General features: G+C 34.5%; 1 long non-coding RNA gene across 1 annotated transcript; it reads right to left on the minus strand.

Moving 5' to 3' along the window:
- Positions 1-51026: 51026 nt before the first annotated feature.
- Positions 51027-96392, minus strand: LOC131424703 (uncharacterized). The gene is made up of 3 exons (XR_009228142.1): positions 96328-96392; positions 56329-56391; positions 51027-51875 (listed from the first exon to the last, which is right to left on the minus strand). It is a non-coding gene; the product is annotated as an uncharacterized LOC131424703 (long non-coding RNA).
- Positions 96393-144179: the final 47787 nt, after the last annotated feature.

Consider the following 144179-nt stretch of genomic DNA (forward strand, 5'->3'; position numbering starts at 1 on the left):
TTTTAACAGATATAACTCAGAGCTCCATGTGTTGCTTTGCACTTTCTCCTCAGGAACTCGGCCACGTTTATTGTATCTCATTGTCTCATGAAATCACACTACAACTCACTCCCATCAGTTTCTTTGTTAACTAGAAGATCTTAGTGTTATTTATAACTTGTGAACTATGTGCAGTTAATTTATGAAAAGTTAAATAATAATTGTCCCAGTCCATGTTTTAGATCAGCAGCTTTTAATTGTAAACTGATCTCTACCTTACATTTGATAAATTGCAACTAATTTCTGATGTATGAAATAGTGTCCCTAACCTTTGGGGCACAGCTTTGCCAAAAAGTATTTCAACTATTTAACTACATTGATTTCAATGTTTTTTCCTCATACAAGAATCCATTCCCCACCTTGAACAACATTAAGGCATTAGTCAAAACTAAAATCTCCTTACACATACTGAGTTGAAAAGTTTGCCAAAGTTGTATTTAATATATAGATGTCAAAGATTACTCAGGAAGTATCATGAAGGTTGGTATTTGGGTATCCCATTAAAGTATTTAGATGACAACTTTGTGACATGAAAGTTTTGGAAAACTGGTTAGGTCTGCTGGCTAGGATGAATCATGGTGGTCTGTAAAGTATCAGGATAATAGACTAGGCAGAGAGTTTAGCATGGAGTCAGCTCTTGATAGATACTGTCCTTTATGGACCATTCCCTTTTATTTAGACTTATTCTCCAGAAAGTTGTAAAATGAATGCAATTATTTCCATGAAATTATTTGTACTTTTAGAAAGCATAGAAAGAAGATTTTTTTGTTTTGATTCTCCTTAATGGTGCATGTATTTTTGTTGTTGTTTGTTTTTCATTCCTGGATTGTATTCTGTATTCTAGATTGTAAATATTTATTTTATTCCAAAAAGGATTATTTTAGAAATCCTGTTTGGGACATTCTTACACTTTTCGATGCCTATCTCAACATTTGCAGCCTGAATTATAAGAAGAAATGTGAAAGTTAGGTATTAAATATCATTAGTTTTATTTCTATTCCCATTCATTGAGAAGAGAACTGTGTGCACAATGCCCTTTTTCCTGAATGAGAAGGATAAATGGAATGATATATTTTCATTCATTAAATATGGTACATTTCCTCTTAGGGATTAAATTAATTTCCTCTTCAAAATATCCTTCTCCACCATCTCTTGGTTTTCCCCTAATTTCAGATGCTCATTCATGGAATAGGGCAATATTCTGTATGGAGTAATAAAAACGAAATATAACGAAGATGGAAAATCAGATCTGGCATTTAGGAGACAGTTTTAATATGCCACAAATTCTCACATTCTTAGACTGCTGCAGAGTTAATAGACTTACTGTATGTCCTGTGAAACCATGGAACAGAAATAACTGATAAGGAAACAAATTAGCTAAAACATAGTTAAGACATCTCCTTTGTAGTGATTGATTAAAATTTGGCTCACGGAGTATTATTTGTGATGGATGCAAAACAAGGAGTCAAACCAATTAAGGTTCTTAAAGAGCCCAGAGAACTTTCCTCCAAAAATCATGTTTACCACTGCTTTCTACTTGAAATAATTGTTTTTCTGTTCACCTGAATTTTCCACTCCACTTACCCCATTTCTTGTATAGAATGCTTCAAAGAATCCTTTCTCATCGTTAACCTTGCTTTGCTCTCTCTCTTTCTCACTGTATCCTTTCCTGCTTCCCTTCTGCTCTCCTTCTCCCACCCCCAGTGAGTCTTTTTAACATCAGCTGTATTTAATTATCAATTTAGCACCTTCTCTTAAGATGGTCATCTGTCCAGAATAACCATCATCAATAAGGCTCTGCTTCCTTTTACATAAGGAAATCATTTTCACAGATATTCTACAATAGACAGGTGATAATCTTGGTCCTGACCCTTTAAACTATATTCTCTCAACTCTTATCTTCACTTAACATGCAATTCATGTGCATTAGTTTGCATTAAAAGAAAGGCAGGGAGGAAAGGATTCCCTGGAAGAAAATAGCCTCCCTGTGCTCTATAGCTATCAGGGAATGCTTGAGGTGCTTCCTTCAGTTCTGGGCACCGCTTTTATTTTTTATTCTAATTTGTTAAACACAATTTATATCATACATATAGAGCACAATTTTTCATATCTCTGGTTGAACACAAAGTAGAGTCATACCATTCATGTCTTCATATATGTACTCAGGGTAATAATGTCCATCGCATTCCACCATCTTTCCTACCCCCATGCCCCCTCCTTTGCCCTCCCTTCCCTTTTTCCCTTTGCCCTATCTAAAGTCTATCTAATCCTCCCATGCTTCCCCTCCAACCTCATTATGAATCAGCATCCATATATCAGAGAAAACATTCGGCATTTGGTTTTTTGGAATTGGCTAACTTCACTTAGCATTATATTCTCCAACTCCATCCATTTCCCTACAAATGCCATGATTTTATTCACTTTTATTGCTGAGTAATATTTCATTGTGTATATACACCACATTTTCATTATCCATTCATCTACTGAAGGGCATCTAGTTTGGTTCCACAATTTAGCTATTGTGAATTGTGCTGCTATAAACATTGATGTGGCTGTGTCCCTGTAGTATGCTGTTTTTAAGTCCTTTGAGTATAGACTGAGGAGTGGGATAGCTAGGTCAAATGGTGATTCCCAAAGAAGATAGTGACGAGCTGAAAGGATCCAAGATATTAGAAATGTTAGAAAACTATCCAAAGATACTTGGAGGGAAGGTCACATTTGCTGCTTTTCAATATCTGAAGGTATTAAATGTATTTTGTATTTTCTCAGAGGACTAGAGTAGGTCATTGTGGGTAAAGATTATGTGGAGACCATTGTAAATCAATACAAGGCAGAAAATCTCATTGACTACATCTACAACGTATTCTGATATTTCCATTTCCCTTCACATAAATTTCAGTCCAAGATGTCATTATCACTCATATCAGCTGCTTAAATAACCTTCCATTCAATCTCTTCTTCCACTCTTTTTGCCTCTCTAACCCAACCTCTAAAGAGCAGGCATATATATATATATATAAATTTTTTTAATGTAAATCAGGATGTGTGTTCCTTACCTAAACCCAGTCTAGTATCTTCTTTCTTATGAAAATGTAAAATCCAAATTTCTTCCATTGCCTACAAGGCCCTAAATAATCTAATATGCCTATCCTGTTTCTAATCCTCTTCCTTTTTATTCCATGCTTTCCAGCCACACTGCCATCTTTCTTCTCCACATCTATGACAAACTTCCCAAACTCAGACTCTTGCCCTTGCTTTTGCTCCTGCTCATACACTTGGCCTCCATAGGCCCCCACTGCTGACTTCTTGTCAATCACAGGTATGCAAGTGCCACATTCTTAGGCCTTACCTAGCTATTTGCACTAAAGGAATGTTCTCTTATTTCTATACTAGGTCTTTGTTGTATTATTTTTCTCACAGATGTTATTACTTTCAGATAATATCCACTATGCTTATTTGTTGATTTTTCTAATGCAATGTTATATACATGAAAGCAGATCTGTTTTTTAATCATTGCTCTATACTTGATGCCTATGACAATACCTGGCTCATGGTAGGAATCTAAAAATTTGTTTAATTTAGATAGTTTCCTATCCCATTTTATTCTAAGATTCTACAATTCTAATTTACTCCATTCTTAAATTCACCATGTTCAAAAACAACTGCAATGTGGCTTATTACTCAAGTGAATGCTTATTTAAATTTAAATATTGTGTCTATAGCATAGCTTATCTACACATCATCACATAGTAGTTAACAAAAGTACAAAACTGTAATGTGCTAGTCTGTCTGAATTTCCAACCAGGTACTGTTGAGTAATATCACGCTAGCAATTAGACTCCTGAAAACTTAACATTTAGAAATATTTGTGTGTGCAAACTATGGGTAGTAGCAATGTTTCTCACATATAGTATGTTTGGCTAAGAAAAATAAGAAGAAATAGGTATAGTATTCAACACGGTGGCTGAAATATGCTAAATTCTCAAATGTTAGCTATTAGTAAGAGTAACAGTATTTAATGATTTCATACAGCTGGGCAACTGTCAAGCTGGTCCTTTTATATGAAAATAAGTGAATATCAAGATGAATTAAATAATGGACAAGAGTTTCAGTGTATCTTTAATATTGTTTAGTCCAGAAAAATAAATGTATGCCATTTTTCAGTGCTATCCTCTTCTAACCTTATGTGTTTATTCTGACAAGTGATAAGCTTTGTGATTACTTCAAGGAGGGGGGGGGGGAAGAGGCAATTGATAAAAGTGTATTTCCATCTTTGAACACTTACATAGCTTAAGAATTTTCTCATTCTCAGAGACTCAGATGCAAAAAATCAAATTCACAGTGATGGTAAATAACTGTATATATATACACACACACTCTAAGTTGTTTCATTTGTAAGTACTCTTTTAGAATCGAATTTTAAAAAGAAAAATTTTATTGATTTTTTTTTTATATTTTTAATTTTTTATTGTGGGTTGTTCAAAACATTACAAATTTCTTGACATATCATATTCCACACTTTGATTCAAGATGAAAGTGTAATAGCCATTTAAAAATAACCTTTAACAATGTAATAAACATAGTTTCCAGAAGAAACAAACTCTACATGTTCTTGTTTGTATTCATAAGGGAGTAAGGAAGTCAATAGGATAGATACATAATTATACATATCAACTGAACATTAATATTCACCTAAAGTATTAATTCTTCTTCATTCATATGAATAATTAAAATTGGCTTTATTTAAGGCATTAAAAGTATTTTTTTGAGAACTAGTCCATTTCTAAGAGCTAAATACCCTTGATATATGCTTTTTGATCCTGATTCCATGAGATTATTTTTCTATTTTTTATACAGCATAAAAAAATGAGAAATTCATAGTTTGTACTGCATGACAAGTGCTAACTCGTATTAAAGAATAGCAAAATTACAGTCTTGTTAAGACATGTTAGTAAATGTGAAAATATTTGGCTTTCTATAGATTGTATGCATACTAAATATTTTTAATAATTTTAAATAAAATGTGTGGTGAACAGTTCATTGGCCTGATTCCTGTTTAGAAAACCTCTCTCCTTTTAAGAATAGGTGACTACTAGTCTATCCTATGTATTATATGCATTTAGCATGATAGTTTGATTTTCTTACCATGGTAAATTTTTGCCTTGTTAGAGAAATAGTAAGTGAACGAAATTATTTTCAATGAGAACTCAAGGAAATGTACTTGTAAGGAATTTCAACAATTACCTTGCTAGTTAAAAGAAAACAATCTGCAGACTGAGTATCTTGCTAAGCTCCCGATTTCTCTGTCCATATTTAACATGGATTAATCTATAAATGTAGCTATTCATTTTTCCATTTGGGTATATGTAGTGGCTATTGTTAGGGAAACCAGGTATTTCACCAAGCCTATTCTTTCAGCACAAAACAAATATGGTGTGTCTGCCCCTTTTGTTGAACTCTCCACAACTAAAGCTTAAGTCAACTATGTATTTTCCAAAATTTAATGAACTCACCATCAAAACAGTGTCATGGTGTCAGATGTGTCCTATTTGGCTTTCTGAAGCTATCTCTGTTGATTAAGTAGCTTGCATCTCTACAAGGCCACCACTCGCTTTTCTAAAGACCTTGACCACAGATCATTCAATTGTTTAGCTGTTAAATTTTCAGCAGCAATGACTATTCGAATATAATATACTAAAAGCCCAAGTTCCTGATATATGCCACAATAAATCAGTGCAATATACTTAACCCTCCCAGAACTCAACCTAAGGCAAAAGTTTCTTACTTTCAAGGAGTTGTAACAATGCCTGAGAAATGCTACAGGGAGAGCAGCTATGTCCAAATCTGAGCTGTTTAACATTTGACCAAGTAGAAATTTTATGTTGTAGCTTACTCATGAACCATGATTTACATGCAAAATAACACCATCAACCTATCTCAATGGCACTCTAGGTAATCATTTTTTTTCCAACTAGGACATATTGCATTTATGATGATCCAACAACATCTGGAAATTTCCTTTGTGGTGAGGTTCTCTGACAATGACACTTGCCACTTTTGACTGATAGGTAGCTCTAGATGATGTGGCTGCTAGGAGATGCCCTCTCCCTCATTCTTGGCTCCATTTGCATTGTTCCTTTGACCATATTCTTCCTTCAAAGTTCCTCTATTATAAATAATTTTGAACATTTAGCATATGTAGTTAATTGTGATTGCAGAGTTACAAATAAGGAATTGAAGGAGTTTGTGTGTTAGTGAAGAAAATTCACACGGGCACTTATATTCTGGTCTCTAATTCTAAAATAGAAGTATGTGGTGGGGCACTGTCATTTCTCCTTAATTTAGAATCTCAGTGACATCAGTTCAAATGTAAGGTAATAGAAGATGTGGTAATGGAAAATATTGGAAATAACCAGAGAGAGAAATGACAAGATAGTGGCTGTGGTGAATACAAAGCTCTGAGAAAAACTGCCTAGGATTTTATCATGATTTTAAAATAAAAACACATTATTTACCAAAAATGAAACTTGCAATGGTTCAACAATTGTAGGAAAGAAATCGTTTTACATGCTAAACAGTGAAAAATAGGGAAGTACCGACATGAGCAAATTAATGGAGATAGGCTGGTAAAATAGGAAGTACTTAGAGGTGTTTTGGTGACAAATTACCAATGATGAATAATATTAAAGAGCTTATTTGTTTTTGTTTACCATGTTGATAAAACAGTTTTAATTTTCCACTCTATCAGAAAAATCACTCTTGAATTATCTTTCACAATTTATGGGATTTACATAGTATACTTTCTTTCTTTTTTTTTTAAATATTTCCCAAGGTGAATAAATCATAATTTTGATATTCTTAATTTTTTTTTAAATTTTTTATTGTTGGTTGTTCAAAACATTACAAATTTCTTGACATATCATATTCCACACTTTGATTCAAGTGGGTTATGAACTCCCACCTTCACCCCATACACAGATTGCAGAATCACATCAGTTACACATCCATTGATTTACATATTGCCATACTAGTGTCTAAATTCAGTTCCTCTGTCTCCCATTTCCAATGCTTTCTTTCTGTCTGGAAAATGGTTTGTGGTCCATTCTTCTAACCTTGATGCATTCTAAATTTCAACTAAAAGTAAAGTCTGAAAATATGAAGCAAAGTAAGATAACTGGTCTCACATGCTCCAAGCTGGAGAAAGAGACAGAGATGAGTTTAGACAGACACTGTTGGCATATCAATAGTCTTTGAATTGTTAGCCTGTATTCCATTAATGCATTAGGAGAACTAAGACTTATTTTTTTTAATCATTAAACTATGTTTAAACATTTTCCCAGAGTGTCTGACACACAACTGGATTAAAATGAAGAAAACAATAAACCAAATAAAAAACTCAATAGAAAACATCACCAACAGACTGGGTCACTTGGAAGACAGAATGTCAGATAATGAAGACAAAGTATACAATATGGAAAACAAAGTTAACCACACAGTGAAGATATGTGGTAAGAAACCATGAACAAAACATTCAAGAATCATGGGATAGTATCAAAAGACCAAATCTAAGAGTTATTCAGATAGAGGAGGGCCCAGAGTTTCAAACCAAAGGAATGCATGATCTCTTCAATGAGATAAGGTTGAAAAATTTTCCAAACATGAAGAATTAATTGGAAAATCAAATAGAAGAGGCTTACAGGACACCAAATGTACAAAATTACAACAGATCTACACCAAGGCACATTATAATGAAAGTCCCTAGCAAACAGAATAAGGATAGAATCTTAAAGGTCACAAGAAAGGAATCAGATCAAATATAGGGAGAGACCAATCCATATCTCAGCAGATTTTTCAACCCAGACCTTCAAATATATACAATATATACCAAACTCTGAAATAAAATGAATGCCAACCAAGAATCTTATGTCTAGCAAAATTAAGCTTTAGATTTGATGATGAAATGAAAACCTTCCACGATAAACAAAAGTTAAAAGAATTTTCAACTAGAAAGCCTGCACTTCAGAACATTCTCGGCAAAATATTCCACGAAGAGGAAATAAAAAACAATGATAAAAATTACCAGAGTGAGTTATTACACTAAAGGAAAAACTAACCAGAGGAGAAATCAAGTCAAGTTAAATACCAAAAATAAACAAAAATGGCTGGGAATACAAATCATGTTTCAATAATTACCCTGAATGTTAATGGCCCAAACTCACCAATCAAAAGATATAGAATAGCAGATTGGATAAAATAAATAAATAAAATCCCAAAAATATGCTGTCTCTAGGAGACTCATCTCATAGGAAAAGACATCCACAGACTGAAGGTGAAAGGTTGGGAAAAATCATATCACTCACATGGATTGCAGAAACAAGCAGGGGTTTTCATCAAATAAAGTAGACTTCAAGCTAAAGTTAATCAAAAGGGATAAAGAAGAACACTACATATTGCTCAAGAAAACCATACACCAATAGGACAAAATAATTATAAATACATATGCCCAAAACCATGGAGCATCTACATTCATCAAACAAACTCTTCTCAAGTTCAAGAGTCAAATAGACAACACAATAATTCTGGGTGACTTTAACACACCTCTTTCACCATTGGATACATTTTCCAAACAAAAGCTGAACAAAGAGACTATGGAACTCAATAATACAATCAATAACTTAGACTTAACTGACATATATAGAATATTTCATCCTTCAACAAGTGAATAAACATTCTTCTCAGCAGCACATGGAACCTTCTCTAAAATAGACCATATATTATGCCACAAAACAACTCTTAGAAAATACGAAAATGTAAAGATACTACCCTGTATTCTATTAGATCATAATGAAATGAAACTAGAAAACAATGATAAAATAAATTTTAAAAAGCTACTCCAACACCTGAAGACTGAATAATATGCTACTGAATGAACAATGATCTGCAAAAGACATCAAGGAGGAGATTAAAAAATTCTTAGAGGTGAGGCCTGAGGATGTGGCTCAAGCGGTAGCGTGCTCACCTGGCATACACGCGGCGCTGGGTTCCATCCTCAACACCACATACAACTAAAGATGTTGTGTCCGCTGAAAATTAAAAAATAAATATTAAAAAACAATCTCTCTCTCTCTCTCTCTCTCTCTCTCTCTCTCTCTCTCTCTCTCTCTCCCTCTCTTTAAAAAAAAAATCTTAGAGGTGAATGAGACCACTGATAGAATATATCAAAATTTCTGGAACACTATGAAGGCAGTACTAAGAGGAGAGTTCATCGCATGGAGTTCATTCCTTAAAAAAGAAAAAGTCAACAAATAAATGACTTAATATTACATTTTAAAGCCCCAGAAAAAGAAGAAGAAATCAACAACAAAAGCAGTAGAAGACAGGAAATGATTAAAATCAGAGCTGAAATCAATGAAATTGAAACAAAAGAAACAATTTAAAAAATTGACAAAATAAAACAAAAATAAAATAAAATAGTAAATAAAATTGACAGACCCTTAGCCATGCTAATGAAGAGAAGGAGAGAGAAAACTCAAATCACTAATATACATGATGAAAAAAGAAATATCACAACAGACACTATGGAAATACAGAAGATAATTAGAAATTATTTTTAAAAAATACCGAAGGCATCAAATAGAGTCTTATTATTTGCCCAAACAGAATCAGGATGATATACACAATTTAAACAGATCAATTTCAAGTGATGAAAAACAAGATGCCATTAGAAGCCTACAAACCAAGAAAAGCCCAGCACCAGATGGATACACAGCTGAGTTCTATAAGACCTTTAAAGAAGAACTAATACCAATGCTCCTCAAATTATTTCATGAAATAGAAAAAGAGAGAGTATTTTCAAACTCATTCTATGAAGCCAGCATCACCCTGATTCCAAAACCAGGCAAAGACAAATCAAAGAAAGAAAACTTCAGACCAATATCTCTAATGAACATAGATGCAAAAATTCTCAATAAAATTCTGGCAAATCAAACACAAAAACACATCAAAATAATAATGAACCATGATCAAGTGGGGTTCATCCCAGGGATGTAAGGTTGGTTCAACATACAGAAACCAATAAATGTAATTCATCACACCAATAGACTAAAGATAGGAATTATATGATCATCTCAATAGGTGCAGAAAAAGCATTTGACAAAATAAAGCACAACTTCATGTACAAAACACTAGAAAAACTAGGGATAACTGGAACATATTTCAACATCATAAAAGCTATCTATGCTAAGCCTCAGGCCAACATCATTCTAAATGGAGAAAAATTGAAAGCTATCCTCTAAAAACTGGAACAAGAGAGGGATACCCTCTTTCACCACTTCTATTTAACATATTTCTTGAAACATTGGCCAGAGCAATTAGACAAATGAAATAAATTAAAGGAAATTAATAGGAAAAGAAGATCTCAAATTGGCACTATTTGCTGAATGATTCTATACCTAGAAGACCCCAAAAAAAAAAATCCACCAGAAAACTTCTAAAACTTTTAAATGAATTCAGCAAAGTAGCAGGATATAAAATCAATACCCATAAATCAAAAGCATTTCTGTATATCAGTGACAAATCCTCTGAAAGGGAAATGAGGAAAAAATACCCCATTTACAATATCCTTAAAGAAAAGAAAATATTTTGAAATCAAATTAATGAAAGAGGTGAAAGACCTCTACAATGAAAACTACAGAACGCTAAAGGAAGAAATTAAAGAAGCCCTTAAAAGATGGAAAGATCTCCCTTGTTCTTGGATAGGCAGAATTAATATTGTCAAAATGACCATACTACCAAAAGCACTATATGGATTTAATGCAATTTTGTTCAAAATCCCAATGGCATTCCTCATAGAAATATAGAAAGCAATCATGAAATTCATCTGGAAAAATAAGAGATAACTAAAGCAACCCTTAGCAAGAAGAGTGAAGAGGGTGGCATCACTATACCTGACCTTACTTAAACTATACTACAGAGCAATAGTAACAAAAACAGCATGGCATTGGCACCAAAATAGACTGGTAGACCAATGGTACAGAATAGAGGACACAGAGACAAATTCACATAACTACAGTTACCTCATACTAGAAAAAGATTTCAAAAACATATATTGGAGAAAAGATACCCTCTTCAACAAATGATGCTGAGAAACTGGAAATCCATATGCAACAAAATGAAATTAAGCCCATATCTCTCACCACACACAAATCTCAACTCAAAGTTCATAAAGGACTTAGGAATTTAACCAGAGACACTGTGCCTAATAGAAGAAAAAGTAGGCCCAAATATTCTTCATGTTGGATTAGGTCCTGACTTCTTTAATAAGACTTCTATAGCACAAGAATTAAAATCAAGAATCAATAAATGGAATGAATTCAAACTAAAAAGCTTCTTCTCATCAAAAGAAACAATCAATGAGGTGAATAAAGAGCCTACATTTTGGGAGCAATTTTTACCACATGCACATCAGATAGAACACTAATCTCTAGGATATTTAAAGAATTCAAAAAACCTTAAAACCAAAAAAAAAAAAAAAAAGAAAGCAAATAACCCAATCAATATAAGGGCCAAGAAACTGAACAGATATTTCTCAGGATATGATATACAATTAATCAACAAATATATGAAAAAATGTTCAATATCTCTAGCAAGTAGAGAAATGCAATCAAAACTACTCTAAGATTTCATCTCACTCCAATAAGAATGGCAGCTACTATAAAGACAAACAACAAGTGTTAGCAAGAATGTGGGGGAAAAGGTACATTCATACACTGCTGGTGGGATTGCAAATTGGTGTGGCCAATATGGAATGCAGTATGGAGATTCCTTGGAAAATTGGGAATGGAATCACCATTTGACGCAGGTATCCCTCTCCTCGGTCTATACCCAAATGACTTAAAAACAGTATACTACAGGGACACAGCCACATCAATGTTTATAGCAGCACAATTCACAATAGCTAAACTTCGAAACCAACCTAGATGCCCTTCAGTAGATGAATGGATAAAGAAAATGTGGTATATATACATAATGGAATATTACTCAGCAATAAAAGAGAATAAAATAATGGCATTTGTAGGTAAATGGATGGAGTTGGAGAATATAATGTTAAGTGAAGTTAGCCAATCCCAAAAAAACAAATGCCAAATGTTTTCTCTGATACAAGGATGCCGATTCATAATGAGGTTGATAGGGGGCATGGGAGGATTAGATGAACTCTAGATAGAGCAAAAGGTAGGGAGGGGAAGGGAGGAGTTATGAAGGTAGGAAAGACGGTAGAATGAGATGGTCCTCATTACCCTAAATACATGTATAAAGACACAAATGATGTGTCTATATTTTGTGTACAACCAGAGATAGGAAAAATAGTGCTCTATATGTGTAGTATTAATTGTAATGCATTCTGCTGTCATACATAACAAATTAGAAAAAGACATTTTAAAAAATAAAAATTAATAAAAATTAATTTTAAGAATACATTCAAATTAATAAAGTAATAATTTTAAAAGTACAAAAAAAGGTACAAAACACTGAAAAGACATAGTGAAGAAAATCAAAGCTCCTCACTCAAATTTGACTATTATATTTATTATTTGATCAATTGGATCTATCTATCTATCTATCTATATATATATGAATTAATAATTTCTTTTCATATTCATGTATATAAATAGAAAATTTTAGAATATTGTATATAGAGTTCTATATCATTTTAAACTGCCCTTTTAACAGTCACTTAAGTTGTTTTCATAACCATTAAAATTTTCATAAAACATAATTTTAAAGCTTACATGTTATGTTCGATTATATATATATATATATAAATTAACTTAACTTGGCATCATAATTTTCGTACTATTTCATTATTTTAAATAATACTGAGATGAATGTCTTCATTTATTTATTTATTTGTTGATCTAACAAATTTTTATGAAATACCTTTTATGTGTCATACAATTTAGGTCAAGTGCTATGTTAGGCCTTGAAGATATCAACGTGAATAAGTGGGCAAGATATCATATAAAAACAAATAATTGCACTAACATATGACAAATATTAATATAAAATGTTAAATTAAATCTGCGTTTACATTTCGTTCACTAAGGTTATATCATAGAATGGGGATTATTGGGCCAATGAGAATAAGCATTTGAGGGCTATATATGGACACTGCCTATTTTCCAGAGTGAGTTTAGCAATTTACAAACACATCAGCAATGTGATGTTACGTTTTCCCCACACATTTATTAGCATATTAATATTCTATAATTGTTTTGCTTATTTGATAAATAAAAACTATTTCATCATTCCCTTATTTCTCATTTACTTGATAATTAGTGAAGTTAAAAAACATATTTTTATTATGTTAATCAGCCTTTTCTATTTCTTTTTTTGAACTCCTAGTGCATTTTTTTCTGCATGTTTTCCACTGAAGCATTGTTTTTCTTATCAATATGTTACTTAAAGTTTTTGTGATATAGTTTAGTAAATATCCACTCTCAACTTGTATGTCTTTCAATTTTTGTATTTCCAATACCCATTAAATGATGAAGTTTTAAATAATTAATTTAATATTTAACTTTGCAATATATCCCTATATAGAATTTAATATTTTTTCATAGACACTAAGCTAAACAATCTATTTGTTTCTCTTTGAAATACGTTTTTTTGTGTGTTTCTGTTCAGTTGTAAAAACATCATTATTTATTTAGGCCTGTAAGATAACAGGGATTTGTTTGTAAGTTAGTAAACTGAAGAGGGCTTATTGATGGAACCAGTTCTGGAATAGATCCAGTGAGACATCAGGATCTCAAGAAATCAGCAACCTTCTCTTTTCAATGGCTTCCACTGGTGGAAGTGTATTTATCTTTAGGTATCAATTCCATTATGTAACTGGCATATTGGTATTTCTTCTGGTCCTGCCTTCAGTCTACTTTTAACATCAGGTCATGTTGCTAATTGGTTGCAGCTCTCCATTTTTGCCTATTTGGATCATCTTTGTATCAGATCATAATGTAGATTGCTGGCAAGTGCATGGATTTTCTGACCTTGAGTTGACCAATAAGCCAGGACAACTAGGAAAGAAATAGCAATGCCTGAGTCCAGCTGAACAAGAGCTGTGTGTGGGCTGGCCAGTGTCTCTCTGAGTGGAGTATAGGGATTGGGAGTCCTGTGATTGATACTATGGTCAAAAGGCTGTTACCAGGGACTGGGGACTTAGCTCAGTGGTAGAGCACTTGCCTATCATGTGGAAGACTTTGGGTTCAATCCACAGCATTAAAAAAAAAAAAAGGTATTGCCAGTAAGAATGTAATGGAGCATTAAGCATTCAGGACATCATGGTACTAACCTATGCTCTGCTACCAACCAGGTCTGTGTCTTTAAACAAATCCTTTATCCACTCTTAAAGCATAGTTGGCTTATCTGAAAATTATGATATTTGTATAGCCTTTACAATCCATTCCAAATCCAGAATATCTGTGATTCTTATATAAAATATTTGACCGTCTGACAAAAAGGTAGTTTTTCCCCTGCTCTGTAAAGCTGCTAGCTTTGATGAGCATTCAGAGAATATTATTATCCGTATCTGTGAATTAAATGAAGCAACATATTTCAGAACACTTAAGTACTTATGGAGAATAAAGAACTGATATCCAAGAGAGCAGATATGCAGAGGCAGAGCTGACAGTCCTTGGTTACAAGATAGTTCAGTTTATAGCAGTGAGAATAACCCACTTCAGAGTTATTTCTTTTAAATTAAATGCTAACATTTGATAAATTCCTGCAAAGAACAATCAAAACAAAATGCCCTCCAACCAAACCCAAAACTTAAATAAAAACTCAGCAGTGTTGACAGAAAAACTTTTAATGACTCATTTGTTATTTGGGGTAATTAATGCTAGCTGCCATAAAAACAATCCTCAAATCTCAATAACTTAGCAATGTAAGTGTTTATTTCTGGATCACATCACAGTTTAGATATTTAATGTATGTATTGCATATTTAATGTATTGCATTATGATTGAGGAATACTGGCCTCATCCACCTCTGGCACTGCTGTCTTCCAACCTTCAGGTTTCTATATAGATTTCTTTGCTTTTAGCTGGCAATAAGAACAAAAGGAGTGAGGAGAGGTACTTGACTAATTCTGGAAGAGGTATATAATACTCCCACTCTCATTCTTTGATGGTCTAGGAACATGACCCTACCTTGATGGTAAGGAAAGCTTAGAAAGGTAGTCTAGTCTTTTTTATTTGTTTGTTTTAGTCATGCATGACAGTAGAATGTATTTTGACCTATCCTACATACATGGAGTATAACTTCCCATTTTGTACATGTTATGGAGTTACAATAGTCATTTATTGATAATGAACATAGGAATGTTATGTCCAATTCATTCTACTGTCTTTCTTATACCCATCCCAAGGTAGTCTTATGTTCCAGAAGGAGGAAGCAGAACTAATGACCTCTATCCAGTTGTTGCTATAGTGTGTGAAATTTGAAGTATATACTAAATGAAAAATCAAAGGCTTGCACAAATTGAACTTATGTCTCATTGTTGCACCAATAATAATGTAATTATCAAAAACATTTACTTCATAGAAGCTAAAAAATAAATCTTCATATACAAATTTTACTGACAGTTTTGGGTAATTTTTATTAATCATAAAAAATTCCGATGAAGTTTTCACCAAATTATTACATTTAGCAGCAGAGTTTAGTGATATATTTTTCCCCAAAGTAAATTTTTTTTCATAAATTCTCTACAACCGAATTTTACATCTCAGGCAAATTCATGTAACAAATGGCTCAGTGTGAAACTTAGGATTTTTACATGATAATACTTTGTACATAGATATCAATCACCTTTAAATAGTTTTTCTTTTTTACCTTTTTCTTAGTTTCACATAGGAAAACAGACAAAACAGTATTTCTTTTATCTTTTGGCTTCATTGAAAGGACAAAGACTAAGCCATGACACAGTCCTCAAAGTTGATTTTTCCCCTTCTCCCTTTTTACTCACCGCCCCCCTCACACTCCTATACTGAGTAAAATATTCTTCCTGTTTCTATTTTCCTGTTTTGCCTTTATGGATATTTTTTTCTTCGGGTTTCTAGCATACTCTTTTACATCTTTCCTTTAAGCCACATCTCTGTTTCTGGTACTATTGTGACCTGACAATCAGTTATGCTTACCCAATAATTCAGAGTATATAAAAAATCATAATTATCATTTGTGTCAGTAAGAAAACCCACCATGACAGGAAGGTGATACTGCTTTGTTGAACACAGGAGTAGTTTCTGAACACATCCAGTTGTGTCATGTTATGTAATATTAACCAGTGACAGAAAATATTACTAAAATTTCATTAATTTGAAATGATTTTGATTTTATTATAGTGTTTTGTTTTCTAACTGATGTATTCAAATTCCTTCAGCTTCCTAGATTCAGTTGTTTGGGACCTGAGGGTAACATTCTCTTCTTTTCAAATGCTTGACATAGTCTTTTCTTCAACTGGATAGCATAGAATCAGTATCTTGCATTTCTTTTTCTTTTAAATATAACCACCACCTTCACAGAAAAACAGAATATAAAGTTGATTTCCATCAGCTTGGTGAGAAATCCATTTATCAATAGTCTTCCTTAAGTTGTCTTCATTTTGTCACAATAAACCATCAACAATTCCAAAGAATGGTGCAATTAAAGCATCTTTTAAAAAATGGTTGTTATGGATACTGCTAAGAACTCTACATTGTGGGATGTCGCATTATTAAAAGATTATACATCCAATAATTTTCAACCCTTAGCCCTAATAAGACCCTATTGGTGGAAAATATTATAAAATTTACATTTAGTCTGAGTCACACAATTTTGAATAATATCATCACTTCACAACTTCTAATGGATTAATTTTGAATTAAATTTTTTGTAAGAATGTCTGTATAAAATTTGTAAAGTTTTCTGATACCAAGAAAAAAATCAACTAGATGATCCCCTCTCTTATTGAAAACAATGTAACCATTTTTGGAATTGTCCTACACTAACTGAATATGTACTGAATGCAAAGCTTTATTTATCTTGCCTATAAGATCATAGAAAATAATATGCATATGCACACTCTATTTATTTATATAACATATACAAATAATTATGGACAGGCATATGTTGGAATGTTAATTAACCATTAAATGATTTTACAGATTGATACTTGATAATGTGGGAAATATATACCATATGCTGTGAAATGAATAGCAACCAGGCTCAAATTAATGTGTAAAACATATAATTTTTTGTAAAAATATGATTAATAAAATATTTAGGAAAGATATACATGATTTATTTATGATATTTATTTCCACATAATCATAAGTAATTTTTTATGGTTTTCTGTACTCTCATGATTTGTATTAAGCATGCCACATATTTGTACATAAAAGGAAATGATAAATATAGTTAGGAAATGAAAAATATAGTTAGCAAATAATATAGTTGGAAAATGATAAACACAGAAAAATCTAACCTTAGAAATGGCATGAGTGTAAATAGAATACTTTAAAGAGCCACAGATCTATTCATTGTTTACTCAGAAAATTTACTAAATATTTAACTGTTCCAGACTTTTGGAAAGCACTGATGATGCATTTCCTATCTTTAATATTCCTATATTAAAATGTATAGTCAAATAGGGAAATGCAAAGAAGGAGTAGATTATTTTGGTTGATAGCAAGACATCAGGTCCTTATAATACCTTGAGGGTCACAATTCAAATAAAAATTTAAAAAAACAACTCATCTTTCTGTAAATGACATCAAAGAAACATCTGAAAAAAAATCACGGTGGAGGGGAAATACTCAGTTTGAGAATTTTAAAAATAATTCGACTAATGGAAAACTCACTTTTACATATCCTAGATAAGCTATTTGAGGAGGAAAAAGATGCTTGGTAATATTATTATCTCAAAATTTGTTGTTAATAAGAACAGTTATATTTTATAGATACTGAGTTTTTCCTTGTCTACTGTATTCCCTTGGTATGATAGCAGAATACTAATTTGAATTGTTTAAGCTTTAAAAAGAATTTGTTTTCACAGAAGAGGAGATATTTTGTATATCATCTCATCCCTTATTATACCAATTTATTTCATTATCCAGTGGATGGGGCTTATTTGCTTAAAATTATAATTTTAAAAATATCTTCTGTGGCGAAGTCTTTTAAACAATGCAGTTTGACATGAATAAAGCAATTCAAATTGTGACATGACTTAAAAGGGTTATGAGCCCATCCACCTGAGATTGTAATTTACCCAAAGTCAGGGCCATGGTTTACATTGTTTTGAAGTTAGTAATTTATTAAAATGGATGTCATTTATTTAATGATTTGGAAAAGTAAAATTAAATTTTATTTTGGGTAGGATTTTTGTATCTTGTTGCCTTGTCCAGTGATATGTTCTGAATTTACTCTTTTGATTTAGATGCATAATTAGTTCATTTTCCAGTTGCAAATAGATTGTCTTTTGGCTTTTCTACCTAAAAAATAGTTTGACAAAATTTCTTTCCAAGTATGTGAGGTTCAGTACAACTTTCTAAGTGTTGACATGCAAGGAAGTTATCTACTTCTATAATTGGACTTTTTTTTTCTCTCTCTCTCACTCTGTTTTTTTCTTCTTTAAGGTTTACAATGAACCAGCCAATCATGGTGCTTTAATAGGATCTTCATAAAGATTTTAGTTCTTGGAAGAGATGGTGAGATATAACTGCAGATAGGAAAAAAAAAAGACTTGTGAAATTATATCATAAGCTTTGTATGTTTAACAGGCTTTTTTTCCCAATAAGAAAATTATTATAAAGTATAAACTGGCACATGTGATAGTAGTTAGTAAAACAAACATTTGAAGGTAGCCCAGACCTGGTATAAGGAAACATTTATGAATAACTGGGTGTTAAGAATGTGTGGTTACATAATAGAGCCACAAATGAGAGAGTCACAGACCTCAATTCTTAGCATCCTTGGGATTTATCTACAGTGTTCAATCAGGGCTACTATTTTCAGGTTGCTCAAAATAATTCTACTTTAAGTCTTCCTGACCTTCATCCAAGTCTCAAACATCTGGCTAAGGATCAAGGTACAAAAACTATCTGATAAAACATTTTGCTTTCAAAGGGACAGCAAGCAAATGTTCTGAGCAAGCATTCTTTTCAGCATTACAGAATGATATATTCTATATCATCCATTTTAGGTGATGCCTGCTATGTGTGTGAATGTGAGTGTGTGTTAAAAGCTACATGATAGGTAGAGTCAGGCTGTAATGCTTGGTGTGGAAATAGGGCTAGACTCCTTATTTAAGAACAAGGAGAAAAAGTATTCTTTGAGTTTCTATGAAGGTCTCCCTGCAGAGTTAAACAATATTGCTAATTTATCAGGCTCTAAACTTCATGTGTTAGGGATTTATTCCTCAGAGCTTAAATTTTATCTTTTATCCTAGCAATGAGTTTCCTTTACTTTCCCATTTTAGGGCTGACCTTTTGTGTCAGTGACCACCAGGGCTGAACTGTGTGTACCTAAAGCCAGGCCCTTAATATACAACTGGGGGCTGCTAGGCTGCTATTTGCAAAGCCCATGCAAGACTCTTGAGTCAGGTGAAAGCCTTTTCTTAAGAGCTTTTCTGCTTATTGTATACATATATTATAATTTATCTTTTGTGGTAATTTCCCAGAAGTTTTTACCAAATTATTTATTCAACTAATCCTTGAGGAATTTCTTTTTCAATTGCCAAATAGATGACTTCAAAGTATTGAAGTGCTGAAAGAGTACTGTGTTCCATGTAAGAGGGAAAAAATAGATCTCATTTTAGGCACATAGACATCTGAATGGTAGAGGTAATTTAAAACTATTGTTGAAGTTAATGTCTGTCGATTAACAACAGACATGACTCTGCCATCACATTGGGACTATCATAGTAAGAGTTTCGGGGATGATTTAAAAATGGGTATTAGTAAACATTTAAATACATCTGACATCAAGGAATTTCTTGTCTACAGGAATACTTCACTGTAATTAAAACTACACCTGAGAGTGAGAAGCAATTTTAAGCCTATTTAAGTACATAAATGTACTCTGGAAAACCAGAAAACAGGTCAAGGTGACTGGTAGGTCACTCTAAAAGATACTGCTGAACCATAGACTTGCATGGGATAAAAATTCTGGAAGTTTCATGATCATGATACTCTACCTTCCTCACTCATTTGCCCCTGTTCAGTCATAGAATGCTTTGGTTGAGCTCCTAACTTATTTCTCATCTACTTTTTGTTTGTAATGTTGACAATTCTGTTACTCCTTGAAGATTCATGGAAATGCACTGGCTTCCCAGCAAAATAGAATGTCACTTTAGAAGGTAGGGCCTACGGCATACACTTCTGTCCTTGGCACTGTGCTAGGTATGTAGAATCCTGTAAAATTGGGTTAGTTTGTAATAGTCAAAAACTGTGTTGAGAAGAGAGATAAAGCAGCAAAAACTGACCTCAGTTAAAGAGCCTAAAATAAGATAATCATAAAACTCTGTTTCTAACAAATTGATGGGCATTGGTGACTTCTTCCTCTGGGTATAATTAATTCTGTAGAGGTTATACAAGTGCTGGTAGGGTTGATTCTGAGGCACAAAGATAAAAACACTCAGGATTTTTAGGAAGAGATAAGCTGGTTGGTCTTCATGAATGGAAAGAGTGGGGAATGAGGACAGCAGAAGGTTGGGAAGAGCTTTTATACTGTGATTCTTGCTTTGCTTTACATTTTCCTGCATAGATTGTTTCCAATGGTAAAGAGAAAAAACAGTGCCAGCCCAGCACTGATGCAAATGGAGGGAAAAACAGTAGAATGTGGCTCCAGCATAGCTGGGCTAGAGGGTGGACAACAACAGGTTGCAAGAGAGCTTGGCTGACTCCTGAGAATTTTCTCCTCCTTACAACCCCTATCAAGCTAGAGAGAAGTGAAAAAGTCCCCCTAAAAAACGAGTGGCTTACTTTTGGGAGATGTATACAGAGAATGGTTCAGCACAGTTTGTAAAGTTAGAAAATCTCAAACTTGAGATATATCCCTAAATCTCATACCAGAAAAAGGACAAGTGTAAGTCAGGAATTCCGCATAAATATAAACAAAAAACATATATATATATGAGCAAGAATAATCAAAGATTATTGAAAAGATGAGATGGGGGATTGGGGATGTAGCTCAGTGAGCGGTAGAGTACTTGTCTAGTATGTGTGAATGTGTGAGACCCTCAGTTCAATCACAAAAATGAATAAATAAATGAAATTAGGGAGAATTTTAGATAAAATGCACAGAAAAAATTTTAAAGTAAAAAACTTAAAGAATTCAATAAATGGACTAAAATAAGAGATTGAATATAGTTGGGTAATAAATTAATTAGTTTGAGGATTAGACAGAAGAATTCCAGGAAAAAGTTACCAGCAAAAGATAAACAAAAAAAAAAAGAGAGAGAAAAACAAAAAGGATGGATGTACAAGTGCTAACCTTCATAATGAAGGTTTTAATTGAAAGGAGGAGATATTTGAAGAAACAATGGCCTAGAATTTCTAAATTTCTGAAAATTAAAGAAAGATAAACATTGAAAAGTTTCATGATGCCAAATCCTATAGACAATATGAAAAATAAAAATAAAAAGATATTAGAGGAAAACACCATAAGACATCAAAGACAGGACATTCATAAAGCTGTTCAATAAAGCACATTATTTACAAAAAAACACCAAGATATGGCTTAATAACATACTTCTCCATTTTAGTGTTAGATACAAATTTGGGGAGTAATATTTGAAAGAGTTGGAATAAAATAATTTTAAGTCTAGGATACTATGTTCAACTAATAATAATTTAAATGGCAAGGAAACATATATTCTCAGAAAAATAAGAACTTAGAAGTTTCATCAAGCAAAAGGTTCCTTTGAAAATGTTCTTCCAAAAGTGATGTGTTAAAAAAACTTAGGAAGAACTATGAAATATATGGAATGTAGAAATGAGGAAATAAATTAGTAAACTCTCTTGTTGAAATGAACCTAAAAGCCATTTTAAACATTGTGAAAGACCCTTAAAGCTCAGAGTTAAAAATGTAGAAAATATTCACATAGAGGTGACAGAGGTGAAAGAAGTGAGAGACTTTATGTATATTGACAAACCTAAGAAATGAGTAAAATAGAAAGATTAAAGCAGATATTTATTGTTTTCCTGCTAACCAAAAAAATAAGATACAGTGTTTTATACAAAGAGAAGATACTTGGTATGTCAAATGGAAGGTATGAAAGGGTAATTAAAATAAGGACAACATATGTAATAGAAAAATCAGTTAAATAGGAAGAAAAAAAATGAGTGATGGTAACAATTGCAATAAATATAAATGTGTTAAACTCACTGACCAAAGACAGAGACCTTCAGAGTGGATTAGAGGAAGCATCCAACAAAATAGAAAATACAAAAGAAACACTTTAAATAAAAGATTATAAAATTGAGAATAAAGGTGAGACTTCTAAAAATAAGTAATGTTAGATTAAGTTACTACATCTAATTTTTTTTGTTTATCCTTCCATTTAACTTATAAAAATGTTACACCTATCTTATTCTAAATATTGTATTATTCTCTTTAGAAATCTGATTTTTAATAGTCTTAGTTTTTCATATTTTAATTCTCTTGTTTATATATTTAGATGAATATAAACATATAATTACATATTCCACATCTAAAGTCTTACTGTCATTTATTATTATTGGACTTTATCTACTGATATCTTCAGGGTATTGTTTTATACATTTGACTGTAAATTCATGTTCCTTGGATTTTTATCTGTATAAATTCTTGGGAGCCTGGATAGAAGATATGTTTCATCAAGGAAAATTTGCCTCAGCTTATCTGAGATCCCTGAAGGCACTATTAATATGGCACCCCTTTTAATGGATTATTAGAATTAAGTTTGTTGACCTACCAAACTAGTGTGGATTCAGGTTATACATCAGCATGGGGAGTGTTATTTGTTTATGAATACTCAGGGAAATATATTTCTAACCCTAGTACAAAAATCATAGCAAATAATTTTTTTCACTGTCTTGTACTATGGGATCTATTTCTGGTATACATGATATTACAGGGTTTAGTTTTTTTAAGATACCAAACTTATGCAGGAATATACTTTGGATTTATCACCTTTGGTAGGCCTTAGGCTTTGTCTTCTGTGCCTTCTGTTCTGTAAGGAAGGGAGTTGGTAAAAGAAACGAAGATTCAACAGCATAAAGTGTATATATTAAGGTCAAAATGGATTCAGTATTACCTCTTAACTCTCTAGATAATGATTTCAATTAATTTTTTTACTTTGAAAAGTTATTTCTGTCTTCTTTCTTTTTCTTTTCTTTTTTCTTTTTTTTTCCTTTTCTTTTTTTTTCTTTTTTTTTTTTTTTTGTGCGTGTGTGTGGTGCTAGGTATCAAACCCAGGGCTTCAAGCATTCTGAGAAAGTGTGCTACCGCTGAACCGCAACTTCAGTCCCTTCTTTCTGTATTGAAGGAATAAGGATATGGGTAAGATACTTGAAATATTTCTTTATTTACCATCTTCCTTGTTTGTATTTTCAATTAATTTGAAGTACTCTTTTTTTTCAGGGATGTAAGTCAATTCCTCTATTCTGAAGTTGGTGCAGCATTAACACATATAAGTTTCTCTCAGTGTAAAGTAAAGGCCAATGTTGGTTGGCATGCCATTCATTTATTCATCTATTTAAGAGAGGTTTGGGGGGTTGGTCCATGCATATTAAACATGTACTGACAAATAGTTCTATCATGAGGAGGCAGCATAATTCAGCCTAGTCCTTTAAAATTTTATAAAGCTTATATTAATTAAACAATAACACATTGATCATGAACATCAATGAGGAGATTCAACAGGAGATTAGATACAAATGTCAGTTATACTCTTGCTTTGTGAACAAGTAGTTGTAGAATTTACCACACATTCTATTCATGATTTTTCAGTGAAGGCCTTATAATAGAAAACGCCAACGAATAGCAACAACCACATTATTGGAGTCTATTGTCTACTCAGCTATAAAGAAAATAGAGTACAGTTGTTATGGTATCAAGAGCATATTCAGGGACAAGTTGAAAGAAATATCACTAAGTTTTCTTGCATGGCTTTAAAAACAATATTTTAGTTATTCCTTTATGTAAAGAAGCTCTAATCATTTGCCCTAAGTATAAAGGGGGAAATACTTTTTACCTTTTCCCTTCTGCTCGGGCCCTTTTATTCTGAAGGGAAGAATCATACCACTGGAATCTATCACTGTGAATGGTTATGTTGAGATATATAAATGCTGCTTTAAATGAAGTAAAGTTCAGCTTATATGGAAATAAGTCTGAACCTGTGTGTAAATGAGAAAATGTTTATTTTTTTCAAAAATTAGTTGAGATTTTAGGTTAAGGGAGAGTCATATGATCATATCCCATAAGGTGATGGCAACTTACACAATAATACCCATGAAAAAGTTCTAGAATTCCTCATAGGTAGAATAGGGTCAATCAAAAGAATTTATAGTATTTTTATATCTGAAAATATTTCCCCTTTTCAAGTATTTCCTAGTATTGTTGTTATGAAGGATCATTTTTATTATGAATACACATGATATTCTAGTTATTAAAAGTATTTTATTTCTAAAATTACTTTTAAGAAGTAATTGGTGATTCATCTTTAAATAATTAAATACATATAATATGAAATCAGGACAGCAAGAAATTATCATTATACTTTAGGGTAGCTATAAGTTTAGACCAAAGCTAATATTTTAATTTTTATTCATTCGTTTACTTCATCATTTATTTATTTTTTGTTCATTCTCCTATTCCCTAATTAATTATTTAGTTTTCATGGGGGCTGGGGATATAGCTCAGTTGGTAGAGTGCTTGCCTCAAATGCACAAGGCCATGAGTTCAATCCCTAGCACCACACACAAAAAAATAATTTTCATATATGAGAAGCTATACTGGGCTTATATATTTTTATTATTGTTAAATGCAAAGTTCACAAAAGCTTTCTGACATATTAAAATAAATCAAAGGCTACCTAATAAAAACTTTGTAGATTGTGATTTTTCAGGAGCCTAATTTTTATATCAAAAATTTCAGACCTAGAGAGTTTAAATGATTTGCCCTAGATTGTACAGAGAAATAAACACAACAACTTACATTTATTATATAAATATAATTTATTATTATAAATGACAGATCATATTTATTATGACAATAAATATAAAATGTTAGGTGTTGTTAGTGTTATAATATTGGTATAATATTGTATTATACTGTATAATATTGTATTATTTTCTTTTTGGTGGCTACATACGAAATGAATTATAAATATATTAATAATACTTATTAAAAATTAAAGATGACTTACTTTTAAGTCCTCTTAGGACATTATACTTGGCTAAGTAACAGTTACAGAATTATTTGTTATTATACCTTTCTTTTTCACTGGTGTATATTAATTATACAAATTGGTGGGGTTCACTGTGGCATACTTGTATATGCATAAAAACATAATTTTGCCAGTTTCAGTCCCCAATATTTTCTCCCATCCTGATTTCCTTCTTCTACTCTCAGGGTTCCCCTCTAATTTCAATTGTACCAATCAGCAACAATTTTTTTTAAAAAAAACTCTAATCAGGGAAACTGATATTTTGAGGTCTCAGTCAACTGTAATTGCTTATTAATGGTCTTTGACTGAGTAGTTCAACTGAAAACTATGATCAGGTAAGTTTGTCATCAAGCCAGTGTGAAGAAACTGCTGGAGCAGCAATGCACTTTATCCATGACAGTGGTCAGGACAACCACTACATCGGTGAGAATGCTGAACAGGAAAAAACAAAAAACGTAGCAAACCGGGTATTTCCTAGTGATCATCTGTTCAAGAATCAACCTGAATCAAATCTGCTTAAAATTTAAAATAAGAGGAAATTAACCTCATTCCATCTCTTTACATATTACAAAACGTTTTAAGATCCTACACTTTTAGTAGCAGCTGAATATATCTTCATCATTTATTCATTCTATGATGTACTTATAAATATGAAATATATTTGAGTTTGTTTAATTTTAAAGCTACTATTTGTTTTAAAATTTTATAAAGTACTGAACAGATGATAATCTGTTTATGTTAAGGAGGCTTATTGTTGAAGTAAAGTATATTATATTAAAGATCATTGGTAAACAGGCAAACTAAATATAAAATTTGCTGGGTGCATTTGATTTAAAGATTTATTTTTCAAGTTTTCAAAATATTAAGTTTTATTAGTGACTGAAGTGTATTTTTAAAAAATACTGACCAAGACATTTGTTGGATTTTTGTTGTTGCCAACATGGTTACATTTTATATCTCTGTTTCCATTTGTACCATTAAATTCCAGGAGCCTCAAAAAGGAATTCATGATGATCATGATTTTCTGCTTGTATATGTGCCTATTAAAAAAGTTTTTATTTACTTTTTTATAAAAATATTATTTTAACAGATATGAAAATGAATATCTCAGAGGTTTAACAAGGAGGCTTTTTATTATAAAAAGTTCTAAAGAAATTCTTAAGTTTGACCACCAAAGAAACTTGTTCAGTGATGCAAGAGTAAAACAGATCTTGGGAGAAACACAAGAAATAAAACCAAGAATCAATTAGCAGGTTGGCACCAAAAAAGCTTTTGCACAGAAAATAAAACAGTTAAGAGCATGAGGAGAGAGCCTACAGAATGGGAGAAAATTTTCTCTACTTACTCTTCTGACAGAAGATTAACATCCAGAATAAATAAATATATATGTAATTAACACCCAAAAAAAACCAATCAAATATATGGACAAATAACCATACAGACATTTCTCAAAATTTAAATGACCAACAAATATATGAAAAAATGTTTAATACCCTTAGCAATCATGGAAATGCAAATCAAAACTACACTGAGATTTCATCTCACCCCCTTTAGAGTGGCATCCATCAAAGATATAAATAATAATTAATGATGGTAGGGTTGTGGTGGAGAAAGGAACACTTAACACATTTTTGGTGGGGCTGCAAATTAGTAGGAATACTGTGGAAATTGATATGGGGATTCCTCAAAAGACTAGGAATAGAATGATTGTATGACCAAGCTATTCTCTGATACTTATTAAAAAGCACTGAAATTAGAATACTAGTGATACATGCATTCCAATGTTTATAGCAGCACAATGCACAATAGTCAACCCATGGAACCAGCCTAGGTGTCCACCAACTGATGAACGGATAAAGAAAAGGTAACATATATACACAATGGAGTTCCACTTGGCCATCCAAAAGAATGAAATATTTTATTTGTTGGTAAATGGATGGAACTAGAAAACATTGTGCTAAGTGAACTAAACCAGACTCAGAATGTCAAGGATTGTATGTTTTCTCTCCTATGTGGAAGCTAAAGGGGAAAAAAAAAGAATTTAAAAAAAAAAAGAGTGGATCTCACAAAAATTAAAAGAAGATCAGTAGAGTATGGGTAGGAGGTCAAGAAGAATAGCAGGACAATAAAATTGACCAAATTATGTTATAAATATATATGAATATAACACAATGAATTCCACACTGATGTAAAATTATAAGGCAAAAATCAATATATATATGTATACACACACACATACACACACACACATACTTGTGTAAATAAATAGATGGAAGACCAGAAGATTAGAGGAAGGGCAACTGAAAAAGGAAGGAGGGGAGGGAAATGGGAAGTACTAGGGAATGTATTAGAGCAAATTATGTTATGCACATATATGAATATGTCACAATAAACCTCATACTATGTATAATTATAAGCACTAATAAAAACATTTAAAAAAGAAATCTTGGGAGAAAATATAAATTGGAAAAATGCTAAAGTTATAAAAGAATTTTTACAGGTTTCTTTTATTTAACAACTATTAATATTAAGAACTCATTTGATGCTAACTTCTATGAATATCTTTGCAGAAAAGAATAAGAAAATATCCTTACCCTCTAACCACTTACAGTCAAATGGGCAGTTCAGACATGCTAACAGACATTTACAATATACTAAATTCCCCAATAGGTGGTCATGAAAACTCATAAGGGAAAGGTGACTAATCTAGGTTTGGAATACTAATGAAACCTTCACAGGAAGATTACCTTTAAGATCTGATGGATGAATAAAAGTTAAACAAAGAGGTTGAGAACAGGAAAAGTGTTCCCAATGGAAAGAAGGACTTATGCAAATGTTAGGAATCATAATTATGAGCATACACAGAGTGGATCAGCCCACTGCTTAGAAAAGATCAGGAGAGGCTAACAAATTGAAGCAGGAAGCACAATCACTCCCCTCATATTTTGCCTCCATCTTTGCCACCATAGAGAAATTATCATCAAAATACAATGAATGGAAAACACCATTAAGAGTGAATTGAAGTCCCAGAAAAAATAAAGAGATTATAAGAAGCCACCCAGACATTTGAAATGCATTCAAGTTTGCAGCCATAGACAAATTGCATTCCAAGGTGTGGAAAGAATTTACAGATGTAATCACAGAATGATTGGCAGTAATCTACAGAAATTATAGAGGAGAGTGCTGTTAGGAGATGTGATCTGAGCAAATATCACCCCAATTCTCTCAAAGGGTAAAACGGTAGATTCTGGAAACTATTAGATCAGCAATGTTGATCTTTAATAGCATTCTAGGATGGATTACTCTAACAAGGAATTGAGAGTACTTAGAAAATAATGAGACTACCTCCAGGATCTAGTCTGAGTGCACTAAAAGCATTCCTACCAAATTAGCCTTATTTAATTTTCTATAGGTCGAGTAGCCTGGGAGATTTCAGGGGATTGCAAGGCAATATTGTGTCTAGGTAAGAATTTTGATGAAATCACTCATGTGTCCTTGTGGACAAGTGTAGACGTATGACTGGATAATAGTAGACATAGACAGACGTGCCACTGGTTGAACAACTGCATGCAATGATTAATTTGATTTTAGTTTGAGGGGTGTTTGTCATAGTCTATCTCATAGGCTTTGTCCTTGGCCTGGTCTTGATCACATTTTAAAATACAATCTGGGTGAAGAGACATCAGTCTGGAAGAGTTAGCAAATACACTAACTGGTAGAAACAATTAAAAAATGTTTTCATAGATACAACAATGCATAAAAACCAGGACATTGAGATTTAGCAGCAGATATGAATGTATGGTTTTAAACTATTACAATAAGTTACATAAGAACATATTGACATTTAAAAAAATCCATCTCAAAGCATTTCAATGCAAAACCCCAAACCACTCTGGGTACTTTTGCTAACCACAAATGCTAAGTTATATCTGCTTAAAAAAAAATTGAATTTAAGGGAAGATTGCATTGATATAGGAATATTTCCAAAGTGAGAGAAATGGCAATAAGACTGATTCCTCATATTACTCTGAACTTGACAGTAGTAGGACCCATCCTGAGCAGTATTGCATAGTTATATATTCATGGTGGATAGAAGGTATGGGTATTTCCTCAACATATGGTGCACTCCCCCTGTCCATACCAGCTGTGAGGCTTGAGTGGACTTGACTTCACCCCAGCGTTGACAGTAATCTATGCTCAGCTAAGGCCAATCAGCAAAATTCCATCTTCCTTTGCACTCTAATTGGTTTAATTAATCCAGGCCTAAGCTTATCAGTGCATGGCATTCCCCTGGTCATAGGGATTGGTTCAGGGGTGGCCAATTGATGTAAATCTCAGTGTTTTCTTTTTCCCAGCAGTTAATGGGAAGCAACCTGCCTCTCCTGCTGAATGAGGCATCATGCAGCACTAATTGCTGCTGGCAGGCATCCAACAACTATGAGGGAAGTCAGTCTGGAGAGAAAGTTAACACAGAGATAAAGCCAGAGAAGAGCAAACCACAGGAAATGGACCCACAGCCCAGATTGAACTAGGCCTAAATTGCTCTGAAGCCAGAGTTTTTAGTCCAATTTTAAGCCACCTTGAGGTTGCTTTCTGTCACCTTTGACTGAGAGTATTTTTAATAGGTGCAAGGGCAAAGTTCTAATAAGAATGTTGTCAAAACAGAGGGAACTACACCATGAAAGGAAGTTCAGAGAAACTCAGGCAGAGACAAACTTATGGGTCATATGAGTTGTTTAGAAACAAGCATAAGGAAGCAGGAGTGGATGGTTGTTACTGGATAATTCAAGGCCAGGATTGTTGCTGCCGAGTTGTGAGAAAGTGAATTGTGATTCAATGTCATATGTTGAGAAATACTCATTTAAGAACATTTTTAACTTTTATAGGCATTCTACTGTTTGCTAATCACTAGAAGTGCTAAAGCACAAAATAATGAATCATATTTGTAAGTTTTTGTTCAGCCTCAGAACTTGATGGTATTTTGCCATCCTTTTTTATTTAAATATTAAAAAGGTAGTCACTGTATTAAGAGGGCTCAATTCCTGCCTTGCTTCCCCTGTATAATCTGATTGATGATTTCTGTGTGTCTGTATTTCCATCTGAAGAGTGAATGTGTTCAGAATGAATGAATTCTGAAGCTATTTCTAGCTCTAAAAAATTTTTTTTGCCACCCGAAGGAAATTACTAGAAGTGCAGCAACAAGACTTTTGGCTGATTACTTCTTAAGCCAATAGTAAAACCTAAAAATGGGAAATTGGAATATCAATTTCCTGTTAATCATGTCACTTACCAAAGTTAGAATGAGGAATTGCTTTGAGAAATATCACTGAGATCTAAAACACTGTGTGCACATTTCAGAATGGAAACTTCTATTGACTGAATTATTGAAAACTCAATCACTTAATAAGAATTTATTGAGCACTTACATTCCCAGGCATGTGCTAAATACTGTGAAAGAGAAAACCTTACCTGTCTGCTTTATCTAAGATACAATGTAAATCATAAGTTTTCAGTGCGGTACATTCTCTGTTATCCAGAGGTCACATAACATCTTTCTGAGCTTTTGCTATTAGCACTGAAACTAGGATATTAATAAAATTCTCAATATAGGAGAAAAGGGGAAACTATCATTTTAAGTGTTTATTAAATTCTTTTAAGAGTTTCATTTAAATAAAGGCTATAAATCTACTTTATACTACACACATGTAATATTACACAGAAATTATATTTAGAAATGGGTAAATATTTTCATATGAACTTATTTAAATATTTATTTTTTAAAAAATGACAAAACAGTAAAATAGCATTCATAAACACCTAGGAATCTATCTAATAAATTCCTATTGTATTCACTACTCTGTAGGCACTCTAGAATATAAAATGCAGTTCTTGCCTTCCAAGAGTTTAATGATTAGAAGCAACCAATTGAATGGACACGTTTTTGAACAGCTTGCTGAACACACGTTGGCCTATATGGTATTCATTTTGGGTGCTATGGAAGTATAGATGAGAGAAAAAAAGAATACAGACAGGAAAGCTAATGTGAAGAGAGTAGGTGTTAGTCTTGAAGGAGATGATGAAATTTAAGAGGCAGAAAAGGGAAAGAAAAGAGTTGTGAAGACTCAGAAGCAATAGATTTTCATATGACGGTGAGGTCAGTGGCCTTATTAGGGAAAGGAGTTAGGGCTTCCTGGGACATAGGATGGGCATTAAGGATGCGACAGATCCTGATGTCTCCTAAAGGCAAGCAAAGTAATTTATATTACACACGGTTTAAAGCAGGAAGATCAAGACTGTTTTTGAACACAGAAGTAATGTTGTCACAGAAGTAATGTTGAGGGGAGTGTGTACTAAAAACGAGCCACACATGAACTAGAGGATAAAGATGGGTAGATAAAAGATTAAAAACAAGATTCAACATCATGTGGAAGACATTTTAAAGAACAAAAGAATAAGAACTTGTTAATAGGACATTGACAAATCATGCTGGATATCTCAATTTGGAGTACACTCATTTCTCACATAGTGTAAAGTATATCAAACCATCATTTGAAATTTTATGTGGATGTTCTGTATCCCCAAATAGAATATAAGTTTCAGGTAAACTTCCTAAGGACAACACACCCTGTATGTTTTAGGGTCCCAGTTCTGCTGAGGGAATGAGAGGTGGAAAGGAGAAGGAATAAACATTAATACTAGTTCTCCAAACAAAGTGACCAAAGATCCTCATCTGCCTCTCTGATGCTTTCACAACAAAAAGAGGAGGGTCTGGGATTGTGGCTTAATGGTAGAGTGCTTGCCTAGCACATGTGAGGCACTGGGTTCTATTCTCAGCACCACATAGGTGGGCACATGCCTGTAATCCCAGTGGCTCGAGAGGCTGAGGCAGGAGGATTGTGAATTCAAAGCCAGCCTCAGCAACTTAGCGAGGTGTTAAGAACTCAGTGAGACCCTGTTTCTAAATAAAATACAAAATAGGCCTGGGGATGTGATTCAGTGGTCAAGTGTCCCTGAGTACAATCCCGGGTACCATAAATAAATAAATAAATAAATAAATAAAATAAAGGTCCATTGACAACTAAAAAAATATTTTTTTACAAAAAGAAAAAGATGACTGATTTTTTTCAAGTATTATATTTAAATAGTAAACTGTGAAGTTAAGGGTAATATTAATTTCAACAACTATAACCTATCATTCTAAAAGAATTCAACTAATGCTTTATTTTTAAAGAATGAGAAAATATTAAAAATATATTGGTCATTGTTCATACAAACTATAAAGAAAGTAAGAAAATTTGCTTAAGGTCCCTTTACATTTATATTTTTAAATGTTGCTTTTTTTTTTTTTTTACATTGTGTTACATGTGCAAACAGTTTAAGTATTGCTCTTCTGGTTTTTATTGTCATTAGAAACATTGGACACCAGGGTAGAGTTTGCTCTATTTTATTTGATGTATGTTATAGATGCCTTTTTGGACTACATACATGATTGATAATTTAAAAGCTCAATATATTGAGAAATGCTGAGTTCACTTTGGGAATCCAATAAGAAAGTGTAGCTGCTATATCTATTACTTATTTCCTCAATCAATTGTGTTGATATAGCACAATTACTTTGGGGAAAAGAAACATAAAAACTACTTGGTAATATCCTGAGAAGAAAACAGTATTGAAACTGGAAAACAAAAACAAAAATAGAAACATTAGATGAAAGTTAATTTGGCTTTATTTTGTTTAATTTTCATAACATGAAGTTTGATTTCTAAATGGTACTAAGAGCTAATTATATTGTGGAAAAGGGTGAAAAGTTGTTGGCGATGAGTTTAGATTGCCATCCCTTTCAGAGGGAAAAGAAATAGAACGTAAGTGTATCAGTGCAGGTAGATTGGAGGTGAAAAATGTGAGGATGGGATGGTATTTTTTTATGGATTTTATTTACTCAGTAAATAAGATGCAAAGTTATTACCTATGCAGAATTAAATGAGTGATGCTTCAGATTTGTGAGGAGAGAAGAGTCAGTAAAAATAGTTTTCTTGGGGACAGAGAGAGGGAACTGATTACTAAAATATAGAATTCATAGGTGGTACATAGGTTTGGTTTCATCAAACCAAACACAGGGTTGTGAGTATAAGTCAAAAGCTAAATTCAACTGGGATTAGAATCATGTCAAACAAAAAAAAAAAAAAAAGAAGAAGAGGAAAGGGGTAAGGAAACAGTGTGTGCACAGGGGAACAATTTAATACTGGATGGAATGCAAGCCAGTTAGAAGGGAGGAAAGACATGGAGTGGTAGGAAAATTATAGATGAGGAAAGTTCTGGCTTTAAGAAGTTGTGATCATTTTGTGGGGTATTTGAAAGTGAGATTTGGAAAATGAAACAGTTATTGGTAATGGTAAGATCTATGGGCTCTTGAGATTTGGAAAATGAAACAGTTATTGGTAATGGTAAGATCTATGGGCTCTTACTCAAGAGATTGAGTGGTATCAAGGAACTGAGAGAGAACTTGTTGTTGAAGAATCTTCTCTGCATCTATCAAAGTCACCAATATCAATGACATGATTGATAATGGAGGAAAGGCCGTGCTACAAAAAGTGAAACCATCTTTGAAGAAGAGGCAGCAAGTGGTGGGAGACAACATGTCATAGTCATTAAGAGAAGGAACTCAAGAGCCAAACTACCAGTGTTCAAATCTAGGCTCTAATGTCTAGTTATTGGACTACGGATGATTAAGATCCCAGTACCTCAAGTGCCTCAGCAACATAGGAATAGGAGTATATGTAACTCATACTACTGTCATGGGGATTAAATCAGATCAGTGCCCTGCTGGAATGATAAAGGTGTAAATTTAGTTGCTATAAGCTTATGGTAACATTTGATTTTTAGTGTGTGTGTGTGTGTGTGTGTGCATGCGCGTGCACTTACAAGTGGCAAATTGGAATAAACAATAAGGAGCTAGACCCTGCAAGTCATGGGATGATGAAGACCAAAAAAAGTAAAAATAAAAATAAAAAATAAATAAACACTATTGGTGAAAGCTTCAGAAGAAGCTGTGACCTTGAAGAGGCTCAAGTTTCCTTGAGAACACAAAGGTAATGAGAAAGTTCAGAGAAGAGGCTAATAATATAGGGGTTAGCTATTAACAGATGAGGAGCTCCAGTAGTTGCAGGCAAAGATTTAGGGTAGTGTGGAGGAGAGGAAGACATAAGGGCATATACTTAAGGATCAGACTTAAGGACAAGTACAGAACTATGTAGGGACAATTCCTCATCATGATGGATAACTTGAGAGTGCAGGTTAGTTCTGCTGAGTTAGGTAAACTAATTGTGTAGGTACAGACTTTGGTTCTGATTGTCTTTTCTCCTGTGACTGACCAGTAGTTTCATAGAAAGTGAAGTGTGGAAAACCCACAAAAAACTAGTAGAGCTCTGCTGAGGCCACTTAGAGTCTAGATGAGCCATACCCACACAGGAGGCCAGAAACCTTCCAAGTAATTGATAAGAAGCTAACGGATTAGTTTCAATGCTAAATCCTCACAGTTCAGGTATGAGACCTAGGTCAAAATCTCATTATAACTTTTCAAAACATCTGAATTTCTTCTTCAAGTCTCATATAAGAATAGTTCATAATAGTAATTACATAATTAATTATATATTTATTTAATGGCTATTTTCCATCGCTCAAATGGGCAGGATGTATACCTCTCTTATTCACTAATAAAGCTTCAGAGCTCTACATGTAGTAGATATCTAATGCATAACTATACAGCCATATTTATTCCTTTATTTACATTTCTGTATTTTATCTATCTTTTGATACAGGATTTAAGTTGAGGAAATAGATTGGTTGGCAATATGGTATCTAATTTCAAAGCTTTGCTCTCCAAGCCAGCTGCCTCCATGTCTTCTCATCTGTGGTGAGTCAAGGTTGTTTTGGAAGAGCAGCTCAGGTTCACAACTGTGCTGAGAGCTTTTCCAGCAGCATCTCCATAGATGTTCCTAAGATAAAAAAGTGGGGACTTGGCCTGAGGAATGAATTAATCCTTGAAATGTTGAAGTCTGAGTAATAGAGTTTACCTTAGCCAGGAGGGTTCACTTGAGACATCCTTCTCCTAGTCTAATTCAATGAACAAAGAGATTACTTTAACATTGTCTGAAAAAAAAAAAAATTGGGGGGGGTGATTATCTTACATAATTGCGCATTTTCTATTTCAACTATAGCAAAGCTCCTTAGTGACAGAAGGGAGAGTCACTTGGGCTGCAGGCAGCTGATGCTTGTTTGGCCAAAGCCAGAGGGTTTTTTGTTCCACTCTGTGAGCTATGTGTGGAAAGTCAGAGAGGCATCATGTAAGACGATGTGAAAAAGGCCATCTTGTTGTCAGGGCACTGTGGTTAATGGGTGAGAAAACAAGGATGCAGAAGACTTGCTGCCCTTTTAATAGGACCTTCTGGAATTAATGAGGCCATGCTGTCAGGGAACATGGGGATGATAGCAGGCACCAGATCATTTCCTGCTGCATTTCCCATAGTACATAACTCCGTCTGCAGTGGCCATGGTGTGTACACATAAATAATTATTTTTTTTCTACTGACTGATATCGTATATTTTTTCACTGTCATATTCTCAGCTGCTGTAGCATTACACTTTTGTACATGCAATGGCACACTTGGTTGCAGCTGACGTTTGGGAGTTGAGGAAGCTTTTGGGAGACTTTGCAGAAATGGAAAGGCTTGTGGCTTTTCCCCTCTTATTATTCCAATTGAATTGACACTGAATTTAACAAGTGTTTTCATTAAAGGCAAAAAAAAAAAAAAAAGAAGAAGTTAAAATAGAAGCCCCAGGTGTGGATTTCTTGGAAGGTTAATAGAGCTTCACAAAGAGCTGGGCAGGAAGAGAGCAACACTTAGATAGGGAGCAAAAGCCAGGAAAGATGGTAAGAAAAGATGGCAGGGGTGAGGTTGCCAAAGGCAGAGGAAGGGACTTTAGGATCAGCCAGACCTGAACCATATTGCACATTTGACCTTGTGCCTTATCTTTACCATTCTATTCTGATTAGTTTTTCTGGGTGAAATATGTGCATCAAAGCAGACATTTTGGATGGGGTTGAGGGTGGGTCCTACAAACACTTTCTCTGGAGGTTTGGCTTGAGCCCCTCAGCTCACTCTCCCCATTTACCACTCTCATTCATATAGCTGATAAGCCATACCTAGCAGAAACTGAGAAGGAAGGCTGTGTCTTTTCTTCCTACATTCACTATTTCCCTGCACAAAAGGTCTGTGAATATAATTCCAAAATATTCAAAGTGACTTTTATAATGTGACTCAAATGGGACCATTCATAAACATTCGGTACTGTTAGTTAGATTTTTTAATATGCCATTGCCCTCTATTAGTCTTCTTGGGTTACACAATAGCCTCCTCTCTGGTCTCCATGGATTGAACGTGTGTGTCCCCATCCCCTTCTTATGTTAAAGCCCTAACTCCCAATATAATAGTATTTGAAGAGATTGGAGAGATGGAGTCTAGAAAGCAATTAAGATTAGATAAACCATGCGCTTGGGAGCCTCATGAGATTAGTGCTGTTCTACAAAGAGGTACTAGAGTGCTGACATTCTTTCTCTAGTGTCTTTTCCCCATCTGTGCTATGTGAGGACACAATTGAGTGAGAAACTGCAACCAGACAGAGTGAGAAGATGGCTGTAGTCAACTTATAAGAAAGCCCTCACCCAAACCCAACCATCTGGCACCTTAGTCTCAGACTTCCAGCTCCCAGAGCTGTGAGTAAATAGATTTCTGATACTTAGGCCACCCAGTGTATAATGTTTCATTGGGGTAGCTCCAGTCAACTAATGCAGTGACTTTTCAAGACACTAAATCATATTTTGAAACTATTCTGTCAAAAACTCTTTACTGACTTCTTATTTCTTCTGGAATAAAAATGCAGAGCCTTGCCACAGCCTACCAGGTGCCAAATATTCTATTCCCTAGCCCCATTTCTTACTGGTCCATGAGAAGCCGATTACTACTTTAGAACTTTTGCAGGAACTCATAACTGCCTGAAATATCATCTCCTGCTGTTTATTTTTCATCCATCTTATCAATATTTCTAATCACTTTAATTATATACATGATTATGCCATAAATACTCTTTTAATGTTTCCCTCTCCCGCTAGAACATAAACTGCACGAGGACAGAGACATTGTCCTTTTCTTTCATTGAAATTTTCCTTGCACCTGGTACAGCACTTGAGACATAATAGATTTCTCTAAAATATTCATAGAATGGATGAATACTAGCCTAGAATCCTCAAAGCATTTTCACTGACATAAAAGAACCATTTCCTTCTTTGACTCACATAATAAGTTTTGTTTTCTTTAGCTTGGGATAGCTATGAAACACGTTTACCTTACAACTCAATATTTCTAATTATATATGAGCTGCTTGGTGTTGCCGTTCAAAACTGGGAATAATCCTGTTCATAATATATATTATTCTGTCACATTTACTCAACAGGCTTCTCCAAAGAAGAGTAGGACTCACCTCTGAGTCCTGCACAAGACAGCTCTTCCCTGGCTCTCCACTGATGTCACATTTTCTGTGCAATCAGGAGTCTGTGAGATGGAGGGGATGTACTTAACCAAGCCTAGCCATTGCTTCTTTACGATGTTCGACAGCACTCAGGACATTAGAACCCCAAGTTCAAATTGTCTGAGCCTACTTCCAAGTTCTGCAGGATGTCTTTCTGCAAGAACTTGCCTAGCATGCACCACATACCTTGACCCGAGCAGTGGCTATTACCACGGCTGTTGAAAGAGCTTGGACAAGCAGACTGGGCTGTTCACATGCCTATGTGCAGGGCTATGACTGGGAGGAAAAGCTGATCTGGCAATCTACAATTCCAGAATTGGTTAGGTAGAGTAGTCCCCAAGAGGGGAGAGACTTGGGTTTCAGATGTTCTCCCAAAGATTTTTGCTATTTCTATAAATAAAGAAGAAAACTAGACGTGGAAAATTAAGATGAAGAAAAAAAGATGACAGTGTGCTCTTAATATGAAGCTTTTAAGTATTAACAAAGCATTGAAATAAAAATTATATTACTAAGAAAGTAGTTTATTGTTTGTCCAGAAACTGAAGATTTTTAAAATACTCAGTTTCACATTTTACCGTTTCCTATGAACCAATTCTTTTTTTTTCTTTTTAAAGTAAGATATGGTCCTTTTTTTCCCTTTATGTTTATTTATTTATTTTTATGTGGTGCTGAGGATCAAATCCAGGCCCTCACGCATGTGCTCTACCACTGAGCTACAACCCCAGCCCGTCCTATGAACCAATTCTTAAGAGGAAAGTTAAGATACTTCCTGTGTCAGGATTCCTAAGTATTCTCATAGAATTTAATATAGACTAGAAGGTGATTTTTAAAATGCTTTATGTGAACATTCCAGAAGTTCTACACAGTTGTGCTGATTGCCTCTGAAGCTCTAAAATGGCAAAGTTTGTGACTTGAAAGCAAAATATAGACATGCCCTGTTCATTCCCTGAACCCACCTTATTATTTGATGTTCAGAATGGGAGGATGGCTGGGGATGAAATTTCATGAAATGACTATTGCTGCCTGCCTGAGGAGACAGGGGAGCAGTCTTTTACCCTGAGCTAAAGGAGCATCCACTCTTTCATTTTATTCTGGTTTCTGTCCATGCATTAGAGATTTAAGCCATGTGAAATATGCATCTCCCCCAAAACAGAATCATAGAAAAAAAGAGAACATGTAAGTAATTATTAGTACATTTGGATTTTCTCAGAAGATTTTAATCTTAAGTGATTAATATTAAGATTTAGTTATATAGTTAACACCTATCGATGTATGTACTTTAAAATTTCTAACTAGAAACAATTGGTTTTGACATTATATAATTGTCAGAAGTCCTCAGAAGTCTTTTAAGCATATAGAAATAAAGTAATTCTTAAAAGCCTGAATTAAATGAGTAGAGACAGGACCAAGAAGGTAAAAGTGAATAATAAAGTGATAAACAGAGATACAATTGTGTCTAATGATGAGGGTGATAAAAGTAAGTAATGCAAATTATCTTTGACTAGGCTGAAGGGATTTGAACTATTAAAAGGCTTCATTTCCTTTCTTTTCATTAAAACAAAGTAAACACCTTTCTTTCTTTGTCCATATACTCATAAAAATTCCAGTGTCCCTCTATGACATTAACAAGTATGTGATCAGATAGGAAGGAGATTCTCATAGGCAAAATGAAACAAGGCAAGGAGAATATGAGTCAAATATTTTGCTAGTAAAATTTAAAAAGTCAAAGTCCTTAATGTAAATTTCATGCAAATTCATCTTCCTTAAATTGTGAAACTATAGAAAATGGCATTTTTGATTCACTATTGTCTATGTTGTTTCTTCTAATCTTAACCACTTGGCATATTATAAATTATTGACTTTTAAATTTTCTCATGAAATATGGCATTTAGCTCCTTTATCTTCAATTAATAAATAGAGTTCATATATGTGTAGTGAATTCTGTTTACAGCAGGCACAAAAGTTTAAACATACAAATCTTTTTTGTGGTGATAGGGTACCAGGAATTGAACTCAGGGGCACTCGACCACTGATCCACATACCCATCCCTATTTCATATTTTTATTTAAAGACAGGGTCTCACTGAGTTGCTTAGCACTTTGCTTTTGCTGAGGCTGGCTTTGAACTTTTGATCCTCCGGCTTCAGCCTCTCATGCCACTGGGATTACAGGCATGTGCTACCAGGTCCTGCTAAATATTCTTGAACTATTACATAATGGGGTTTGGAGTGAGAAGAGATGGTAATGAAACTACTGAAAATGTTATCTTCGAGAGTGTTTGAGCTATTTTACCAGTCTAGTACTTCCTCTCTGCCCAAAGTTCAGGTGCTTAGGTGAACACATACATAGTACCATAGAACAGATCAGAGAATGCATGCAGGTCATTCCCAGGAAATAAGCAGCTATGGTTCACATTTTGCAAAGTAAATTGAAAAGAAAATCTATCTTCCATTTCACCATCATATGGGCTTCTGCGTAAGACTACATACCATAGAAATATTATTAGCAAAATATAAAGTTTGAGAACTTTCTGGTAGAGAGACCAAGATTAGGCATCATTCAATACCTATAGCCTTGGCACACATGCATTAACTCAAAAAATTCAGACAGCACTATATTTGAGATATAAATTCTCAAGATGGGTGGCCTAGAATTTAATGCCAGAATCATTCTAAATGTTATTATTTATACTTGAAAATCTAGCCAGACTTACTATTGCTCCTAACAAATAGCTCTTATTTTATATTGTAGAATTTGTTGTTCTTATGTAATTTTTAAAAGTTAAAAAAAAAAAATTCCTAAAGGAAAGGATCTAAAAATAGGTATTTATGAAGGTAATCATTCAAATTATTTAAGTTATCTATATTGGATTTGAAAAACATATAAGAATTATTCTAGCTGAATGCTACATACAGAATAATTATTACTATTTGAGGGATGGGTTTCACATAATCCTGAAATTTATACAGTAAAATTGTCTATAGTCTATGGTTTTGTACCTAAGCCCATACAAGATTTCATAATATTACTATTTTATTCTTGAAGATACTTTAAATACAGAATCACAGAAAAAGATAATGTCAAAAATACATTACCTCCAAGCATGTTTCTTTATTTTCCCTCCCAACAAGATCATTTTTTTTCTGGAGCATAGAATTAAAACTTGTATATAATATCATTGGGACCAACAGTTACTTGATGTGTCTCCTAAAGTGCAGTATAAATATTTCTTAGCTAGCCTCCTAGGATATCTTAGCTGATAAGAATTGTGGTTACCAGGCAAATTTCAAAAGTAAGCATTAAATAATGCCACTTCCTATTCACAATTGAATTCACTTCATTAGATAAGTTGTATATGTGCTATCAAATTCTCTTTTTATTGATAATGAGTCAATAAGAGCATATGCAGCTTTTACTTTACAAATGCACACACAATACTTTAGATTTAAAATATTAAGTTTTAAAAATCTAAACATCAATTATTTAAAATCCAAATAAGAAGACTTGCTGAACCACTTGTATGCATGTATGTATAAATAAAGATATGTTTATACATATCATAATACTATAATGTGTATATACAAAGTTTCAAATATTCATTGTTTGCAAATGGGAAAGCAGTTGACTTGCATATTGACTGTGTATCTTGTGAATTTCTCTACCCGTTAATTTCACAAACTTTCGATTGTTTCTTTGATATTTTATCCATAGATGATCATGTCATCTATAAAGAGAGTTTTCTTTCTTTCTTTCTGCTTTGTATATCTCTATTTCATTTTCTTGTCATGTTGCACTGGCTAGGACTTCTAATAAGATGATGAATAGGTATGGTGAGAAAGGACATCCTTATTGTTCCTGATTGCTGGGAGAAGACATGCATTCTCTCACCATTAAGTATGATGCTAATTATTCTATAGCTACTCTTTCTCAAACTGAGAAATTTTCAGGTTTTAGAGGGTATTATCATGACTGGGTTTCAGATTTCATCAATTTTTTTACACAAAATTTATATAGTATGATTTTTATTTTAAAACCTGTTCATGTGGTATATTTTGCAGATTGGTCTTTGGATGTTCAGCTAGCCTTGCATATCTTGAATAAATCTAGTTGGTTGTTTTACATAATTCTTACTGTATCCCACAAATTCTACCAGGTTATATATTCATTTTCATTTAATTCAAGATACTTTTATTTCTTTCCAAACTCCTTCTTTGACCATGTGCTATTTAGAAATGTGTTTGTTTAATCTCTCTCTCTCTCTCTCTCTCTCTCTCTCTCTATATATATATATATATATATATATATATATATATATATATTTGAGAATTTTTGTTATTATTGTATAATTTAATTCTACTATAATCTGAGAACATAATTTATTTTTTTTATTATTTCTCTATATTTGTCAAGGTGTTCTTTATTGCCAAGAATGTGGTCTATTTTACTGAATGTTTCATGTGAGTTTGAGAAGAATGTGTACTCTGCTCTTATTGGAGGAAGTAAATAAACACCAATTAGATAAAGGTGATTAATAGTTCTATTTGGGGAAGCTATATCCTTATTGATTTTCTGCCTGCAGTATCTATCAATTACTAAAAGAAGATTGTTGAAGTCTCCAAATATAATAGTGGATTTGTCAATTTCTCTTTTGTCAGTTCTAATACCTTTTCCCTCACACATGTTGGTGCTCTGTTGTTAGGCACATCCATGTTAAACATTACTATGTTATCTCTCTTCCTAGAGATTTTATCCTTTCATCACTATGTAGTGCTTTTCTTTATCTCTGATAATTTTAATTGTTCTGAGATCTACTTTTGTGTGAAAATAATACAACTACTCAAAATTTTTAAAATTAGTGTTAGCATAGTACATCATTCTAAATTCTTTTTACATATTTTGTGAGTGTTTAGACTTAAAGTTTTTCTTGTAACACCATTGTTGTCATTCACTTCACCTCCTCGGTTACTACAATCACCTAAGCATTGGTGTTATTATTCCTTTCTAAAAAAGTGTTTTTAGATTAAGAAAAAATAAAATAAGTAATCTTTATTTTACCAATATAGATTTCATGCTTTAATCTTCTTTTTCTTTTTTTGTAGATTTGAGGTTTTTTTCTGATAAAATTTTTCTTCTGAAGAATACCATTTAAACTATCTCACAGTGCTGACGGAGAAGAATTTGTCCAGTTTTTGTTTGTGAGAAAAATGTTATTTCTTCTTTGTTTTGGAGGATGACTTTACTGAATATAGAATTCCAGGTTGGTGATTTCTCTTTCTTTTAACACTTCAAGTATTTCACTACATGCTTGGTTTCTGAAGGGATTTTTGCTATCTTACTCATTTTATAGGAAAGGATTTACCCCCTCCAGGTTCTAGCAAGATTTTTTTTAATATACATATTTCTCAGAATCATCTGTTTCTATAATTCTTATTTAAAAATAACAAGTATCTTGGAAATTTATCTTATATCATATTCGTGTTCAATATAAGACAGCACTATACTTATCCCCATCTTACAGATGTTCAGAGAGGCATTGAAGTTATCAAGTGTTTTGGTAGTCTTACTTCAGATCCAATACTCTTAATTACTATGGTGTTTTGACTCCAACCAATAGCAGGATATCTCTACTAAAATTATCTTGTAACAACAAATGGGGCCGTGATCAGTGTCATTGAATCAAGTTCTTGCCTTTCACAGTATTGACTTCTGATCTCCAGTTTCCATCTTCAAGTTCTCTCTGGGTTTTCCTACTTACACCAAGTAAGAAATCAATGCTGAGAAGATATATGTACTTTTACCATCAACATTGTCATACTTATTACACCAGCTTGTATCTAAGAACAAAAAGAATATCCTCTTCCTTCTTATTCACTTGTAACATAATTCTAATTAAAACCTCTACTCTTTGGTAACATACATAATGTTGCTTCAATTGCACTAAAACAGAAGATTTCCAATTTAATGAGCATGCATTTATAATTTACCTGATAACAGAGAAAAAAGCATGAAAGATCTTATACAATAGAAATACTACCTGCTCGGTATGCTTACAATCAATGATTCAATATTTTTTACTGTCTTGTTAGAAATGAAAAATGCCATAGAAATTCAAGAAGTTTTTAAAAGATATCCATCAATAAATATAGCTTTAATTTGTCTTAACTTCTCCCAGGGTTAATATCCCTAAACAAGTATTCTTTATAACATTCAGAAATAGAATATTTGATCTGAAATCTGCAGCTACACCTATTGGTTCTTACTTTTAGTGAATCTCTGGACTTGAAAAGAACTATTTAATTTTCAGAAGACTGTAAGTAAAAAATTGCAGTGCTTATTTCCACCCGCATGCTGGCTTCATTTGAACCAAATCTTGGTCTTCAAAACTTGAATATTTGAGGTCTGAGGGTCTGACTTGGATCCTCCTCAAGCAGCAAGACAAGGATGGAGGTCATAGCTCAGAATCCTGACTTCAGATTACAAGGGCAGCACAGGAAAAATAGGAGAAAAGACATGAATTCATTATAGAATAACAGCCAGAGCAGGCACTTACCAAGTGAATTGGGAAGGAAATTTCTTAGAAGGCCTTAAGAATGTGAAGGAAAAGGAGCAGTTAATCTGAAATACAAAATTGAAAGGCTTGGCAGATGCATGATTCTAGTCTTCCAGATAAGAATCCTTCTGGAATTCAAAAGCATGTGAAAGGAGCAAGACAATTGGTTGCTGGGCTTAATATGTAAACATGGTGCCGATTGACACAGTGAAGATGTTTATTACAAAAGTTAATGCGATGTCAGGGTGGAAGATCAATATTTAACCTGATTTCATTGCAATCTGTTGGTCTGCCTGGGAATACAGAATGGAAAATTAACAAAGCAGAAAAAAGAAACTGTAAGGGACTTTTTCATAAGCAGTGTCACACCATAGACACTGATATTTGTGATAATATAAATAAATCAAGCATTACTTGCAGTCTTAGTGCATGTCCCTTACATTTAATATTTACATATTTTGTTAATTTCAGTAATTCTATTTGCCTCAATATTGAGGCATTCATAGAATTTTAGAGATCCACTACATCTAGTTTTCTGATTTTTTTTTAGGCTTAACCCCAAGGAAGAGGGTTGTTGCATGACTTTCTTGAAGTTTCTCAAGTCAGGTAGAAGTATAAGCTGGAAGACATAGTAACACCCATTTTACAGGTAATGAAACAGGGGAATGAGACCAAAGGAAGCTTGCTGCCTATGAGTCCAGCCTTGTGTTACTACCTCTTGAGCCTAGCCTTAATAAGTGTGTGTTCTTGCTGTAAAAATATCTGTATCCATCTTTGGTGTTAAATACTCTGCAAGCATTAGTTAATTAATTCACATCACAGTGCAAAACAAAAACAAAAAAAGAAGATTATCTCCATGGTATAGAAATAAAAAATATACACTTGATGCTGGATGAGTTAAAACAGCTTTTGATGCTCCCTTTTAATTTGATAAATTGGGTAGTATCTACTTGGGTTATTGCAGTCTTTTTCCACAATGATCATTAAAGGCGATATTTTAGTCTGTATTTAAGAAAGTCTCGCTGGAAAAGGGAACTAAAAATAATTTTTTTTTCCCATTGCATTATACTTCAGAAAAAGAAGCACTCAGGAAAAAAAAATGCTGTGTATTTCCTGCGAGTGAGGAGACCTGTTAAAAGACCCTGGGGAGAGAGAGAGCGAAGCATGGATTTCTGTGAAGCAGCAAAGGGATGACCTCACAAAGGCTCCCGCTGCCGTGCTGGGCCTGTGGAGCTCGCTCCTGTCAGAGGCATGATTAGTGCAAACCCCCAGTGCAGCTGTCCACCGAGGGTGACCAATTTAAAAACAAGGAGTCAGCCAGTTAATTACATTGTCAGCAATAAATATAACAATGAGCCGTGGTGGCAGTCCAATCCTGTGATGCATCCAGGCAGCCATCTGTACATCTTCCCCAGACACTTGGCACTTGTTGCCGCAGAATTGGTTTGGACAAGTGGCTTAGCAGTCAGGTACCAGACAGGAACTGTCTCTCCTTCTCTGTGAGGCTGTCTTCATTAAATTTCACTCATTTCAGGGGAATCAATTTGGGGTATGAATTGAGGACTCAGCAAGAGTCCTGTCCCTAATGATTAAGCAGATTACTTATTCAATCTTGTGTTTATTCATTCCCTATCATTTATTGAGGGACTTTTCTTTCTTGGGCATACTCCAGAGAAGTAAGTGTATGAGGAGAATGGAGACCATCTACATTGTAGAAATATATATACCTTAACATACAGCACTAGTGGGTTTTTATATATTTTGTGGCAGTGTTCCAGATAGTTCCACCCCTGACAAATCTGTTGTTATCATCCATGTGGGCAATTAAAAGGGTTGAGTTCCCTGGTTCTTTATTTTACAATTGATTTTGCTTTGAACTCTAAGTTTTTAAGGAAGATTATAGATAGATAGATGGATAAGATAGATGATAGATGATAGATAGGTAGAATCTCTGAAAAATCTTATCAAAGACTTGTCCACTTAAATTAATAGCAAAGAAGTCAGTTATTTTATGTTTTTGGTAAGTGTCTGACCTATTTATTCATTTAGCTAAAGATGGTGAGTTGCTGATTTGTTAACCATAACTTAATTTCAATTACATTTCATAAAATTCCACAGGGATGACCCTTCAATACTGTTCCTCAGCATTAAGAATACTTTAGAAGCACATGGGCCTTTTCTCTGTTCATGTCAAGAGTGGAACATTTAAAATTTAGGATTAAAACAGTTAAACAGCTTGAACGAATATTATTCTAAGACTTCTTCTATTTCTTCTTTCCTTTGTATTGTCTTCTTTTTAAAAAATCTATTGCTCTATTTTTTCATCATTACTTTTTAGATGTAGACTTTTCATCTCTAATTCCAATCCAGAAATATGAAGCAGAAGCCAGTATTTAAAATGGATGATTACTTAAACTTTCTTGTTCTTAATTTTCACAGGTAGGTGAGATAAATGCTCTAGACTTATTTCTTGCTGGAGGCTTTTTTAATGAACCCGAACAATTTTCTGAAATGAACAACAAGAACAAAAAGAACCAGGAGAAATTTCAATAAATCCACCTTACTCCATTTATTCTATTTTGGCCTCAAATAGGTTTTATGATGAGTTGGTGTTTTTAAATAGCCTATTACTTTGATGAGAGGAAGAGAACATACTGGCATGTGATTTCAAACAAAATGTAGATTTAGATGGAAAATGATTTTTTATGATGTCATAGTAACTGTTGTACTCTTTCAACATTCTCTTCTGGGAAGAAAATAAAATGAAATGTTTTTCTTTTCTTCCTTCCTCCTTCTCTTTCTCTCTTCCTCCCCCTCTCTCTCTCAGCTCTGCCATTCCCAACCTTCCTCATCTCTTTTATCTTGTATTAAATACTTAGTACATGCCAAGATTGTGATAAGTCCTGCTGAAAATTGATGAATATAGCTTATGTCTTCAAAGAACTTACAGTATAGTTGAAAAGTTGAGAAGTCAAAAGGCAATTTTGATTCTTCATTTCAATGCCTTTCATTAAGAGGGATCTAATCATGACATTTACTGTGTGACCTTAGACAAGTTGCTTAACTACTTTGAACTTTGATGTGTTTTCTTTTTATTTAAAAAAAAAATCAAGAACTAAAGCAGCATTTATTTCCATGCAATATTGAGGGCTTACTCCACCAAAAGTGTTAGCTAGGATTACTCGTGTGTACATTAAAACAAACATTTATTGAATTCCTGCTATCTTAGTGACACTGGAGTATTTTCTCTGAGCAATGCAATGTTAATTAGACATAGGTCTACCCATGGAGCTTATGCTTTAAGCGGAGAGAAACACTTAATTAATCAAAATATGCAATACACAGAGGCACATAAAAACACTATTGAATTTTGGGATGGGAGTTATTTTGACTTGTGGGAGGCATTAAAAAGGAAGGAAGGAAATGAGCTCAGTCTTGCCAAATTACTAGTATTTAGATGTGCAAGGATGATAAAGAAGAGCGTATTTAGCAGAAGGATCAACAACATAAAATGATCTAACTTCCAACTTTCTATCCTAATGAATAATAATCCAGGGTTATGTTTAATTTTTGGTTATTTTAAAGAGTATTAATGTGAAGTAAACTTGAGTATTATGTCATGACAGTTTTGTAGGCTTTAAATGTCAGGCTGAAGAATATAAAGGAGCCTCATTGAGAGACTTGAAGGAAGTGGAAGGAAAGAAAAAAAATCAGAGAAGTGCATTGTTTAAAAATATTTTGAACTTGTTTTAAAGTGTGTTGGTCTAAAAGAAGGTTTCTGTTACATTGTTCTCTTAATAAATTAAGTAGTAAGGATTTGAACTGCCATTTAGACCATGGAATAGGAGGGAGGAGGTGAATGAGGAAAATACTGAAGATCAAAAGTACTAAGAAAGTGGTTAGATTGGAACGTGGGGTATGTGGAGCAAGGAAAATAAGACAATCATTGGGCATCTGAAAGTTTATTATCCATGGGAATGGTAATCGCATTAACAGAAACAGCAGGGATTAGAGTGGTGTAAAAAACAGGTAGGTTCCATTTTGGCTGAGTTTCAGGTGTAAGAAGAACAGTCATGTAGTAATACTTAGCAGGCAATTGGAAATACAGGGCAAAACTGAGGTCAGATTTAAAGATATGAAAGTAAGTATCATCTACCTTGAATTAAAGCAATTAGCCTTATAGAATGCTAAGGAAGAAAGAGCAAAAGTAAGAAGAAAAATAAATTTAAGGACAAAGATAGAGCTAATAATCTTGAGAGAGTAAACTTAAGTCAAAGAGAGAAAAAAAGAAATAGAGAAGTTGAAAGAGAACCAGAAAAGCTATTTCATGTACATGTTTTTGTCTTTTTTTTTTCCTAAGGAAATCATGTAAGGAGTTGTTATATGAGGCAGGGGAGTTCAACATTTTGTAGGATAATCCAATGTGGTTTGATAGTGGAATGATCATAAATTGTTACAGAGAAGCACAGAAACGTACCAACGAGGTAGACATGTGAGTCTTGTTAATAGAAGGGTTAGATAACAACACTGGGGTAAACAGGGGGGTAAGGCAGCAAAACTAATTATGGGGGAACTCTGTGGTCTGAGTTTAAAGAGAAAAGAAAGAATGGGAGTGATTTTTTTCATGGTTGTTTTAGAGATTAGTGGGTTTAAAATATTCAGTTTGTCTATTGGGCTTCCCTATGCTTCTAAGGAACCAAGGCAGATATTTAGTCTTACAGATATTGCTAGATGTATGGATAGTGCCTTGGCTTAATATTTTATTTAAATGTTCCTGCTTGCTTCACCCTATTTTTTCACTTATAAATGTTTTTACTCTATCTTTATAGTCCAAGATGCCATTTTATATCAATATTCTAAATAACATGTCTTCATAATTTGTTATTTTTATCAATTCACTCAAAGCTGAGGTCATAGCATTTAGCTTGAACCAGCCCTGGTTGTGGTTGTTGTTTGTGTTGTTTTTGAAGCCCATTCCTACTCAGTTTTCATTTAGAGGTGAGGACTCACCCAGCCTGCACCAGCTGTATTGTACAGGGGTGGTGCAGGTGGGGTCCTACCTCAGGACAGTGTGGAGTGAAAGGCCATAGCCATAGGAAGGCATGTGCTCCATCTTGGGGGCCCTTTACTCAGCTAATGCGGATTGGTTGCTCATTCAGTTTATTTCACTATAATATATGCCCTGGGAAAACCTGTTCTCTCTTTCCAAGACAACTTTGAAGAGATTCAAAACCATCTGTAAGAATTGATACAATTTTATCAAGCTACATACAGAAGAGGTGTCTACTTTCTTCATCATAGAAGATTATACATGTCCTTAAAAGGAGAAAAACAAAGCAGAATGTATTTATATTTTCTGAATTTTCCCAGAGGAAAAAAAAAACTTTGCTAATTTGCATCAGTTTATTTTGTCCAGTTTTCTTGTTGGTCTGTGTGTGACTAGAGGGCACCTGACTCGGATGCTCTTTAGAATTAGGCAAGACATGAGGCCAGCTGTGGCTTCTTTCTATTTAGGTGTGCTTCTCAAGAGCAGCTTCTATCAAGCTCCAGTTTCGCTATCTCCCTAACATAAGTATCTTTAGCCAGACCAAGGCTTGCCTTGAGCAATGACATTCTATAATGCTCTAATTGTCCAACATCCCTGTGAAAGTTGACATGATGTTATGAATGCCTCTATGCATGCATAACTTTTGCTGTCTTAATTCTTTATTACTATAGTGATGTATATTATATTAAGCCTAAACTCTAACCCTGTTGCCTATGCAGATTTCTCATGCTCTGTGTTTGCCAGTAAATATAGCATTGGTGGAAAAAATTCAGGGGTCATAAGTAAGACCTGAGTTCTGGATTCATGTGTTTTATTTTGGCTAAAATTTGGTATTCTGAGTCTTAGTTTCTCCTCTGCAAGATGAACATGTTTGATTTAGATAATCTCCAAGGACTATAGCCAGATCAAGACTTGGAGTCTTCAGTTGTCAAATGATATGTCAATCCTTCAAACTGATAATCTTAAGTTTTTCATCATGTATTCAGTACAGCTAAGGTTAAAAAGATCAATGTGCAAGGAACTTTTTTCTTCTACTTGATATCCCTGTCCACGTTGGCTACATTGAGATCAATTTATATTTTGCCAGTATACAAGGTTAATTGGTCCTCTATTTCAAATAACCCCGTGCCCTGTTTCAGGATACTTTGAAGATTAATGCTGAAGACTATGCTAGTTGTGACAAGGACCTTTGATTCTGTCTTATTTCCATACACCTAACTTAACTGTCTGTGTCCTTTCCAGCCTGTATCCTCCTGCCCAGAATGTTCTTACCATTATTCTCCTCCCTGTATCCTAAAGACCCAACATTGTTTCTTGGTCTCAATACAAAATGAGGTGTTCTCAACTCTGTTGCTTGTCTCTTTGCAAACTTTATTTTACAGTGATTTGTTTATTTATACATATATTTTAATGACATTTAATAATTTTTAAATGTCAATGTTAATATTGTGAACCTAGAGGAATTAAATTCTATTTGGTTTTGTGACAATATTGTGACAATAATTCTGTCTGTATCATAAAGCTCAATGGTTATAACAACAATATTTTCCATTCATACATGTGTAGATCATCCAGAGGACCCTGCTTAATCTGCAGGTCTTTGAGTTGGCTGGAGCATTTCTGTACTGTGTACCATATGTTGAGGACCATTGGATAGTGGAAAAGGGGCTGTTCTTATCATGGCGATGACAGAAGAACAAACACAATTCAAAGTTCTGCTTAGGTCATTTGCACTATATTCCATTGTCCACACCAAGACACAGAGCCAAATCCAAAGATGAGGGATATGAAAGTATGTTCCTGTCACCATGAATTGTTGAAAAGAATAAGGATGTATAAATATAGTATAAATAATGAAGAATTAACATTACAATTTCAGTCTACTATAGTACTTTTTGAATGTTGTAGAATGAATGCATATGCATGAATAAATTCAAAATTATAGTTGACTTGATAGGGATATTGATTAATAAGTGGGAAAAGATCATAACAAAGTGCTAATCCGAACTGCAAGTGGTGCTAATGTCTGAGGCTGTTCATTAACTAATAAAATAGAATCCAAGTGGCACGACCCAGCCATACCCCATGGCAGCAAGAAGGATTAGACAATGGTCATGTCTATTGTGATTTATTTCTTAATCCAGGCCTAAGTTCAGGCCAAACTGGCCTTTCTCGGATTCTGACAGCAATTATCTGTAAGACAGAAAAGGAAAGAAGAGGTCATTCTGTTACCTGCATAAATCCATGACAATGGGGGCAGGAAGTGATTCCTTACTATTTTCACTAGCCTTCTGAGAACTCCTTCCCTCCTTACTTCCTCAAATTTTCACTGGAATTAGTTATCAAGTTATGATGTTTCTGTTGGCTAAAGCAAAGACTGATATACATCTTAAACCCATAATCCCTTTTATTCAAAAATGGAGAGAAGATATCACGTTAGCAAGTAAACTAGGTTGGGATGGAGGGATAATCTCAGACAAAGAAGTACATGTTAATCATACAAAATGACCATGGAAGGTTTTAATATCTTATATGTTTACAGAAAGAACATGAGAACCTCCCATGAAAAAGGTATCATGGATATGTGTGGGCTGGAGTGAAGTCTTATGTGAGCTTATTAGAAAGTCAGTATTCTAAGAGAAAGAGAATGGAGGAGTAAAGAGATTTGTGAATTCAGAATCAATCAGGAGGGAGCAGGTTGGGAAAACAGCTACCAGGGGAATCAGAATCTAAAACAGAAGTACATGCTAGAGGGACGCACAAAGCTCCAAAAATAATCCTAACCACAGTCGGCTGAGTTAGTGCAGAGAGGCAGGTGACAACACCCGCAGCTTCAGACAGAAGCCAAAGGAGGTTCACCTAGGAAACAGTACTGCTGTAACGTGTCCCAGAACTCATATGTTGAAACTCAGTCACCAACATGATAGTATTAAGAATAGTGGCCTTAAGGTGATTAAGTCTACCCCCAAGAGGGATTAAAGGCCCTTATAAAAGACTGAGGGGGTGGGTTTCTTCCTCCCTTCCACTTTTTCTCCATTGGGGTTCAGTAAAAGGGCCCTTTTCAGACACTGAAGGTTAGTGCCTTGATTTTTCACTTCTCATCCTCCAGACCCATGAGAAACACATTTCTGGTTTTTATAAATTTCCTTGTGTTTTAGTTTAGATATGAGGTGTCCCCCCAAAAGTTCATGTTACACAATGCAGGAATGTTCAGAGGTGAAATAATTACATCATGAGGACTATAACTGCATCAGTGGATTAATCAATTTCATGGATTAATAATTTGAATGGCTTCCTGGGTGGTAACTATAGGCAGGTAGGGTGTAACTGGGGAAAGTGGGTCATTGGAGCTGTGCTCTTGGGGATTATATTTTGTCTCTGGCCTGCCCTCCTCCTCCCCTTGCTTTTTGACTGCTATAAAAAAAAAAAAAAAAAAAAAAAAAAAAAAAAAAAGCACCTTTCCTCTAGCACTTCACTCTTCCATGATGTTAACCATGGACCCATGGACCAAAGCTGTGAGCTCAAAATAAAATGTTTCCTCTTACAAATTGTTCTTGTCAGGTATTTTGATCACAGAAACAAAAAGCTAACTAACATACCTGGTCTCAGACATTTTGTTATAGTAGCACAAATGGACTAGGGCACCACAATTTTTCCAGAGTATAAAAGGTGGATGCATGCCTTGTTTTGACAGAAAGAGGCTGAATTAGTATATTCCAAAGTCCTAGGAATCCAATCTCTGAGTGCCTGTGCTTTAGGAAAAACAGCCAGTACACAGAAGCCTATAACCAGGTGGGCTGCTGTAAGACCTGTGGTATTGTAAGCGATGGGAGATACATTAGTGATTTTTTTCCTTTTCTTTACAGTTCATATGTCAATATGAACCTGATATTCTGAAAATTTATGAACCAAGTAGGGAATGCAAAACCACAGAAAAGAAAGTGAGGGAAGGCATTGAGCACCCAGAATGTCAGTATCTTTCTTTCTTCTTATGCTAACTTTTCCTCTATATTTTGCTATTAAAAAAATAGCCATAGTATTTCTTCCCTGTCCCTCAGGATTTTTTGAAAAGTGATTTATAAATTATTACAAAGCACTTGGAAAGGGTAAAGCACTTAATAACCTTCTAAACCAGGCCAGGCACGGAAAATTTGCTATATGTTGTGGGGAATTTCTAAGTTTTTGAGTCCCAATGAGACTGTGAAAAGACTGATACTTTTTTCCTTTATGTGAACTTTAAGTTACTATGTGCATAAATAAGTAAAGTAATGCTATTTGACTTTTTCCAGACAGAGGAATAGAAATTCAGAGTTTTGCTTACATGCATTCTTTGTGCTTTTACCTACACATCTCTTGAGCCTCATCTTTAAGTATTTACTCATGGGGGGAAAATAACAAAAACAAAAAAGTAAAACATAAAGATTTTTTAATACAGTTATTTAATAAATATACTTCTCTTTGACTATACGTATCTTTGACTGTATTTATTCATTAAAATAATCCATAAAGAAAAGCAAGAATGGGTAAGGATCCAATAATCAATCAACAATAACCGTCTGAATATTGTAAATCTGTTCAGTAGTGGTCCAGACACCTTGGAGGAGACTTAAGTATAAGACAAGCCTCTTGTGTCCAGAGAACTTACAACTCAGTAATGAAGACAGAATAAATACATGTGCAATGAAGTGAAAAAAAAATAATAAAGTTTGGTGTGGTATTGGTTGTGTGTGCACCTCTTTGTATGTATGTATGTGTTTGTAAGCAAGTTCCTGACACATGACATGGATAAGAACTTCTTTTCTAGTTTTAGTATCATAGAATGAAAGAGAGAGGTTCATATGTCAGAAAGTTCTTTGCAAAGTTGGTTCATCAGCAATATTTGAAGTAAGGATGTTTTGCATTATAGATATGGGACTATGTGTGTTAGGGAACATTGGAAATAGGGAATGCATAACAAAACAAAAGTTGTTAAGATTTTATAAATTACTTAGTTGTTTTTAACAGTGACAAAACCTCAAGTATATGATGCTTTTCTGCATTAATACTAAAGATCTGAGGAAAACTTTGTATTTGCTTTGCTGGACTTTAAATAAAGTCAACTGTTTGGGGGTAGGTTGATTTAGATAATTTTAAAGTAGGCCTTATTATTTACCTAAAATTTGTCAATTATTCCAAAATGTGGAGGCATACATACAGTGAAAATTAAACACAGTGAAAATTAAAAACAGTTTAATTTTGGACCCAATCTTCTGTCTTTCCAAGCTTGTCTTGCCTCACTCCATCTGCCATGTCCCACCTGCTTCCTCTGTCTCATAAAAATGTCCTGTTTCTTTACTATTTCCAAACATGCGTACTTTATGTCCATGTCTTTGTCTTTTTTCTTATGCAAATTCTTATACCTGGAATGTTTTTTCCTTCCAAGCATAACTCAATATCCATAATGTGTTCTTCAAGGACCAACACAGACAACAACCTTTCTGATACCTCTTTGCCACCCATTATTCTGGGCAGAATCAAACACACTATTTCCTGGAGTCCCTAGTACCTGGAACATATTTGTATTATATTACTTACCAGATTGTTTTAAGCCTGTACAATTAGTTGTTTACATACCTTTCCCTGCACTCTAGACTTAAGCTATTTTCCAGGCAGGCATTCTATTTTTCCAATTTTGAGTTCCCAGAACATATAGTATAATGTCTGGAAGTTAGTAAGAGTTCAATAAATTTAAAAAGGCTAAAAGAATATTTGTTTTCAATGAGTCATTATAGTCTAGAGATGAAAAAAAGAAAGATAGGTCATCTCAGATTAGTATTCATACCAGTTTGGAAATTCACTTTCTATTTTAATCTCTCTGTCTTTCTTGAAACTTCTAGCTAAAAAAGCAAATCTTTCTAGGTCATAGGATTGGCAGGCTGGCTGTGACTGCCTTGATGTTTTTTGGAAAATAATTGATAGGCATGTGCATTAGTCAGCTTTTCATCGCTGTGACCAAAATACCTGACCAGAAAAACTTACATGAGGAAAAGTTTATTTTGGTTCACCATTTCAGAGGTTCAGTCCATAGTTAGCCGAGTCCATTGCTCTGGGCCTGAGGTAAGGCAGATAGCATGGTGGAAGGATGTGACAAAGGAAATCAGCTCAGCTCACGTCAGTTCAGAAGAGGAAAGTCAGAGATACAGTGAGGGAAGAAGAAAGTTTAAGGCACTAGGGACTAAATATGAACCCCAAATCATGTCCCCAGTGATATACTTTATTCCATCACACCCTAGCTGCCTAAAGTTATCATCCTTTCAAATTATTATTCCATCAAATGGATGAATCTACCTATTAGGTTACAGCTTCCGTAATATAATCATTGTATTTGTGAACATTTCTGCATTGTCTCACATAAACTTTTAGAGGGTACCTCATACTCAAATTGTAACAGTACCATTGAAGAAAAGGCAAGGGAAGATAATTTTCAACTGAGTGAATGAAGAATATGTCTCTAAGATATGTGTGTGTGTGTGTGTGTGTGTATCTGCATTTGAAAAAATTAAAACAAAAAATTTCCTCCTTACATCAACATTTAAACTACAATTAAGTTTTATTCATTTTAGGCACCATTGAGAGTATTCATTCTCTAAGTCTTTGATTTTCTCACCTTCTACTACTTCCCGCATTTTGATAACTTCATTATTCTTTATGTACCAGAAGATCAGTAATACTAGGGGGAAAAAAAGAAATGTTGAAATTTTTTCAGTGAAAGAAACATTTTAAAAATTTATTGGTGTATTGTAATTATACATATAAGTATGATTCATTGTTACATATTCATGCATGCAGTGTAATTAATCAGTTTCACTCTCCAGTACCTTTTCTTCCTTCCCTTTCTTCCTCCCTTTGATCTCCTTTCTCTACTCTATTGATTTCCCTTCTGCTTTATGAGATTTCCCCACACCTTTCCCCCCTTTTTTTCTCTCTAGCTTCCACATATACGAATAAGTATACAGCCCTTGATTTTCTGAGTTTGACTTATTTTGCTTAACATAGTATTCTTATGCTTCATCTATTTTCCTGCATATGAAGTACTTTCATCTACTTTATGGCCGACTAAACTCCATTGTGTATCTATACCATGTTTTCTTTATCTATTCATCAACTGATGGACATCTGGGTTAGTTTCAGTTTGGCTATTGTGAATTGTGCTGCTATAAACATGCTGTGCATGTATTGCTATAGTACTATGACTTTAATAAAAGATTAAAATTAATTAATGACTTTTTAAGAATTTAGTCTAGACAGATATTTGGGGATTTTAATGTATTCATTAATAATTATGTTCATGGCCTCATAATCTCTTTGATGATAGCTATAATTTAAATGATATTTAAATACTTTTTACTTTTGGTACTTTTTAAGGTGGGCATTTTTATTTTTTGTACCGACCATATACCCAGGTATCCTAGAAAAATTGCATCTCCAGGTTTGATAGGTATCTCAAAAATATTTTAAATCCAAATCCTGCTGGTCTTATGGGATACTTAATCCCAAGTAGCAGTGATTTGGGGACTTCAATATGGTTATATCAATCTTCCAGAAACATATAGGCATTGATGCCACAGATATTGGAGATTTGGAGGGACAGTCTTCCATCTGGGCATCAATTTTTATATTTTATCAAGCAGACATCCATTTTCTCTGCTCACATGGTCCATTCAGTTCCAACTTCTGCCATTTCTGTGTTATGATTGGGGAAGAGGAATTTTGGTAGAGAGGAGCAAAGACTCCTGACCACATGCAGGTATTCCACTCTGAGCCTTGCTGCCTAATAGGTGGAGCCAGGAAGCATCCCTCAGGTCCAGAACAACACCTCTCTTGTCCCTTGCTTCTCTTATCATGGGGAATCACTTTTTAGTTGAAAGAATTCTTTCTTTTTTAAGTTTCTTAAACTCATTTGCATCTATCCATGATCCTTTTTTTTCTTCTGTACCTTAGGTTTGGGGAATAAAAACTGAGAAACATTTTGCAGGAAGCTGCTTTAGCTGTTTTCTTCTGTGCTGTGTATGGTCTCCACAGTAATAAGCAAAGAGTTTCTCACCTATCTGAATTAGGAGGAAGAAAAGGTAAAAATAGAGGGGAAATTATCTCAAAAGACTATCCAGCTATAATAAATATAAATATTGCTAAATGGAAGAATGAATTTATTTCATACTCAGAATCACCAATCAATTGCAGACTCTTTCCTCCACAACCTGTATTTCTCTGAAAATGCAACCATTTGGCTTCCATGAAAAAAATCAAGCAAACAAGGAACTGAACTTGTATCAATTTCATTACTTACATTTGTTTAAAATACAACCAATGATGTGTGAAATTATATAATTATTATATGAATATAATTTGTTAATTAATATTTTCACTGCAAGTTAATTGGAAAGTTCTTGCTTGGAAAATTTTTACATTTATTTTCACTCCTTAGGCAACACATATTTCTCACTATTGCACATGTTTTGAGCCAAAATCATGATGCCTGTCTTGGCAAATGGAGCACTATAAATCTAATGATCAATCTTTCATTATGACTGCTCCTATTAGAAACATTGGGTTTTGAAGGAAGGTAAACACACACACACACACACACACACACACACCAAAATTTTGATATCTAAAAGAAAAATTATAATGAAAATATCTTCCTTAAGAGGAACTCAGAAAACTATCTCATAGTTTTTCAGACAAGGAAATTAAGTATGAAGATAATTTTTTGAGTCAGATAACTTGTAAAATTTAATTGTACCAACTTGACTGGCCTAAGAGATGCCCTGACACCTGATAAACTATGATTTCTGGGTATATTTTTGAGGGTACCTCCAGAAGGGTTTGACATTTGAATTTAGATTGAGTAAAGATGACCTGGCCTCACCAATGCAGGTGGGCAGCATTTGATCCACTGAAGATCTGGGAAAATGAAATGACCAAGAAAGGGTGAATTGGCTTTTTGCTTGAAAAGGAACACATATCTTTCCCAGCCAACATTGATATTGTTGGTTTGGGGGCTTTCAGACTCAGATGGGTACTTGTACTGTTGTCTCCCTTGGTTCCTAGTCTTCAGGTGTGGACCTGTAATTACAATACTAGTTTTTTCTGAACTACCAGCTTTCTTTTTTTTTTTAATTTTTTATTGTTGGCTGTTCAAAACATTACATAGTTCTTGATATATCATATTTCACAATTTGATTCAAGTGGGTTATGAGCTCCCATTTTTACCCCATATACAGATTGAAGAATCACATCAGTTACACATCCATTGATTTACATATTGCCATACTAGTGTCTGTTGTGTTCTGCTGCCTTTCCTATCCTCTACTATCCCCCCTCCCCTCCCCTCCCCTCCCCTCCCCTCCCCTCCCCTCCCCTCTTCTCTCTCTGCCCCCTCTACTGACATTCGTTTGTCCCCCTTATATTATTTTTCCCCTTCCCCTCACTTCCTCTTGTATGTACTTTTGTATAACTCTGAGGGTCTCCTTCCATTTCCATGCAATTTCCCTTCTCTCTCCCTTTCCCTCCCACCTCTCATCCCTGTTAAATGTTAATCTTCTTCTCCTGCTCTTCGTCCCTACTCTGATCTTAGTTGCTCTCATTATATCAAAGAAGACATTTGGTATTTGTTTTTTAGGGATTGGCTAGCTTCACTAAGCATAATCTGCTCTAGTGCCATCCATTTCCCTGCAAATTCTATGATTTTGTCATTTTTTAGTGCTGCGTAATACTCCATGGTGTATAAATGCCACATTTTTTTTATCCATTCATCTATTGAAGGGCATCTGGGTTGGTTCCACAGTCTAGCAATTGTGAATTGTGCTGCTATGAACATCGATGTAGCAGTATCCCTGTAGTACGCTCTTTTAAGGTCTTCAGGGAAAAGTCCAAGAAGGGCAATAGCTGGGTCAAATGGTGGTTCCATTCCCAGCTTTCCCAGGAGTCTCCATACTGTTTTCCAGATTGGCCGCACCAGTTTGCAGTCCCACCAGCAATGTACAAGAGTACCCTTTTCCCCACATCCTCTCCAGCACTTGTTGTTGTTTGACTTCATAATGGCTGCTAATCTTACTGGAGTGAGATGGTATCTTAGGGTGGTTTTGATTTGCATTTCTCTGACTGCTAGAGATGGTGAGCATTTTTTCATGTACTTGTTGATTGATTGTATGTCCTCCTCTGAGAAGTGTCTGTTCAGGTCTTTGGCCCATTTGTTGATTGGGTTATTTGTTTTCTTATTGTTTAATTTTTTGAGTTCTTTGTATACTCTGGATATTAGGGCTCTATCTGAAGTGTGAGGAGTAAAAATTTGTTCCCAGGATGTAGGCTCCCTATTTACCTCTTTTATTGTTTCTCTTGCTGAGAGAAAACTTTTCAGTTTAAGTAAGTCCCATTTGTTGATTTTTGTTATCAACTTTTGTGCTATGGGTGTCCTATTAAGGAATTTGGAGCCCGACCCTACAATATGTAGATCGGAGCCAACTTTTTCTTCTATCAGACGCAGAGTCTCTGATTTGATATCTAGCTCCTTGATCCACTTTGAGTTAACTTTTGTGCATGGCGAGAGGAGGGGATTCAGTTTCATTTTGTTGCATATGGATTTCCAGATTTCCCAGCACCATTTGTTGAAGATGCTATCCTCCCTCCATTGCATGCTTTTAGCTCCTTTATCAAATATAAGATAGTTGTAGCTTTGTGGATTAGTCTCTGTGTCCTCTATTCTGTACCATTGGTCCACCCTCCTGTTTTGGTACCAGTACCATGCTGTTTTTGTTACTATTGCTCTGTAATATAGTTTTAAGTCTGGTATCGCTATACCGCCTGATTCGCACTTCCTGCTTAGAATTGCTTTTGCTATTCTGGGTCTTTTATTTTTCCATATGAATTTCATGATTGCTTTATCCATTTCTACAAGAAATGCCGTTGGGATTTTGATTGGCATTGCATTAAACCTATAGAGAACTTTTGGTAATATCGCCATTTTGATGATGTTAGTTCTGCCTATCCATGAACAGGGTATATTTTTCCATCTTCTAAGATCTTCTTCTACTTCTCTTTTTAGGGTTTTGTAGTTTTCATTATATAAATCTTTCACCTCTTTTGTTAGGTTGATTCCCAAGTATTTTATTTTTTTTGAGGATATTGTGAATGGAGTGTTTTTCCTCATTTCCGTTTCAGAAGTTTTGTCGCTGATATACAGAAATGCCTTTGATTTATGCGTGTTGATTTTATATCCTGCCACTTTGCTGAATTCATTTATTAGTTCTAGTAGTTTTTTTGTAGACCCTTTTGGGTCTTCTAGGTATAGAATCATGTCATCTGCAAATAGTGATAATTTAAGTTCTTCCTTTCCTATTTTTATGCCTTTAATTTCTTTCGTCTGTCTAATTGCTCTGGCCAGTGTTTCGAGAACTATATTGAATAGAAGTGGTGATAGAGGGCATCCCTGTCTTGTTCCAGATTTTAGGGGGAATGCCTTCAATTTTTCTCCATTGAGAATGATGCTAGCCTGAGGCTTAGCATAGATAGCTTTTACAATGTCGAGGTAAGTTCCTGTTATCCCTAGTTTTTCTAATGTTTTGAACATAAAGGGATGCTGTACTTTGTCGAATGCTTTTTCTGCGTCTATTGAGATGATCATATGGTTCTTATTTTTAAGTCTATTGATGTGGTGAATAACATTTATTGATTTCCGTATATTGAACCATCCTTGCATCCCAGGGATGAATCCTACTTGATCATGGTGCACAATTTTTTTGATATGTTTTTGTATCCGAGTGGCCAGTATTTTATTGAGGATTTTTGCATCTAGGTTCATTAGAGATATTGGTCTGTAGTTTTCTTTCTTTGAAGTGTCTTTGTCTGGTTTAGGTATCAGGGTGATGTTGGCCTTGTAGAATGAATTTGGAAGTTTTCCCTCTTTTTCTATTTCCCGAAGTAGCTTGAAAAGTATTGGTATTAGTTCCTCTTTAAAGGTTTTGCAAAACTCTGCTGTATACCCATCTGGTCCTGGGCTTTTCTTAGTTGGTAGTCTTTTGATGGTTTCTTCTATTTCCTCAATTGATATTGGTCTGTTTAGGTTGTCTATATCCTCCTGACTCAATCTGGGCAGATCATATGACTTAAGAAATTTATCTATGCCTTCACTATCTTCTAATTTATTGGAGTATAAGGATTCAAAATAATTTTTGATTATCTTCTGTATTTCTGAAGTGTCTGTTGTGATATTGCCTCTTTCATCCCGTATGTTAGTAATTTGTGAACTACCAGCTTTCAATGGCAGATCATGAGACTCTCAGCCTCCACAATAGTGTGAGTTAATCCCTCATAATGAATTTCTGTTCATCTTTCTACATTTACATATATCCTATTGGTTCTATTTCTAGGGAGAACCATGAAGGATACATAACTGATGGGTTTGGTGGAAGAAAAAAAACAAAAGTTTTATCTACTAACATCATTAGCATTTTAAAGTTTACAAAGCATTTTCAGATGCTGTGCATTTTCCATTTAAAATTTTTAATCATCTTAATTAGGACTTGTTTTATCTTTATTTGATATGTAAAAATGTGGAAGTTGAGACTATGTTATGAAGCAACTAGTTCTCATTGGATTGCATCCTATTTGCAATAAACTCATCAGTATTTTTCTAGATTACAAATTTTTACTGGAGTATGTGGATGTCCACTTCAAACATTTTATATAAGATAAAGATTACTAGTTTAGAAAATACCTAATTTGGTAACCTTAGTTTTTACCACATCTGCCCACATGCATCCTTCTTTAGCAGGTCACACAGAATAAGGACAGCCTCATGCAGGATTTAGGGTTATGTGCAATTATCAGTTAGCACACCCCGAATTTATCATTTTCTATATCCAGCAAGAAAGTACCCATAGTTATCCAAACTGTGAGTTTGAAGGTATGACTATATGACTTCAGTCAGCCATGTCTACCCAAAGCTTCCCATATCAAGTGTAAGGAGTTAGGATGTAACTACAAAGTTAGAGGGAAGATTCCACATAAGATTATCCTCCTTATGACACCAACTACAAGTTTAGGAGTTTTTCTAACTACCTCAGATATGAAAATTTCTTTAAGACCCATAGAACTCACTGAAACCTATTACATTCAGTTATAGCCTGTTCCAAGGATAGGACACAAAATTGAACCAGCCAAAGAGAAACATGCACAGGGCATAGTTTACAAGGATTTAAAATTCAAAGCATCTCTTGTTCTCAGTATGTGTTATCTTCCCCACCTCAATCTGTGATAATATTAAGGGAGTATTGCCTGAGCTTCCATACCCAGAATTATTATAGGGATTTCATGACATACATGTGATTAATTGAATAGTTGCCACATGATTGCACTCCTGTCCCTTCCCATGAGGTTGGGCTGCCATGTAATCTGAGAGACCTACCATGATTTGTCTCATTCGAATAATTTTACCAGGTATGATCTCAGGGGCCCATTGTGAGTCATCTTGTTAATACAAATTATCAGGTGCCGTCAAAGAAGTCTGTCATGAATAATAAATGCACTCCTATAAATCACTAAAGAAATTCTAAAGGTCTTGAGGTTACCTTCCAAGAGTCAGAGACAGGCAAGACTTTTCTTTAGACAAGGTAAAAACATTTACTACACAAAAGATATCAGAACTCAATAAGGTACTGGCATTACTGGGGCGGGGGGAGGGAGAGAGTTTTGATCTTTTAATTTATTTCAACAAGTAAATCATTCACAAACCTTGGCATGGAATTATGAATAATAAGTCACTCACATCACACCTTACAAATGATTGCCACCAGGATATTAGTGTTTCTGTACACTGAAGCAAGGGAAGGTGCTCCACTCAGGGCACCCCTTTTCCTTCTTTCTTTTGAGGCCATTCCCAATCTTATTAGTCATAACTGTGTTTTATGAGCCAGGGGATATAAATATTATCAAAGTATAGTTTTACCTTTGTTCCCGTCACAGATTGTGAGAATTTGCAGATAAGTATCATTTCCTTTATATCTTCAGTCTTTGACACAGTGACTATAATCAATTAATATTTTTCCATATTTTTATTGGTACATTATAGTTGAATATAATAGTGGGATTTGTTGTTATATATTCATACATGTACATGATATAACAGTAAAATTTGGCCAATATCATTCCCCAGTATTTCTCTATTCTTTCCTTTCCCCTCTTTCCTTGCCCTGAATTTTTTCCTCTACTTTACTGATATCCCTTGATTTTCATGATTTTCTACCTTTTCCTTTTACTTCTCTAGCTCCCACATACATGAGAAAACATATGACCATTGATCTTCTGAGTTTGGCTTATTTCACTTAACATAATAGTCTCAAATTTCACCCATTTTCCTGCAAATGACATAATCTCATTTTTCTTTACAGCTGAATAAAATTTCATTGTGTATATAGACTACATTTCTTTACTCATTCATTCACTGATGGACCACTAGGCTGGTTTCATAGTTTGTATTGTGAATTGTATTGGTATAAACATGGGTATGCACGTACCGCTATTGTGTGATGATTTTAGTTTTTAGGATGAACACTGAGGACCTGTGAAAATAAACAGTCTTTAAGAACATCAGATGTTCTAGGGCCCTCCCTTATGACTTCATTAAACCTTAATTACATTATTATTATTATTATTATTACTGTTATTTTGGTACCAGGGATTAAACTCAGGGGCACTTAACCAATGAGCCACTTCCCCAGCCCTTTTAATTTTTTATTTTATTTTGAGGCAGGGTTTTGTTAAGTTGCTTAGGGCCTTACTAAATTGGTGAGGTTGGCTTTGAACTTGCAATCCTCCTACTTCATTCTCCTGAGCCATTGGGATCACAGGCACGCTCTGTAGTGCCCGGCTTTAATTACCTCTTTTAAGACCCTATTTCCAAATTCAATCATAATATTAGGTATTGAGAGTTAGGATTTCAACATATGAAATCCTATGTTTAATTCATAAAAATAACAATATAGTTTTCTAAAAGTAAGAATGACATAATAAAAATGGAGATACTGCTGGAATAACATGTAAGATTAAAATTGATAAAAATGACACTAAAGCAATATCAGCAAACTGAATTTTATGCAGGTATTTGGGACAATAGTCTTAACCTGACTTGTATAAATTGACAAAGCTAATTCAGTGAATCAGAAATGTCAGTCATTCATTTGCCAAGGTCAGCTCTCCTCAACATAGATCCTATTCAGGATGTGGAAGCTTCTGTTTGACCAAACATAATTTTCTAAGTAAAGGAAAAGCAATAAGTCATTATTGTCCAACACCCTGAGCAGCTGTGGGATGGGGACAGTGGCTAGTAAAGACTAGGTTACCAACAGTATCCACCAGTCTATTCCTTGAAACACTCAGGTCCTTATTTCTTAACTAAAATTATTAAATTCAGGCACAATTCAGTTTTTCTGGTTAGTCACATTTCTAGAAAAATATTTCTAAGAGTTAGAATAGAAATTATAGTTCTTACTGCAAAGTTTATCCTGAGTTTAGGACTGATACTCATCATCTTCTTCATCCTACCAATTTAGACCTTGTGCTGGCAATTTAACCCAAACACTCATCCCTGAGGAATGTGTGTTCAGGTTACCTTCTCAGATCATAACTGGGCATGAGCATATCAATATCTACTGCAATGGATATCTGAAATGTCAAATATATTCTTTCCTGTTCCTATTATGTAACATTAGTTCTTTTTTGATTGGCTCTTTTTAGTTATATATGACAGTAGAATATCAGTCCTTCCTCCTTATGTTGATCAGGAACAATAGTGTGGGATAGAAGTGATATTCTTTTTCTTTTTATTTGTTTAACTGCCATGAGCATCCCAATGTGTTAAGGTGGCAGCTACAACATGAAGTTTAGTGGAACTCTTAAGTAAGAGTTCTTTTGTAGAAGCATAACCCTTCTTATAATCATAAACTCTAGACTCACAGAGCATACATATGCAAAGGCAAGAGGCATAAATTTCCCAAGTGGGTAAGTGGAATGGAAAATACACAGGACCTCTGCTTCTACTTATTTTCTGGACTGATATATTCCATTTATTGAGTGCATGGCACCATATAATTACTGTTGGTTTCAGATATATGCCACATCTTAAAGAATACTGTCTCATTCTTTTAGGATCTCACCTCCAGGTTGTGCCTCAGCTAAGCCTTCAGGATACCATTCCAACAATATAAGGGTAAGAGCTTTGGAATGAAGTGATATGATAGGACCCTTTGATCTCATGGTGATATATATGTTTGCCATATTACCTTTTCCTTGGTTTAATACAATATTGGAAGGTATATGTCCATAGGATCCTTTGTCAATTGCTCAGATATTCTGTGAATCCTTGATATGTGCTTGTATGCTATTCTAGGCAGGTAAGTCAAACTCCTACCCAAATACAAGTCATTTGAGGTCATGATGAGCTATTGTTCTTTCTGGGAGAGAAAGGGCTTAACAGTCATCAACTTGATAGACTTATGATAAGACTCCTCAAGGAATAGTGTCATATGGATATTTCAGTGTTGCATTTTGTTACTGAAAGTTGGACACTTATGAGTGGCAATAGTTAGCTCAGACTTTGTGAGAAGAAGCTGTGTTCTTGGGCTCATGTAGAATCCATCTCTTCCACCATGGTTCCTCTCTTCACTGCCGTGTCTAATGAGAGACACCATTTGATATCTATTGGCCAAATCATCCTGTGACTGTTATTTCATGCAACTTCTTTGGTGGGTGTCTCTTAGGAACATTAATGTGTGACACAGAGATCCTAACACTTTGTGCTTTTAACCATATATCCAGCCACATGCTTCCTTCCTTGAACTACTATTCCCTGATTTTAAACCTTTGTTTACTTCCTGGCAGCAAGCCAAATCACTCTTGACTGCCCATGACACTGTAAACTCAGGCAAGTTTTCTTCCCATTCATAGTAGATGAACACTCAAAGTAAATATATAGCCTCAAAAGCTGTCCTTTGGGAAGCTATTTTCTCATTGCCACCTTTCGAGGTTATTCTTGATTAGCAACAACAGTGCAGTAGCAATCCATTTTCTGCTTGTACATACAAAGCATTCCATTCATAAACCAAATTCAAGTTCTTACTCCATATGTAGTTAATTGAGTAAATTACGATGGGTCCCATCCATTTCTTTTGAAAGAAAGAGGTCAGGCATAGTAGCCATGCCCATCATCCCAGAAAACTGGGAGAAGCAGGAGGATTGCAAATTTGAAGCTAGCTTCAGCAACTTAGCATGACTCTGTTTCAAAATAAAAAACAAATAGGATTGGGGATGGAGCTCAGTGGCAAAGCCCCAGGTTCAATCCCTAGTACAAAAAAAAAAAAAAAAAAAAGACAGAAAGAAAGAAAGGAGGAAACATTTCTAAGTATTTGATGCGGGGTTTCAGGGTCCTTCTTCATGGACATTTTGTATTTCCTTTAGTTGGTATGTTCTGTGTCTTAGAAAAAATATAAGTCTGTATTCTCACGGGGGTAGGGTTCATGACTTCCTTTTGGGACAGCTGATCTCGGGTTTCTTCTCATTCATTTGCCATATCTTTTGATTATATACTAAACAATACTGTCATTGGTGCTATGTTTTTTGACTCTAGAAACGTGTTCCATAGTCATCTTCATAGATTCCTAAGAGTCAGCACTGCCACCCCTACTCCTATTCCCAGTTCTGTCCTTTTGACCTTGCTGCCATTTGAAGTAATTCCACCCACTTTGCCTCTGAAGTTAAGTGCTGCCACCTCATCTCTGATATTCCAGGCCCTATAATACCCATTGCTACCAGCAAATTAAGTTTTATAACAGCATCTCCTATTATTAATCCCAGCCTGCACAAGACAACCAGGGCCAGGTTTCCAATGTGCTGATGCCCCTCCTCATCACCTTGGAAAATTTTGTGTGGAGTGAGCTGATGATTTGAGTGATATTAAACACGTTGTTTGAGAGGCTGGATTGAATTTATTCAGCATTTTTACAGAGAGGGAAAGACTACATTCCAGTTATTAGAAATGCACTTTTTGTAATTGGATAGGGATAATTTATAAAGCTTTTTCCATGACTTGAGGGGAAAATTTCATAATGAACGTAATTTTATTTTCTATTATTCCAAGTTTAGAAAGCTTCCTTCCGATTATTCATTTAGTTTCCAGATACCTTGATAAAGACAAGACAATGCCCAGAATAGCAGTCACGCGGTTCCATTTTCTGAAACTCCCTGGTGAGTGAATAAATTCAGATTTCTAGACCTGAAAAACTTAGTGTCAGTAGCAACAGAAAGCTATTCATTCAATATGAGATAGAACTGAGTTCTCTGTTCCTGAAAGTATTCAAACATAGCAAAGAACCATCTATCATAGCGATTACAGGGATTTTTATACTGGGTAGAAGCAGATGATGCCCTATGAGTAGGGTTTGCTTTACTAGAGGAGCCTATGACCTTTGACAGGATTCATTTTAAAACTAACACAATTCCAGCTAATCTTTGCAAAATCATATGCTATTGCTAAAAATTCTGTATGCTGGTACTAAACACTGTAGAGCCCCATAAAGTCTCCCCAGCTGGATTCCTGAGGTTCAACTTTGACACCCCAGCAGCCTCCTGAGATGATGCATCTGCACTGTCTGTGGACAGATCAGAACATAAGGGATATCCGGCGATGAGAATCGGGAGCCTGATTGCTCCCTGGATATTAAAGGGAGGCTTGCTTTTCTCTTTTCTGTTGGGAAAGATTTATGCAAAAGGTAAATGATGACTGTAAAACTGAATATATAATGACAATATGAATACAATAAAGTTGACAAAACAAATGCTTTGAGAACCTACTAAAATTATATATCAAGAAATAGAGTAGCTATTGGTGGCTGAGAATCAATAGCATAAAGCTAAGACAACGTTATCAGAAAAGACGCAAAGGTATCAGGGAGCAGAGAGACAGTCACTAAGAGCAGAGATTCTAGAATCAGATAGGCCTTTGTTCCATTCCTGATTCTAGCACCAACGAGCTTTGCAAAATTAGAGGAAGTATATACATATAGCAATGTGAGGATAACGAACATTGTTGTTTCTATGATGATTAAATTAGATAAAATACTTAAACACTTAATGTCTTAACCAAATAATAGCACACTATTAAAGTATCACTATTAATAATAATATAATTCAGGTGCATAAATAATTGTAATGTTAGTAAATACTAGGTACACCTAAAAGTCAGGGATTTGTGTTTTTTATATAAATATCAGTAGTTGACATATTATCTTTATTATTTTCATTATTTGTAAACTATTCTGTCTGCTTGCATATATACCTCTCTAGCATTTTACTTTCAAATAAAATATATATTTATGTATAATATATATTCTTCACATCACATATTATGTATATTTCATATATATATATATATATATATATATATATATATATATGGTACAGAGATATATATTTTTTTAAAATGACATTATGTACTTTGAATCAGCTGCCCAATCATTTCCATGTACCAGCAGACATAAAAAATGCTATTTGTTCAGCTCACTAAAGCCATCTGGGAATTTACTAGGTTGAGTGAGTATGCATAAAGTTGGGAGCTCTGGCTGCCTCAGGCCCTTGGAGATGTTTGCAACATAACCATAATTTAGAATATAGTGGAACCATATAGAAAACACAATCTGAAGTAAAATCCTAATCTCAAATAAAAGATAAAAGTATAAAAATTTGGGGTTAAATTGTGAATTATTACTTCAGCACTCTTTTTTTTTTTAGGGGTGGGGGGCATGGTACCAGGTATTGAACTCAGGCACTCAGCTACTTAACTACATCCATAGCCCTATTTTGTATTTGATTTAGAGACAGGATCTCACTGAGTTGCTTAGTGCTTTGCTTTTGCTGAAGTTGGCTTTGAACTCTTGATCCTCCTGCCTCAGCCTCCTGAGTCATTGTGATTATAGGTGTGCATCACTGCACTTGGCTCAACACTCTTTTTTATGGCCATACAACATTCACTTACTGTTTCACTAGAGGCAGAGAGTTCCCAACTTTTTAAAACAATTATTTTATTATTTAATAATTGTATTTTGAGAAAAGTTTCTTGTTATGTTCACATCTTCAATCCCCTTGTATTTAACTTCCTAGCATCCTGCTCTCTGTTGTAGCAACTCAGGAAAACTTTGCTCTCTCTTCTACTTATATAGTAGATATATTGAATAGTTCCTTGGCTGCCCAACATTTGAACCCTTCCTGTGTTTAGAAAATTTACTGATTTGTGAGTCTTGTAGTGGGTGGAGAGAGAGGCACGGACAGAAATGTTTATTCCCAGTCTCTCTCTGCTCAACCAGTCTGATATAGGAGCCCTGAACTTCAATTCTGGTGCTAGTGACCAGGAAAAGATGGACCACAGACTGCACTGTAGCAGCAAGCAGTAGCGAGAGGGGTTGTGGGGCTGTGTTTCTAGGGACAGCAGTGCACTACAGCAGCAATGGTATCCAGAGTTCAGTGTAGGGGTGAGGGTGGCACAAGCTAGGAGGTCAAAAACTCAGTGGAGTAGTAGCAGGATATGCTCATTGGATGTTGGCTTCTTTCTTTCTTTTTTTATTCTTTCTTAATGAGATGACATGATTTGGGATGGGGATCCTTTCCGAGCCTCATTCTGTAGGCTTACCAGTGCTTTTGTGAGATTCATAATACCTTTTCAATAATTTATTTTTCTGTTTAAGTTATAAAAGTCATTTCTGTTGCTTCCAACTGACAATAGTGTCTGACACAGCTGGCCAGCCATTCAGATCTTGAGGATAGCTGTGGTATTTTCCTTACTCTGCTTTTAACTCTTCTCAGGAGATATAAGCTGTTAACACCTGTATCCTCAGCAACATGCATTATTTGCATTTACACAAATGTCTTGATAACTTAATAATGTGCTTTTTAAAAAAAATATAAATGTGAGGTTTTTGGAAAAGTCTGAAATCTGGTTTTCCCTGCACATGAAAGAAGAAATTCTTAAATATAAAATATAGAGTCTTCTATGGTTTGAATGTTTTGTCTCTCCCTACGTGACAATGTAGAGAAGTGGAGCTTATCGGGAGATGTTAGGTCATGAGGGCTCTACACTTACGGATGAATTAATAACAATCTAAAAAGAGGATTATGAGGAGTGGGTTCATGCTCTTATACTCTTCTGTCATATGAAGGTCTGTGTTATTACCATCTAGAAGATGCCTCATTCAAGATACTATATTAAAAGTGGAGACCAGGCCCTTACCAGACCCTGCCAGCACCTTGATTTTTGGACTTCCTAACTTCTAGAACTATGAAAAATAAATTTTGATCTTTATAACTTACCTAATCTGTAGTATTTTGTTATAGCAGCACAATATGGAACAATACATACAATATACTCTTTTAAAAGTTCCTGTTCTCCTCAGAGAGCTGATCATCACTGAAACTTACTTTTTCACAGTATACTATGGAATAACTTAAAACTGTAAGCTACAAACCTAACAGTGAGCAATTTGATGCATATGAATGGAAGAAAAGTACAGGTTAATTGCAATTCTCTGAACTTCAAAAATGTTATTGCTTATAAATTTTCTGTGTCAATTCTAATTTAAAAATAAGCTACAATGGATTATTTCAGAGTGAGATAGCAGACTAGGAGGTCCCTCACAGTTCAACCCTTTTGTACCAAAAATTTTGCATCCATTCACAGACACACGTAATTTTGTGGGAACTTTGGGATTTATGTAAAAACTTATAAAACCTTAGTGAACCCCAAGAATTAGAATGGCAATTTACAGAAGAAAAGGCCACTGCTCACTGGATGTTGGATTTTTTCTTTTTTCTTTCTTAATGAGATGACATGATTTGGGATGGGGTCCTTTCTGAGCCTCTTTCTGTAGGCTTACCAGTGCTGGCCATGGCCCTTACTCCAGATCTATAAAAAAATGAGCCCATCCTATGTGTACTTAGCCACCATTCCACTTGAATAATATACTACTGCAATGGTGTTCCATTTTTAACTCTACTGTAAACTTAAAAGACAAAAATATTAAAATTAGCAACTATAGGTATAATATTAACAGACACACAATATAAAAAGATATAAAGCATCATATCAATAGCACAAATTGTTGGAGACAAGGATAAGTAAAAATACAGGGTTTACGTATATTTAAAATTAGATTAAAATAGAATGTTCCAACTATGTTATGTAAGCTTTATAGTAACCACAAAGAAAAAACCTTGACTAGATACAAAATGATAAAGGGAAAGTAATCAAACCATATTACCACCAGCACCAAAAAAAAAAAAAAAAAAAGACACAGGAAGACAGCAGGAGAGGAAGAAAGGAACAAAGTAACTATAAAACAATCATAAACAAAAAGTCTATAGTAAGTTCTTATCTAACAATAACTACTCTAAAAGTAAATGGATCAAATTTTTTAATCAAATGACACAGACTAGTTGGATGAATTTTTAAAAGACCCACTACTAATATACTTAGAAAAGATTCCTCTACCTTAGGTCATACAGGCAGAAATTGAAGATGTGAAAATATATATTCCATGAAAATGGTAGTCAAAAGAAACAAGCTATACTTTTATTGGACAATATAAACTTAGTCAAAACTCTGTCACAAGAAACAAAGAAGGACATTATAGTTGACCAAGAGATTAATTTATCAATGGAATAAAAACAATTATAAATGTGCATCTTCACTATTTTACTTGAGTAAAATAGTAGTGGTTACTAGAGGTTAAGGAATGGGGAAAATGGAAAGATGTTGGTCAAATGCTACAAGCTTTCAGTTATAAGAAGAGTGAGTTCTATAGATATAATGTATAATGTGCTAACTAGATAATACTAAATATGAATACAAGTTAAAAATACTGTATTATTTAGCTTGGTGCAGTGGTGCATGCCTATAATCCCAGTGGCTTGGGAGGCTGAGGCAGGAGGATAATGAGCTCAGAACCTCAGCAAAAGTGAGGTGCTAAGCAATTTAGTGAGAGAGACCCTGTCTCTAAAATGAAATTCAAAATAAGGATTGGTATACGGCTCAGTGGTTGAGTGCCCCTGAGTTCAATCACTGGTACCCACCCTAAAAAAATTCCACATGATTTATTTGAAATTTGAAGAGATTCTAAGTCCCCTTTACTCAGAATATAATAACTGTGGGTGGTAATGGAGGTAATAGTTAATCTGACTGTGACAATCATTATACAATGTACATATAATCTAATCATCATATTGTACATCTTGAATATGAGCAACTTTAATTTTTCAAATGCATATTTTAATATTTAAACATAAGCTACAGTGTATTGAGCATTTTATGTATGATTTTAAATAAAATTTTTAAATAAATTTTTTTATCATTAAAAAATACTTCTAGATAGGTTTAAATTCTACTTTCAGATACAAAAAAATAAACAAAAAGCTGAGCTCAAAAAATCCTTCCTTTTTCCATTCATATATTGACAGATGGATAGAATTTCCATGTGTTTAAAACTCTAAACCCTTTCCTCTATGCCACACTTCTACCTGAATGTGATAAATGTTTTAAATCATTGCTCATATTCATTTTTAAATAAAATGAATTGCTTAATTAATCAATTTCATTAATTATCAAGATGAGCTAAATACATTGCTGTATTGTGTCTGTGTGTGTGTGTGTGTGTATAACACTAGGATATTTTTGACCATTCATATATATGCAGGTTAGACCCATGTGAATTTACACTTTGCCTGACTAAGGTGTGAAATATTTAAATTGCCCTTGAAAATTCAACAAGTCACCAAAATGGAATCAGGACTCAAGATCAAAGATTTCTTATAGCCATAATTTTATATTTAATAATTATTTTTACAACCATGAGTACCTTAAATTTCTTTAAAGGAAACCATATTTGTTAAGATTAAAAGAAAATTTCAAAGGCATAAACTAAGTATAGTAATTTAAAATGTAAAAAAGACAACTTGAGAATTTTGAATAGCATAAAGCAAAAAAAAAATTCATGCAAGAGAAGAAATTTTATCTGGCTCTTTTGTGCATATGACCTTAAATGACCTCAAAATCAGAAGAATTGGTCATTATACTGAATGCAATGGATTAAATGAGTGACCTTGGGTAATAGTTAAGTCTCTTTGAACCTCAGTATCCTTATCTGTAAAATTAATGGGTTAAGCTACCAGAGCTCTTTCAGCCCTAAATAGTTTTATGAGTCTAAGAATCTCTGCATGTAATTGGAGAAACAAACTATTAATTCTATTTTACCCTATTAGTTTTATAAGTCAAAATACATTTCAATTGTTAGCATATGACAAAAAGAATCTCTGCCTAATTTGTTACCACTGTATAGTTAGGTTAAAAGATCAGTTTAATTTTATATAACCTTCAGCCTGTCATTAGTTACTAGATGCATTCATTTATGTAATCTATAGATTATATGAAAATGTGGATATAACATGAAGAAAAAGTTATGTTTAAATATCAAATGTGCGTGTTAAAAGAATTCCTCCGAAGAAAAACAAAGCAGGTTTTTTATATTTATAGTTAAAAATACCAGTATTTTTTTATAAAAGAAGAATACTTGCTCACTGCAGTAATAATAGAAATTACAGATAAATCCCCCCCCCAAAAAAAATCCTAACTCCATCACTTAGAGACAGTTATTTATAATCCATGCTTTTATCTAATTAAACATTTTCTTATTCCACACTCATAAAAATGATGAATTGCTATGCACACTATTTTATAACTTTCCTCTTCTGTTTTAACAATATATTGTCAATGTCTTCCTATATTAATAACAGCTAAAAGATGCCTGTCTATGAAGCAGGAAGTTTTACTTCTATGAACCAGGAAGCAATACTGCACAAAACCTTGATTTGGGACTTTCTAGTCTCCAGAATTATAAGAGTCAAGTCACAAATACCCCAATTTATGGTATTTTATTATAGCAGCCTGAGGGACTAAGACATTGCCTGAGCCTCTTTCTTGAGCTTCCTTACACTGGTTCTTTTCCAATGATAGACAAATGTGAAAATTTAACTTCTTTTTTTTTTAATTGATTCTTTTTAGTTATAAATGACAGTAGAATCCATTTTGACAAAATTATACATGCATAGATTATCTTATTCTAATTAGGACCCCGTTCTGTGGATGTACTGAAATTTAATTTTTGATGGAATGGTATATTTTAAGGACATTTGCTATTATCTAAGAATATAAAAAATTACATAATCTGGAAAATTGGATGTAACTTTAGGTTTGGGCTGAACAAAGTCAGTCTTATGGAGCCTTGCAAAGTGCTCATTTGGTATTCTATCTAAGCACAGCTGACTAAGTACATGTTCTATTCATATTTGACTGCACTACATTAGTAGCATGTGTTTTGGTTAACTTTAAAGCTATTACTACCACAATACTCCATACAAATTAAAATCAGATTTAAAATAGTGTAGCATACACCCAAATTATCTTTGGGTATACATGTTTGTGTGTGTGCATATGTGTCAATGGTCTTTAAAATCAACTATTGTCCACCTTAATGGGCTGAATTTCAACTTTAAACCTTTATTTTTCATCTTTCCTGGAATATTACTTCCTAACTATTTCTGAATACAGTTGTGAGTATTTTTCTAATATTAGTCTTTGAATTTAAAGAAATATCTGTTAATTTCATAGCAGTTTCCATAAGCACAATTGACATTTAAAACTGTAGGTGGGAGAAGGACACTTTCTCCCTTGTCTCCTCATTTCCTTTCAATCTATTACTATTTTTTAAATTTTTTTTTCAAAACAAAAATTTGAAAAAATTGAAATATTTTATAAAGCAACTTTTATTTATTTTGTTTGTCACCAAATCACAAACTTTTATGATGTACAAATATCACTTAGTTTCTAAAGATAAATTATTATTGTTTGCTAAAATTAAAGTAAAATATATCCAGTATCTATACATGGAAAGAAAATACACATTAAAATTGTGAAAATGTACTGGCATTCCCACATTTATATTGTTTGATGGAAAACCATATTTTGAAGAAGCCAACATACAAACATTAAGGCATTATTCTGGATTTTTCCTTATCAGCAACAGTTATACCCAGAGTGGCAAATAAGGTATAAGAGGGATGATAACAAAAAATGAAAACTTTATTGCCATAATGGAATTCTTTTTTTCAGAAAACTATGTCAAAATATGTGTCAAATATTTTCATTCTTGTAGTATCACTTTAACCTTCCACTCTTTCCATGACTCTTTTTCAAATATTTTTTTCCATTAATTTTCATTTTTTTCAGTTATTCATAGGGCTCATGTCACTACTTGAATACTATTCATGTGGTACTAAGTTATTTGAAGTTCCTCTTAAATTGTACCAGTTGTTTGGGGGAGGATGGTTCTTTCTATTTCTACTTCTAGAGGTGTGACAAATGAGTAGAGATGGATTTTAATTGATTTTTTTCAAAGGTCAGAAAATAAATTAAAAGATGGTTCTTGGCCCAGATTTCCAATTTGTTGAAATCAACTTGGTGTTCCTAATCATTCATAGACAGTTAGATAGATAAATAATAGAAAAAGATATGACTCCATTACCTCTTTGAAAATTAAAGTGACTCATAGATCCTGTTTTATTTGCAATAGTCAATTAGTAATCAATATATTTTATACAAGTTAGTATTTTTAAATATAACCCAATCTGGCTTTAAAATTACACAAGTAGAGAAATAACAAAAGTGGAATGCAAAAAGAATTCTCCCTTTTAATACAGAGAATCCTTTCAGAGTTAGGTAGATCGAATAAGTCATTTTTATGTATTATGATTTCCAAAATAGACATCCCACAATCCAGGTACTAAAGTGTAAACACTAGCTGATGTGCCCTGGGCCTTGCTCTATTACTAAAGCCAATGATGTATCAGATGTTCAATATTTCTAATGTCATATTTATAGAGCACCTGATAGGTCCCATAGCATATCCTTCCCTGTCCCTACCTCTTTTCTGGCAAATTTCCCTCATCAGCTCATTGTGTTTATAAAATCCCTTTCTTTAGGAGTAAAGACTTTTCTTCTATTATTAGTGATGAAACAGTAGGAAATAATCCAGGTAAAATTGGTAATCTGTATGCTATGGATAAATAATTATATAAGTAATTATTAGAAGAGCAATGTTTGATACATTATGGAAGTGAAACTAGAAAAATATTAAGCAACAATGTGGAGAAGAAGAAAAAAAGAATAGAATTAGCAATACTTGGGGATAATTTCCCATATTCTGAGAGTCCTGCCTGTTGATTTGAGGAATATGAGATAATACAGTGATTCCAGTGTGGATTCAGAAGGAGATGGTCAGTAAAGAAGAGAGGTAAAGTTGATTAGTGCAAAGCCAGATTCCTGGATAGGGCTCTGCAGGAGACACAGGAAAGGGGAAAAATTGATGTATAGTCAAGCTCTATGGATGTGGTTTCCATATACAATACACAATGGATCTGTATTCAATCTAATAATGAATGTGTATTCAAGTTTACAGAATCTCAAATCTCCATGTTTTAGAATTAGAGTTGAATAGCTTTTCAGGATGTCTGCAAGAATGATATCACTGGTTTCTAATTAGGTGATTTGATTATATTTTTTTTTCATAGTAACCTTCATAGGATGACCTCCATAATAGCACTCTGGTCTATATTTTCCATTGTTCTCTCTTTTATCCTATATGATTACAGCCAGCTCTAGCTATATAGTTTTCTACTTTCTTGCAAGAACTACATGAGCTGATTCTGGATCCATAGAGCCTAATGTACTGAATCAAGTCACTGTTACCACCTTTATTCACCATTCACATTTGTTTCATTTTATTTTTATTCGTTTTTTTTTTTTTGCAAGCAACTGAAATTTCACTTTTGAATTCTATGCCTACAGGCAACATATTAAAAGGTTAAACAAATGTGAATATATATTCTTAAATTTATGAACACTGTTGTTATATCTTTTTTCTACGTCACTCAACTCTCTATTTACTTTGTTCCAGATCCTTTGCTTTCTTTTTTTTTTCTTTGCAGTAAAGTCTAAAAAATTAAATCCAACAAAATTGCAGATAGTGTGGGGGGTTTGGTAGAAAACACAAAAATACACAATGAGGGAAATAATCTGATCATTTCATTTTGTAGTTCACTATGTTGTTCCATCTCTAAGCTTTTCTAAGTAGACTCTAAAAAAAAAGTTAGTTGTAAAATAAAGGACACAGTACCTTTATTTTATTTATTCATTTTTATGTGGTGCTGAGGATTGAACCCAGTGCCCTACATGTGCTAGACAAGCACCCTACCACTGAGCTACAACACCAGACCTCTAAGTAGACTCTATATTTAAACTATCCTTCTTTTTTTTATTAGTTGCTCAAGACAATACAGTGATCTTGACATATCATACATTTGATTCAAACTATCCTTCTTCATTTCATCTCCACTCCTTTCTTTCTATACCCCACCTTCTCCTAGGTTGTATCGTGCACTTTCTTAAGTAGTTGTGGACACCCGGGTTTCCTACCATTTTAGTCTGCCACACTGTTGATATTGCAACTAGATTGGAGATTACTTGAGGGCAGTAATAGTACCTTTGCTTATTTTTATCATTAAATCATTCCATCTGGTCTAGGAAATTCAATACACATTCACAAAAGGAAAGAATGAAGACAGTGAAAAGAGGAAGGACAAAAGAAAGATGCTGTGTTTATGTGGTTAACAAACATTGATAATGCCATGTGTTATTTACATTTTAACTTCACAGTTTTGTGACTACATTATTTGTACTGGTTCAGAGAAATAAAGCTGGATGGAGCCTGGCAGCTGGGGCAATTGGTCATCCTAAGTACATCCTCCAAAAGTGGAGCATTTTTCTTTTTAAAAATAATTTGTCAACATGATAATTGGTAAGGAAATGAAGAAAAGGCATTCGGTGAATCAATGTGAAATCCAGACCCTGGGATAGGGAAGAGCAACTCCTCCACTGTTCCTCCTTGGCAATAATGTGGTACACAGTATGTGCTTAATAATGGCAGCTTCATGATGACGGCGGTGACAAAAGTGATAATCAGAACAGTGATTTCTGAAATCTTTCATCTTTATTTCACATACACCATTCCTTTGAATTTAGGGGTAGTTTGAAATGATTCTTGTTTACCTCATTTAATGCAGACAAATTAGAGAGGAATTTTATATGATAAATAACTAAAGAAATTTTAAAAAGAGTGACTTCTACTTTCACCTATGTAAAATAGGTCAAACAAAAATGCTCTAGTTCTGTGAAAAATGTCAACTATCTTTTAATTATTAAGTGAATGTTCAGTCTTCACCAATTATGCAAGTCTATAAATTGCAAAATGAGAGCCAGCACTATCTGCTACGACTCTCATTATTGGTAACCAGGTGTCTCAAGATTCCAAGAGTTTTCTTTAAATACCTAGTGTTAGAAGAACAACCATCCTGGATTCTGTAGTCTCCTAAGAAAGGTATCAAGAGGCTCTGCTGAAGGCGTTTCTCTGCTTCCTTTGCTCTTCCTTCAGATTTTTGTGACATGTTTAATCTGGGTCTTGTGCCCTGTCAACTTCTAATAGTTCTAATTGCCCAACTATCTGCTCTCGCGTGACCATAAAATCCTTTTAACATTTTACTTCTCCCCTCAAGAAAACGTATCCCCGTTTCCGGGACATGACCTTCTGCTGCTTTCGTAAATACACAGGCAGAGAATTCATTCAGGAGCTGCCACGCAGCCTCATCTGTCACTGACTTCCCACTCATCCCTTTCCTCTCTGGGCTGGATGCTTTTAATGTCACAAAATAAGTCTGCCCTCGGCTCTGGTCATTTTTCTGGCTTCCTTTTCTCCTCCTGGTCCTTTTGGAATCCCCTTCCAAGTAAAGAGGATTGGATTTTCTATTTCTTTAAAAATTTTGGATTCTGAAAAGGGAAGGGAGCGTTTTTCTTTGCTGCATCATTCTAAAAGCCTTACTTTTCCACTTTGATCTTGTAAAATGCTAAGCAAATTTACCACTTATTAGTGACACTGGCATTCTGGGTGATGCTGTGTTTTAAAAAAACACTCTTCTGCTATTTACCCTGACCTTAATTCACTTTGTCTTTTTCTGAATTAATGATTGTGTGCTGTATTTTGTTTTCTGTCTTTCTAAATTTCCGTGTTGTATTTAAACGCCTCTAGCTTCTATTTGAGAATAAATCATATGCTTAATGAGACTTAATCACCACTTCCTATATCCTTTCTCTCCTTTGAGTCCCAAATATTATTTAATCTTAAACCTGGCGTTCTTTCCTTCCTTTTTGGGTGAAGTACACATTAAATTAGAAATCCTCTTTGCACCAGATCCAGCCTTACTTCCTCCACTTGATGTAATCCTGTCCTATACTGAGGTAATTAAAATCTTCCACTATTACCATCCTGCCCTTTTCTTGCTCTGTGTGCATGTGTGTGTGTGATATTTCATAGTTCATTTCTCCCAGGACAGCCTATAACATTACTGTTACCACATTTTGACCAATTTATAATACAAAATCCTTGTCCTCCGTTACAGCATATTTCAAAAACCCATCATTCAGGAATTATCAAATTTCCCCCATAAACAAAGCATCATCTTTTTATTTCTGTTGATTTTTTCAAATATGAGTGTCTCATATGGAGTAGTCATTATAGGGTTTATAAAAGCCTCAGGATTAATGTGGTAACATTAACAAGGTTTTGTTAAACAATAATTGACCACTTTATATAAGCAATTACACATGGTGGCTAGGAAATTATTATGATATATGCACACGTTGCGTTTGTGCTGATGACCTTATAAAATGGCCGCATATTTTAAAAAAGACACAGAGCCCTGGGTATAAAGGAAATTTTGAAAAATCTAGGAGCAGTCTTTGGATTGTTTGCTGCCACTGCTTCTAGGCAACAGGCAAGAGATGTTTACAATCTGGGCTTTCCCCTGCCCCCACCTCTAGAAGCTTTTCATCTGCTGCTGCTAAAACTGCAAGACCCAGTGCCTGATAGTGCCCCTCCTCCACCTAGCCTCCTCTCCTGGAGCCCAGCTGTTAAGGCCTATCTAGCTAATCACCCCCTTCACCACCAGACTGGTTTGTGGAAGTTAATGTCCTGTTCTGAGAGGACAGGGCTGTAGAGAGAGGAGAGATTTGATTTTTCATTCTACCTGCAAGGAAAAACAGCATCAGAAATAAGGTAGCTTCTTGTCCTTGATGATTGACTTCATTGACACTCACCTGCCACTGCTGTGGGGTGGCCCAGTGAAGTGGGGCCACAGTTCTCCAGTTGAGAGTGGGACTTAGAATAGGGACTCTTGACCCTGGTTTCACAAAAACAATTTTTTTTCTCAAAGGAATGCTCACGTTTTCCAGGATGATAAGCAAACAGAAAGGAACATGATTTTAATTTACTGTCTAAAAGCACGTAACCTTCATCTGCTTAAGAAATGGAGGGGTGGAAATTTAAGAAAACAATAATAGGATATCAGATTCTAAAGGTAACTTATATCTGGCCTTGGGAAACAAGCTTTAATTTTTTTTCTTTTATCTTGTATAAAGAAAGAGAAAGATATTTGAAAAGGGAAGGACAGACGGGTATGAGGGAATTGAGGGAAAGAAAAAATAAAGGAGGACTTGGGGCTGTTAGGCCAAGGTTACTGTTCCAGTTGCCAGGAAACCTTTTACACCTTGTTTTGATACCACCCAGAGCCGCTCAGGCTGACCAAGGAGAAAAACAGCTGAAATTCAAACATGTCAGCTCAGCAAAGGCTAAGTGAGAATCTTTCTGGGATGCTGCAGAGGGCCTTAATTTCTCCACATGAGAAGTTGACTGAGCTCATCTTTTAGAGGCCTTTCACTTCAGCTTTCTCTAACAACTGGTTCCATCAAATTGAGAGGTCTCATAGTTTTTGTTGCTGTTGTTTTTTAATTTTATTTTTTGGCTGTTTTCTATTATTAAGAATCTGGGGGCTGGGGTTGTGACTCAGTGGTAGAGCGCTCACCTAGCATGTGTGAGGCACTGGGTTCTGTCCTCAGCACTCAGCACTGCTTAAAATAAATAAATAAATACATACATAAATACATAAATACATAAATAAGATAAAGGTACTGTGTCCATCTATAAAAATTTTTTTTTTTAGAAAGAAACAAAAGAATCTGGAATCAGCCATCTGATGCTTGTGTTCTAGCCCTGACTCTTGTTTTTATTCAGTTTCTTCATAGGCAAAGTGGAGACAATACTTCATCGGTAAGGATTTAATGAGATATTGTGTACAAATCACTTCTAACCCAGCTTGGAACATATTAAGCACTTTGCAAATGTTAGCTGTTATAATTAATATTTTTGATGAATTAAAGGAGAGACTCAGTAGCTAAAATTCAAATTCATGTTATTTGTTATTGTGGTTACCGTCACCAAAATTGGGTAGTATTTAATATTAATAAAGCAGACATCTTCCAGATTTTATCAAAATTAAAAAAAGAAAATTAACCTAAAAGTGTGTTAAAAAGCAAGCTTAAACATAGATATCTATGTCCCTTAATGAGGTCAGGTTGGCACCTTTGCAATTCATATGCTTATGATTCCTCTTTTCCTTCAAACTCTAGAGAATACTAATAACTAACTTTGTTTAGTAGGAAATGTGTTAGTGAATATGATTACATTTGATTCTCAGCCCCACCCTTCGAATAGTATGGTGATTTCCCCAATTTTACAGAGTAGGAATAAGGCTCACAAAGATTAAATGATTTTCCTGATTTTCCTAGCTATTAAGTGGTAGAGCTGCAAACTCCTGTGTCTTCTGATTTAAAATCATGCTTTTCTCACTTTGTGCTTTGATCAGGGGCATTGGGCATGGGGTAGATTAAAAAGAGAATGAATGAGGAGGTAAGTGACAAAGAAGAAAATAAATGTGCAGAATCATAAATTATTTAGATTTGTATCCCACATAGCAAGGGGCACACTGCTAAAGAAGACAGCAGACCCTAACATCTATCAATTGTCTAGCACCAGAGTCACAGTTCTGTTTAAAAGCACATCAGGAAAAGTCATGACCCTGACTCTTAGCCCTCCCCTGCCAGCTCAGGTACAAACACAAGTCCCTTTCTCAAGGACCCTGGTCTTTTCTGTCTGGATTGCCCTTATATTTTAAACATTCTCTTATGCAGTTTCAGGCAAAAGTTTTGGCAGTCAGAACCAAGTGAGTGTTTAGGAGTTTTGAACTATGATGCTCTAAATACAGGATTTTTGGTTAAAGTTGTTGGTCATAGATAATATGGTATACCTGTACTTCAGAGCCAGTCCTAGGTATCATTTCATTTTAATTTCAAAGTGTTGACTTCAATCTGTAAGACCCTGTTTGACTTAGATCCTTGTTACCTTAGAGATCAGCTATTTTCTTTTATACCTTCATAGCAACTGAAAGCTATAAGAAGAATTCAGTCATGAGTTTTCAATGTCACAGTGAAAAAAGTGTGTGTGTGTGTGTATGTGTATGTGTGTGTGTGTGTGTGTGTGAGAGAGAGAGAGAGAGAGAGAGAGAGAGAGAGAGAGAGAGGGAGAGGGGGAGAGGGAGGGGGAGGGGGAGAGGGAGGGGGAGGGAAGAAGGAGGGGGAGGAGAAGGGAGAACGATAGACACTACTTCAGGTGGAGAAGCCAAGGTAAGTACAGGCAGTGTTCAGCCTTATATTTATATAGCTTGGGAACCCAACCCCAGGGTAAAGGCTTTAGGAAGAGAGGTGGGTGATGGTTTGTCCCACCTCTTTACTTAAAGACCTTCCAAGGAATGGTAAATTTAGATGATTATAAAACATAACTTACCTTGCTAGAAAAGATGCTGCAAAATATCTAGGTTAAGATTTTCCCTGTCCTGAAGCCAAGGGAAGGATTTTTCTCTTTTTTTTTCCTAAGAGTGCCAGCAAGTTTTTCTTCTTTAAGCATATTAATATGTATAACACTAAGAGAGAACAAAGAAACATTTCTTCATTTAAATGGAAGTAATGAGAGAGAGTGTTACCTGGGTTATTAAGAAAAAGCAATATGCAGAAGGTATGTCTAGGGACATAGCAGGAAATAGCCATGCGTGAAAGTTTAAAACTAGCAAAGTTAAAAGGACTAAATAAATAGACGAGGCAGATCCACAGAGATCATGGATACAGAATTAAGAGGGATTATGAGAGATTGAAGATGATTTTTAAAGCATCTTGCATTTTTGTGACCCGTCCTCCTCTGTAGTCCTATTGTGTATTTCTAGCATTTGCTGATATCATTTTATGTTAATTTAGCAACTTTCTAGCATGTTGTGCTTTAAGAACTGGCAAGTGGGCCATGCTAAACTGCTCGAGAACATTATCTCCACAGTTGGTAGATTAAGTCAATTGTAATTCTTCTTAGAAATATCTTGCTCTTACGTGGATGAAGTATTTCTGCCACAAGTGTTTTAATGCCTTTTACATTCTCATCCCTAGAAACCAGGCCACATGAAATCTCCACTGGATGAAAACTGAGTCTAATGAAGAAACTCAAGAGCTGAAGGTGCAAAGTGCTATGCTGGATCTGTGGGAATAAGTGAGAACCTACACTCTGAATGGTGAGATTCCTGCTCCACTACATAAATCTAAGAATAGTGGCATCCAGGTTTATATCCCCCAGAGAAGAGAGTAGAGCATTTCTTTTGGTAGAAAACTTCCCAGCAGTCCTGAGAATTTTGAATCTTCTCATAAAATGGCACAGCTGATGACCTTTCAACCTCAAAGAACCAGTGAGCAAGCCCCTGGACACAGAGAAGCCAAGCAACTCCTTAGTCCTCCAATTATGAATGGATCATCAATGTCCCTAGAAATACAAAGAAAAGAAGTCAGAACACGGAAGGTTGAGAGCACAAGTACTTGATAAAACAGCTTTGAAGGAGCATTGTAGAAATTCAGAGAATGGAAGAAAATCTTTCTTTAAAAGCTCTTTTAATGAATGTTTTCAGGTAAACGGTGAAGTTGCTACAACCTTGAAATAAGAGGAGACCATAGCAAACTGGAACGTAGAAGTACTTTTGGAAATAGTATTAGGACAAAGCAATCATGGGAAGGATTGAATAATAAGGTTGAGGAAATTCTCCCAAAATTTAAAAAAGATACAGAAAATAGGAGAAAGTAAGTTAGGAGATTGCTGTAGGAGATTAACTTTTTTTTTTAATTGGGAGGATAAAAGAAAGTGAAGAATAGAAAATGATCAAATAAATTATATAGAAAACATTTTTTTTCAGAATCTAGAGAGATGGTTTACTAATTGAATGGAATTATCAAGAACAAGTTTAATACATCACTGACCAAAAAAGAAGTTTTGTGAGAAAAACAAAATATAGGGAATCAAATACTAAAACCTAACCCTGAAAACTAGGATAAAAACACAACTGCCTTCAAAATTCTGAGGAAAATCATTCTGGAAAAGCATACAGAATTCTTTAAAAAAAATTTTTTGTTGTTGTTGTTCTTTTTAATCATACATGACAGTAGAATGTGTTTTGACATATCATATATACATGGAGTATAACTTGAGAGTATATAGAATTCTTATAGCCCAGGTGAAGTCTAATCAAATACAAGTATAATTAAGACAATATCAGGCATGCAAGGTCTCTAAAAATTTGCCAGTCATTTGCTTTTACTTAGAAAATTATAGGAATCTTTGTTTACCAAAAGAAGCTTATAAACCAAATAGGAAGCAGATCTGGGTCCAGGAATCCAGGAATGTTTAACAAGAGAGCAGTAAGTAGAAAAATAAAAATGAGATAAAAACAAAAATAATAATGTGATCATAGAATGTTATACAACTAAACTGTGATGATATTTACATAGCTTTAATAATGTTAAAGTTTATTATTAGTCTCACCAAAAATTATGATGTGGCTGTTGGGAAGTTAAGATAAGGGAAAGTGTGAGTGTGTGTGTGTGTGTGTGTGTGTGTGTTAGATGCAATATAAGAGCAATACATTTTCACCTTCCAAAATAACAAGTCAATGAATAATATCAAAAACAAAAGTAAAAACTCCAATGAATATATATTTAGGCACATGAAAAAAATGCAAAAAAATAGCTAAAATAATTAAAAGGAGTTGCTGTCATTAAAGAATTGGGAGCCTGATTTTTTTATATTTGTTGTGGCTATAAACCTTGTGCAACTATTTGTCTCTTTGTATTTATAAATTTGATGCAGAAAAATATTGAAACAGGAGATTAATATACTACTAGAACGAATAGTGAAAGAAGAAATCATATGAGTGTAGGATACATAAAGATCTAGCTAATCATTAACAGAGACCTAAGAAAGTTTCCAGAAATCTTTTAAAACAAGGAAAGCAAAGATGATGTTAATCAGTGTCTGTAAAGTATGGAGTATATGGCACTTGATTTAATACACTGAAAATTTTAAAAAAAAAATGCATGTGAGTGAAATAAACCAATCTCCCCAACCCAAAGGTTGAATGTTTTCTCTGCTTTGGGGATGCTAATTCCCAACAAGAGGGCAGTTAGAGAAGAATAGAAATGCTTTGGATTAGACAATGGGGGATGAAGGGAGAGAGGAGGAATGGGAATAGGAAAGATAGTAGAATGAATCAAACATTACTATCTTGTGTGCTCATATGATTATATGACCAATGTAATTCTATATCACATACAACCAGAAGAAGGAAAAGTTATACCCCATATATGATTAGTGTGTCAAAATACAGTCTACTATCATGTATAACTAATTAGAACAAATAAAAAAAATACTTTAAAAAATTAGTGGGTGTCCCGTGATTGACAGAAAAAAAGGGTGGTGTAAAGTAATATAAAATGGTCATGACTGTTTCTATGGCAGCAGAAACTATTCTTAATTATTTCATAATACCCGACTGTTACATTTGCCTGAATAGAAAATTAAAATATTATTAATAGCTAATTTCAAATCAAAGTGTTTGAGATAATTTTTGATAAAATAGATCTATGAATTGTTCTCATAATTTTGAAAATGTTATTGGTATAAATAATTTGTTAATATCTCAATATTGTGGTGTTCAACTCTTGATCCACCTAGAACCTACATTCACAGCCAATATAACAAAGAAATTAAACATAAATTTATAAAAATTTTGTGTAGAAGCCAGGTATGTGACTTACAAAAAAAGGAAAATTGTCAAATTGCACATTTATTTTCATAGAGCAAATATCAGTGTGTTGAAGTCTGATAACTTTATGTAGCATAATTATCAAAAGATGTTTATGTTTTCTTCCTGAATTTTTAGTAGTCTAATAGCCCATTTAAAAAATATAATTTTCGATTTTTTAAATTTACACATAGTAATTGTACATATTTATAGGGTATAGTGTAATATTTCAATGTATGTATGTATACAGTGTTAGGGTAAGTGGCATATCCATCACTTAATTTATATATAATTTATTTTTGTTAGGGATATATAAACTTCTGTCTACCAGCTTTTTAAAAGTATTCAATTAATTGTTGTCAACTATAGTTATTCTACTGAGAAATAACATTAGGAGTTATTCCTCATCCATCTGCACCCCGGTACCAATTAATCATCACTTCCTTCCACCAACACATTTCCCGGGATCTGGTAACCACTTTTCTATTTGCTACTTCTTTGAGATTAACTTTTTGGCTTCCAAATAGAAGTGAGAACATGTGGTAATTGTCTCTGTGCTTAACTAATTTCACTTAACATAATGTCTTCTATTTCCATCCATGTTGTCACAAATGACAAAATATCATTTGTTAAGGGTGAATAATATTTCACTATGCATCTGCACTACATCCTTTGTCTTTCCTCTGTCTATAGACACCTAGGTTGATTCACATATTGGCTATTATGAGTAGTGATGCACCTAACATGAGAATGTGCATGTCTCTCTGAAATACTGATTTAATAGCCTTTTGACCTGATTTACTGATTTTGACCCTATAGTGGGATTGCTAAATAATATGGTAGAAGGATTTCTAATATTTTGAGGAGACTCTATATTGTTTTTCATGATGGCTGTACTAATTTATATTTCCACCAGCAGTACGTGAGAGTTCCCTTTTCTCCTCATCCTTGTCAGCATTTAGTTTTTGTCTTTTTGATAGTAGACATTCTAACTGGGGAGAGGTGATATCTGATAGTATTTCTGATCTGCATTGCCCTAATAATTAGCCATGGTGAGCATTTTTTTCTTGTTTGTTGGCCATTTGTATCTCCTTTTTGGGAAATGTCAATTCAGGTCATTTACCCATTTTTTAAACCAGAACTTTTTTTCCCCCCTCTATTGAGTTTTTTATACAGTCTGGAATTTAATCTCTTATTGGATGAGTACTTTGCAAAGATTTTCTCCAATTTTGTAGATTGTCTCTTCACTTTGTTTACTTTGTACAGAGATTTCAAAGTTGATGGGATTCTACCTGTCAATTTCCTGTGCTTTTGGATCATATCCAAAAAAATCTTTGCTCAGACTAATAACTTGCAGAATTTTCCCTGTATTTTCTTCTAGAATTTTTTTTTTTTAGTTTCAGGTCTTACATTTAAGACTCTGATTCATTTTATTCTGATTTTTGTATATGATGAAATATATTATTTGGCATATGCATAAGCAGTTTTCCCAATACCCTTCATTGAAGAGATTTTCCTTTCTCTGATGTCTATTCTTTCTGCCCTTGTTGAAAATCAGTTGGCTGTAAGTACATGGATTTATTTTTCAGTTCATTTTTCTGTTCCATTGGTCTATGGGTCTATTTTTATCCCAGTATCATGCCATTTTGGTTACTATAGGTTTGCATTATGTTTTAAAGTCAGGTACTGTAGTACCTCTAGGGTTCTTATTTTTGCTCAGGATTGGTTTGATAATTGAGGTGTTCTGTGGTTCCATACATTTTGGAGTGTTTTTTTTTTCTATGTATGTGAATATTTCATTGATATTTTGATAGGAATTGCATTAATCTAAAGAATACTTTGTGTGGTTTTTTTGGACATTTTAACTGTCTATAAACATGGGATGTTTTTCTGTTTTGTGTGTATGTATATGTGTATTTTTTCTTTATTCATCAAGTTTTGTAATTTTCATCATAAATATCATTTACTACCTTGGTTAAATTTATTCCTAGCACTTGGTTGCAGCTATTATGAATGAGTTCCTGATTTTTTTCTCAGCAATTTCATTATGAGTGTAAAAAAAGCTGCCTACTTTTTAATGTTTTCTTTAAGCTCATGCCTGTTTTTTCCCTCACATTGCTTATAGGTGCACTATGGTTGTACATAATGATGGAATTTGGTGTTCCATATTTGTGCATTCACAAACATAACAATATTATTTGGTCAATGTCACTCCCTAGCACTTACCCCCTACCTCTCCTTCTATCGGCCCCTGGTCCCTTTTTCTGACCCTCCACCTTTCTTATCCTTTATCCTTTCTAGCTTCAACCTATAAGAGAAAACATATGACCCTTGACCTTCTAGTTTGGCTTATTTCACTTAACATAATGGTCTCAAGTGCCCTTCCTGCAAATGACATAATTTCATTTTTATTTATGGCTGAATAAAATGTCATTGTTATTTATATGACATTTTCTTATCCATTTATCCATCAGTGGACACATAGGATGGTTCCATAGTTCTGCTATTGTGAATTGTGCTACTATAACCATGGATATGCATATATCACTGTTGTAAGATGACTTTAATTCTTTAGAATAACTACTGAGGAATGGTATTGCTGGGTCATAGAGGGGTTCCATTCCCAGTCTTTTGAGGAAACTCTATACATATTTCCATGGTGATTGTACTAAATTATAATTCTACCAACAGTGTAAAATGTTCCTTTTTCTCTGTGTTCTCTTCAGCATTTATTATTATTTGCATGATGGCTGCCATTCTGACTGGTGTAAGATAAGTCTCAGTATAGTTTTGATTTGTTTTTCCCTAATTGATAATGCTCTTGAACATTTGGGGGGTTTGGTGTTAAGTATTTTGATTTCTTTATATATTCTAGATATTACTCCTCTGTCAGAGAGTAGCTAGCAAAGATTTTCTCCCATTCTGTAGGTTCTCTCTTCACATTCTTCGTTGTTTCCTTTGTTGTGCATACGTTTTTAATTTGATGTCATCCCATCTGTTAACTCTTGGTATTATTTCCTGGTCTTTAGTGATCCTATTGAGAGAGTCATTGCCTATGCCTATAATGTTTACCCTACATTTTCCACTGGAGTTGCAAAGTTTCTGCTGTAATTCCTGAGTATTTGATACAATTTAAGTTAATTTTTGTGCAGGGTGAAATGAGGATATAGTCTCATTCTTGTACTTATATATGGATAATCAGTTTTGCCCATAACATTTATTAAAAAAGACTGTCTTTTCTCCAATGTATGTTTTGGGCACATTTGTTGAGGATCAGATTACTGGATTTGTGTCCATTTGTCTTTTTTCTTTTGTTCTTTACCATTGGTCTGTGTGTCTATTTTTATTCCAGTATCATGAAACTTTTGTTACTATAACTCTGTGTAACATAAAGTCAGGTATTTTGATGCCTCCAACATTGATTTTTTGGATTAGAATTGTTTTAACTATTCTGAGTGATTCTGCCAATCAATTTTAGTACAGTATTTTTTGTTGTTGTTTAGTTTTGTGAAGAATGTCTTGGTATTTTGATGAGAATTGCATTGAATCTGCATATTGCTTTTGGTAGTATGGCCACTTTAACAACATTAATTCTACATCTCCAAGAACATAGGAGATCTCCCATCTTTTTGTGTCTTCTGTTTCTCTTTTCAGTGTTCTATAGTTTTTATAGTAGAGGTTGTTCACCTGCTTCATTAGAGTTTTTCTAGTTATTTCCTTTCTTTTATTTTTTCTTTCATTTTCTTTCATTTCTTTTTTTCATTTTTTGAGGTTATTTTAAATGCTAATATTTTATTATTTATTTTTCAGCAGATTTATTGTTGGAAAACTATTGATTTTTGTATATTGATTTTGTATCCTGCTACTTGCTGAATTTGTTCATTAACTCTAGTAATCTTTTACTGGAGTTTTTTGGATCTTCTAAGTATAGAATTATATCATCTGCAAATAGTGATAATTTGACTTCTCCCTTTCTTATCTTTATCCCTTTATTTCCTTCACTTGTCTAATTGTTCTGACTATAATTTCTGGTATTATATTAAATTTTCTAAAATTTAAAGGAAATGCTTTCAGTTTTTCCTGATGTGTTATGAGGTTGGCTTTTTTTTTCTTTTCTTTTGTTTTTGTTTTTGATTTTTCTTGTATATAGTCTTTATTATGTTGAGGTAAAATTTTCTACCTAGTTTTTCAGTGTTTTATCATTAATGAGTGCTGAATTGAAGACCTTTTCTGCATCTGTTGAGATGACTGATTTTTGTCCTTAATTCCATTTATATGATGAGTTACATTTATCGATTTATGTATGTTAAATCATCCTTGCATCTGTGGGATAAAAACAACTTGGTCATAATGTATAATCTTCTTAAACTTAATATTTTTGTTGTTTAATACAATTTGGTAGTAATTTAATTAAGGATTCTTGCATCCAAGTTCAGCAGAGATATCTGTCTTTATTTTTCTTTCCTTGATATGTTTTTATCTGGCTTTGGTATGAGTATGATACCAGCTTACTGGAATAAATTTGGAAGTGTTCCATCCCTTTTTATTTCTTGAATCAATTTGAAGACCATTAGATAGGGTTAGTTCTCCTTTAAAGATGTGGAAGAATTCATCTGAAAACCCATCTGTTTCTGGGTTTTCCTTTGTTGAAAGCCTTCTTCTTACTGCCTTTATCTCATTACTATTTATTGATTGGCTTGGGTTTTCTATGTCCTCTTGATTTAGTTTTGGTAGATCATATATGTTTAGAAATTTATTCATTTCTTCTAGGTGTTTCAATTTATTGGAGTATACATTCTAAAAATAGTCCTTAGTGATCCTCTGGACTTCCATAATGTCTGTGATGATTTCTATATTTTGTCTCTAATTTTATTAGTTTGGCTTAGGGCTTATCAATCTTGTTTATCTTTTCAAACAGCCAACTCTTTGTTTTGTTGATCCTTTGTGTTACTTTTTTATTTCCTATTTCATTGATTTTGGTTCTGCTCTGAATTATTTCCTTTCTTCTACTGGTATTGAAAATGATTTGTTCTTTTTTAAAGGGCCTTGAGATGTATCATTAAGTTGTTTATTTTGGATTTTTTTCATTTTCTTATGTAAGCCCTCAGTGCTATCAACTTTTCTCTTGGAACTGCCTTCATGGTGTCCCAGAAGTTCTGGTATGTTATAGCATTATTCTCATTTGATTCTAAGAATTTTAAAAAATTCCCCCCTGATTTATTCTGCCACCCATGCACCATTCAAAAGTGTATTTTTCAATCTCTGTATTTATATTATTTTTGTAGGGTTTTTTAGTATTGATCTCTAATTTTTTTTTCCATTATGATTTGATAAGATGCAAGGAATGATATCAGGTTTTAAGAATTTTTATTGTTTGTTTTATTTTTTGGTTATGCTTTTGGTATTTATTTATTTATCTATTGTATTTGCTAAGAGTTACTCTGTGGTGTAAAAAATGTTCTATTTTGAAGAAGGGTCCATGAACCACTGAGAAGAAAGCTGTTTTTGGACAGGTGTCCGTTAAGTTTTTGATTGTTAATATATATATTAGGTCCAAAGAATCTTTACTATCTTTATGTCTGAATAACCCATCCAATGGTGAGAGAGGTGTTGAAGCCACCCAGTATTATTGTATTGGAGTCTATCTCAGGCCTTAATTACATTAGTGCCTCTTTTATGTAATTAATTCCATCCACATTTAGGGCATGAATGTTTACTATATATTCTTGTAAAGTTGTTCACTTATTAGTATAAAGTGACTGTTTTTTGCTCTTTTTTTATTAATTTTGATTTGAAGTCTGGTTTGTCAGATATGAGAGTAGCTACTCCTGCTTATTTTGGGTTTCCATTTGCTTGGTATATCAATTTCTACTCTTTTGCTTTCTGTCTGTGGATGTCTTTGCCTATAAGGTAAATCTCTTGCAAACAACAAATAGTTGGTTCTTATTTTTTTTTCCATTGGATAGTTGAGGTTATTAACATCCAATGTTTTAGAGAAATGTTTATTACTTCTTGCCATTTTGATTTATTTCTAACATCTAATTTGGTCCTATTTCTCATTTGCTTAGCTACTATTCAAATGAGATTTGTTCATTTTGTGAGTTCTAGGGTTTTTTTTTTTTTTTTTAGATTTCTTCTCTGTGAAGTATTTCTTTAAGTTCTGAGATGCTAGCATAGTAGTAAGGTATTCTTCACGTTTCTGCCTATTTTGGAGTTCTTATTTTGGGAATTTCTCCATCCATTATCCATTTTGAAAGATAACTTTTCTTGATATAGTAATCTTGGTTGACAGTTTTTTTTTTTTTGTTTGTTTTGTTTTTTTCAGGACTTGTAACACTTCATTCTAAGCCATTCTGGCTCTTAGAGGTTGTACTGAGAAATCAAAAGTAATTCTGACTGCCTTATATCTAAATATCACCTGATGTTTTTCTCTTGAGGCTATTAAAATTTTATCTTTGTTTTTTATCTTCTGCATTTTAATGTGTTGTGGAGATGTTCTTCTTTGATCTTGTCTATTTGGGATTCTGAATGCTTTCTGTACATGGATGTCCATTTCATTTCCAAGGTTTGGAAATTTTTCTGTTATAATTTCCCTGAAGAGGCTATCCATTCCATTAGCTTGAATCTCACACCCTCCTTAATTCCAATGAATCTTGAATTTGATTAATGTTAATGTTGTCTCAGAGCTTTTGAGTATTCTAGTCATGACTACTTATTTTGTTTTCTTTAATACTGTTTGAATGTTCAAAACTAGTCACTTTTTTTTCCAGGTCTGTGAATCTGTCTTCAGCATGACCTATTCCATTAGGAAGACTTTCAACTGAACATTTTATTGGATTTATTGTGTCTTTCATTTACAAGATTTCCAATTTTTTTTCAATATCTCTATCTTTTCATTGAATTTCTCATTTATATTCTGTACTCATTTTCTTAATTCATCCAATTTTTTTCTGTTCATTCTTGGAATTCATTGATCATTTTTGTAATCTTTTGAATGCTTTATTTGATAGTTCATTCACTTCAATAACTTTGGGGTCAATTGCTGGTTAATTATTAACTTTTGGTGGTGTATGTTACCTTGTTTTTTTCATATTTCTTGTATTCCTGTGTTGGGTTTTATGCATGTTTGGATGTATTTCTTTTCCACTGTTATGTGTGGGCCATTTTAGGGTACAACCTTCCCTTGTCAAAATGTACTAGAGCGATCCAGTTTTAGACCCCTCCTAGTAGGTGTGGTATCCATAGTCATTGTATTAGTTCTCTCTGATTTTGCCATAGCAGTGAATGTCTATAATTGGGATCTCAGGACCCAACCCTAGAAGTTCCTACTTGGGGACTAGTCATTAGTTTGGATTTTTGTCTTTTCTGTTCGTTTTATCAATATGTAGCTGAAGTTGAGTGTCACTAATTGTGTATGGAGCAAGGTGTGCTCTCTTTTGGCTGAGTTTAGTTCAGCAATAGAGTCTCTAGCCTGTGAACTTGTAGAGTCTCTGTAGATTCCCAATACTTCACAGAAAGGAAGAAAATAAACAATAGTAACAATTGGTGTGAATAATATATAACATTAAAACAAATATGCTGTTCCTACTATGACATCAACAACATTAATTTTTACCTCATAAACAGGAGTGGCAGGGTAAACCATTGCCAACAGAAAAAACAAACAAACAAACAAAAAAACCCAGTAAATAACCATGAAGTAGATCTGGCATTAAAGCCAACATCAGATGTCAACTATGTCATTCACAGTGGTAATAGTCACAATGGTGACTATTGAATGTGGGGGCAGGAATTATATAAACCAGTTAATTTTAAAAGATGATAAAAATATAGTTCATTAAGAGAAAGGAAAATTTGAAATAAAGGTGAAGAAAGTTTCTGATGTTAAAAATATGAACAAAGAGAATGCAGAGGAGATGTAGGATGTGATAATTATAAGGCAGGAGAAAAAAATAGGAAAAAAGAAAGTAAAGAGAGAGAAAGGCAAAAAAAGAGAATTTGGCTATTAGCAGCAGAAAAAAAGCACATAAAGAAAAACAAACAAACAACCAAACAAACAGAAAAGCCTCTAATCCTCAAAAATCAAAGCAAGGAATTCTAACTGCATTTAAAATGTTAAAAATGAGAAAACGAAAAATAGAAATAACTATGTATATGTGTACATGTCCATGAATGAATCAGCACAGCAAGAATACACACACACACACACACACACACATTCTTAATTAAAAATGAAAGAATAGTCTGCACTGAGGTTAGTGAGATAGTCAAAACATTTGACAAGAATGGATGGTGACTGTCCACGCCTAGCTGTTTCTATATTTCTTTTTGCACTATATACTGAGGGTTTGGTGAGTTGTTATCCCCTTCCACTTTTTGTTACTCTCTGGGCTTCCAGTTGGAGTGTCCTAAGAGTGAAGCTGATTAAAATAGCTCTCAGCTCATCTTCTCACTAGTATAAGATAGGATGGAATGGGCAATACTGTCAATTGGAGTTTTATCTGCAAAGACCATATTAATGTACTCCCAGGGTGGAGCTGTTGCAGAGTTCTATAAGGGGAATACTTGTGGCTAGGGCTTAGGGGTTAGGTCTAATCAGGCCTTAAGGAACTTTGTTGGATGGTATCTAATCTGGAGAGATGAGATCAATACACCCCTAGTGACAAGCAGATGCTGATCTCTGCTGAGAGTCTGGGTCTCAGGAGACTCTCAAGAATTCTACTCTTGGGCCAGGGGACTCAATCCTCCACACACTTTAAAGCTGCTGAATTTTGTAGGTTGATTTTTGTATTCTACAACCTGACTGAATTTATCAGTCCTAAAAGTTTTCTGGTGAGGAATTTAGGTTTTTCTATATATAAAATCATCATGTCATTTACAAAGAGGAACAACTTGACTTCCTGCTTTCATATTTGAATTTTTATTTCTTTCTCTTTGTCTTTGCCTAAAACTTCCAATACTATATTGAATAAGAGTAGTGAGAATGGATAACCTTGTCAAGTTCCTAATCTTAGAAAAATTGTTTTAGCTTTAACCCATTCAGTATGATGTAGGACATGAGTTTGCCATTTACATCCCTTATTTTGTCATGTACATCCCTTATTCTGTCCATACCTTATTTCTTGAAGGGTATATCATGAAGGGATGTTGAATATTATCAAATTCTTTTTTTGCATCTATTGAGATGATAATATGGTTTTAATTTGGTTTTGATCTTTCCTGTTTTCTATTAATTCTAAGGGTTTTTTTTTTTTTGGGGGGGGGGTTCTAATTCCTTGAGTCACATCATTAGTTCTTTATATGTGTGGGGACAAGTGAATAGAATACTGCATACATGGCATATGTTAAGGGTATCTGAGCGGCAAATCACTCCCCCTTGTGATAGGTGCATGAGTGGCAAACCACTTACCCCGTAGGCACAGCCCTGAGTGTGAGGACACATGTTGCAGTCCCTGCGCTTGCTCCACAGCCTGCTTCTTGAATCATTGCTGCAAGGACAATTAGCAGAAATTGTGTTGGTGGCTGCCTATAATCTGCCTACCTACTGCCCAAGTATATGTACATAGTAACTGTGCAATAAAATCAGACCTGCTTCCTGCTTGGTCTCCAGAGGTCTTGATTAGTGACTCTGTAGCCACACTCTCCTCGACCCTATTCCGTGGACCCCCTTGCTGGATAAGAGAGAGCCTACACATGTATGAAACACATTTTTAAAAATTTTCACACATTTGTACAATTTCCCAAGTTTACTTTGTTGATTTCAAGTTTTATTCCTTTGTGGTCAGAGAAGATACATGCGTAATTCCCATTTCTTGAATTTGTTGATACTTATTTTGTGGTGTGACATATGTCTATCCTAGAAAACATTCTATGTGCTCACAAGAATGTGTTTTATAGCTGTTGGAAGAAGTGTCCCTTAAATGGATGCTTAATTTATTTTTTCCATAGTATAGTTTGACTCTGATGTTACTCAGAGTAACTATTAATCAGTAGTTAACTCTGATATACTCAGCCAGTATATATCTTTTAATTGGGGAATTTAATCCATTTACTTTTAAGGTTATTGTGGATAAATGGACATATTCTTATCATTCTGCTACTTTTTATCTGGTTGTTTTATGTATTCTTAGTTTTTTTCTTCTGCTTTTGTTATTCATCTTTGCGGTTTGGTGATTTTCTATACCAGTAGGATTCTCTATGTTTCTCTTTTGCTTTACCATTGACTTGTATACTGTTGTGTGTTTTCATGATGATAGTTATCATCCTTTTGCTTCTAGTGTAGGAGTCCCCTATGTGTTTCCTAGAGGGTTAGTCTGTTGGTGATAAATTTACATGGTTTTAGTTTTTGTCTTAGAAAATCATTATTTCTTACTCATTTCTAAAGGATAACTTCACTGGCCACAGTTTTCTCTGTTGGCATTTTTTTTCCTTTTGGGACTTCAAATATATCTTCCCATATTCTATGGCCTGTAAGATTTCTCCTGAGAAGTTTGCTATTAGTCTAATGAGGATAACTTTACACCTTACTTAGCACTTTCTTTTCTCTGTTTTGTATCTTTTTGGTTTGACTACAAGATTCAGAGAAAATGGGTTTTGGTTGAATTTATTAAGGTCATTTGAGCTTCATGAACCTCAATGTCCAAATCGTTCCCCAAGATTTGGAAAGTGCATAGCAATTACGTTGCGAAAAAGGTTTTCTATGCCTTTTACCTTTTCATCTCCTTCTGTACATTCATGAGAGCTTTTGTTCACTTAATGGTGTCCCATAAGTCTCAGTGTCTTACTTCATTTTTAAAATTTTTCTTTTTCTCTTAAAGAATTACTTAAAGTGCAGAAATTCTTCTTCTAATCAGTTGTTATTATGGTTCTCAACTGTGCTCTTTATTTTATTTATTGAGCTCTTCAGTTCTAAGATTTCAGGTTTGTTACATTTTATTATTTCTATTGCTTTTCTTAATTTCGCATTCACCTCATGAATTGATTTTTTTATTTCATTGAATTGTCTTGTGTCATAAAAATCAGTTTTTAATTTTTTTAGACAATTCATCAGTTTCTTTTTATTTGGGACCTATTACTACAAAATTAATGTTTTCCTTTAGTACTTTCTGTTTTTTGTGCTTCTTGTGTCCCTGTGTTAGCATTTGTGTGTGGTACAAATCAATTTTGTAGGTTGTTTTTATAGTAAAACCAGCAAAAATAAAACCAAAGAAACAAAACAAAGCACTTTTTCCTGGTATGTCCTAGAATGTTGGTTGAATAGAATGCATTGATTTTTGTTCCAGGTGGGCACTCCAGCATAATTTCTATGTAGTTTCTTCATTTGTAATCAACACTGGGGATGTCTGCAGGTATCTCAGTGACCTAGGGTATATGGGTTGTGATATTGCACTACTAGCTGGGATACAGCTCCCCTAGATGGAACAGATTATTAGAAGCTTGGAGCATGGTACATGCAACTATGGGGAATGGGTACCTGTCAGTTTCCATGGGTTGTATGAGGGCAGGGCCATCCTTTAGGTTTCATGGGTGTGGCACAATATGCCTGATGGGATACATGTCAATATCTGTATGTTACACAGGTGTTGGGATGCATCAGTGGGCCCAGATATGACATCTGTAATTGTCTGACGGCTGAATTGGTAATGTTTGAAGTTCTCTGGGAACCAAACTATTCAGAGAGGTCTGCCCATCTGCTTTTTGGGGCCGGAGGGTGAAAATGAGTTTCAATTCTCAGAACCTCAGTGGGGTAACTTATGAAAATGGTCTGCTTATCTACTTCTTAGGACCACAGGAGAATGGGCTGCCTGGTTGCTTCCTGGAGGCCTAGTTTTGCTGATCTGTTCAGGAAAGGCTGCTTGGCAACTTCCTGAAGTCATAATGAGTGAACAGGGCCACTCATCTGCTCAATGGGTCCCAAGTGGGACTCATGGTGGGCTACCTATTTATATTATGTAGTGGAGAGGGTGAGGTCTGAATGGCTGCCTGGCTACTTAGTGCAGTGTAAGAGTGGGCAGGAGTTCTTTGCTGGTTCATAGGGTTTGGTCTATGGAGCTGCTGGAGGCAGCTCTTTGTCTGATTCACAGAAATTCATCTGAATAGAGTCCCACGATGACTCTATGCAGCAAGAGTCTATGTTGGAGAAAGCACAATATGATTATGGGATCTTTCTCTGAGGAAACACATCAGTGTAGTAACCTGGCTGTGCCCCAAACTGGGCTCAGGGCCTGGGGGTACCACAGGTATCTCCAGTTAATAAATACCTCAGGTGTTCTGCTGTATGAGTAGGGACTACCAAATGCCTCCAGCTTTATCTTTCCTCACTGAGAGAAGTCCTCTTTGTTCAGGATTGATCTCAAACTATTCTGATTTTTCACATCAAGCCCAGTATCTGGTATTAGTGGGTATTCAGTAAATATCTGAATAATTAAATAAGAAAATAAAATAAAATTTGAAAGGCAATTTGAAAAATCCAGAATCATGATCAAAGCAAACAAGAAAGAAAAAGGAACTGATTTATTCTAAAAAGGTTTAATCATATAGATTCTCTGACTTTTGTTGTGATCTTTTTAAAAAAAAATCCCACTATTATAACATATCCCTTAATATGTAAATTAAATCTTTGGTTTCATAGTTTGAGATCATTTCTTCCTTTCTACCCACTCAGTTTCAGATCTGTATACCTAAACTTGCATAATGGATCGTGGGAAAGCCTGAGGCTGGCCAGGTGAGGAGTTATGAGGTGCGTATCAGTTAGTTTTCATTGTTGTGATCATAGTACCTGAAAGTAACAGCTTAGAGGAGGAAAAGTTCAGTTTTGTCTCATGGTTTCAAAGGTTCAGTCCATGGTCAGTCAACTCTGCCAGGGACAAGGTATAGTTCCCAAAGTCATGCTTCCCTCTGCCCACCCCGGACTTTCTTTCTTCAACCTTGTCCCACCTGCCAGTAGACCAGTCCAATTATTAATCCATTAAATGGTTTAATCCACTGATGAGGTCAGAACCCATATAACTCAAACATTTCCCAAAAGCCTCACTTCTGGATCTTACTGTGTTGGAGACCAAACCTTTATATGCATGACCCATTTGAAGACATTCCAGATCCAAACCATAATGATGTCTGGAAAAATTCAATTCAGTCATATGGTAAAACTTTCAAAAACTTCTTGTACCTGGTGATAAGCACTAGCTAGAATGTCAAGAAGAGCTACAAATAACCAAAGGTTACAAAACTTTTGAGAATAACACATTGAAGTTGTTTGAAGAATGTGATAGAATCCATACTCAAATTAGAAAGTATCCCATAATAGCAAATGGGCACCATCAGGACTTACAGGCACTTTGGGGCTTGTCTTGCCTCTCTGATCTGGCGTGTTAAGGTGTTACCTGACTTGGATAGTTGTCTATGTATGGTAAATTATGTTATCTCTTAACTGCTGAAGGATACTTAGATCCTTTGCCTGTATGTGCTGATCCCTGACAATCTGATAGTCATCACATTTTTGACAACCTACAAGTAAGTACAACTACATGCATTCCTACAAGTAAGAACCTCTCAGATATTTGAAGACCATTCTACCTTTCAGCTACCTTTCCTCTGGATAGATATCTTTTCTTAAGGAGTTATATTTTAAATCATTTAATCATCATTGATTCTGCATTTCTGCCACTAAAATGTTTAAGCTTGTAGAAAATTTTTGAAACATTTTTCTTAATATTTTAAACACTGATGTTTTCTTATTTCATACTGTAATACAGAAAGTGCATAATTTTTATCATCAGAAAGACTTGTGTCCAGATCTAAGTTTTGCCATATACTCTGGATTCAATGGGGATTATTTAACTATGGAGCCTAACTCTTGAAATAAAATCATAGTTAATTACAAAGAAAATCTTATGTGCAATTATGAACATTATTATAGTAATGTGAAATATATTAAGAAACAGACCTGATGCCTAAGAAGCATTAGATAAAAGTAAATTAATTTGCCTTTTGTTGACCAATTTATTGATCAATACATGATTTTTTGGGGGGAAGGGGTACTGGAGATTGAACCCAGGGGTACTTAATCACTGACCCAAATCCCCAGTCCTATTTTTTATTTTTATTTTTCTTGATACAGTGTCTCATTAAGTTACTTTCATTAAGTTTCTGAGGCTGTCTTCAAACTTGTGATCCTCCTACCTCAGCTTCCCAAATCTCCAGGATTACAGGTGTGTGCCACCATGCCTGGCAGTACATGATGATCCTTAGTGTCTCAAATTCATGAAAATAATTTATTTTTATATATTTACCATATGATTTATTAATTAATGATATAAGTAAGACATAATGATTTACCTCAGGAGAATGACCTTATTGAAAAATAAAAACCCTACCACTCTCTTTCCATTTATGACAGTTTAGATAAACTATAATATATTTCCCAGAATTCTCTTCCCTGTAGAGTTCCAGTTTAAGTTTGGCCACTGGAACATTTTTTTTTTTTTTTAAGATGTGAAAGACAGAAGTGAAACAACAGGCATGCTCAGAAGGTCTGGGCAAGACCTCAAACATGGCTGCGGCTTGTACATGTTGTCCTTGATCTACTGACTCACTTTGTTGTTGGCAGGCAGCAGCAGTGTCTGCAGCTCCTTTGGCTCCCACTGAATGACTTTCTTCCATCGTGGGTCAGACATATATACAAATCTGAGGGCAAGTGTGCCAGCTTTCCCTGCAGGCCACCCACACTGCCAAGGAAAGAGACAAAGAAAGATAGCTGTGGGTGTCTTGTGAGTTCCTGTTTATCCTTGCTGATTCCAATTTGCCTTTACTCTCACCATTTCATGCCCAGCATTTTATCTCAAATGCATCCCCTATTTACATTCCATGAATTTAGGCTCACCACAGAGACAACAGCTTTCCCTAGATGTCATTACCAGTTTCCCTTCTTTAACTAAGTTCTACAATAAATCCCTAATTCCTTATTGATTATAATGGTTATTTTTGCCTGATTGAATCTTAACTGATATGTCATAAGTTAAATGGGTTACCTTCTCCAAAATACGGATTTGGGGGGCATTTGCATAATTAATCTGCTTTGTATTCAAAGCCCAATAACTGATCATTTCACAGTTGATATTGTATGAGCTACAAAAACATCATTTGCGTCCTATTCACATGTATTATTCTTTCTTTATTCTTTAGAGATTTCACATTTTTGAGTTCTTAGCATCTCCCAGGGACTATGCTAAGTAGCTTGCATTATCTCATTTAATTTTGACAGAACTTTCATGAAGTAGGTTACTCTTATTAACCTCTTTAGAAATGTAAAAAGGAAATTTCAGAGATGACCAGTTTTTGTTATTGTCTCTGTGTTACTGAACCAGATTTTGTAGCTCATGTTAAAAAATGCTAACACATCAGTTTACAGAAAACTAGAAGTGTTATTTATCAGTACATACCAAAATGCAAAAAGAGCAAAGGTCAGTAGTGAAGAAGATCCGGTTACTAGTTGGACTTTATTTGGTTAAAGATAAAGGATTAGAAACTGGAAGAATCAAAGACCTGGATCTAGAATCTGAGTGGGTAACCAATACTGTACAATATCACATTTCAGCAACATATTATTTGGATCAGCTTGTCATTCTCTGTAAGTCTTCTTGAATTTTAATTGGGATAGTATATTGAATATATTGATACATTTGGGGAGAATTGACAACTTATCACTCTATAAACCTGGTGTATTTCTCCATTTGTGTAAGCTGTCTTTACTATCTTATAAATTTTTGTATTTTTAAGTATAGTGGTTTTGAACAACTTGGTAAGTTTATTCTTAAATATTTTATTCTTACATTTGAATTACCTCTCCCAATCGGAAAGAGTTTGGTAAATTAGATAAAGTAGTAAAACAAATGGTGGCAAAAAAAGTTTCAAATTCAGTGACCCCTTGGCAAATTCATTGTGGTAATTTAAACATATTGGCTAAAATATAGAAAAGTCTAGATCATTATGCCCTGAATAGGTATATAAAAGTATATCATTAGATTGTATTCCAAATTTAGACTGCCTTGAACTATTGCTTAGGAAGTCACTAGATTTTGGTACTAGATTGAGGAGTAAAAATTGGGAAATTCTGATAGCATGGATGGTGAAAGGAGACCTTCATCACTATACAAAATACATGTATGAAGATGGGAATTTGGTGTCAACATACCTTATATATAATCAGAGATATGATAATTTATGATATAATGGTGTATTAAGAATTGTAATGCAAAAATAATAAATAAATATTTTTTAAAAAAGAAAAAGAAAAAGAAACAAAATATTAATGAAAAGTGATTTCATCTTCACTGAAAAAAAATTGGGAAATTCTAATAGGGACAATAAAAAAATTGATTTCCTAGTTGTTCAATTAAGATCACCAAGATTGCCAGACATTCAACGACCTAAATAGGATTCATAAATTAAGGCTGGAGAAAGTTTTAAGAACTATGGAAATAAGTTCTTATGGAAATATGCAGTGCTTTATCCTCTCAGAATTTGGGGGAACCAATGTGGGACAACCAGGGACTTAATATAAGGGAAGCTTATATATCTATAATGGCAATAAGGAAAAAAAAAAGTAAGTATGTAATGACCTTCCTCATGAGCCTTAATGTTCTGTTCATTCAAATTAGAGTTTTTAGCATGAAAATGGGCAGCTAATGGAAGGCATTTTTAAGACTGCACTAATCATCAGAGAAATGTAAATTAAAACTACACTGAGATATCATCTCACCCCAGTCAGAATGGCTATTATTAAAAGAGCAAAAAATAACATAGGCTGGGAGAAGATTCAGAGAAACTCATATACACGGTTGGTGGGAATGTAAATTAGTACAAACGTTAAGGAAAACAGTATAGAGTTTCTTCAAAAAATTAAAAATAGAATTCTCAAATAATTCAGCTATTGCATTTTAGGGTGTATACCCAAAGGAAAGGAAGTCAGCATCAAAGAGATTTGAATTCCCATGGTTCTTGCAGCATTACTCATGATAGATAAAATATGATATTAACCAAAGTGCCCATTAGAAGGTGAATGGATAAGGAAAATATATGTATATAATGGAAAATTATTTAGCCACAAAATGAAATCCTGGCATTTGTGGCAACATGTATAGAACTGGAGGATATTATGTTAAGTGAAATGAATCAGGCACAGAAAGACAAATACCACATGTTCTCACTTACATGTGGATCTCATAGAATTAGAGAGAAAAATAATGATTAGAAGAAGCTAAAGGGTAAGGAAACAGAAGAATAGAACAAGGTTAGATAATGAGTACAAAAATACAGTTAGGTAGGAGAAATATGTTCTAGTTTGTTACAGCATGGTAGTGTAACTGTAATTTACAACAACTTATTATATAATTTTTAGGGAAGTAGAGGAACGGAATTTGTAGACTGCAAGCACAAAGAAATGATAAATCTTTAAGGAGATAGAAATGCTAATTACCCTAATTCAACTATTATATATACATATCAAATCATCACACTATGCCTTATAAATATGTACAATTATTATGTGTCAATTAAAAATGCATTTTAAATTTTTTTTAAAAGTCAATTGACAATATATACATGTTCATTAGTGTTAAACAGAAAGACTATATAGAACAATAATCAGTGAATGCACTAGCTGATTAAGTCTAGTACTATGTAAGGATTTAGAAATAACAGAGCAGAGGCTGTTTTTGTTGCTCTGCTTATAAATTCTTAAAACTATCTGCATTGTGGCAGTCAGGGCTGTTTTGAATTCTCAAAGAGTAGTAGAGTAAATTGTTACTCCTTATTCTTTTCTGCATATTTCATCAAGGGTGGTATGTTTGTCTCCACAATTGTAATTTGGGACTTACTGGTCAATGGCATTTGGGGGGAATAAATTACCAAGTGCTAGCTTCAAGCTTAGATGTTAAGAACCCCAAGTATTTTCACTTACTCTCTGTGTATTCTCCCACCATCAGAAGAAAAATTACCCAGTCTTACCCAGAAAAATTATAGCAGTCTTTCAGCCAGAGCCCTGGAATAATCACATGAAGCACCATAAAGCAAGGCCCAGCGGGACCTACCACTTAGTGCAAATCCACAAAACTACAAAGTCAAGCCCAGCCTAGATCATCAACCTCAGATCTCTGAGAATAAGTGATTATTTTTATTTAAGATTTAAAGTTATTTGGTAATATCACAATGACAGTAACTAGCTGATACAGAAATTTGTGTTGAAAGTGGGTACAGTTGTAAATAAAACAGTGAGTGAAGGTTGAAAAATACTAAGGATATATATATATATATATATAGATATATATATATATATATAGATAGATAGATAGATAGATATATATATATATAATGTTGTATAGAAGGAAAACATTTTGTTAAACTTTCACCTTCTCTAACTTGGAAGATAAAAATTTGTTATCTTACAAGCTTGTAGATTTGGGTAAGAGGAATTTTAAGCAAACTATGAAAAGTATGAGCTATAACCTTTTAGGTGCATATAATGTTTTTCTATAGGAAGAAGATGGGATCAGAAAAGAATTTACAAATTTGCAAGCAGAATGTTATGAATGTAGAAATTTCTGGCTTTGAAAATTAAACTATTCCTCATCTTCAGTTTCCCCAGCCGGCTTCTCAGATTAAGATGTAAAATGGAAGCAAAGATTAAATCAACATTAGTATACAGCCTAGGGGCATAGAAGAAATCAGGATTCAGCCCTTAACCATTTGTTAAGATATCTGAAAGAATTAAAGTAGTACCTAGTAGATTCCCTCCAACTCTAAAAAGGGCTCTAGAGAAGAGCTAGATAACTTTTTAACTTTTTATTGATAATGTAAAAGTCTAACATTGATAAATTTTTTTAAAAAATCAGACAAGTTTAATATATCCATTTTGAATTATATAAAAGAAACAGATGCTATAATTCAGAAAATTGGTATTTTATTTTTGGTAGAATATTTTGGTGTATAAATCTCAGGAACAAATTTTTATCTCTCAAATGAAGTATTTCTTATATAAGAAAATGATATAGTAAAAGTTTCCTGGCATAGCCCCCACAGAAATCTAATGTGTCCAAGATTAAGTGTAGAAAGATAAGCAAACAACAGAGAAAATGTGGGTATGGTATTTGGCCAACGAAGCACACAACAACAACAACAACAACAAAAACATAGAGAAGATCCATAATACTTTTGAGAGATCTGAAGGGCAAAAGTACAAAAGGAGGGACCAGGCTTGCTGGAAATGTAAGACTTCCTAACTACCTACAAGTAGAAGGCAGCCCAAGGATGTTGCTTAACTTTAGAAAGGGCATTTTAAGCAAAGTCCTTTTCAGAAATGGCCAGGAAGAATGGTTAGGAATAAAGAACATTCAAAAGGATGGAACAGTGAGCCCTGAAGATAATGGACTGGAAAACCATTCCTAGGAAACAGAATTAAGATCCAGGGGTAGGCTTGTAATCCCAGCTGTTGGGGGCCCTGAGCAGGAAGATCCCTAGTTCAAAGTTAACCTCAGCCACAGATAGGTGCTAAGCAACCCAGTGAGACCCTGTCTTAAAAATAAAAAATCGAAAGGACTGGGGATGTAGCTTAGTGGTAAAGTGCCCCTGGGTTCAATCCCTAGTATCTCCCCCTCCCCCTCACAAAATCTTGTCAAGGACCCTTCCCTAGTCTTAGAGGAAGGAAATCTAGAAATATTTTCAATTAAGATTTCAAAATTACTATAGAACAATAGCTATTATGTGCCTGAATCCCATTTTTCTCTCTTCAGTTTTTCAAATAAGGGTACTGATTATTTTTTTCTCTTGCTTTGTTCTAACAGTGTATGTTGTGTTTGGGCAAAATAACTTTCCATTTTAAGGTACAGGTTTCTAGTTCAAAAATAACCTCATTGGGGGCTGGGTTTGTAGCTCAGTGGAAGAACACTTGCCTAACATGTGTGAAGTACTGGGTTTGATTCTCAGCACCATATACAAACAAACACTCTAAAGGTCCATCAACAACTAAAAATATTTAAAAAACAAAACAAACAAACAAACAAAAACACAAACAACAACAACAACAACAAAACCTTATTGGTACTGATCTTGATTACAAGATCCTGGGCTTTGAGCCCAGTGTCATGTGGCATTAGATTTTTAAAGGTTCTGAGATGAGCATAAACAGTTTGTTTTGTTTTGGTTTTTCATGGAAGAGGGCTTACAATTTATTAATTGTGGCCAAGACTGTAGATTGTTATAGATTGAAATTTTGTCTCCAATTATTAATTCCTTTCTACAGCCACATTCGAGTCATATGTTCATTGGAAGAATAATGGTAGAATATTTTGGTTTATAGATCTTTCAAATTCCTTGATTCTGACCTTTGCCATGTGCATTGTCTGAGTTCAGATAGACAGAAGTGACAGTTGTAACTGTTGTAAGCATAAATCTTTAGGGGCATCATTAAAGATTTCCATGAAGAAATCTTCCCTAAAACCCAGAAGGGACTGAGAGAGATCCACAACTTGAAGCAGAGCCACCTATTAGCATCCAGTGTAGATCAGTTGACACTGGGTCTCTGTGTTCATCCTAACCCTTCAAAACCCTTTATCAGATTCAAAGACTGCAGTTAACAGTGTCATATGCTACAGAGGTACAGGCTGAAGTAGACCAACAAAGTCCCCTGGGTAAGAAGACACTACTTATCATCTAGAAAGCATTCTGAATAATGGACAGGTGGTTGTTTTATTGTTGTTTCTCCTGGGATTAGAAAGTTATTCTTAAATGAGGCATTAAATAGACAGAATTCATTTTTGAGGGCTACACGGCAATCTGTTTCATGTTTGGCATCCAACTCAGCTCTGTACTGCCCTTCTCCACCATACTTTCTACCCCAGGGAGGCTGCCATTTGTGTGCTAGTCAGTGGAACCTCAACTTCTCTGGTTTCTGTAGTGTTCCACTTATGGGGAGCCCTAACAGGAGATCAGAGCTAGGTGTGACTGAGACAAGGGTGCATATTCACCTGTGTCTCCTAAGTTCCTCCCACCTAGGTCACCATGGGCTGGCTCTTTCTCTAGGTCAATCACGGTCCATCTTTGTTCCCAACAGGGCATTGTCCTGCTGTGTTTGAGTAAAGGACTCCTTTCCTCAGGTCCCTAGTGAAAGGAAAGCAAGGAGTTGGGAGATGGGCAAAAGAGAAATGAAAGATGGAGACCAGGCAGAGATACACATGAGAGAGTTTATTTGTCAGAGCTCACAAATAGAGGCACATCTCTCCACAGACGGAGAGAGGCAAAACAGGCTTGGGGTTCCAGACTATTATGGGGGAGGATTAGAGCCCGGCAGGGCCTAATGCTGGTGGTAAAGGGTGAGGTGGTTATGAGGGAGTGGTGAGTCTTTCTCAGAAATGCCCTTGGGCTGGAAAGCAAAATTTTTCTTAAAATGGTGGCTGTCACTTCAGATGGCTATCCAGATGCTAAGCAAGGACCTTATACCTAGGGTGGTAATATCTCCACTCCCAATCTCAGGGACAATCCTTTCACTTGTGATTTTTCTAAACCCTACCCTTTATAGATAGTTCAATATAGTATGCTAGAATTTTGATGAAGACATAAATAATAAGATCCACAGAATATGAATCATGGCTATTCAGTTTCATCTGAAATAATAAGAAAGCAATAGCGTATAAAGGCAACACATTTCTTAAAATTGATGGCACTCAGCATTTACATGCACATTCTCATGATATAATCATTAAATAGATATACTTACTGTCTCAACTTTTAAGTTATGATATATAAAATTCTACATTGATAATAGTTTTATAAATCAGGCATGTTTAATTTTCAAGACAGATTTAAATTATACAAAAGAAATAAAGTTACATAATAATTAATTAGATGTACTTGATATCTCAAATTTTCATTTATGATATATAAAACTAATATCGATAAGATTTTTTTTAAATCAGGACACTAAATTTTCTTTTAAAAATTTTTTTTATTTATGTATGACAACAGAATGAATTATAATTTTTATTACACATATAGAACACAATTTTTTCGTGTCTATGGTTGTGTACAAAGTATATTCACACCAATTTGTGTCTTCATACATGTACTTTGGTAATAATGGCTATCACATTCCACCATCATTTCTAACCCCATGCCCCCTCCCTTTCCTTCTCCCCACATCTATCTTATCAAGAGTTCCTCTATTCCTCCCTTCTTCCCCCTCCCTACCCTACTATGAATCAGCCTCCTTATATCAGAGAAAACATTCGGCATTTGTTTTTTGGGGGATTGGCTGACTTCACTTAGCATTATCTACCTGCAATTGCCATGATTTTATTCTTTTATTGCTGAGTAATATTCCACTGTGTATATGTGCCACAGTTTAGCTATTGTGAATTGTGCTGCTATAAACATTGACGTGGCTGTGTCCCTGTAGTATGCTGTTTTTAAGTCTTTTGGGTATAGACTGAGGAGAGGGATAGCTGGGTCAAATGGTGGTTCCGTTCCCAATTTTCCAAGAAATCTCCATACTGCTTACCATATTGGCTGTACCAATTGGCAGTCCCACCAGCAGTGTATGAGTATACCTTTTTCCCCACATTCTCACCAACACTTTTTGTTGTTTGTCTTCATAATAGCTGCCATTCTGACTGGAGTTAGATGAAATCTTAGTTTCGATTTTTTTTTTTAAATCAGGTAAACTAAATTTTCAATACACATTTTAAATTTTTCAAAATAAATAGTGACATATTTTAGAGAACTAATATTTTTATTTTTGATAGCATGCTTTGATTTTTTACCTTTAGGGATAGCTTTTCACATATTATAGAGCTAAAGTATTTCTTCTGTAGAAAGTTAGTTATGTTATCTTGGAAAATGTATAAGTTTGAAAAACATTGTATATATTCAAAGGTTAGTAGAATTCATTGGTTGGCGGTTGGGCATTTAAGTTATTCATTATTAATAATTTATGTACGATTGCTTATTGAGTCTGATTCTCAGCCAATATTGGAAAAGTATAGATGTATATGATCACCAGAAACCCAAGGCTTATGTGGGAGCCCTGACAATCTGGTCATGTCAGAACATGAAGCTCTGTTTGCATGACTGACATGGTTTCACCTAGCTTTCCAAGGAAAGAACTGGAAATCCCCTTATGGTATTTTATAAAATCTAAATTCACTGACATACAGACTTCAGCATAAAATCCACATTTTATTTGATAACACATTAACACTTTTCTTTCCTAAGGTAAAGATTAAAGAGTATAAAACCAAATTGACAACTTAGAAAAATGGAAATGTTTGTGAAGAATTCACTGTCATTTTATGATGAAATGATGACTTCTGCCCTTAAGAATTAGAGAAATTCTTTATGTTTCCCTTTGAGATAAAAGAAGCTAAAATGTTTCTGTTGAATAAACAATGGGGACACACACACACACAGGCATGTACATGTGCAAGGGTGTTGGTAGTTTTTTCCCAAGACATAAATCATTCTGTTCTTTCCATTGAAATCTTTGGTTAAACTTATTTCAGAGGCCTGGGCTATAGTCGCTCTGCATGGTATGCTTCAGGGCAAGTAAAACATGAATTCCAACAAGCTAAGTCATAGGAGAATAATAGCAGTGCAAAACTGAAAAGCTTAGGATGGGAGATGAGCTAGTTTTTTTTCCCTTCCTCACAGACCCCACACAGAGTCTGACTTAGGGAGGTCACTACTCCAATCAGACTTCAAGGACACAAGAAGACACCCAAGATCTCAGGACCATATCATGACTTTAACCTGGAGAAGAGATCTGGATGCAGATTTTTGAAAGCAAGGCCCATTTGATAATAAAGATACCCCAAGATCTTCATTTAAAATGAAATCAAGGCCCATTCGATAATAAAGATACCCCAAGATCTTCATTTAAAATGACGTGTGAATGTTTAAAATTTCACATTGTCCATTCTTGAAGAAAATCTACCAGTTTTGCTTAGACGTGAGAGTAAAATTAAGAATAATTCAGCTTTTCCAAGGACACAAGCTCTAAAGCATTGTCATCTCTGACTCTTTTTCTTTGTTTCCATTTATTTCAATAAGTTGTCAAGAACTTACAGTTTTAGTAGACCAAACACCTCATCAAACTGCCCCTCCTGTCCCATTTCTATGCCCACCACTCAGTCTTTCAGCCAAATACTTTGGTATTGGGTAATAAGCTCCTAAATTAATCCTCTAATCCTGGTATTTCCTCTTCCCACTTCCCACACCATGGTTAGATTAATTACTAGAAAAATCCACCTTTCAACCTGTCATGACTTTGCTCTAAATCTTTAAGGATGCTAGATAGTAAAACCCAACTCTTTTATTTGGCACTCAAATCCAGCACAACTTAAACTTTAAAACCTTATGGAGCCATGAATAGAAATAATATTTTACAACCACTAAAATTTAGATCTGCTTAACAGTTTACAAATGGTGTTTAGGCACACAGTCATTATTACCATGTTTGGGGACATCAGCACAAATGGTTTATATCTTTTACCGCATTGTCTTGGGGTGAGGGGAGGAATGTAAAAGGAAAATGGCAAAGAAAAACAGGGTAGAGACAGGCTTTGCAAAGTGGCCTGCAGTTGAGGGCAGGCCTGTGTGAGCAAAGGAGTTTATTTCTTGGTTTCTTGTAGAATGAGAGAAGCAAATACTTGAATTCCTCAGGCCACATTGGCCCCTTCAGAGGAAAAACTGCTGCTGTTAACCTGTGATTTGTAATATACCAGAAAAAAAGTTAGTACTGCAAGATTTTTGGTTTGTGATACCAGGGATTGAACGCCAGGGCCTTGAGAACACAAGGCAAGTACTTCACCACTGAGCTGCATCCCCAGCGGGGCTATATAATGTTTTCATGGCTCCGTGCTGTTGGTACATTGGAGAAGATGAAATTCATTACAGGAAGAGAAATGGGAGTTAGGAAGAGGATATGGGGATGACTTACCAGCCTAATAACTTTCTTTGACTCTCCTGCAACTTCCTTCTCACCAACCCTCTTTCCTGATACAGCAGGAAAAAAGACCCCTGACCACTGAGATTGAGCCTGTAGCTTTTCCCTCCAAATGTCTTCCTCCTTCAAGTTTCCTTGCCTTTGTCATCATGCTACGTGAAGGACTGGTTAGTCTTTGAGTTTTAGGCTACTGTCTTACTGAGGAAGCTAGAGAAGGAGTTTAAAAAGAGCTTGTCTTTTTGTTTTTCTTATGTTGTACTTCCATTTCCTGAATGTCGGTTTCATTTTCCTCTTGCTACTTCCACTGATGATTCCCTCTCCGTAGTCCATAGTCCAAATACAAGCAGTCACCTTAATGACCAGTATCAATCATTGGCAGAGCACTTCACGCAAAGCCTCTCCAGGAATTGCCGACTACATTGCAGATGGCCTACCTTTGTATCAAGAGCCCACTCAGACCAATAAGTGAGCCTAATGAAGAGGTTGGGGTGAAATAATTATAATAGGAAGATGAACATGACAGCCATCATGACTGATATGTCCAGGAAATGGTCCCCCATCATGCCTCTACTATCCTTTCTATTGATCCTTCAAAGAACAACTTTTGTTTTTGTTTCCTTCTTGAAACTTTCCCTACTAACTCAGGTCATAACATAATTGAGTGACTAGAATATCTCACAATCATTACAAAATTCATCCCTTAACTTGGTGCTTCTGAAATTGAAATGTATAGAGAATCATCTAGAAAGCTGATCAATATACAAATTTTCCAGAGATCTAATTTAATAGGATTGAGTTGGGGCCTCAGAGTTTGCATGTCTGACCAACTTCCAGGTGATGCTGGTGCTACCTTTCTGTAGAACACACTTTGAGTACAACTTCTGAACTTCATGGGTTTGAGCATATTATGCAGTATCTACCTTTAGAATGGAGACGTTAACAGCATCTATCTCATGGATTCTCTTGCATTTACAGGAATCAAAATGTATTCTGTGTTTGATTTATAGTAAGCATAAAAATTAATTGGCCCATCTTCTCATTCTCTGATCTATTTTACTTTTTCAATTAACAATATTAATTCAGTGTCTGAAATATGGTTCTTCTTTAAAATCAACTTAGCACTGATATAAATTCAAATGGTGGTATAGTACACGTCTCCAGTCAGGTTCCAAGTCACTTGGAGAGGAAGCATGGCTCCACATTATTTAATATAGTAAGCACTTATGGTTCTCTATGAAGAGACAATGGAATGTTAGAATGGATAGTCAAGGTCTGATATCCAGTACCTCAGTTTGATTTGTAGCTCTGGTACTTAGAATCTGAGTTGAGATTATACAAGTTACTTGGCCTCATCCTTTATTAGTGTCCTTTTATCTGAACTGGAAATAACAATAGTAGCTCCCTCAGAGGGTCATTGTATTAAATGAGGCACAATATGTAAAGCAGTTGGAAGGGTGCTTTCCACATAATAGAACCACATATGTGTTAGTTATTAATATTGAATTCATTGTATCATTTCTCTTGGGAGAAAGACTGATAATTTTAAAAGAATATTAAAACAATATAAAATTATTTACTAAACTACAGTTATTTTTAAGTATTACAAAATGAAGTTTAATTTAAAATTTTTCTGGGTTCTATGTTCACACAAAACAAGTTGTATGCTAACTATCATCACATATTCAAAAAGTTGTAAATGTTTACATCTCTTTCAAATTTATGTTGGCTGCCCAGTACTGACGTTGATTCATCATCCTTCCTTCACCATGATACATACTATTTTTTAAAAGAGCTTTCCTGAGTTGAGCCTTTTTACAATTTATAAAAAGTGGTTTTGGGTTATGATCAAGCATGTACAGTTGTGAATATTGAGCAAATTCATATATAAATATAATGAGTAGAACATATAAAATATACTTATCATGCTAACATTTTCTTTATTGCTTTGTAACTATTTACTTATCTCTCCTCCTTGCTAACACGTACCTTATTAAAATCATAAGCATTATACTTTCTATAAGCCAGGAAGAATGTGCATGTCATGGCAGAAAGAACATAATTTTTAGAGTCAGACCCCTATGGATTTCAATGAGATCTTCAAACCAGCTATGTGACATTGGGAAAATTCAGCAATGTCTTTGAGTCTTTGCTTTCAGAGTAGAATATCATGAAATTTGTAGATAGCATCATGTACCATGAAGTGTCATAGTAAAGATGACATTTGATAATGTATGCACTTGGCTCAAAAAAGATATTATATTAATAGAAGTTAAATACTTTCTTGTATTTTTGGCATCAACCTTGGTGAGTAATACAGTAAAGGTACTTGAAAGTATTCCTTGAAATAATTGATGTATAAATTCAAGATCTTGGTAGTGCTTCATTCTCCATGTTAAATAATTCCAGACTAGAAATCAGTATGTTCAGTAGCTCCGAACCACCGAGCCTTGGCTTTCTTCACCTTTTCCTACACAATGGTGACAATTGCAGGTCACTTCATAGTTCATTAATTAAATACTGGATTACTCTTTGGGGTAGTTCAACTAACAAACAAAATCATATAAGATAGGAAATTCTAAGACTACTTTAGGATTTTCCTCAAGATTTTTTTTAACCTATTCTGTTTTCCTTCTTGCCATGAACACAGTAAAAATTATTTTATTGCAGTGAAATAATTCATCTGAAGCAACTTCTGAGAGAATTCCTAATAGAATGTGTTAGGATGAAAATGCTTATTGGTTATTATCTTGAAATAAGTTGTTTAAAATACTTTCAGGCCACAGATTTTACATTTGTTTAATAGAAAAGATAATACTCACTAAACTGTTTGGTGGTGAGATTGGTTTGCATGTCTGTCTAAATCTTTCGCCAGTTCTTTCTTTTTATTCAATATATGATATCTCAGTATTAAGCACATTTTGATTGTTCTTATTGCTTCTGTTTTAATAGTCAAAATACCAACCAGTTTGGATTTCCTCTTATGAGAGTTTCCATTCTTTTGGACAGACAGTGTGGTTATGGCAGTTAGCTAACTATACCCTAAAATTTAAATGCTCTTCCTGCAGTAGGGTATTAGGACAGGAAAACAGTTACACAGTCATGGTAATATGCATTTAGATGTGGCCATGTGACTACTTCTTTACAAAGGCATATGTGCCAAGATAGTTAAATGGTGGGCATTTTCTATTCTTTCCTTCCCTTCTAGATACAGAGGACTTCAAGATCCCAGGAAAAGGCAGTGCATAATACTGAGTCACTTGTACAGAAAAGCCCCTGGCTGAAAAAGATCAAGTGCAACCAAATTATTAGATGAATGAGAAGGAAACATCTATTGTGTTAAGCCACTAAAACAGGAGGATTTATTTGTTATAGCACCTAGCATTACTCTAATACTATAGAAAAATCGTTTTTCTTAAAATGGCATATGTGTCCTCTGCATATAAACCTGGCAGATGATTCTATATAGAAAAGGACTATATATGTGTTAAGTAGTAAGTGGAAGTAATCAAATTCCTGCCTTCAGATTATAGGGGAAGTTAGGAGGAGAAGTTTTTAATCTGGACTACAATGTTAAAAAAAATATTGAGTTAACTGCCAATGTTTTTAAAATCACATACAATCACCAGGTGCAGTGGCACATACCTATAATACCAACGCTTCAGGAGGCTGAGACAGAAAGATCACAAGTTCAAAGCCAGCCTTAGCAAAAGTAAGGTGCTGAGCAACTCAGTGAGACCCTGTCACAATAAAACACAAAATAGGGCTAGGGATGTGGCTCAGTAGCTGAGTGCCCCTGAGTTTAATAATCCTCAGTATCACCCTCAAAAAAATCACATACAATCTGAATATTTGGCATCTTGAAAATTTGGAGGAGTTTACCACCCCATGCCCATGTTCCCACAATGCACCAATTAGCTGTGGGTGAGAACTAGGTGACCAAAAGGTTCCTACAGCTTCCTACCATTTCCTAGAATCTTGTGTATAAACTTGGAAATTTTATCAGAATCTACCCAGGTTTATAGTATAGAGAACCAGTTACAGCAGATGGACCAAATGAGAGAATTACAGAGAACTATGGAATAAATTAGGGATTGACACAGTAAAAAAAAAAAAAACCTAATATTAAAACTTGAATGGAGAGAAACAGAATAGTGTAATAGTGTTGTAGAAGGCTGTGACTACTTCGAGTGCTGGACCCATAAGAAATTTGTTGTTGCGGAAAAACAGTCGGAAACAGAGGAAAAGAAGGGTTGGGGAGATTAGAAATAACTATTTCCTAATTGAACTTATTATTTAGAAGTCAGGGTGATAGGATTGTGTAACACAATGGCTATACATATAATAGTGAGTCGGCTAAGAACCTCCCATACTGAGGCCAAACACATTTGTCTGAAGCAAAGTTTGGTGAGAACAGTTTGTTAAGGGGAATTTGCATTGTAGTTCCAGACCTACTGATAGATTTCTTCCAACATGCATATTCTTACCATAAGAGAGAGAGGAATGAGATTAAGAGATTTCAAGAGAACACATGTTGGAGACTTAGAAATAATAAAGATTCCATATTGGGGATGTGATTCAAATAAAATAACAATAATAATTACAGTTTTAATTGCTCAGAAGTTAAGTATGTAATGCACTTAAGTACCTGGCTTTTCAAAATCCAGCAATAAAATTCAATTCACATCAGGACTTAATTTTATATACTCTCATATTTGTTTTTTCTGTGTTTCACATCAATAACTGCTGCATTCCTTGCCCTCTTAGTTTTGAACACTGGCAACTTTGGAGTATCCTCCAAAGCATCTTGAGCATGCTTGTCAGATTCCCCTGGAATGTCCTTTCTCAATCTGCTTAGAGTCAGTGTGGTATTGGGGTCAAGAGCATAGACTCTGGAGCCAGATTGCCTAGGTTTGAACTTTGACTCACCCACTTAGGAGCTCTGTGACTTTGGGCCTATTACAAAATCTCCCCTTAATTGACATTTGTGATATAGAAAAAACACTGAGATTGAAAAGTTTAACATTGGATCTAGATAATAACTGAACCCAAACCAAAATTTTCACACTTGCTAAAATTTAAGTTTACAAAATGTATATTCAGCAACTAATTGGGATGCTTTGACTTCATGAAACAGAAATCCTCTTTGGACAGATTTATAGAGAAGAGGCATTTGTGTGTTTGTTAATGAGCAAGCCAAGAGATAGGCCTCAGGTAGGTCCTGGGTTATTCTGCTGGCTCAGTTAGGTCACAAGGACAGGTTCTTTCTGTCTACTCAGCTATCTACAGTCAGTCTTCATTCTTAGGTGGTTTCCTTCCCACTAGCTAGTTTTCTACCAGGGGCAATCTGAGCTTGGTGTTTATTCACATGGCCTGGGTAGGCTGGGTGGTAGTGGTAGAGGGAAGAGTCCAACATGTCAAAAGAAAGATAGATAATTTTTGAGAAGCAGTGCCTTTTCCAGAACAATTATCAAATTTCTCTCCTCTCTCATTGGCCCACATTGCCCAAGAACTCCTAACAAGAGATGATATTTGCATGTAATTAATCTAATCTGTTTGTGGAAGGGGAATGGAATGTAGAAAAATAACTACTACCATGCTGAATTGCTTAATTTGTAATGGAAAAAAAAACTTACCAGGAAATAAGAGGCTTATTTATATTTTAAATAAAATATATTTTGTCATTATGGGAATTGCCTCCTAATCATGTGATTCAGGTTATATGCTGAGAATCTGTTGAATGCAATGTAGGAAAAATTTTCATTTAAATTATTTTTATATGGACATGCATTTAGGTAATTTCAATCTCTGGATTGCAGGGGAAATAGGAAAAAGTATCAATTGCCTATTAATAGGTGAACAGTAAAAAGAAGGTCAATTTTAAAAAAACAAAACAAAAAGTCCTGTAAGTACGTAATACCCATTTCCTGCTTTCATCTACATAAACCAGAAAAAAATACTTTACATAATCATTCAAATTAAGAGGGAAGTAAAATTAGAATGAAAAATCTAACTGAATTCCATCGAGGTGTGTTCATATTCATATTACAAAAAAAAAATTCAAGCATATTTTAGATGCCTCAGAATTAACATTTGCAAACAGACAATTTTAAGAACACCACAATATTATAAAACCCTAGAAAAGTTTTGTAGATCTTTAAACCCCTCTAAGATGATTGTGCCATGTTTCAAAGATAACTTGGATTTATAAATTAATTTTATAGGTCAATTGAAGTTGTCCACATTTTTTATAGAATTATCATTAACGAATGTGCGAAATGCAGCAGGCAGAACATATTTGATTTTAGTAATCTGAGCTAGATCCTTAAAAGTTAAAATTAAGTTGCACTGAACACTCTCATACTATCAGAAAAAAAAATGAATAGAAGAACTAAAAATTAGGAGTAATGATGAAACTGCTATTTTATTTTGAAGAAATATCCAACCAAGACATGAAGGGATTGATGTTAGCTATAGTCATGTTTAATATTTACATTAATCACCTGGAAATGAGAGTAAACAATATGTTAATGAAATTTGCAGATGATACCAAATTGAAGAGTGCTGTTGGCATGCAAAATGACAAGATAAATAAATGATTTTGATGTCATATATGTAAGCAAAAATGACCCTTTACTTTAAAAATCAGGCTAATACAATGGATATAAATCAGCTCTAAAAATTCACCATTAGGAAAAACAAGGCATAAATAACAGTTGCAAAGAATTTAACACTTATTTACAGCAGATTTGACTTTAGTAATAATGTAACCTAGACAAATTAATGCGGTATTTGAATACTAGATTTGTTAAATTTTCATTTTACAATGAAAGAAAGGCTGATTCTCTATATAATTCTGACAAGACCAATCTTTAAATATTGAAAACAATTTGATGTTAACCATTGCACCAAATATAAGAAAATGAAATTAAATATGTCTGAGATGAGATGGGCAATAAAAATGATTAAGGAGTTAGCCTGATGAACTTCTAAGGAAAGATTAAAATAATTAATCTTGTAGTCTGCAAACCCAGGCAAAAGAAGCACAGGGGACATATGTAATAATTTTCTTCCCCCAAAGAATAGTAAAACTCCATTCATTCAAGGCAAAAGGCATTCCTTTGAGTAATCCAGATTAAGATTATTTTGTAATTTTCATTAAAATAACAACCACAGTGATATTTCTGATGGAATGGTAAGTAAACAGTTGTATACAATTATCTACTGTGAAATCATTTGGTGTATTCCAGGGACCATGTGAGTGAAGGAAAATAATGAAATAAGAATCAGCTACAACAGTGATAGCTGCTGAAGAGTCAAATAACTGTCCAAAAGGAATCATAACAATACTACTCTGCTGATGATGGCAGATGGAGATTTATTTCCTCCTTGGTTTTAGAAAAGGACCCCAAACCACTGCAGTTGGAGTCCTCTCTCTGACTGAAGGCCAAAGTAAACAATGGCATGTTGTTTTTCTATTTCTACATTCTTAAAAAAAAAAAAAGAATGAATGCTTATTTACTCAGTAATTGTCCCAAGAAGCAGCATCTTATTGGCAAAGTACTCATTGAGTTTTTAGGTGTGCTTTTGCTTCGTTTTTTTTTTTTTTTTTTTTCAGTCCTGAGAAGGAAAGACCTCAAATGATTTCAAACAAATCTGTGCAATGGTTACAGAAACAAGAATCTTGTTCTTTATATAGCAGCTGTTCATTACTTTCACCAATTTTAACAACAATAAACGATTAATTCTTACTCAAATTTGGGGGTAATGAGGTTTTGTATTCTATGTCTCTGTCAAAAGCAGGGCAATAAGGCAAGAGTTCCCACCACTGACTAAAGGGACTAATTCTGCCGCAGTTGTTCTGCATCATCTCTCTCTGAATCTTACCCAATTTGCCCATGAACTGTAGATAGAAACACGTTAACTCTAGGATTCAGTGGACCTACATTTACCCAACTGTGGAACACTGTATACCTGTTTTACAAAGCAGTATTACTGTGTTATAATATATTTAGAAGGAAGAAATGGCAGCTTTCCATTATAAACTCACTTGGAAAGATCCTGGAAACTTCTGACTTGGTTAACACATAACCTTTAGTATTTTATGTCTTCGGAGTTAAATTCAATGACTTGCAAGACTTGCATAAGTTGTCTTCTCTGATCTTTTACAGTGTCATATTCAGTCACTCTTTCCTAGCACACACACACACAAACACTCACATCATGATTTATACACAAGAAAAATTACATTTCTTAAACCTGTTATGTACATGTTATCTCTATTTAGAATTACATTTTTCCTCTCTAGAAAATTTCTGATGATCATTCAAGATGCGGTTCAAACGTCACCTCCTGTGCCAAACCTTATAGCACCTTTTCTTAATCAACTTCCCTGCTCACTCAGAGAGAAGCGGTCGCCATTTCCTTTGTGTCTTCACAACACTTACATACACTATCACACTGGTAATGCAATAGTACCTACAAACACAACTCCAATTGCAGGTATCATTTACTAGTTACCTAATATGAGTCATACACTAGAGGGGGTATTTTCTATAGTCTTAAGCTTGTCAATAACACCCGAAAGTAGCATTGTTCTGTGAATAACCTGAGACCCAGAAAATCTGAGAAGTGTACTGGAAGTCATTTGCCAGTTTACATAACTTCACTTACTTCAAATCTGTACTCTTTTCACAAGATTGCCTCGTCTCTTTTGTATGTCTCAAGTCTTGCTCTTGTAATCACATTCAGTAATTTTTTGTTTACCATAAAGCAGTATATTATTATCTTTAGCAACCAGGTTCCGGAGCCACATTATTGGCTTCTGAATCCTGGATTTTAAATCATTAATTAAGTGACTATGAGCTATTTCTTATCCCCTCCATGTATTAGATTCCTCATCTGTGAAGTAAGGATGATTATTACCTCATAGGGAGGTTTTGAGAATTCAATGAGTTAATATGTATAATAATTATAACAACACCTTCTCGGTTATAAGTATTCCATATCTATATGGTTCATGTACCTTTTTCTCATCTAGATTGTGAACTCCTCAAAGGCAGGAATCATATCTCATTCATCTCTTCATCTTCTCCAGCTAGCACAGTGTCTTGCAAAAGCCAGTAACTTGCAATGTGGAATCACAAAAGTAGATTTATGCCAATGGTGAGTTAGTGTGTGGGGAGGGGGATAGAGGTACAGGAGGAGAGCGTCATGTATGTGACACCGATATATAGTTGCTATGAGTCACTTTTTCCTGACAGGTGAAAAAAAAGAAAGAACCTGTCAGCCGTGGTGGACTCCAGCAATCCATAATTGCACTCTTCCAGCTGGGAAGCTACGATATATGCTGCAGAACCAATTTCCCCTTGCAAAAGGGACTGAACAGATAGTGAAAAGTCTCAAGAGCTAAGAAGGCATGCTAAGGTGTCAGGAGCTGCTCACCAGCAGCTGCTACTGATCCTCTGCCCCCTTAGCCTGGAGCTGCCAATTCCGTTTCTTCATGCTGTGCCTAGGCCTGCAATCCAGAATTGGCTCCTGTTATATGCAATGGTAAAAACTCCCACGAGGAGGGATCTGCTTCAGTGATTAAGGCTGACGGACACCATAATGTGCTCTGCTCTCCTGTTTGCTATTGTTCTGACCCTTTCTGTTCTTATAAATTTCCTGATTTCTAGTTTCTGTATAGAATTTCAAACTCCCCTCACCCACAACCCCTTCAAATGCCCCATACTCTTCATTCCCTCTGCCCTGATGTCAGCTCTCTCGCCTGTGGCTGACTCTTGAACACATTGACACAGGGTATTTATCTTTGTCTTGTTTCATGCTTGATGGAATTTCCTAATGCTAACCCTGGGTCCAGCCCAGTAGCACTGGTGACCAGCATAGCTGTAAGGAAGCAAATTTGCAGCTATCCTCAAGTTATGAGCCTTGCACACACATTTTTTTTTTTTACCCCAAGGAAAGAAGTTTTATAGAATACTAGATGGCAGTTACGGGCATGGGAGTTGGAATTAGAACTGATTTGGAGCCTGGCTCTAAATGCCCATCCTTGTACCTTTGAGTAAGTTACTTATCTATCTAAACCTCAACCTCCTTATGTGCATAATGAGGCATATAATAAGTCTTACCTTGTGGCAATAGTATTTTCAATATTTTTAACTAATTAACGCATGAAATATTAGTACTAATATTATCAAAGGTAGATTTCTAAATTACTGGCTGAGAGATGAGTCATAGCTAAATATGAGACTGAAAAAAAATTAAAAGTCATCATTATTATAAAGATATCTTATTTTAGACCTAGAAATGACCTTAAATATCCAGTCATCTTTTTTAAGTAATGTGGAAATTGTGAACCAGATAGCAAGATTCACAGTCCTTTCACTAAGTAATTAGGAAAGGTCCCCATTTCTACATCCCAAATGAATATTTGGGGCCTCGATTTAACAACTGCAATTTTGAATGCCTTCATTCAACCTCTCCACCTTTACATCCATCTATCCACCCATTCTTTCAGGAAATATTTATTGTGTAGTAGCCACTGTGCATCAACTCCCCTCCTTAGCCCTGGGAATTTTCAGAAGAGTCTTAGTCCCTACCTTCATGGTCTTTCATTCTACTTCTTTCTGCTGCTTCTCATATCACTCTAAGTTTCTGTTTCTGTCATTAGAAAATACATTAATACCCATTCTGCATATCAAAAGTAATCCTTTTAGAGAGATGCAAGCAACACCATGTTTGGAGGAAAGAGCTCTCATTGGTAGAATTGGATCTCATCGATAAATCATTTTATCAAAACATCACTTAGAAGCCCTTAGGTAAACATGTTCTCTATGTAACATTGGGAACTATTCTTTTCCTTCTGTTTTTTACTGTCTTGCCTTGGGAGACCCCATTGCCTTAACATAGTTAGATATGCACAAGAACGGTGAACAAATATAGGAATCTGAACAAAATTGTGTGGACTTTAAGGGATTGGTACATTATACAAGAGCTTTGACTATTGTATACCACTTTTGGAATTCTAGCATTTGGTAAGTGCTCAATGAATGTATTAGAAATAATAGTGAAGGGTCAATGAATAACTAGAAGCTCTTCTGCAAACAGTTAGTTAAAGACTATTGTTAACAGTAAAAACTCAAGCCTTTTGTGTTTCACCTTTGCTTTTGCCAAGGATAAGCATGGATAAGCATGCTTTAGGATTAGTTAACAGGTGTGGTTAAGTACTGCCTGACTGGCAGCTGATAGTAATCAATGCAATTAAAGAAGAGTTGTCCCTCTCAGCATTTATATCTCAAAGTACCCCCCTTTTGTGACAATTTCATGCTCATCCAGAAAGCTTTTTGACATCTTAAGAACCCTAGCTATTTGGAAGCTAAAAATATTCAGGGTAAAAAGAAATGAGAACCCAGATGGAAGCCATTTGCAAAGGAACTGTGATTGCTGGGAAAAAGTTAGATGTCTGAATCACTCCTATGCAGTCCTGGTCCAGCCCATAATTGGCAAAGCACTTCATCCAACCCTCCCCATAATGCTGGGAAGTAGATCATATTTCACTCGTAACATAAATGAGGAAAGTGAGGCTATTGGAGGTTTTTTGCTAAATGTTACTTGATTAATAGCAAGGACGGTTTAAGCTAAGACATGTAAACCCATGGTTTCTGACCAAATGTATTATCAAATAAAAAAATGTATCATTGCATTGGATGCATTGCTTTCTAGCATGAGATACATTGCCTCCTTAAAGTAAGTTTATAATTCAAACAGGGAGGGAAAAAATTCATAGGAAATAAGAAGTGAGAGAAAAAATAAATACTGGTTGGAGTGGTTAGAGAACTCCTCAAGGAGGAGAAGCTTTAGAAATGAGCCTTAAGGCACAGAGAGAATTTGAACTAGGTAAAGAACCACGGGATGGACATTCACAGAGCGATGCAGCAAGAGCAAATGTGTGCACATCAGATTGCTGTTCACAGAACCCATGGGTAATCCACTAGGCTGACTCCAGAATCAATTCAAGGGTAGGCAAATGGGAAGCAAGAAGTTTTGCTCCTATGGTTAGCTTTAAGAAGAACTCAATAACCTTATTTTGATATTTTTCTGGACATAATATCTTTTTTCTTCTTCTTTTCTTTCTTTCTTTTTTTTTTTCTGGTACCAGGGATTGAACCACATCCCCAACCCTTTTTGTAATGTTTTATTTAGAGATAGAGTCTCGCTGAGTTGCTTGGGGCCTCTCTAAATTGCTGAAGCTGGCTTTGAACTCACAATCCTTCTGTCTTCTCAAATTCATCTTGCCAATAAATCCATCCAGTTGCTTAAGCTACATATTTTGGCATTATCCTTAACTTTTTCTGTAATCTACATCCAAAACCTCACCAGGTTCCATTATCCCCAACTTTCACATATGGGTGGAATCAGACCTCCTCTTATCACTACCACTGCTACCACCTTAAACCATTTAATTGGCATCAATTCAATCATTTCCCAAAGAGTTATTCCTCTCTGCCCTGGCCTCTTTCAGTCAATTTTCAACAAAGGAGCTGGAGTGATTCTATTAAAAGGAAGGTTAATCCATTTCACTCACAAGCTAAAAACCCATTCATTGCTTCCCATTTTATTCAGAGTAAATGCCTAACTACTTCCAATGGCCAATAAACCCCTACACGACCTGTCTCTCATTAGCTCTGTGATCTCATTTTCTACCACTTGCTCACTCTGTGGCAACTCCTTCAACACATACCAGGCATACTACTGCCTTAGAAATCTTCTTTTTGCTGTAACTTCTTCCCAGATGCCTTTTCCCCAGTATCGGTATGGTCCCTCTCTCACATCTTTTGGATCTTTATGAAAATATTATTTTCACAGTGAGGTCTTTCCTAGTGATTCTGTCTAAATTTTTAGCTTTTAACCCAACACATTTACTTTTTAACTTCCTCCTTGTGCCTCTCTCCTCCTCTGCACTTACCACTGGCTAATATATACAATTTGTGTTGCTTAATATTTATTATCTCTCCCTCTGATGTAAAGAACTATGAGGGTAGAGTATCTGTATGCCTTGTTCACAGCTTTGTACCTAGTGTTTGGAACTGTACCTGGAACACAGAAGATCCATAAGTAGTTGTTAAAGAAGGATGTCAATAACTTTATTAGAAGGTATGGGTGGGCTTGTGTTTGTCTTGACTAAGTATGGAGAAATAGATGCTGCATGACTTCCAAGTCTGTCATGAAAGACAATGCAGCTTCTGCCTTGGAATTCTGTACATAAGAGACTTGAACTACAACATATGGAGTCTGACTGCCATGTGTCTGCCATACTGTGTGGAAGCCAAACCACATGGAGAAGGCACATGTACATCCACTCTCCAGAACTACTAGCCTTTGAATCACATCAGCCAGGATCCACATATGGGAGTGAATGAACCTTCACATGATTCTAATCCACAACTGCCAAGTCATTCCTGTGCTTCAAGTCTTCTTAAACAGTAAAGAATACCCAGTGCATCCTGTCTAAATTTCTGACCAACAATATCTGTGACAAACATTAAATGGTTGTTTTAAGCCACTATGTTTTGGGATACATTGTCTTCCACAATAATAACTGGAACAAATCTCTTCATAATGTGTCTTTGTAGCTCCTTCCATAAATCAATGGAGGCTAGCTGGGATGGTACGTCTGTTAATCCCACTGGCTTGGGAGGCTGAGGCAGGTGGATCATGAGTTCAAAGCCAGTCTCAGCAATTTAGTGAGGCACTTAGCCACTCAGCAAGACCCTGTCTCTAGATAAAATATAAAAAAAAGGACTGGGGATGTGGCTCAATGATTAAGCTTCCCTGAGTTCAATCCAAGTACCAAAAAAAAAAAAAAAAAAAAAAAGAGGCTATTTCTCATCCCATGTGCCTTAGTCTTTTTTCTGTTGCTACAACAGAATACCTGTGACTAGGTAATTTATAAAGGCAAGAAATTTATTTAGCTCATGATTCTGGAGCCAGGAAGTTCAAGATTAGGTGATCACATCTGGCAAGCACCTTGTGCTACATCATAACATTAGGGGGAAAAAATGGAAGGGAAATCAGACACATGCAAAAGAAAAAAAAAAAAACCTACAATAGATGACTTCACTTTTTAACAACCTCCTCTTGCCATGCTTAATCCAGTCCCGAAAGGCATTAATCCCTCTTAGTGACCTAATCACTGCACAAAAGCCCCACATCCAAACACTGTGGCAATCAAAATTCACCATGAATTTTAGAGGGAACATACCATATTTAAACTGTAGCACTTAAAATCCAGACCAAGAATGTGTCTGTTCAAAGACTAGGCCTCAAGGGACCTTATGAACTTGTGCAGTTGGAACCCTGCCCCTTCTTAAACTTGAGCTAGGCTGACAGAAGATTAGTGACCTAGATTGGCTTACAGCCAGTCATGTGAGAGAGTTTTGCCTGGATTATTAGAAGTACCTACTTGACTTGAAACTGACCATACAACTGATCCCAGTTGTGACCAGAAAAAAAGAAACATCTCACTGACCAGTGGGATCATAAGAAATAATTAGTGATTATTGTTTTAAGCCACTGTAATTTGGTAGGAGACTTGTTGGTGAGCTGTCTCACAGCAATAGTTCAACGATACAAAGGGAGAAAGATCTCTCAGGTGACTAGACTCATAGTTTTTGAATTGGAAAAACTGTGGTTGGAATATTGGAAATAAAAATTATTGCTTATTTGTGGTCAACAAATTAAATTATTCCCATTCCTCACATCTATGCTTCCCTACTCATAGTATAAAAGATGTGCAAGAGGGACTATTTCCTTTATCTCATGTATGAATGGGATAAAATAAGCATTTTCCTTCTCACTCTACCATTCTACACCTTACATCGAATCTGACCTATATATCTTGACTGGCTTGTAACAGCCCACTTCCTCTGTAGGACCGGACTCAACCCATGATGACATACAGTGCTTTGTGAACAGTGTTACCTTGTTAAGCCTGATTGGGGAAGGGGAGAATAACTTTTAAAGGTAGCTTGGAATTCAAATTTTATCAAAGCCAAATTGAAATACAAAAAAAGATTTTTAAGAATTCTAAATTTAGATGTAATGATTTTCATGCGTGTTTAGAATCTGGAAAACCAGCTACTTTTCTCTCCTATTTTAGAAGGGTTGCATACAAGAGGGAAAAGGAAGTTTCATGCAGTTGAAGATGAATCCTTTGTGGTTTTCTTTCAAGTAATAATCAAATAATAATAATTCATATATGTTGATAGCAACCAAATTTCAGGAAGAATTAAATATATTGTTTTTGAGAGCATTTATTTTTAAATTAAAATTCATTCTTTTCTTTAACAGGCTAAGCTCTCAATTTTATAAACAGAAATAATCAGTAATTTCCTCATGTAGGAAGATGTCCTTATATAACCAAACTTTCTATCCTTGAATAAGAGTGATACAATGGGAGAAGGTAAGTCTGTCAACTTTTTGACAAAATCCAAGTAAAGATAATGCAATGTAAAAGGAGTAATTCAATAAGAAAATTAATGCTCAGATTTTGAAATAGGCCATTTTGTATTTCTTTGAAATGATATTTTAACAAAGACTTTATAAGAATTCAAAAAACCCGTAATCAAATTTCCTTTCTTGTTGCTACACATACTATAGCTGGTTAACTATAGTCGTCAAAATTCTAGCACGTCACTGAACATAGAACATAAGGTTGCAAAGGAATTTGTCATTTAGCATTGGTGACTGTGTGCTTGCTGGTTCTATTTTTGAACCCATGCCTTCTGGAGGAGGTTAGATTAAGACTAGGAAGATAGTATAATTTTGTTAGTTTTGTAGAACATCATCTAGAACATTCAGGAGAAAATATTTGGTCTGGGATTCAGAGTTAGATGACTGGCACAGAAGTTTGTTTAAATTGTGAACTTATGTGAGAATAGGCAGCAGAGCACAAAATACAAATGAAACTACAAGAAATTCCAGTGTTTTAAAGAAATCAAAGGGGGAGAACCTAAAGGAGATGACTGAGAAAGTAACAAGCATAAATTTGTCATAGGATGTATGTACAAGAGGCTAATGAGATGAGATCTGGGATAACTCCATCAGATTGGACAAATTGGACACCATTACGAGGACATTAGTGAGGGAAGTTTCAGTGGATGGTGAGGGTGGTAGCCAAATTTGAAAGGTCTGAGATAGGAAAACTGTTCAGGATGTTTGTATGAGAATGAAAAGGGAAAGCAGTGTAGGTGAGAGTAAAATCAATATGAGAGAAAACTGAGGGACAAGTTGAAGAACTGAAAACTGATAAACCAATTGTTGGGTGCCTGTCCATTTTTTCTTTCCTACAGATATATCAATTTATCATGAATGATCTCACCCAATCACTGATAAAATTGTCCATTAGCACAGATAGTAAAAGATTTGTGACCCATGTCTCGGAAGACCTCTTTCAGATGTTCCCAATCACTGTTAAAATATCCATACATATCTTGTTTCAATACTTTTTTTTGTATTGAAATTTCTCATTCTGAGTGACCTATGATATATTTATATCTATGACTCCTTTGTCCTCAATTTAAATTCACACGTCCATCCTCATGAGCTTCTTTCTGCACAGTTATAGAGCTCCATAGCACAATGTGCTACTAGGCTTTTTATTTCTTTCCAATCTTTATCTGGTAAACCAAGAATCATCCTACTTCCACTTTCCACATATGGAATCACAAAAGTTCAGTTCAGTGGACGGCCTCATTTGCTTCCTCAGTTTAAAACCTCTAGTTAACTAAGATTGCTCCATATACCACATATTTGTACATGAGGCTGTAAGTGTATTTTCCCATGAATTGTAAGTCACTTTCACCTCTAATGGTCCTTACCTATGTTTTAACAGATAGATACCATAGTACATACATAGATAATACTTAAAATATTTCCTCTTTCTCCCTCAATTCTCAGGTTAGCATCTCCCTCTTTTCCCTAATGATTAAAAAAATTACCTACATTCTCAGGCTGTATAACTAATAGGTGACTTAATTCTGATTTTTGTTTTGTTGTGAAATTCAGTTATAAGGACATGGAATGGGGAACACAGCAGGCAGGAAGGTGAGAGCAGGGATAATAGAGAGTCAGTGTTTAAAATTTCTCCATAGTCACCTGAGTTTGTGTTCTCTTGATCCCTGTACTTCCTCTGTGAAAATTTTCCCTGGAACTGGTTTATCAAATGTAAATCATCTAAAAACTAAGCCTCACATCAGTTCTCAGGCCATCTCTAATAGGACCCTTATGCTCATGATCTCAATGAAATTTACATCACTCCACTTACCTCATTCCCAAAGTCGGCTGCTTCATAGTTTTGTTTTTTTTTAAAATACTCTAATTTGATTAAAGGGTTGCTATAAGAGTCCTTGACATTCTGGCTTATTTGCATCTTTGTTTTATATATATATATATATAGATAGATCGATCGATCTATATATATCATATATATATGTTATATATATACATAATTGTATTGTTATTATTATTTTTATTGTCTTTTTCTATACAATTAGAATGGCAAGTATTCTGCTGGATTTGTTTTATTGAGCACTGGAGTGACATCATTTTAACAGAAGCTTCTGAAAAGTATAATTGTGTCTGAGTTAAACTGGGAAAGTTGTCTGTATTGACTGAAAGAAGGAACTTGAAAAAGGCTAAAGTTTGGAAAGACTTCGGAATAATTAAGAGGAATGAATGCTAAGCCAAGTCACCATATTCTTGGTTGTATAGTCTATAGAAATTGAGAGTAGGAAACAGATGGAAGTTGAGGTATAGACTCAATATCACTGGGAATGTCAGATCAGAAATTATTTTTGGAAGTGTAAAAGGAGCTTTGTGTGTAGGAGGAGCCCAAGAGCTGGGATACAAATCCTGGGAGGTACTAGACAAAGAATGAAAAATCAAGCCTTGGGTGGTAAGTAGGGCTTACCCACTTTGTGGAGAACTATTCAATATTTTTCTACTAATTATGCATAATTTCAAATTCCCTGTCTTTTGAATTTTAAAATTGGAGCACAGACCCAGATGAGTTAGAACTATTTTCTAGCAGGAGCAGGGAGTTTAGATGTGATTTCTCTATCAGCTCTGTTTTTCCTCCCTTCCACTCTGTAGTTCTAGAGGTATCACATTTATCTAGATATAATTCTCCTGTGGATTTTCAGCTTCTAGAGATCACAAAGTAGATGGAACAGCTATATAGGTAAGGTAAGATAATGAAAGGATTTACCAGACTTAAGGACTAGTGGAAGAGATTGAACATGAGAAAGGCGAGAAAGGCTGCCTGTGTGCATGCTTGACAGGACTTGTAGTGCTCATTCAATCTTGGGGAGGAACAAAGGGCTGGCAGGTGAAAGAGAGCGGCAAACACTGTCAGGCCAGGTGTTCCGCATTAAAGCTGTGCTGTGCTGGGGATCCCAGATGGCTTGAAAGAGAGGTGCGAATGAAATGACCCAGAGAAGTCAGGAGACGGGAGAGGAAGGCAATAAGCTACATTTAGGGTACTTGCAATTAGAAGGATTTCAATTGCTTGGCAGTTATTGGAGCGATAATGAATGTTTGAATCTCAATAGTGGATAGATCTATTTAGTTTTGAAGAAGTATTGTCCAGCCTTTTCCTCTAGCTATCCCCAGCCCCCTCTCAGTTGCTTTCATTTTAAAGAAGCAGAAATATATTTTAAGACCTTCAAAACTAGAATGGAAAGCAGGAATTTTTAATTAGATGTGCTATATAATCATTGGTATTATCAAAATGAGAATCTAAGAAAATTATGTTAAATACATAATCTGGATATTTTATATATACACACATGTATATATAAGATATACATATATACATACTATATATAATATTAATGTATACATATATGTAACAAAGATTAATATTATATTACAGAATTGTATATTATATTATACAATGTATATAACATACATTAATATTATATATAGTGTACATAAAAATGTACATTGATTGACCACATTCATTTAATAGTGGAATACCAATGCTATTTTTCTTTTTTTGAAATATGAACATTCTCAAAAATAGTACTTATTTTATATATATGCATGTGTGCCTATCAGTAGCAAACATTTTATTAGATATGAATTTTAATTTTGCTTAGCAAACAATACTATCCAAGATTTTTAATAAGTAGCATAAAATAATTTTGTGTTAGTTTTCGTATGACAGGAATATATAAATTTCTTTTCTTTCTTTTTTTTTTTTAGTATTTTGCTGAGATAGATGTTTGACAAACTTATTTGTTGATTTAATTTTTAGAAACATTGAGCAGTCCATGACATGATAAAAACAAAGGCACAAGAGAGTTCTACTCATGCCCTACACCATTTCTGCATCACATACCTATTTAATTTGTAGATTTGAGAAGCAGGACAGGTTCCCAATCATGAAACAGAGATCATCACTAGACATAAAATACTGATAGCTGGAGAAGAAAGGAATGGTCATATATTTCAATAAAGTTAACATGAATATATAGTATTTGTTTTCTATATTTAGAAATTATCTCAGAGAAAAACATTGAATGTATTGCAAATGATTGTCAGGTGACAATTCTCCAAGAGTGTTTTGCATTTCTGCACATTTTAGGGGAGAAGTCCTAACTACTCTTTGTTTTAAACTAAATCTTTTAAGAATTTTTTGTAGAGTAAACACCTTTGGAAGACAGTGTCTTCCTCTAGAATGAGGAAGGACATGGTATCTGCTCTTTACTCAGAATTCAAGATCTGCAAGTTCAGAGTTCCATTTGGTCCTGGAACTCACTGAGTGTGAAGTTGCTATCTGGTTTTTTTAGCATCACTAAGTAGAAAATGGGGCTTAAACAAGAGAAAGTGCAAAAAACACAAGTAGAGAAAACTTTTATTGCCAGAATATTTCATCATAATTGTTATCACACAGTAGTCAAATAGCACTTGTTACTATATATTGTATTCTAATTTTTAATAACTTGAAAGTATCAGAAACTGTGTAAAACAGAGAAAATTTCTAATGTTTAGCATTGCTATAAAATATTTAACATAGAAATCTGAAACATTTTAGAGGCTTATTTTATAATGCCTGTTAAATTTAAAATATAGTTACATGATAACCAATCTACTCTGTAGCAGGTAACAATTCAAACGTGTGAATAGTAGAGTACTGATAACCTTTTAGTGCCTTCAAAGACAAGTGATATGAAGTTACATAATGAAGAATGTTAGCCTTTTCTTTCAGTGAGTACTTCTTTCCTTTTCCTTTGGTCAACCTATTTTTCACACTAGCTCTTATTATTTTTTTCCATAGTTTCAAATACATGCTCAAGATTGTTCCTTAAGGAAAAACAGGTTTGATTTTCTTTTTTATGCTTTTTTTCTAAAGAAATTAAAAAAAATATTTAAAGGCCTGTATTATCAATACAGGACAGTGGAATTCCATGTAGGTTGCAAGAAACCTTTCACTATGTATTTAAACTCACATCCATTTCTACTTCAATCCACAGAAGCTGCTTATCTATCTCTTGGGTTCATAATCATATAAATTACTTCTTTTAATTTAACATAATGAATATAGCAAATAATATTTGGAATCAAAATACCTGCCACAAATCTCACTCTAAGAATTAGTAGTTGGATAAACTTGAGAGAGCCACTGAATTAGATTTGTGAATCTTTCTCCCTATTTATAAAATAGGTAAACAATAAGCAAACTTCCATCTCATACCTGTGATGAGGATCAAATTAAATGACATGCCTGAATGCACTTATAAATTATTAAGTTATGTACAAACATATTATAACTTGGAATATAAAATGAGCAAATACACACTCTTGAAGCAAAATTGAGTAATGTGTGTGCCTGAAAACTATTGCCAACATCTAAGTTTATATTGCCTCATAAGTCTGAAGAATGCTTATCAGCATCTACACATTGAATAGTACCATTATTTGATAGTTAGCCAGTTCTACATTAAGAAAACTCTGCCCAATTACTCTTCCCTGCTGATCCTTGATAAACTTACTCTATCAAAGTTAATTTTGGACAATCAGTCCTAGAAATAACATAATAAAAGTTGTTGAATTTATAGATAAGGGAAAATTTTTATTCACAACCAGATAGAAAAACAATTAAAACATGTATCAACTTACCTTGATATATCTGCTTCACAATACTGAATTTCAGAATGTAATTTGAAATACAAAGTTTATATAGGCAAAAATATGACCTAAGAATTCTATAGCAAAGCCAATAAATAAACTAGGAATGCATTCTTTAATGTGTGTTTGGGAAAACAATTCTAACCTTTACTAAAAAGGGGGTGGAGAATAGTGATAATATTAATTATGACAATAAATATGAATAAATTAAATTCTATTATAGTTAAAATTCTCATTTTCATTTAAAAATAAATATTTATATATGAAAGCAAGTTTTAAACTAGCACAAATCCATGTAATTTACTTTCACCCCCCCCCCCCTTTGGTATTGGAAATTGAAATGAGGAGCATTGAGCTCATTAACCACATCCCTGACCCTTTTTTATTTTTAATTTTTAGACAAGATCTCACCAAGTTGCTTAGGGCCTCATTAAGTTGCTGAGGCTGGCCTTGAACTTGCAATTCTCCTGCCTCAGCATTTCCAATCACTGGGATTACAGGCATGTGTCACCACATCCAGCTACAAATCCATATACTTGAATATTACCAACTAGAAAAATATTCAAAAATATTTGATAACATTGGAAACTATAAATTGTATTTAATCAAATATGTAGAAAACAAATGTGAATATCAAAACCAATGTGGATATTGTTTCATTTCCATTAAACATAGAATCTTAAAAATGGCAGGATTTTTCCTGTCTTCTTACCAGTCTGATGAGAGCTATAATTGCCAAGTGGCATAATTAGGCCTGATTTTAATTTTGTGTTATTTTCAAGATAATGTTAATTTCTAAAATTCTATAATGGCCATATTTTACTTTTATAATCAGTAAAATTAATTAAAGAAATGGCCAAAAGAAATCCATTGACAAATTCTGCATGCAGTAAGCATATGAAGAGCAGGTCTGCAAGAAATTGAGGGGGAAAAAAAACAGGGGTATAAGATGAGTTGCCAAGAAAAGAGAAATCCAAGAAGGAAACAAACAACAGTCTGAAATAATGTGGGGAGATCAGATAAGACGGGATGAAAAGAAGCCTTTGGGAAAGTCTATTTGAAAGAGTGACAGGTGGGCTTCTCAACAGCAAGTTCAGACTGGGCCAGAGCTCTTTGCCAAACTCTTGGCTGTTATAACCTGAAAAATGAATGGAGGAACTCATAGCACATTCTTCTGAGGAGTTTGGCTTTGAAAAGAAAAGTTGGGTTTTGTCTGATGGATAGAAAACTAAATGATCAAAAGATCATTGTTATCCTTTGTTTTATGGTATGAAAAGTGAGCAAAAAATTCATGATGTTACCATAGTGGTAAAAGCAAAGGACCTGAAGTCTATATTTAAATTTAGGTTCCAAGGGAGATTCTGGTATACAGAACATAGAGTAGATGCCATTCTATCCTGTGTTACTGGAAACTTTAGTTGTTCTGTTATTCTGAATTATAGATTTAAATGGGGACTCATGAAATAAAACACATATTTTAAAAGTTTAAAGCACATAAAGTCATATTTATTAATCAAATGAAATAAAGCAAAGCCTTGGTTCTTCATTGTCTTTTTTGAACACATAACACTAATAATGCATTATTTATAATTTTCAGTTTTGTATTCTTTAAAGATAGAATTAAAATTTAAAGCTCTAAGAGAACAAAAAGTTTTCTCAAACTTGTATACATTGTTTTTACCCACATCTAATTTAACTACGATTTATTATTTAATTTTATCAAGACTTTTCAAATCATTCGATTTAATTTTCATAGAAATAAAATGTTTTTTTTTTCTTTGACCCCCCCCCCCAAACATAGCTATGGGATACTTATTTATATTTAAAATGACAACAAATGAAATTGAGTAAAGTAACTTGGAGAGCAAGCTCAACTAACTGACTCTCGGTAACACAGTTACTCAAATGGAGGTGGTATGGAAGAGTTCAGGAGGGTGGCTGACCAGCTGGGAACACTGGGCAGGACACAATATTATTTAATGAGTTTTAGAAAGGAATGGAATGTTGATTAAGTAAAGGTGTGTTGAGATTCTACTGTAAGTTCACATTTTCACCAAAGTGAATAAACAATAGAACAAAGTGCTAATCCTGAAAAAATAAAATTATACATTGAAAGATAAATAACAGAGGTGATATATATGTATTTTTTAATCAAGGGTCCAACAGTAAAAAAATAAAATATATTATAATGAACTGTAAAAATCATACATTTTAACTGTATCCAATGAGACCTTTCAAAGTCTAAAAAGATTTTTTATAAAACCTATAACTATATTAACCAGAGATTGAAATATTTTTGCAATAAATATTTATTTCATAAGAAAAGGAATTTTGTATTATTTCTTTGGCTTCAGATTGAAGAGATATACTTTTAAGATGAATCTTTAAAGATAACAATTAAGAATTAGATTCCTTGGCAATTTTGAGTAACTGGTGTAGAAACTTAGTTGTTTATCTACTTTCAACTCTCATTGTAAATTTCCATGAAGCCAAAATAGGCAATAGAGATGAAGTTGTATAATTTTCTACTCTGATTGAAATCAAGTTTAATTTCTTAAAATTGTCCCATTAGCATGCTCTCTTGTTATAAGTGTTTAGGCAAAAAAGGTGGGATCTGGGTCCCATGATTCTTCTACACATTCCTGCTGAGGCATGTACACAAAGCAGGTCTCTTAGCCAAGACATAGAGGTCAGTTCCCAAAAGCATTTTCCAAAAGAAGTGTTAGGTCAGAGGGGAAATTAAGCCATCATCTGGGGGAAGGAGAGAAAGAGCAGAGAGCCAGAGAAACTGAACGGTTAGTTTGCCAAACTGGGAAATCTAGAGCAGGCAGCAGATTGCTGAGACAAAAAGAGATCAGGCTGAGACAGATGGAGGGATGGGGCTCAAGGGCCAGTTTCCAGTCTCCTGAACATTTAGCATCATTACAACATTCCTGTTTTCTATGGCATGTACTTCCTTTTTCTGGGATCATCCCCCTGAGTCTGATGGAAATGGAGTTTGTGCTCACTGCTCTTTACAGTCTGGTCTCCTTTTGTCTTTCCTTTCTTCCCCAGGTCATCAGAGAAATCATCTTCTTCCCCTCACATTAACTGTCATGTGCTATTCTCCAAGACATTCTTTCTCATATTTCAATAAGTTTATCTGCTGGATTGTTGTTATTCTATCCAATAATACTGCCTTCTTATTTTAGACCATTTCAATATTCATGTAGACAGCAGGGCTGAGACTAGGGTAAGGCAAAAACAAAATTTAAGGAGGTATTCACTCTCAGAGTTCAGTGTCTTGTCATTGCCAGTAACTGCACCCCCATAGTGACCTCAATGTCCTATGTTTTCACCCAATCCTTTTAGACCTCCTCCTCCAATACTCTTTCAACCACACCAGTGTTCATTCCTTCTAACTTAATTGTTCCTTTCCCCTTTGATACCTTCACTTTCTTCATTACCATTCTTAATTTCATGGACCATCATCATGATTGTTCACTTGCAAATACCCCCTCTGTTCCCTTGACCCTCTCTGGCTTAATTGTGCTCACTTGGAAGAAAACACAAACCTGCATAAATTCAACTCCCTGCCCGCTTTACACATATACCTAGACAGCCGAAAGTGGTTGAAGAAAACATACAATTATTGTTCCCAGTAAATTCAAATAAATAATTATTAAATGAACTAAAATATGGGAGATACAAGAAGTACTTTAAAAAACATGTTTCACTCCATAGTAAATTTTAGATTTAGATCTTTAAATGTTTTTATAAAAATTAAAATTTTTGAATACTAAAGAAAATAGAAGTACGTATGATTTGATTCTGGGTGTAGGTGACAATTTTCTAAACTCAAATTTTCTAAATTTAAAAGCAATATGGTGGAAAATTCACACACACACACACACACACACACACACAAATCCCAGAGAGATAAGATCACATAAAAATAAAAACTTCTAAAAGGCATGACATTATAAATACAATTTAAAAACAAACACACAGAAGTAAAAACTATTTATCACAAGAAGAGCTATAACGAATTAATATTCAAATCATGTAATCATAAAACAACTGAACAGATCAGAAAAAGTTATAAAAAGCTTATAGAATTAGAGAAAATGCTACATCTATGAACTTGAGAAATATAGATTTATACATTAGGTTCTTCTTTCAAATTAGCAGAGTAAAATAATAAAAAATGTTAAAGTTTTAACATTGCATTTAATCATCGTATTTAATAACTAAATGATAAAGTAAACTAGTAAATTTAATTTAAAACTTAATATAAGAATAATTTAAAGACTAGGGTTTTAGTGAATTGAAAATTTATCATTCCCTTATAGTTTGTTTAAAACTTCCATCTTTATGCAAGAGGTGACATGATTGGAGTGTGAGAACTGTAAGCTTATCAGCCCCTGCTACTTTGAATGGACTAAGTGGGTGGTAACTGTAGGCAGGTGGGGTGTGACTGGAGGAAGTGGGTCACTGGGAGTGTGCCTGGAAGGGTTCCTCTTCTCTAGCACCCCCACCCTTCCTCACTGCCATGAGCAAAGCAGTGCTACTCCACACACCCTTCTGTCATGATGTTCTGCCTCACATGAGACTCAGAGTAATGGAGTGAGCTGACCACAGATTGAACCTACCTAATCCTGGGCCAAAAATAAACTTTTCCTTCTCTAAGTTGTTCTTGTTGGGTATTTTGATCCTTGTAAGGAAAAGCTGACTAATGCACAGACTAAATTTTAAAAAGTATTTCTATCGTTTTGAATCAATAATTTAACTTCTGGGGATCATTTGGATTTCAAAAGAAAATAACAGTTTGAAATACATAGAAGTCTTTTTATATATAATGATTATACAGTAGTAATTTCCTCAAAGCAAAAATTGGTGAAAAGAAAATCCAACTTTACAAAAGTAGAAGGAAAAAAAAAAGACAATTTATGGACTCACAGCATGGAGAATTGTGCATCTATTCGAAATGATAGTTTAAAAAGAAGGTTTAATATCCAAATATATGTAATAATCTTAATAACAAAATTTAATCTATAATCAGAATGTTTTCAGTTCAGAAAAATGTACATGAAAAAATCCAGAAAATATTCTAAGATGTACAGTAGTTATAGCTGAGGGATATGACATTGTTTCATACGAGTTTGATTTTTTAAAAGGTATTTATTATTTTTTACAGTTTTTTCAATACAAGTATATATTAGTTTTATAATCAGAAAAATACTTCATTTTTTAATCAAGAAAATAATAATATAAACATAATTAGCAGAGGGCTAGAAACAAATCACCATACATTGGTCATGTCTTACAGAGAGTTGACATATATATAATTTGTTTGTTTGCTTCCCCCTCCCCTCAGGTTAATTAATTCTAATGACCCAGATTTATTAAGTATATTTCAGACTCTTTCCTTGTATCATTGCTTTTTCCTCCTAATTACTTCTATTTCCACACCCAGGCTGACAATTCCTCTTTCTGTCACTACCTTTAGAATAAATGATACAGGGACATCCCTTGACAAAAGTTCCTAGCAGCCTCTTCTTTCTGCCTACTCTTGAATCTCTTTCCTCCGTGAATTAGCTCTTTTGCCTGTGGTTTAGCAAGTTTCTGGGTTGCATGTACCATATTTCTATCTCTGTACAATTTCCCCATCATGGAAGTATAAGAGCCCTTTTTGGAGAGAGACTGGCAATTCAGGGTAGACTTTCCTTAGTTCTATTCTGTCTGAATACTCAATGCTCCCCCTTACTGCCACTTCAGGTCTATAATAATCTATTTGTTTCTAACCACTTAATAGCTGAGCCATTGCAATTTTTCGGGCTTTTCTAAATGAATGCCGGACTAGCTTCACTTATAATACCAAGCTTCTTTCTCAGTTCCTGCGAGTAGAATGCCCCAGTGCAATCCACATCTCCCTGGATACTTGCCTATTCCCCTTCTTCATTGCTTCCTCTTTACAGGGGCCTCCCTTTTATCTTTAGGAGATACTCTGCCATTTGTAATTATCAGCCTGCCTGGACAATCTGGAGCCCCCAACCCTCATCAGGCATTTCTCTTCTTAGGTACTCCCTCATCTCTGGGAATTGTTCCTTCACAATAACATTTACACAGATCACAAAAACATTAGCATTTAATTACAGTTCAATTCCCTTGCTTTTCCTTAAATCAGAGGATGACTGGAGGCTTTGAGACAGGGAAGATTTAGCTAGGTAGCAATTCTACATTAACACTGCATTTGTATGTTAACATGAAATTATATTATAATAAAGTATTTCAAGATTATTAGAAAAAACTGATGTTAGGGTCCTTGTTACTGTTGTTGCATTTGAATCTCAGACATATACTCATCTTCATGTGCTTTTTTTTTTTTTTAACCAGCTTGTGCTAATCAATTGTATGAGTATTATCTCTTCCCGAGATTAGCATGTCTTATATATATGAAGATAATATCAATTTCTGAATTTGCATCATGGTCAATGAATGAAACCCCCAATTCTGTGTATGTAAAACTCAATCATGAAAAGCATGAATGGTTTGAACATGCTTTGACATGTCTTTATATGTGTTTTATTTATTTTCTGGTCCTACTAACTTATTTGTATTCTATATGCATTTTTTAAATATTTATGCTTAAACAGTGGTATCAATAAGCTCTACCATCTTATGGAGTTTAGACAAGAGCATAATATCAAGTATACTAATAATATGATACTCATTAGCAAAATTCTACCAATATATCTCATAGCTACTATTTCAGCAATTCTAAATTTGTACTTATGCCAGACTTACACATATTTTTATACCAGTTCTCAGTTGGGTGGGGGGAAACCTTAGCAACATCAAAAAAATTTCACCTGTGCTTTTTTTTTGTATAATGAAAACAATTTTACTTCCTATTGTCCAATTATATATTTTAATATCTAACTCATTTTACCTAACTCACTTGAACTTACTATCATTTATTTTTCTAAACAGTCTATATTGACTTGACAGAATCTCTCTACAAAAAGGACTCCTACTTCCTTCATGGTAAGGGAATAAGACAGAGACAGAAATCTAAAACTAAAATGTAAAAACCAGAGAGGCCATGGGCAAAAGAGCTCAATTCATGAAGAAGACTCAAGGGTAGGCAGAAAGAAGAGACTGAACTTCCTGGGTCAGCAATTGTGCCATCTGATCTGAGAGGGAAAAAGATCAGTGGCTACAGAAGAAAATAATTATCAGGCGATAGATCCTATCTATCATTCTTTTCACTTAGTACATTTTTTGATGCTTTACAATATGTACAAACGTTTTCCCTGTGGTTTTTAAAGGTAACACTCTGTTTCTGTGACCATGACCTCTGTCTGGTCCAGTCATGAGGAGGCAGTACTGAAAGTAAACTTGGAGTCAAGGATATTTCCTGGCACTGTACCCATATTGCAGGTCTACTTGTTGGATAAATATACCCCTAATCCATTATGTTCTAGAGAAATTGGACCCAGAATTGGCTGCCATAAAATAGTACTGATCTATAAAACCCAGTCAAATTATTTTTGGAACATGATGGAAAACATTTTTTCACTTAGGATACTGTGTCCAAGGTAAAATTTGTTCTTCATAGGTGTGGGGTGAGGGACTCCCTGTGCTTTATGGTGTCTTTTGTGGTTCTACTTAGAACTAGGAGCAAATCTTTCCAGATGGCAGGAGTTGTAGGTGAAAGCCACAGAATTAATAATTTTCTGTCACCATACAACTGAGAAAGAGACAAGAAAACTTCTTACGAAGAAGAGATCTCTAAGGATTCAACTATTGATAGTGACTTTAAAATAGTATTTGGTGTGATTTGAGGGTTGATTTGAACCATGTTCCTACAGGTATTTATAGTACAATTACAGATGTGAGTAAAGTGAATTACCTGGGCCAGAAACCATTGAAATAATAGAAACGGATATTCTGAGTGGAGATATAGGTGGTGTGGATAAAATATAACCATGGTAGTTGGCAAGGTAGCCTAACCATTCTGTCATTATGAAATATAGCACCATAGGAACTGCTCTTTCTTGCTATTTGTATAGTGAAACTGGCCTTTACATGGAGATTGCTATTCAAACAGCAGAAGCACTTTGATATGAGGTTGTTGAAAAACAGAGATCACTAGAGGTCCAAGGTCCAGGAAGCTTGGTCTGTCAGCTGGTGTGGATGAAAACCAATTTTTTAAAGTGATATCCGATGGTATACAGTGTTCCTTGAAACAGCACCCCACTACTCTTCTGCATTTAGACTGCTTTCCATTTGCCTGCTGTCCCTGCCCCTTGTTGGCTCTTATCCTTTGAAAGGTCTAACCCAAGTCTTCCTTCCACTCTTCTGTATCTTAGTTCTCCAACCATCAGCTTCTTTTTCTTTATGTTAAAAATCTGCCTTGCCTTTCACATCCACCATTCACCCATTGCTTTCTATTTTACAAACATTGTTCCACAGCATTCATTTATTTGCCAAAAAAAAGAAAAACTAAAGTAGCTTCTTAGAGATATGGAGAGTGACCGAGTGGTGAGAAAGGGGATGGACTATTACACTCTTCGCGATAAGCTCAGAGCTATTATTAGAAACTTCAATAGCAGTATGGAGACAGAAGTTCATGAATGCGAGTGTGCATGGGGAAATCTGCCTTAGAGAGAGAAAGAGACACATATAGAAACAGAGAGAGAGAGTCTCCACTTGTTTTATAATGTAAAATGATCTAATGTACCCAAAATATAAGTTGCTCTACTGGGATTTCTCCTTGCAAAATGTCTTTGTATTTCAAAAGTTACCTTTGCAGTTTTGTTTCCGTATCTTTCTTTTGAGGTTTTCCACCAATCTGCTGATTTTGGAATGTCATCTCATTTTGGAAAAATTTTATAAAATTAGTAAAGAGTGGTATTCTTCCAGATAATTTTCTCAATACTCATTTGCCAGAAAATATTTACATTGTTTTTCTCAGTTCAGACTCAGATGAATCTAAGAAACATAATTTGGCACACTAAATTCTTGGAACTCAGAAGTTATTCTTTCTCGCCTGTGATGTTTTCCTTATTTCTCATTTGAGTAATGAATGTCTATAATTGAATAAATTTAGGATAATAATTATCTATAATTTAAGAGTAATAAAATAAGAGGATCTAGGATGCTAAAGCAATAAGGTCTAGTGCTAAAGTTATATTGATTCAGTGTTTCCTAAAGCGTTTTAATGAGTATGCAGATGCATGGCCCTGAACAAAGACACAGAATGAAATATAACTGACTTCCAAAACAGATTAGATAAAAATGAGGTGATTTCATCCAGTGTACAGAATGATGAAAAACTCAGTGCCAACACGATGACCCTGTAGTTAGCATCATAGTACAGCCTGTAAAGACCTGAGCATAGGACATGCTGAATGATGTAAGAGATTTGCTGGAAACAGGCTTCTGAAACATATCTGCAGAGTTAAGCACAAAATTCCTGCTCCACTAGAGAGCACTAATGACCAAACTCTTATTGCTAAAACTTTGGCAGACAATTTCACTGTTTGTGAATCTCTGTACATCTTAACAAACCTCCCCAAAGAGGCAAAAGTTCTACCAATACATATGGTGATGAATATAGCCTCTTTAACAGAGAAAGACTTCAATGTTCTGCATCATGATAATATCTGACCAAGAAGGAAATATAGAAGTAGACTGCAAAATCATTAATACAACCTCTTTGTCTTTTTATTCTAAACCCCAGCATACCACCAAAGGGCTTTAAAGTTGCAGACAATGTCAGCACTGAGAGAGGGAATATGATAAATACAACCATGTGGAATGTGGTATCGTTTCACTGCTCACACACTGGCACAATGTCGGCCAGAATGATGCTGTGCTTTCTCCTTTACCAAATAGCAATTGTATGTTCCCTGAGGCTCACAGTCAATCCTAATGGACTCTCCCCATTTGTAGGAGCAAAAGTAATCCAGGAAGTAACACCCAGATTGTACAGTCACTATCATCATAGAAGCATGAAACCAATGGGTAGAAGTTATGCCGGTGGGCATTATATAACATTTCTGCAACACCAACTTAAAATAGCCATAAAAAGTTTCTTTTTTAACTAAAATAAAATATTTCTGCAGAATATGTATTTATTTTGCTATAGGAAACTGAAAAACAGTGTTCTTTTGAGAAGTTTTGCAAATAAATTTATTTGGCTACCAGCTCATTCTGAGTCAAAATCCACAGATAATTAGGAACCAAAACTCCCAGTAGATCAAATGAGTATTGGATATAATATATCTCAGACTTGGTTGTAAGTCTACTGACTCAAGATCTCTTTGTTGTTGTCTCTTCCCCCTCCTCCATATCTCACACATATTTCATAGTTGGCTCCACACTTCCTCCTCAAATCTGTTCTCTCTCTCATATTTCCATTTTCATTGAGATACATCAATCCATTCAATCCATCCAATCCATTGAATACATTCAGCTAGAAAGCTGTGTGTATCACTCTCCTCCCATCCAACTGTCCAAGTCCTGGTGATTCTGCTTCTTAAACCTCTCTCACTGATTTTCTTTTATGTTTAGGCTGTCTGTGACATTTTCAATTAGTCCCTAATCTCTCTCACTTGGGTTAGAAAATTATTTTCCTCTAGTTCTAGTTTTTTTCTTTTCCAATTCACAATCCCTATTAACACAGTATTTTCTCTCTCAAAGTCTAAGTGATATGCCATTCCCTATGTAAATAGGTGTATGGCTCCTTGTTGTCTATAAGAGTACTCCATATTCTACTTAATGGTACAAAATATTCTCATTAGTGCTAGTGTGGATATATGCAAGATGTATCTGTGTTGCAAAGGTGAGTAAAATCAACACTAAGTTTATAATGCAAAACCTCCTTTGTCTCTCCACTGATTATAGGAAGGATCCTACCCCTAATCCTTCACTGCCTCCCTTAATTCTTCACAGGTGTCTCTCTCCTCAATCTACAAAAGTAGATTCTTAATTAAACTCAGATTAGAACACAGGCTTTGCAGACAGTCAGAAATTCAAATTTATGACCTATCACCAATAATATGTATCTGGGCAAGTCTTCATATTTTTCTAAG

Source organism: Marmota monax, unplaced genomic scaffold (assembly GCF_021218885.2).
Source record: "Marmota monax isolate L192 unplaced genomic scaffold, Marmota_monax_Labrador192_F-V1.1 WCK01_AAM20220418_F8-fsc00002, whole genome shotgun sequence".
Taxonomy (NCBI): domain Eukaryota; kingdom Metazoa; phylum Chordata; class Mammalia; order Rodentia; family Sciuridae; genus Marmota; species Marmota monax.